General features: G+C 38.3%; 1 non-coding gene across 1 annotated transcript; it reads right to left on the minus strand.

The window, feature by feature from the left end:
- Positions 1-77,650: 77,650 nt before the first annotated feature.
- TRNAR-UCU (transfer RNA arginine (anticodon UCU)) lies at positions 77,651-77,734 on the minus strand. Its single transcript has one exon. It is a non-coding gene; the product is annotated as a tRNA-Arg (tRNA).
- Between the last annotated feature and the right edge of the window lie 66,445 nt (positions 77,735-144,179).

Consider the following 144,179-nt stretch of genomic DNA (forward strand, 5'->3'; position numbering starts at 1 on the left):
AATGGTCAGAAAAGATCACTGCAAATCGAGACCCAACTATTTCCAGTGCATTAAATTCCAGGTTAAAATTTCTTGCTCTTGATTATGCATTTTGTAATTTTCCCCTTGCTCCAGAAGCTATTGTTCCGTTTCTTATTTAAAAAAAAAAAAAAAAAAACAGCCTCTTATTCCCATATCCTGTATCTGCTGGAAGCCATAGGATGGTGTTTGTATCTGAAATATTTAGGTGTGGGGACTTTGTTTTATACATGAGGGGGTAACTTTTCTCATTTTTACATTCGCTATTGGGCTTTCATTTTTTAATCATATTATGGGGTTTCCCACAAATACAATACACTTCACTATGCGGTTTAATATTTACTTTGCATACACATAGGAGATTTGGCAAATCTTTTACTGATGATGGAGGTCTTTGATTAAAACTTATTTAGGGGCACCTGGGTTGCTCAGTTGGTTAGGCATTGGACTTTGGCTCAGATCACAGTTTTGGGGATGGTGTGTTTGAGCCCTGTGTGGGGCTCTGGGCTGACAGCTCAGAGCCTGGAGCCTACTTCAGATTCTGTGTCTTCCCCTTTCTCTGCCCCTCCCATGCTCATGGTCTGTCTCTCTCTGTCTCTCAATAATAAATTAAAAAAATTAAAAAAAAATTTTTTTAAACAAAATAAAATGTATTTGGTCCAATGATTTAATTTGGACTAAGGTAGTTAATTAAGGTCTACCGTGAAAGCCTGGCTGAAATCTCCACTCTTTCAAGAAGCCTCTCTGAATCCTCGGTTTGTCTCCCCTGCTCTCTTACAACACACCTCACAGTCTGCCTTGTGATAAGGTTACTTTTGCACACTTCCCACCCTCTTGTAAACCAGGGACTTTGCATCATGCATCTTTGCATATGCCACAGCATTTTGCCTACAGTAGGGTACTCGATAAATATTGACTTTACTCATCACTAGTGGGAGGAGCTGTTTACTTCTCAGACCACATGGCTCAGAGATACATTTGTGTGCAGTGAACACCTTTGAATTTCTTCTTGTGGCAGCAAGGACAGCAGTGACCAACTTAGCAACTCCTACTGAAGTGGCTACCAGCTCAGGGTCCCCATGTTCACAACTACCCGTTTCCTTTGACCTCGTTCTCACATATCAACTCAGACCAGAGATTCCAGTGTGAAAAGCAATAGCGCTAGGTACTGAGCACTGGCCAAAACTTATGCTGAATTGATCTTTTGAATCATAAGTGTAAAGCCATCAAACAGAATTTAGCAAAATAATGCAGTTCAACCAAGAAATTAAATTGGACTTTTCCGAATATGGTGGGACATAGCAGAACCTTCTTGCACAAGGGGAGTTCAAATAATTGTAGTGAAGGAATACCGCAAAAATAAATGGAAGCGTTTGTTTTTAAATTACTCTTTAAGAATATGAATTTTTATATCATTTGACCAAATACATTTTTTTTCTATTTCTTTTCTGTAATCTCAGCATAAAATTCCATCCATGGCTACTGGCTCCCAACAAAACACATACATTAAAAAAATTGTTTTAAAGTTTATTTATTTATTTTGAAGTGGTGCAGAGAGGGAGAGAGAGAGAATCCCAAGCAAGATTTGCACTGTCAGCGTTGAGCCTGATGCAGGGCTTGAACCCACACACTGTGAGACCATGACCTGAGTTGAAATCAAGAGCCCGACACCTAACTGACTGAGCCACCCAAGTACCCCCACATACATTTTTAAAATCTTTTTTTAATTACATTTTTTGCTCATTATTGTTGATCCCCTTCACCAGGTTGACCCACTGTTCACCCCCCACTTCTGGCAAACACTGTTCCCTGTAGCTGTGAGCTCAGTGCTTTGGTTTTGTTTGTTTTTTTAGATTCTACATATGAGAGAGATCATTTGGTATTTGTCTTCCTGTCTGACGTATTCAGTTACCATGATGCTCTTGAACATCCTTCTTGTTGCCAATGACAAGATTTCATTCTTTTATAATGGCTGATTAATATTCTACTGTAAACATACCACAATTTCTTTATCCATTCATTCATCGACGGACACCTCAGTTGTTTCTATATCTTAGCTATTACAAATAATGTTACAATGAACAAAGGGTGCATATATTTTTTGAGTTGCTGTTTTCATTTTCTTCTCATATAAATATGCAGAAGTAGAATAGCTGGACTGTATGGTGTCGTCCTCTTTAATTTTTTGATGAACCTCCACACTGTTTTCACCTATACCAATTTACTAACAGTACACAAGGATTTCCTTCTTTCTGCATATTTATCACAACTTATTTCCTTTCTTTTTAATAATAGCTGTTCTAATGGGTATGAGGTAATATATTATTGTGTGTGTGTGTTTTTTTAAATGTTCATTTATTTTGAGAGAGAGCATGAGCAGGGAAGACGCATAAAGAGAGGGAGAGAGAGAATCCCAAGCAGGCTCCATGCCATTAGTGCAGAGCCTGACATAGGGCTGGACGTCACAAACCATGAAATCATGACTTGAATTGAAATTGAGTTAGATGCTTAACCAACTGAGCTACTCAGGTACCTCTTGAGATATTATTGTAGTTTGACTTGCATATCCCTGATGTTTAATGTTGAACATCTTTTCATGTGCCTACTGGCCACCTTTGTGTCTTCTTTGGAAAAATATTTATTCAGATCTGCTGCCATTTTTAAATTGGATTGCTTGGATTTTTTGGTATTGAGTTGTGTGAGTTCTTTATTCATTTTGGATATTGGCCCCTTGTCAGATATGATTTGCAGATTATTTTCTCCCATTCAGTAGATTACCTTTTCATTTGTGGATGGTATCCTTTGCTGTGCAGAAGCTTTTTATTTTGATATATTTGGTATGAAATAAAATTTTATTTTATTTTGAAATCTTTTTATTTTTACTTTCCTTGCTTTTGGTTTTGGAGTCAGATTAAAAAAAATCGTCACCAAGATTTATGTCAAGGAGCTTACCATGTATGTTTTTCTAGGAGTTTTATGATTTCAGGTCTTATGTTCAAATCTTTAATCCGTTTGACTTAAGTTTTCTGTGTGATATAAGATAGTGGTTGAGTTTTATTCTGTTGCCTGTGGCTGTCCAGTTTTCCCAACACCACTTATTGAAGAGATTGCCCTCTCCCCCATTGTATGTTATTGGCTCCTTTCTTGTAAATTAATTGACCATATGTGCGTGGATTTATTTTTGGACTCTCTGTTCTGTTTCATTGATCTATATATCTGTTTTCATGTTAATGTAATGCTGTTTTAATTACTGAACTTTGTACTATAGATTGAAATCAGAGAGCATGATGTCACCAACTTTGTTCTTTTATCTCAAGATTGAGTTGGTTATTCAGGATCTTTTGTGGTTCCTTACAAATTTTAGGATTTTTTTTTTCTGTTTCTGTAAAAAATGCCTTTAAAATTTTGATAGGGATTGCACTGAATTTGTAAATTGCTTTGGGTCATACTTACATATCAATTTTACTAATCTATGAGTACAGAATATTTTTCTATTTATTTGTGTCTTCAATTTTTTTCATTCACGTCTTACAGTTTTCAAAATACAGGTCTCTCGCCACTTTGGTTAAATTTATACATAGGTATTTTATTCTTTTTGATGTAATTGTAAATGGGATTGTTTTCCTAATTTCTCTTTCTGATAGTTTGTTATAAATGTATAGAAATGGAACAGATTTTTGCATATTGACTTTGTATCCTGAAACCTTCCTGAATTAGTTTATTCGTGTGTGCAGCTTTTTGTGGAGTCTTTAGAGTTATCTATATAATATTATGTCATCTGCAAATGGTGATGTTTTACTTCTTCCTAACATGAATGCCTTCTCCCCCCCTACCCCTTGCCTCATTGCTCTGGCTAGGACTTCCAGTACTATGTTGAATACAAGTGTAAGAGTGGACATCCTTGTTTTAGAGGAAAAGCTTTCAGTTTTTCAAGTTGAATATAATGCTAGCTGAGGGCTTGTCACGTATGGCCTTTGTCATGTTGCAGTGTGTTCTCTCTATAGCCACTCTTTGTTGAGAGTTTTTATCAGTGTGTTCTCTCTATAGCCACTCTTTGTTGAGAGTTTTTATCATAGATTGGTGTTAAATTTTGTTAAATGCTGTTATGCATTTATTGAGATGATCATATCATTTTTATCCTTCTTTTTGTTAGTGTGGTATATCCACGATTTGTGGATGTTGGACCGTCCATGGATCCCTGGAATAAATCCCACTTGATTATGGTGTGTGATCATTTTAATGTATTCTTGAATTCAGTTGGCTAATATTTTCCTGAGGATTTTTTACATTTATGTTCTTCAGGATATTGGCTCATCAACTCTTTTTTTGGTGTCCTTGTCTGATTTGGTATCAGGGTAATGCTGGCCTCTTAAAATGAGCTTCAGAGTATTTCCTCCTCTTCTATTTCTTTGAGTTCTGTCTCTCTGCCTTTTATGAGTCTGGTTAACAGATTATCAATTTTGTTTATCATTTTAAAGAACCAGCTGTTGGTTTCATTATTTGTACTACATTTTAACTGTTTTATTTATTTCTGCCCTAATTTTTATTATTTCCTTGTCTTTATTGGTTGGGGTTCATTTATTCTTCTTCTAGGTCATTTTAGTTTTAAGGTTAAGTTAATTATTTGAGATTTTTCTTGCTTCTTGAGATAGACCTGTATTGCTGTAAACTTGCCTCTTGGAACTACTTTTACTGTATCCCAGAGATTTTGAACCATTAGTTTTTTGTTGTCTCCATGTATTGTTTGATTTCCTTGTTGACGGACATATACATTGTTTAGTAGCATTTATTTAGCCTCCATGTATTTGTGATCCAGATTTTTTTCTGTGTTTGTGATTGATTTTTAATTTCATACTGTTGTATGAAAAGATGCATGATATGATTTCAGTCTTTTTAAACTTACTGAGACTTGTTCTGTGGCCTAATATGTGATCTGTTCTGGAGAATGTTGCATGGGCACTTGCAAATGTGTATTCTGCTGCTTTTTGGATGGATTTTCTGCATTTAGAATAGATCTGTTAGGTCCATCTGGTCAATGTGTCATTCAAAGGTACTGTTTCCTTGTTGATTTTTTGTCTGGATTATGGATGCATTGATGTAAATGGGGTGTTAAAGTTCTCTACTATTACTGTATTACTGTCAACTTTTTTCTTTAGGTTTGTTATTAGCTGCTTTGTGTGCTTAGGTGCTTCTATGTTGGGAGTATAGATATTTACAATCGTTACATCCTCTGATTGTTCTCTTTACCATTATGCAGTGTCCTTCTTAGTCTTTTGTTTTTTGTTTTAAAATCTATTTTGTCTGACATAGGTATTAGCAATACCTATTGCTTTCTTTTCACTTCCATTTGCGTGGTAAATGTTTGTCAATCTTTTCACTATCATTCTGAGTGTGCCTTTAGGTCAGAAGTGAGTCTCTTGTAGGAAGCATATAGATGGGTCTTTCTTTTTTATCCAGTTACCCTATGTCTTTTGATTGGAACACTTAGTCTGTTTCCATTTAAATTAATTATTGGTAGGTATGTGCTTATTGCCATTTTGTCACTTTGTCACATATGGTTATGTTTGTACTTTTTCCCTGTTCCTTTCTTCTTGCTCTTTTCCTTTGTGGGTTAATGGTTTTATTTAGTGTTATGCTTAGATTCTTTCATTTCTATTTTTTTGTGTATCTATAATAGGTTTTTGATTTGTGTTTACTATTAGGTTCACATATAATAACATCTCATGCGATATCAGTCTATATTATGTTGATAGTTGCTTATGTTGAACCCATTCTAAAAGCACTAGACCCACATGTTTTATGCATATGATGCCATACTTTGCCTCCTTTTCTTTTGTGAATACCTTGACTAATAATTGTAGATATAATTGATTTTATTGCTTTTGTACTTTAACCTCCATATTGGTTTTATACATGATTAATCTACTATTTTTATTTATTTTATTGTATGTTTGCATTCACCTTGAATTTTTTTTCTTTCATAATTTTGATACTCCTGATTATGGCCTTTTCTTTCCAAAATTTTCCCTTTAACATTGCTTGTAAGGCTGGTTTAGTGCTGAGAAACTCCTTTAATTTTTGTTTGTCACGGAAATTCTTTATCTCTCCTTCTACTCTGACGGGTAAGCTTGCTGGATAGAGTATTCTTGGTTGCAGTTTTTTCTTTTCAGTACTTTGACTATATCATGCCACTCCTTTCTGACTTGGAAAGTTTCTGCTGAAAACTCAACTGATAGCCTCAGGGAGTTTCCCTTGTATGTAACCATTTTCTTTTCTCTTGTTGCTTTTAAAATTCTTTTTATCATTACTTTTCACCATTTTAATTATTTTTTGTCTTAGTGTGGGCCTCCTCGGGTTAATTTTGTTGTGGTTCTCTGTGCTTCCTGGATCTGAATGTCTGTTTACTTTCCCAGATTTGGGACGTTTTTGATCTTATTCTTCAAATTTTCTACTCCCTTCTCTCCTTATGGGATCCCTATAATGAGAATGCCATTACATTTGATGATGTTACTTAGTTCCCTTAACCTGTGTTCATTTTTTAAATTCTTTTTTGTTGTTTAGTGTTGTTGCTTTTTATTACCATGTCTCTTAGATCACTGATTTGTTCTTCTGCCTCCTCTAATCTGCTATTTATTTCCTCTGGTATATCTTTAATTTCAGTTATTGAGTACTTCATGTCTGACTAGTTCTTTTTTATATTTTTAATCTTTTTGTTTAGCATCTTACTGAGGTCCTTCACTCTTCTCAAGTTCAGTATCTTTATGACCATTACTTTGAATTCTTTATTGGGCATATTGCTTATCTGCATTTTATTTCACTCTTTTGCTGTGATGTTGCCCTAATCTTTCCTTTGGGAGATGTTCTTGTTTCCTCATTTTTTCTAACTCTTTGTTTTATGCATTAGGAGAGTCTACTATGTCTCTTGATCTTGGAAGTAGTGGCCTTACTAACAAGAAATTCCGTGGTGCCTTGTAGCACGATGTCCCTTGGTCACCAAACCCAGGTGCCTCCCCCATATGGATTGTGTGCACTTTACTGTTGTGTTTGCCTTTGGTTTAGTCATCTGCAATAGCTCACTCTGCCTGCAGTGGGCACACTGGACAGAATTTTGTCCCTGTGCCATGAAGGGGCCAGTCTGGTGTGGCCTTGTAGTTGGACAGTATCAACAGTCAAACAAGATGCCTTCCCTCAACCTGTTTGCCAAGGCTGTGGTCATACCAAACTGCATGGTGCTCTCCCTTTACTGCCCCCTGAGAATCTTCCTTTCATGGGCAGGGCTGGCAGTGAGACCTGATAGCTGCTCCCAGTCCGTCTGCCAGGGCTTCAGTTATACTAAGTGACAGAGCACTCTCTGCACTACCAAATATAAGGTTTGGCTGCTGGGACTTCAAATGCACTGAGTATGTGGTAATCTTCCTCTGTCTCCCAGGTGGGAGTCACTTTGGAGTGGTACCAGCCCCTACTGGGGTTACTTGCAGTATGTGTTGGAAGGATACCTGTGGTGTGGGGTGGATTAGATGAGGCAAATCCTTTGAAAAATGTGGGGCCAGTGTTATCACTCCTAGAAGATAGGTGGGAAGTGTTTGTGCTGGCTTCCGCAAGTGTTGAGCTGGGGGGAAGGATGAGAAATTGTAGCTGCCAGCACTTTCCTTCTTGGAGAAGTCTCCTAATAATCCCTGCTCTTCCATCACATATTCTGAGGTTAGTTAATAAACCTCCTTCACATATACTCCAGGTGCTTTTCAAAATGCTGCTCCTGTGTTGTATGTCAGTAGGATTGTCTGTTATGCTGGCTCTTTAAGGCTGAGGATTCAGTTTTATCTCTCTGCCTGGTTCTCCCAGAGCTAAGCCCAGTACTTTTTAAAGTACCTGGGCTTAACCCTCACCATTTATAAAAACTCATGAAGTTAAGCCCCACTAGTTTTCAAAGCCAAAATGTTATGGGGACTCCTTTTCCCAACGCAGATCATCCGTGCCTGGGATGTGGATTCTATACTTCTCACTTCTTCATCCATGTGGTGTCCCTCCCATTTGTGGTTAGTTTCACTGGGGGTTTTGTTCCCAACTAGGTCTTCCACCCGCCCACCCCCATATCTCAGCCCTTTCAATGTGGCCTTCTCTGTATGATTAACTGTGGAAAGTCTGTTCTGCCAGTCTTCAGATTGCATTCACAGTTAGTGGCGCTGATCTGTCTCCATGTGTCTCAGGATCCACCACCATCTTCCCGGAAGTCCCTAATTTTGTATGATATTTAATTAATAAAGATGGATGGTATTTAGTTAATAAAAATGTCTATCATTGTTACAGCAATAGAAAGAAATTGTAGTATAACTGATGGCATTTTCTCAATTGAGAAAATAAAGGCATAGCGCATATGCCAAGGATCACATAGTAGACCAGGAGTAGTTTAATGTCGGAAATACATCTTTTTATTCTGTCGTTAAGATGTTGAGCTTTACTATCTGAGTATCTGACTATATCTGGATCTGGCTTACCTATGGTAATGTCTTAAGCAGGAACCTGCATATCCCCCCCGCATATGTTAATTTATCTCTGAAATGTTTTTAGGCTTCTATTTCAGTATTATGTCTGATATAGGAATCTGAAATGCACCAAATAAAATGAAACACATTGAGAAAATATGACTAGAGTGGTCTTCTCATTCTACCAACAAGTTTACTGAACTTGACTTGCCATCTGTTTAATAAGAGGAATTTATGATCTAAACAACTCCTCCCACTTTACCCAAATTGAGGAAGTGAGTAGAATTTTGACTAAAAGTACCATTAAATTGTCCACTCTAAATGGGCGATATGAATTAATGTATGTAAATTATATTCTAATAAAGGTGTTAAAAATAAGTACTTCTTCTGGATTACTGCAAATGAATAAATAAAATGGCTTGGAAAATCACTCATATTTGGCTATTCAGAATGAGAGTCATTTCAGACCAAAGATTTGAGAGCTGAAATGGAATTTATAACTGTTCTACTCACAAAAACTAGAGGCCCAGAGAGGCTGACTAATTTGATTACTATCTCACAGTGAGTTACAGGCAAAGGCAGATTTTGGAGTCCATTCTCTTAAGCAGATGAGAGCAAAACTTGTCACTTGAAGTTCTTGTGAGTTGACTGCATTGTCCCCTGTTTTTCAGGGTTCATAGTTCTTCTAAAGTTGATGCTGTCTCAGGCGTAGTGTAGTCTTAGGCTTTTTTAAAAACACTACTAAGCCAAAGCACTCAGTACTGAACTCAGAACCAAAAGTATCTAAATGAAATAAGGCTGGATCTAACTAACATTTTCTGTGGGGAAAGAAACAACTCTTTCCTTCTCCTTTCCTTAGTTCTTATTTAATTAGCCTTATCATCCATGTCCTTTGTTTTATGATATTGTAATTCATTTTTGGAAAAGAGTATAAATAGATATGAAATTTCAAAAATCAAAAATATCAGTCATAACATTGGTGTGACGTTGTTCACCCTGGTGAAGGCGTCTGAAATCAAAGGTTCCAGATTTTTGACAGTAAGACTTCACTGATAAAACCGGCCCATCTGCTAGAAGCCATTTTTGAATTATAACTTTTTGAACTCTTATCCATAAATGAAAATATATCACTATACTTGGAGAAAGTATTCATTTCATTGCATCATATTATGATTAAATCCTCTATAAAAAGAAAGAACCTTTTTTTAACCTTTACTCATTTCTAACTCTAGGTCTCATATCACTTTAAGAAATATGTGCTTCATATTTGCAGCCAAATGAACTTCATATTTGCAATAAGAAAGATATCCTTCATCATTTGAAACAATAACCCATGTTTTACTGAAAGGCCTAAAAGAAGACTAAAACCAATGGAAAGACACACCATGTTCCAAAGTAGAAGGAAAATTTTTCAAAGGCTAACTTCTTCCTCATTTCTATTCTATTTCTAATTCAATTTTATTCCAGATCCTAGCAGGAATTTTTTTCCTTAAATTTGACTTTTATCTTTAAGTTGACTTGAAAAAATGAAAGAGTGAGACTAAACAGGAAAATAAAAGGGGAAAACCAAAATCAGAGGTAAAAGTATATGTGGTTTAAAAAAAAATATGATAAAAAGCTGTAATAATAAAAAATATGGTGCTGGCATATACATCAGTGAAAATAAACATGGAAACCAGGAGGAAAAAGACCTTAATATATATATATACACACACATACACATATATATCTATGTTTATATATATATCTATATATATACATACATACACATATATATCTATGTTTATATATATATCTATATATATACATACATACACATATATATCTATTTACACATATTTACACATATATATCTATGTTTACTATATATATATCTATATATCTACATATATACACATGTATAGATATACACATATATAGATATATATATATATATCTNAAAAAGAAAAGGTGCTCATATTCCTTAGAATTTGCTTTAAATAGCATGAGAATAAAAATTATCTCTTTTAAGCACTGCCCAACATCTTCTCCCCTTCTGCTTAAGAAGTATTGGATGGAAATTAATTCAACCAAGAGATTTAATCCACTAACCTTTAAGCCATTATAAAAACAAACTCTGATTCCAAAGTTCTGCCTGTTCTTTGCAAAGGGAAATTCATAGGTTAGACAGCTCTTTTGGCTATGAATCCTGTCTTAGGCAGTGGACCTGGAGATAAATTTTTGAGTACAAGTAGTTGATTTGGGAGGTAATCCTAGGAAATATTGGCGGGGGAATACAGAAGACGAGGAGGGAAGACAGCCAAGAAAGTTTTTGCTCTCAAGCATCTTACCATTGTAGACAAATGGAGCCTGATCTCGCTTGGGAAATCTGGGAGTCAGTATAAAACTTGCACCTAGATTAACCCACTCCAACTCACCACAGTTGAAAGAACTTGAATATTTACACAACAAATTGTTTCAGTTACTGGTTAAGGAGTGTGGGTTGGTTGAGTGACAGGCATGGATCTCTGGGCACTTTGTTTTTTGTAATTTTTTTTTCTTTTTTTCTTTTTGAGAGAGAGACAGACAGCGTGAGCAGGGTGGGTCAGAAAGAGAGGGAGACACAGAATCCGAAGCAGGCTCCAGGCTCTGAGCTGTCAGCACAGAGCCTGACGCGGGGCTTGGACCTACAAACCATGAGATCATGACCTGAGCCGAAGTCGGACGCTTAACCAACTGAGCCACTCAGGTGCCCCACTTTCTGGGCACTTCCAATCTGCTCTTCCCATGGACCAAACTTGGGTGGCCAGATAATGCCTCAGGCAATAAATGCAGATGTTGGCAGTTAGAAGTCAGGCCAGTGATCTCTGAAGTGCTAGGGGCAAGAGGATATAGATGAAGAAAAACAAAACAAAGCAAACAGTATCAATATAAAAGCCATTACCTGAGAGTTTACTTTATATAACAAATAAGAGTTTTTAGTTTTCCTGTGATAATTTGAATTGAAAAAAAAAAGATGGGGAAGGAAGGCTGATAATTGCTGAGCTCGGGAGACACATGTGACAGGTGAGAGAACTCCATAAGCATCTGGCCAATCTAAGGAGAAATCATCGTGACAGTGATTGGTGAGTGCTCCTATAGAGTTTCAGACGCAGTGATGTTTTATAGTGAATCTTAGGGCATTTCCCTTTCTATGTTCTACTCTCCCTCAATTATCTCCAAAGTTTCAGTAAAAACCCGTTCTGCATAACAGCCTTGTGTTAGCAGTGCCTTGGGAAATAAAGATGAAGGGACTGTGTCCATGCTAAGAACGAAATTTTGCAGAGAAGTGATGAGATGGTTAGAAAGGTTTGGCAATTGAGCAAGAGTTTGGTATGAGAGGCGAGCGCCCAGAGCATGTAAGTCTCTACGGAAATCCCTGACAATATAAGGGAGATTACTAGTCATCCTATTACTTCATTTAGCTTTTATTTTAAAGAATAATCTCAGAAACCTATAGTACTTGATTCTATCTATACTTAAAATGTTAATAGACTGCTCATTGTGAGATTTTGCATTAGTTTTGATTTTTTAAAATACTGCATCATTGTATTATTTGTCTTGATTATTGACGTTTTCTTGGTGCCCCCTTAAAGTTTGCCCCAGCAGTGAATCCCCTTCTCTCTCCCAATTCCTAGTCCTGACATGGGGCTATTTGGATCCTACATGCTAACAATGATACCATAAATTACCAGGAAAAAGAAAAGGTGGCTATTTGGAAAAACAAAATTCTATGTTCATTCTTTATAGCAAATAGTTTTTAGTTTTATTAGAGTTAAAATGTAGCAGAATAATAACCTGTATCTCGGGATACACAATTCCTAAGCATGAAACAAAGGAAAACAATACAAATAAAATATATGCATAGATTTAACTATAATGAAACTTAAAGCTTCTATTTGAAAGGTGGACAAGGAAATTTGCTACACCTATTTTGAAAGGATTAAATTATTAACATGTTAACATCACTTTTTAAAAGTAATTATGAAGTTTGAATAAAGACCCTTAAACCCATCTGTACTCCTTAATACAGGTATGTCACTGCTAAGAATCTATCCTTATAAAATAGAGATATGCTCAATGATTTATATATAAATATAGTGTTATATAGGGTTATCAGTAATAAAAATTCTTAAAAGAATGCAAATGTCAACAATACAGGAATAGTTGAAGACATCATTGCACGATGATAGAATGGAACATGATACAAATGTAAACATTAGGCTTTGAAAGAATATTTAACCTGATCTTAAGCTACCACAGGGCATCCCCATGGCTAAGCATAGCATTGTCGAAGAGAACCAAGAATGTTCCTTTGGGTTAACTGTGATTATTGCAATGGAGATTACAAAAAGCAGAAGGACAGAGGTCCCTCTTGTAAAATTGCTGGATTGTGTAAATCCTAGTTTCTGTGTAAGATCCTAAAGGAGGGGAAATAAAAGGTGACCCATGCTGATTTCTATTAAACCCTACAGGGTGGGTTTTTATGTCAAATATGATTTGATTTAGAGAATATATCACGTAAGATGTATAGTATCGTCGTGATGGGATTATGGGTGTTTTTCATTTTCCTGTTTACACTTTTCAGCATTACATTTAGGAATGTATTCTTGGATATAGGATTTTTGTCTACAGCTCATTAACTTGGCGTATGTTCCAGGAGTTTAAGAAAAATTTCTTTCAAAAAATATTATAATTTTGGGCTGTAGGGAAAGAGGCCTTGAAAAATGGAATTATTTTTCCCAATAATTTTCATAGTTTAATAATAGAATATGATATATGTGTAAAAGGGAAAGAGATGCCGCAGAAACGTATTCTATGCTAGAGCAAACAAATGTCAACACAGATGATCTTTGGAATAAACTTAATTCTTTTAAGAAGTCCTTGTTGATTAAAGATGATTTTCTACACTTCTAATATGTTCAGTATTCACTCATTTCTATATGAAGCCACAGGTAGTAACATGAGGAACACTGAACGGGGTTTCAGGGGCTAACATTCCAGTGTCCCACCCCGTCAAGGAGAGATTGAATGCCATGTGCCACCTTTGTTGACTCTACGAGGAAGGATTTATTGTAGATACTGATTTTTGGTTACATCTCTTTGAAATATTTGCAAATGTAAATACTGATTTAGTAAAATCTTAGATAGACTTCATCTTTGATCTGCCCACTTGGAGCTTAAAAAATACATGCCAGAGGTGCCTGGGTGGTTCAGTGGGTTAAGCGTCTGACTTCGGCTCAGGTCATGATCTCACAGTTTGTGGGTTTGAGCCCCGCATCAGGTTCTGTGCTGACGGCTAGCTCAGAGCCTGGAGCCTGCTTCAGATTCTGTGTCTCTCTCTCTCTCTGACCCTCCCCTGCTCACGCTCTCTCTCTCTCTCTCTCTCTCTCTCTCTCTCTCTCAGAAATAAAAAAAAAAAATACATGCCAAAACAGAGTGATTGTATTTTATTCAATCCATGTTATCTTCAAACCTAAGGACATAAATGGTCATAAGAGGCCCAAACTCAGCATCTGAAAAAGCAACATGTTTTAGTCTGTGCAAATGGGAAGGGATCTCCCATTAGAAGATATTGTGTATATGTCTATATGTCATATAGATATTATACATATATACACACCCATACATGTCATATGGTCTTATTATATATATGACTAAACTTCTCATGTAAAGATGACTGATATGTTTTTCCAGATGATGGTATTTAAATGAGTAATTTGATTTTAGGCATGTTGTGGGCCTCAAAAACTGACAACAAATCTACTTTATGAATAATAGTGAATCTAGTCAGCATGGTACCACTGTGTCATTTGCCCAATAAAAATATCCAGTGCTGTGCCACGAATGGTAAATCCTTCTTCCTTAAAGGGGGTAACCTGCAGGACATTCAAATCCAATATTAAATGATTCTATTATTATTATTACAAAGGCAACATTCCTTTCCTGCTTTTTCCCCCATGGCTTGCTTTTTGTTTTGGCTCCCCTGACTTCAGTGAACTCAGTGAATCACTGAATGCATTTTGCTATTTGACTCAAAAGATATATTGAGTGGCAGACTCATTTATTTTCCTGCTTTTTACTAAAAAAAGAGGAAGAAAGAAATCTTTTAAAACTTATTGAAAGTCATAATCTTGTTTGGGCAGAAAGATGAATATCTTTGATGAACTGGGAGCTAATGAGCTAAGGAAAAGGGGAGTGGTCTTTGGATATCATACTTAGGATATGATGCCACCTTTCAAGTGCCTTTTATTTTCATGCCTGGGAGATGGGCAGCTTAAAAAAAAAAAAGCTTGGCTATTGCATATAAAGTTTAGAGAATTGAGTATTGTCTACTAAAGCAACAAGATTTACGAGAAATGTCTGGCTCAATTGCATTAGGGAAAAAAAATGATTTCAAAAAAATCGCTTCCCTGCCTTTTAAAATGAAAACCATCTGCAATGAAAAATTTTAAATGATAAATCTTCTCCTTTCACACTGCTACTGATAAATGGTTAGTTTTCTTCCTCTTTTGGGAAGGGACAAAATGGGGATGTAAGAATATGTGATATTTGCATATACAGACCTTTTATTAAATATCTGTGTACTCTTCTGGAATTTTTAATAAGTTTCTAAGATTTTATTATTATTATATAATAGTATGAAACCCAGTGAATGGAAACTCCAGACTGTAACTTTTTGGAGTTGACGTTGAATACCATTTGACCTTTCTTAGCTATGAAAAAACTAACCAACCAAGCTTATTCTGTTTCAATAAATATAATGATTTCAATCCATAGGGTATATTTAAAGTCAAGATCTGTTCAATGTAATTACACTTTAAATTAGTCAATTTATACAAGCTTATATTTGATTTTAAGCATTTAATGAGGATACTTTTTACGGTAAAATATACTTTTCATTTTGATAAAAATCTACAGATGCTAGCATTTGTCTATTCAAAATGTAAGAGATAATTCCATAATCATTGTGTTTTTTTCTCCAGTCCGTGTGCTTGCACACACATGGGCATTCACAAACACACACAAAAGTAGGGCAGTGACAAGTCGTAAAGGTACATGTTAGGTGTTTTTGTTTGTTTGTTTGGTTTTTTTTGGTTCTCTACTAGAAAAGCATTTAGGCAACTGTGTCCATTGTTTAATTTTACACAGATCCTAACAAAGGATGATGAGCAGCTAATAAATGAATGAACATAAAACCATTCTCTATTTTCTGTTGCTCTCAGTTTATTAATCTAGAGGGCACTGATTCTCCCATGGCTTATTCTTAAGGAGGACTGAATAGAACAACCCCTAATGGTGGTGTGTCTTCCTTGCCTCAAATATAGGGGTGCCCAGGCTTCTTTGGAAACATGGGAGTTTAATTGGAAATCCCGGTGCCTACTTTACTAGTCATAAACTGGGTAATTGTTTCCTAATGCAACCTGGCAGTGCCATTGAGGGCAGATTATACAGAGCTGCCATCCCGAGGTGTTCTAAACAAGTGACAAATCATTAACAGCAAGTCTCTGGATCTCTGTGAGTGAGCTCTGTGGCTGCTACTTGGAGGCAAACAAGACCAGAGAGGCGCGAGGGAGATCTGAGTAGGCAGAAGCTGCTGCATTAATGACGGGCAATGTCAGCCCTGAGTGCTGGGGATGACTTCACTGTCTTCACTCTCACCTTCTTCTCAGAGGTGTTGCTATGGGTACCATCTCAGAGGTGTCAGAGAGAAAAAGAGCAGGAGGTAGACTGATGAACAACATCAGGAAGTAAAGGATATGCAATGGCATAACAATATGAAGACATCCTTCTCATACAAACGCGTGTGTTGCATACTTCGATAGGGACCCATTAAATATGGACGACGGCAGACAGGAGAGTTGGTTGAATTGTCAACAAATGACGAATAAAAGGTGCTTTAGAACTATTTTATGGCCCCAATTATCCATAAAGATAATCGTAGTACTGGACCTTTATCACTCAGGGTATAATCGTTTGTCACGAAATTAATTTCTAACCCCCTGGGAATTGTATACATGTGTGCTATATGGGTGTTTTTTCTGGCATGGGAGCCTTGGGAAAGCTGTTCATTATTTTAAAGGCGATGTTTTTCTGCACTCTTTTCAAACTGCTGCTCCCTCCCATGATCAGAGATTCTGTGAAGGTACCAACTCCCTAGCACTTTGACTTTGAAATTAAACATCATGGTAACCTTCCCTCCTGCAATACATTAATCATCATTAACCTAATTCTCCCTGTGTGTGTCATACTTTAGCTTTTGAATAAAAGTCAGGAAAAAATTATTAAGAGCATTTTAACAAATTGCAGCATTTCAATGATTATGTCGCGGTTGTCAGATTTCTCCCTAGCAGAGTTGGAAAAGTGACATTTTCTTAGTCTCCCAAGTTTGTTCAACTTATTAAAATAGCATAAACAATGTTGAGGTGGAAAACAGGTTTTGCTACAGACCTTTATTACTGGATTATAATCATAGAGTCCAAGCATGTATATATTTATAGGGGACGTTATTAAAAATACTCCAGTGGAAACACAGAGCAACTTCCCCTCAGTTTGATTGAAAACTGCAAGTTCATATTTTATGGGTCATGTGGCATTCAGCCTTTCCAAACTGGCTTGAGTAGTTTCTGTAAAAAATCTAGCTCGAATTTTTTTGTTGTTTTGTTTTTGTTTTCTTCCTTTTTCTCTTATTTATTTATTATTATTATTTTTTACTTTTGCTTTGCTATCTTAAAATCATGGTAGTTGCTGGGAATGTCAACCAAAATAACATTCATAATCTGAAACCACTGTCCATTATTTTCACACATATATCGTATAACTGTCATTGGAAACCAAACTCTGGGGTGATTTGACCAAACTCTTGGGAGGCTATTGCAGATACTTTTCTATAAAAAATATGTTTTTACTAAAATCATACAGAAAGACCCTTGGCCCTGACCCTACTGCATATTTATTTTTTGTAGGCATCAATTTACTCAGACAAGGAAACAGGAGAAGTTCTTAGAGAGAGATGAGGTCCTGACTTTCAGACACTCCTCGTTTTCTGGCTCTAGCTAAAGGAACAGATCGTTGTTAGAGCTAGAAGCAAGTATTTATGGGAAAATAAAATTGGATTTGATTAAAGCAGTAAGAGCTAAGGCAGATAGCAAATGCAGAGTAGACCTCGTCCTTATTCACTGATTTTTTTCATTAATTCAACATTTATGGAACAGCTCTCATGCCCAAGGTAATGTACTTGGCATAGGCAAACAAAGGTAAATAAGACACAGACTCCTCCTCAGGACCTTGCATCTAGAGGAAGTGGTCTTTAAATAACTTAATGAATAATGCTTTTAGGAGCATGTATGTATACTAGCGTGATCTGAGATGTCTGGAAGTGAAACCAGTTGTGAGGAGCATAATTTACCAAAGGGCTTCCAAGGTATCAAATAAAAGGAATTCTTTAGTTTTCTTTTTTTTTTTTTTAATGTTTTATTTATGAGAGAGAGAGAGAGCGAGTCGAGTGAGCGAGTCGGGGAGGGTCAGAGAGAGAGGGAAACACAGAATCCAAAACAGGCTCCAGACTCTGAGCTGGCTGTCAGCACAGAGCCTGACGTGGGGCTTCAGCCCATGAACCGTGAGGTCATGACCTGAGCCGGTGTCAGGCGCTTAACCGACTGAGCCACCCAGACGACCCAAGCAATTCTTTCGTTTTCAAAGGGCCCTTGTGTATAGAAAACAACTTGAAGTACTAAACCCAAGAAGAGTGCACTGAAGGTGGTATGCCAAACTCCTTGCTATACAGGGATGGCTAAGGCAAAAGCCAACATGAGGGATGCAGTTGGGAGAACCCTAGAATAGACCTCAAAATTTGGAACTTCATTAACTACGTGTTGTTATAGCCACCTTGAAAAGTGAAGGTTCCTTGCTAACAGTCATTAATGATTCCTTTGAATTGTGCCATTATGGCAAGTAAGTGTTAACAGGCTCATATAGTCACTCCTAGTTTTGAACTGTATGATCTGGACGTTTTCTGTAATAGAGTTTCTTAAAATCACTTCTAATCTTTTAATTACAGGGTTAAAAATACTTTTCCTTCCAAGGAAATTATGATGTCAAGTTACATCTAGTCCAGCAAAAATAGTATTGTGGAGGAATTTGTTTGTTTTGGAAAATTCTATCATTATTTAATTAGCTTCAATTCTATCACTAAATTTGGCTTTTTCGTTTTGAATTTCTCTCACTTCCCCAGATTTGAAAGTTGTCTGGAGATACTAGAAACATTTGGGGTGATATGTGCAATTTATAAAGTTGCTAGCTCAGCACTGGTACTTACTGAAGAACTAATAATGCCACCTGTCATTATTAGTGACAATAAAAGAAGCACATAGTGAATCTTAGAAGATAGTTAGAGGCCATCAAGCCATCCTCCTTCACACTACAAATTTTAGTAAATTTTAGAAAATTATCCTGCTAATTTAAAAGTTGAATTTAACATATTTACAAATTCCGAATATATTATGACATGATTATAAATTGCTTTGGGGTTTTTTTCATACTCAGAAAAAGGTCAGCTTTCACTACAATGTAAAATCTAGAGCCTTTATTGAACTATGTCTTGAAGAAAGCTGCTAAGAATTTTTATGAAACCATTAAATACACAAACACTTGTAAAGGACAGTGTATCCCTAGATACATACATTTGTGTATATATATGTGTGTATGTGTGTATTTATACATATTTATATCAAGTGTGCGTGAATATACATTCTCATATTTATCTGTACATATGTCTGCCCCTGCATCTGGAAGAATATATTTGTGTTTGCAGAGAGCTGGTCCAGTGTTCATCTCCAAATGCAAATTTTGACTCTCTGAAGCACATTTTCATATTCACATCTCTTTCTTTCTCAGTAGTTTTGCCAGTTGGTGTATTTCTTTGCTTATTTCCACGTTTCCTTCCTCGGCAGTCTCCCCCATGAAGCGGCGCTGAAAGATCACGTTAGCACAGTCCCATGATGTGAAATACCACAAGTCTGCAATTTTTCGGGCTTGAGAGCATCGCTGGGCTGAGAGGATGGAAATCTTTCAGTAATTATACCAGTTTGTATTCGTCTCACATTTGGGACCAAATACAAAACCAATCCACTCTTTCTCCCTGTGAATATTCATAAAAAACAAAGTGCCAATTCTGGGCTAATCATGTATGAAACCAAACACGTTGATGAGTCCTAAGTATATACTGTCTGTATGTATACATATGAATATATATATTTATACACACTAATTTTGCTTGTGTCCTCCTCTGTGTAATTTGTTTGTTTAGTATAGGGGTTGCTGTTATAAGTGTTAATAAGCTGCTGAAAGCTTGGCACCTATTACTTGAAATGACAGCTATGTTAGAAGCCTATTAACACTCAGAGCAGCAGCTCTGCAGCTACTAGAAATGAATTTCAAAGAAGGTAAATGAACAAAAGCGATTCATATCTCTAAGGAAAGCAAATACCATGCCCAGAACCCTATATACTTTGGAAATGTACAGTATATAAAATGGAAAAAGAAAAACCCCACCAGACCTCTTCCAGTTAAAGCAACAGCGGAAGAGAACATTTGGAGAAAGGAAAACTACCTAAAAGATTTCCAAACAACCTTGAGGACATAAATGTAAAGGATACCAGGCATAATTTCCTCTCTTTGTTTCTATTGTATTTAAACGAGGACCATGTCAAACTTAGTTATAGGAATAGAACAGTGCAGGTAGAGGAAATTCACTTTTCTCTCCATGAGAAAAATTTAAATCATCTGGATTTAGCTCAAACTTTTTCTTAGTGTCTGAACTTGGAAGAACACCATGTTACCATTGTTCTCTGAGACAGGGTTCTTTATGAGTCAGTTCACCCTGCCTTTGAACTATTTTACTTTTGACTGTCACTGAAATTTTACAAGATGGCTAAAAGTTCTGGGTATGCTTTAGCCATGATAATAAAAATGTGGAAAGTTGGAAGTAGATTTTTTCCCCATGACAGTGTATGTGTGTGTGTGGCTATACGCTGATGTCAAAGAGGGCATAGTTCTGTAAATTTTAGGCTAAATTAAGATTAAGGCCCTTGTTTTTTGAAACCAAGTGGAAAGAAAACATAAAAAGACTTTTAACATCTCAACTTATGCACAGAAATTAGAACTCTCAGACAGCTTTCAGAGTTGGTATAAAACTAGCAGCCAACGGTGGGAGCAGGCAGTTTCATCCCTAGAGTTGATTTACGTTACCTTTATCTCTTTCATATGAGAACTGTAATGTCTTGAACACACAGTAAGACTATCTTTGAGTTTATAGCACGATAATATCGATTAAATAATATGCTGTATATACAGTACTATTCATTATCTTTCTGTGTGTGGCTCCTATGCCTTGTACACAGAAATTGTGAAAAGTCTTAGGGAGAGGTATAAAGTAGGTATAGACTCTAAATATCGCTGTAAACGTAAACCCTGAACATCGTCTATGCGTGTGTATGGGTATGTGTGTACACATGTATTCATACACTAATAAGATTTCACAAATCAGTTTGGGACAGATTATTGTACTTTCAGAGGAAAGAGGCGAGAAGAAAGGCAATTCTTTTGTCACTGAGACTCCATGCAAAATGTGCTTTGGATACTGTCAGTTTCCAGGTAAGGAGACACTACACTTGGTCTTCAATACACTAACGAGGAATGCTCTTAGCTCAGATTCCATCAATCAAAACTTGTGTTTACCTGGCCCTTGTGTATATCAATAGTACAATGACAGTTGATACTTAATCACGATTCTCCTAAAGGGACTTGAATGGAAGTAAATTTCTCTTTATTAATTACTAATATTTGAATATGCTTAGTATTGTTTGTATAGAGTGGTCTTTAAAAATGGGTTCTAACATCTTAGAAACATGTATAATATAGACCGTAATGTATGTTACATAATTAATGTGTTATATAGATAGTAGCTCTGCTATTCAGAGTATGTGATTAACCTGAACGCCCTACGCTGTGTCTAGCAGAGAAAAGGGCAAACTTAAATGAAACTGCATTTATTGGAATTTCCTGAAGCCTTGTATTCAGAAATGCCAATTGCCAGCTGGTTGTGAGCTGCCCAACATTATAATGTTCTGAAATGATCTATGAAATGGGATCTACTCATTCAAATGACAACAGCAAAAACAAACAAACAAAAATATACGTTACCATTTCCAGTACTAAAAACTAACTTCATTTTACTCTTTTATAGTTTTTGAACTGTTTGAAGCCTTTTATTAAAAATACTGTATATATAGAGAGAAAAAAATCATGAAGCAAAAAGGTATAGTTCAATGATTTACCAGGAGGGAAAGCCTCAGGTGGCCACCACTCAGGTGAACAAGTATCAGTTGCAGCATCTTCGAATCCAATCTTCAAATCCAATCACTGTCTTCTCCCTCCCTCCCGTCCACACTAACCACCATCCTTACTTTTGTGCTTTTCTTTGTAGTTTTACCACCTAAAGTCGAGGTTTAGGTTTTGTTTTTAGTTTGGAATTATTTCAAATAGTGCTGTCATAAAAGAAGTTCACACGTTCCCCAGTGCACACAGGCAAGCACTTTGGTTGGGTGGATATCTACAGGAGGAATGGCTGACACATAGGTTGGGGGCATGGTCAACTTCAGGAGAGAATGGCCACCTGTTTTGCAATGTGGCTGTACCAACCTATACTTCTGTTCGTAGCAGAGTGTCTTCATTTCCCTACTGCTTCACCATTGTCAGTTGATTTTATTCTTTCAAAATCAGTCATTCTTGTGGTGTCTTTTTTGTGGTTTTAATTTCTTTTCCCCTTATTTCTAATGGGCTTGAATGCCCTGTCATATATTTATTGGCTTGTCTTCTGTAAGTGACTATTTTTTCTTTGTTGACTTGTCAGAATTTTAATTTTTTTTATGTTATATAAAGGAGCCCTTTGTTAGTTTTGAGTTCCCGATATTCTACCGTAGGGTTTATTTTTCTTTTATCCTCTATTTAGTGTATTGTGAATAACAGGAAGTCTATTCAAATTTAAGATTTTTGGTCAGGTTTAAGTGAATTTTTCTAGATGTCCTTTATTTAACCTAAATTTTCAAAGTTACTGACGTAATCTTGTTAATATCTATAGCATCTGTAGAGATGTCACTATTTAATATTGATATTTGTTATGTATGCCTACCATTTAAAAATTTTATTAGCTTTATCGGGGCTTATGAATTTTATTAGTCTTTAAAAACAAATTTTATTTTATTGCTGTTCTCTGTTATATGTTTATTTAATTTACAATCTCTCCTTTTTTCCTTTATGTATCTCCATCTATTCACTTTAGGTTAGATTTCTAGTTTCTAGTTTCAAAAGTTAGATGTATACCTCATTGAGTTTTAGTTGCTCCTTTTTTCCTAACATATGCATTTAAAGCTATAAATTCCATTTAAAAATAGCTCTAGCAGCATCCTCTTATGTTTTTAGAAGCTATCATCTTTTTATCAATTGGTTCAAAATATTTTCTAAAGTTTATATTTATTTTACTTTGATCCATGAGTAATTTAGAATTATANTAGAAGTATATTGCTGAATTTTCAATCGTGTGGGGATTTTCTACTTTATTTATTATTTTATTTTATTTTACTGATTTCCAGCTTATTTGCGCTGAAATCAGAGCACATATTCTGTATGATTTCTTCTTCTGAATGGCCCAAGATATAGTCAGTTTGAGGAAAATCTTAGATATGCTTGACAAGAATGTATATTCTAAAATAACAATTACGATGTTTTATGTATTTCCATTATGTTTCTTTATGATCCTATTTTTTTTTTTTACAAATAGTTTATTGTCCAGGTGGTTTCCATATAACACCCAGTGCTCATCCCCACAAGTGCCCTCCTCCATGCCCATCTCCCCCCTCTCCCCCCACACCCATCAGTCCTCAGTTTGTTNTACACATGGCCAGATTTCATTCTTTCTCATAAACTCAAAATGGATAAAGGACCTGAACATGAGACAGGAAACCATCAAAACTTTATGATCCTATTATTAACTATTTCCATATAATTTCTAATTTGTGTGTGTTTTATCAATTATTGAGAAAAATCTCTCATTATGATTATTTGTCTATTTCCTTGGTTCTATCAATTCTTACTCTATGTATCTGAGGCTATGTTAGTGGATATACATTTAGAAATGTTGCATCTTTCTGACAAATTAACTTCTTATCACAGTAGTATCCCTTCTTACATCTAGTACTGCTTTTCGCTTTATTTAAAAAAAAATTTTAATGTTTTATTTATTTTTGAAGGAGAGAGAGAGAGACCGCATGAGTGGGGGAGGAACAGAGAGAGAGGAAGACAGAATCCAAAGTAGGCTCCAGGCTCAGAGGCTGAGGCAGGGCTTGAACCCGTGAACTGGGAGATCTTGACCTGAGCTGAGGTCAGATGCTTAACCAACTGAGCTCCCAAGGCTCCCCTGCTTTTTGCTTTAAATTCAACCTTGAATATTAATATGGCTACACTAGTTTCATTTCTTCTTTCACTTTAAACAGTTCTGTATCCTAAGACTTAGAAATATATCTTAAAAATGGTATTTACTTGGGGTGCTTGGGTGGCTCAGTTGGTTAAGTGTCAGACATTGGCTCAGGTCATGATCTCCCAGTCATGAGTTCCAGCTCCACATTGGGCTCTGTGCTGACAGCTCACAGCCTGGAGCCTGCTTTGGATTCTGGGTCTTCTTCTTTCTATGCCCTTTCTTCACTCATGCTATTTATCTCTCTATCTCTCAAAAATAAATATTAAAAATTGTTTTTAATTGTATTTACTTGGGTTTCATTATTTATAACCATCTGAAAATCTTTGTCTTGAAGCATTTAGTATATTTATATCTAATGTTATTTATTAATATATTTGGCTTAAATCTACTGTTTTTTCAAATGGTTTCTATTTGTGCTATTGGCTCTAAGTTTCTTTTTTCTCCTTGCTGTTTTATTTTGGGATAATTATTTTTTATGATTTTATTTTCGTTCCACTACAATAGAAGTTATAAATTCATTTATTGCTTTTTTAATGATTGTATTGGAGATTAAAGCATGCATTCTTGACTTACAAATGTCTAATATTAATGCGTGCTTTTGGGGCGCCTGGGTGGCTCAGTCGGTTAAGCGTCCAACTTCAGCTCAGGTCATGATCTCATGGTTGGCGAGTTCGAGCCCCGAAGTTGGGCTCTGTACTGACAGCCAGCTCAGAGCCTGGAGCCTGTTTCAGATTCTGTGTCCTCCTCTCTCTCTGACCCTCCCCTGCTCATGCTGTTTCCCTTTCAGAAATAAATAAAATATTAAAAAATTTTTTTAATGTTAATTCATGCTTTTATCTTCTTTCTGGATATTGAGTTGCATTTGTTCTTTTTTGGTTGTATATATGGCAAAAACTCAGTATTATTTTATGCCATCAATATTTATTAATATTTACTCTAATATTTATATTTTGTTGGTTTTCAATTTTTCCTTAGTTTTGAGAGTCTTCTATTTGAGATTATTTTCTTTCATATAAAGAAAATCCTATAGTATTTCTTTATTATAGGTCTATTGGTGACAAATTTTCTTAGTTTGTCTGAACTGTCTTTATTTAGCTCTTATTCTAAGAGAATAAGTTTTATTCCAGAAGAATAGTTCTAGAAAACTAGGATCTGGATTGCCAGTAACTTTCCCCCTACAACTTAAAGATATTGTTGCATTTTATTCTGACTTCCATGCCTTTTGTTGAGAGGGTGACTACAGTCTTCATCTTTTCAATGATTTTGCTATTATACCACTTGGGATGACTTTCTATTTATTTTGTGTATGGTTCACAGGGCTTCTTGAATCTATGGCTTTATATCTTTCATCTGTTTTAGAATATTCTCAATCATTATAGTTTTAAATGTTGCTCCTGCCTCACTCTCTTTTATTCTGTTTTTTAGACTTTCAAATATACATGTTAAATTTAAATTCAACCATATTCAACTGTGTCATCATTAGCTAAAGAGATCTGTAGGATCTATTGTACCTTTGTGAATTTGTTTCTATTTTGTGTTTTTACTACTTTTTAAAATTGCTATTTTTTGTCTCTGCGTGTTCCTGGTTAGTTTTACTTTATTTTATTTTCGGTGCACTGGATGTTACATGTGAAAACTTGTTCACAGAAATTATATGGAGACTAGGATGTTGTCTTCTAGATAAGATTTTTACAGATGCCTGGAAAATATGCTGGAGAAACTTGGTTTCAGAGAAGTTCATCCAGTGTCTGGCATTGAGATTCTTTAATGCTGACATGCAGTCAGGTTTCTATTCTGTAGTTACTATAAAAGAATGAAGTGGGGGTGGGGGATGCCTGGGTGGCTCAGTTGGTTAAGTGACTGATTCTTGCTTTCAGCTCAGGCCACGATCTCACATTTTCATGGGTTAGAGCCTGTCGCCGGGCTCTGTGCTGACAGTGCAGAACCTGCTTGGGTTTTCCTCTCTCACTCTCTCTCTGCCTCTCCTCCACTTGTGCTGTCCCTGTCTCTTAAAATAAATAAATAAACTAAAAAAAAAAAAAAAGAAGAATGAAGTGATATAAATGGCAGTAGCTTTAAACACTTATTGTCTAAAATTCCTTAGCTTTTACAGCAAGCTCCATGGCTTGTGATAGAGAATACTTAGGTAGAGAAAAAAAAAAAAAGTAGACTTCTTGAAAATTAGCTTTGACATATGATCAAACAATTTTAGTAAATTTTTATATTGCAGTTTGAAAGACAAAAAATTCTAATTGGCAATGGATATTTGTCTAAAATACATACTTATAAAGGGGGAAGATGTCACCTACAGTACTATAGCACAAAAATGTTATCCAGAACCAGATTTTAAAAGAATCTGAACTTCTCTTACCTCTGGTGAGCCAAATATCAACCCTCAAATCAGAGATGATGAATCCTTTTGAGACTTATTTCCAACATTACTTGTGGAAAATAATTTTGCATCAGGAAAGCTATCTTGGATCCCACCTAAGGAAATTTCAATAGTAAAGGGCCCAAGCACAATTACAGGCCAATCAGGTAGTGGAAATGGTTTGGCACCATGAGAAAGCTACACAAAAGGGCTATAAAGTATAGTTAATTGATTGTATTTCACTCCTGATATTAAACATTCCCGTCCATCCTATAGAGAATCAACATTTTTTGTAAAGTGGTTACTTCTAGCTTGATGATCTTTCCAATTCCGTGGACAGATTCTCAGAAAACTTGAAAAGTTCTCTGAAGACTCGTCTCTTCTGATTCACCTGTCACCTCAAGTTCATGTTTACTTGGGGTTAATGTGTACCTTCTTAGAAAGACAGACTGTTCAATCATTTTCTGAATTTAGTAGCTAAATATCAATGTCATTTCTAGCAGGCTCACATTTTTTCCTGGGCTTTGTGTATTCCTCTTTGGGCCAGGAGCTCCCTTGTAAATCAAAGGCAGCTTCTTGTAGAGAAGGGAGACGTGCAGGGGCAGAGGTGCCCAGAAACCGACCCCCGTGTTACTGCCTCTGCTTGAGAAAGCAGAGAAGTTAAAAACACTCACTAAATAATTCCCTTTAAATCAGAAGAAAAATGATTTTTTACAGTTAACAGTTAGATGCATGATGATTAATGTTTTCAACCTTGAGGGCAAACTCTGCCTGTTTAGTATGAATTTTTTATTTCCATGTTTCAAATGAAAAATATCCTAGGGTCCTTTTGAATTTCAAACAATTAGTCCAAATTCAAAATGTATTAGGTTAATTGTATATTTTTAATCTAATTTTAATATTCTTTGACTCTGAAACTGATAAGCTAGCATTTATTTGCTCTTGAAACCTTTCAAAGTTTACACCAATCTTTATCTCTTTTAGATGGTATTAATGCTTACTGATAAAAGGCTGGCCTAAGGAAGAGATAACATTCAAGAACTATATGAACCCATGGGGCCAGGATGTAAACCATCTATCTGGTCTACTCCCTTTCCATAAGTATGTATTTTATGTTATGGAATTTAGTGTGGGGCTTCCTCCTCTAAGGGGCAATTGACTCAGATGTAAGTAATGGACTAGGCAGATGTGAGTGCTGTCATTAGCTGTACCACTGGATTTCATAGGACAAAGGCAGCAATTTGCATGGTCTTTGTATGAGGAAATAAGAGGCGACTGCCTATCTTTCCCAATAGAAATATAGGAGATAGACCCAAGTTAGGATCCCTGATCATTTGTATTATTCTAGGCAAGTATAAAATTCCTCCACTGGTAAATGTAGGAAACAAAACATAGTTTAATGTGCACTTAAAAAGGGGGGAGAGGCATACAACAACAGGTTAACAGTATTTACTTTAGGGAAGTGATTTTTGTCCTTTAGACAGATTTATAATTTTTTATAACAAGAAAAATATATAATAATCTTGTAAGACTTTTTAAAAGTTTATTGCTCCCCCCAAATGATTTTATCAGTAGAGCCTCTATTTGACAAAGAACCTTACATGAAACTTCAGTACATAAATAGATGTAAGTGGAACTGCTCTTCTGGAGTGCTGATAAGAATTCAAAGCCCCAGGGTCACATGGGTGGCTCAGTTGGTCAACCATCAGATGCTTAATTTCGGCTCAAGTCATGATCTCATGGTTCCTGAGATCAGGCCCCACGTAGGGCACTGCTCCCACAGCACAGACCCCTGCCTGAGATTCTCTCTTTCTCTCTCTGCTCTCTCCCTCACTCTCTCTCAAAATAAACTAAAAAATAAAAACAAAACAAAAAACAAAAAAGCAAAGTCACAATCCCCATGCCTTGTCTTCCCTCTTCAGGTAGGCCCCCATGGGGCCCTGGGCTCCAGGGAACGTTTGTATCCCACTTTGATATGGGTTAATGGAAACCACAAAGTAAAGTGCTTTGAAAAATGCCAGCCATGTAGAAACTGCCCTTGTAATGCTAACTGTTAATGCTATTGTCACCAATTATTTTTAGATTTCACTGTGGAAGAAAGTAGAATAATTTATGAGAGGGAGATCAGATAACATGTCTTTTGCTGGAAGAGAATTTACCAATTCACAGTCTCTACCATAGCAATGCTTAATTGGTGAGTCTCTTGTTGCCGGTCCAGACTTCTGTGTTGAGCCTGAACTGGATGGTCAGCCAGTGTCAGTAGCACAGGGTTTCATAATTTCACATTTTCTAGTCCAAGCCAAGCAAATAAAATAGTACTGGAAGAGCATGGCTGTATCAAAGCTTGTGACAAAGCTTGCTCACTTTTCTTTTCAGGAGGGCTACCTGGTTGCCCTTCTCCAAAGCTCAGCTTTGTCCAGTCCAGGTTAGGATCAAACCTGACCTGTAGCAAGAGGAATGAAGAAGGTCAAGTTCATCATTTGGGGATTCAGCACTAATGTTTTGACTCTTTATCTGTCTTTAACCTTTCCTCTCAATTCTGAAAACCAGCCTTCATTGTGTGCTGGAGCTGACTTCTGGCTCCTGAGAGCCATGTGTTAATATCTGAGGAACTTTGCAGTCTAGTGGGTGTTACATAGGTGGCTTGAAATCAGAATATCAAGAGGATTTACACTATGGAAATTAGCAAACTCTAAATGTCAAGTGTTTCCTCTGAGATCTGTTTAAATATTTACCATTGGTCTAGGAACTGGTTACTAGCTCATGGTCCAGGTCTCATAAATCAATCTTCATTCTTCCCAAGACCCAAGTTCCTGCCTTGGCATCATAGGAAGAGTTGAATCCTTCAATCTTGTCAGATTCCCCTCCAGTGGCAGGAGTTTGATCATATATCCTAGCTCTGAACTGGGACCCTGCTTTTTATACTTGCTCACAGATCACCCTGCTTCTCAGACCTGCTCACAGATATCTCCCAAGACCTACTTAGTTATATTATGAATAAATCACTATTACCTAGATTTTCTTATCTTGCTGCTTATGAGTCTTGAATCACCATTCTGTATTCCCTGTTATGTGATATTAGATCCCTTAGTGTTTGTCCTAATGCCCATTTATTGACTTCTGCTTTGATTGATGTATTTTATCTCATAGTCTGGAATTCCTTTCAGTCTGTGGTTCTGGATCTGCTTTGCCCTCCTCCCATTATCTTTATTCTGTCTCAATTAACTGAAATAACTCTATTCCCTATGTAGAATTAAAAAAAAATAAAGTTTTGGATGTACTCCTCCTAGAAATCTTTTCTCATATTATTAGGCTCTAAATTATTTAAGTGTAATTTGTTAGTGGTTTTAATTTTAAAACCTAATTTAGCATTTTAATAAATAATAACATTTAATATCCATAATGAGGATTCACCATATATAAAGTATTTAATTTCTTAACACAGCACCTATATTTTCTCATAAAATAACGGACATTAATTGTTGCTCTCCACGTCCCAGACACTGTTCTGAGTGCTTTGCATGTATTAATTCACTTAATCCTACAGAATTCCTGTGAGACATGTACTATTATCATCCTCATTTTACAAATGAGGAAATTGAGATAAAGAGGGGTCTTGGAGCTAATAAATGGCAGAGTGATGGTTTGAACCGGAACTGTCTGTCTCCAGAGCCATGTACTTAACCCTTCTGCTATCCCGCCTTTCCCTAAAATGAAGCACAGAGCTATTACGTGTGAGAAACTCCACATTCTCTTATTGTTAATGTTGGCAGCTCCTGCTGTTATAAGGGAGAATGAGGGAGGTGTGGCCCATAAGAGATCTTCAAACTGTCAAAGTTGCCTCTCAGATGCAGGGAGCGCTGAGGAAATGACGTGATGGGGAGACTTTTGAATTACATAGAACTACAAGCTAAGAAATAAATATACCACCTCACTCTGGGTTCCTTCAGTTTAGTTCTTCTCCGGTTATAACAATAGTTACTGAGGCTGGCCATAGCAGATGCAGAAAATTGGGAAAGGAGTTATATGCTAACTTAAGCAGAGCTGCTAACAAAATCCAATTCCTTTTTGTTATTGGAGGAGATATAAAAATATGTATAAATAAACATGTTAATAATTTTATTTTGAATATAAAATTAAGTATGTAATAGATAAATCTGTGTTTTATTATAATGTTTATACTGTCCAGTAAAACTGAGGTTCCAGAGTAATGTTAGACCAGGATAACTCTGAAAAATTGTCTCTAATGCTATTTTGCCATCTACGCCCAGAAAAGTAAAACCAAATTATATCTATACAGGTCAAGACATTTGGCATATTGCACAGAAAATGATGATATTAAATTGCAGTGGAAGAGGCAATAGTTCTTAATCCTAGGATATTTTCGAGAAAGTCCAGGAGAGAAAATAAAACCTAGCAGGTTGAAAGGCCTCAGGAATCCTGTGCATCTAAAAACCATCTTCTCCAGGTGATTCCTACCAACATTATGGTTTAAGAACTAGTCTACAGCGACTCAAGCAAAATATTGAGTGATTCACTAGTGATTCACTGAACAATCCCAATTCCAATCCTTAGCCTCACCCTCTGGATGGAACTTGGAAAAACAGAAAGGGTAGAAAGTAAGGACCATTTGTAAATGTCGGTCCCTGCATGGGGTTGACTCTTCCTCGGGGCTTTCATCACAGCTGCTGACCAATGGATTTGTGGGGAAAAAAAAAACAAAAACAAAAACAAAAAAACATCTGAAGGCCATGGAAACATTGAAGGCAGGCAACTGGAGTCTCTAAAATATGATTTCCACTTTGGAGTCTAAGCAGGAGACAAACCTAGCAGGGAGCCTGGGTTTGGTTTCTCATGGGTTTCATCCTTTGTTAGCCCATTTTCTTATATCTTCATGCCAGAAGAAGAGTGGAAAGGAATCTGTGGTTTCTTTTCCTGCGGGTCATCAGTGGGGGAAATGGTTGGATCCTTTCAGTACGTACTTAGATCTGCTCTGTCTAACCCAAGAGATACTATTATCCTCAATTTCCAGAAGAAGCAATGGAAACTCAGAAAACATAAATGATGTGAATATGTGACCAGTAACTGGTGGATTTGAACTACAGGCCATGTATTTGGTTCCTAGTGTTGGAATAGCCCTTTCAGGCGATGTTTTCACACATTTTTTTAAAACTTTTTAAAAATGTTTATTTATTTTTGAGACACAGAGAGACAGAGCTTCAGATGGGGAGGGGCAGAGAGAGAAGGAGACAGAATCTGAAGCAGGCTCCAGGCTCCGAGCTGTCAGCACAGAGCCTGATGCAGGGCTCGAACCCACAAACTGCGAGATTATGACCTGAGCCGAAGTCGGATGCTTAACCGATTGAACCACCCAGGTCCCCCTTCGCTTTTATGAGTAGAAAATATGAATATGATGCTCATACTTAATTACTTTCTGTTGAATTGAATGATAATGGAAGAAAGCCCCTGGCAAGCATTTGTGGCAGAGGCAAATCTTTCCTGCTTTTTCTTTTCTGCCCCCAGTTGGCACTTTCTCTTCTATTATTGCTCTTAGACCTGGTGCCTGGGACCACTGCCAGTCTCCTAGATGCTTAGGTCTTCTACCTGGTCCACTCAGTACTTAACCCCACAGCCTTCCCCAACTGTGCTTAGACTTTTCTTCTCTCTATATGATAATGTACTTTTCCTCCTTCCTAAATCCCTAAGACACAAAATCCTGCTGTGTATTGGTCAGATAAACCAACTCTTGCTATTATCTGTGTATCTATCTATGTATCTATCTACCTATCATCTATCTATCTATCTATCTATCTATCTATCTATCTATCTCTCATCTATCTATATTATTTAGCAATATCTGATCCAAGTTAAATTATTTCCTTAAGGAAGTACTTCCAGAGCTAGAGAAGTACCTGATAGGAATTCCATATTCAGACAGTGATGCTTCATTGTGTTTAAACCAAATAGTCAGAGGCTCCATCCACTTATACATAAGGCCAGCCCTGAACATTGGCATTTATTTAAATACCCTCCAGGGATACTCAAGTCTTCAGTGCTGCACACACAGGTTCAAACCAAATATATACACTGACATTTCTCCCCCTGCCCTCGCCTCCTTCCCTAGGGCTCATAATATTTAAGGCTGAACTGATGTCAGGGACCCTCCTGAGAAGGGAGCTGCTCTTCTGGGAGTTTGCCTAATGGAGAAACTGGCATTTCCTAGTTCACCAGAGGAGTACTGAGCGTGAGGCCTTTGCAGAGTCCCCAGGGCTATCAGTTAGCATGAAGCCAGATAGAGCAGTCTGTTCATACCAGATCCAAGCCAGCTCAGAAATCAAGTATATAGAAGACGGGACTCTCTTCTTTCTCTCCCACCTCTCAGCTGCCAATTACTACCTGGTTTGCAAGGAGCATGAAACAACACAAAGTAACTGCTACTGCTAATATTTTCCTATTACCAATTTCTTTTTCATATGCCTGCCCTCCTTTGAGGCTCACAAGTCTTATTTTTCTGTTTTTTTTTTTTTAAAGCTGGGATTATAGTGGAACTTTCCCAGGGCCACCTAGCTAGCTGCAGGCATGATGGGATAATTTACTAAGATTTTAATTTCTTCTTATGTTTCCAACCCCAATCTGGCCTTATTGTTCTTTAGCCCCTTTTGATGGAGTCAAAATCAAAGAAACCCAAGGACTGGTACCTTTTCTGCTTTGCTTTCTATACTAAACTCTTTGAGGGGGTCATACCAGGGAAATGGAGAGAAGTGAGATCCCTGGAAGGGAGAGGGCTGCTTGCTGCAGAGAGTTTGGAAGGGAGGGGGGAGCTCTCTGAGAGGGGCAGCAGCAGCAGTTTGGGATACTTTAGAACTGGTGCTTCTCTTTCCTCGTGGAGCCTTGGTGACACAGGACAAAAGGACTGTATGATCCACCTAAGAAGACTGGACCATAGGTACCAAGGTTTCCAGTCTCCACAAAGATACCCTGCCTAACAAAAGTAAGCGTGAGCTTACTTCTCAGGGACTACACAGGCTTGGCCAAAGACCACATCAAGGGTGATCAGAGACCAGAGAGGCCACTATAGCTGTCTCTTTTGCATAGAATTCTAGAACACTGGTATCCTCCTGGACTGGAGAGGGAGACCCTGTAGGGACTGTGATGAGATGTGATGAAATAGGACTTCTGACAGATTCAATGGTTTAAAGACCTGAGTGTGTTAGGGAAAACCTAAGCCTATTCAACACTGCAAATTTAGTTGTCTTTCTACAGGACTTCTAACAAAATTTATATATCGATGAATCTCAGTGGGGAAAATACAGCAGAACCATTGTTATGTATACTGGTGGCAAAAAAGAAATCCAGCCCCTGTCCCTTTTTGAATTGTTCAGGATTTAATTCTATGAGCCACATTGTGTTTCTGGATGACTTGATCAATCAGCTAATATCAGAGGCGTAGGATACCCATATGGGCAATGCTAAAGGCCCAAATGGAGCTCATGAAATACAAAATTGATAGCTTTCTGTGGTGGGAATAATGACTTATAAAACATACTGCAAGAGACTACAGGGGTTGTTTAAAAATCAAATTGCTTATTAGACTTTCCAACTCCTTGAACAACTTCTAATATTTTCTATAGAGAACCATCTACATATACCCTTTGTCTTTTGATGGTGAAATATAACAATTTTATTGTTATGTTGCTTCATAGCAGAAAAATTTTCATGATTCTGTGTTTCAGTAAAAATCTTTGATCCCCATCTTAAATTAAGCTGAAGCTAAGAACTAGTCTATCCATTTACATATGGTATTTGGTCATTACATCCCCCCCTCCCCCGCAAAAAAAAAAACACAAAACAAAAACAAGAGGAAGGGACTAAACAGAAGAATCTCGTTAACCTCTTATCTCCTCCTTCTCTTCCTCCCTGTCTTCTCTCTTCAATATACAGACCTCAGAGAAACACTGCAGAACCACAAATTACTGTGGGGTGCAACTCCTACTTAATAATGACATCCGTAAGTTAGCAAAAATCTGCCAACATCTGCAAGCTCCTCTACAGAGTTGTGAGCCAAAGTTAAAAATCATGTGTGACAGTGCTGTGGAAAATACAATTGATTCCAGTCTGATTGTGTCAGTTCCAAACAGAGACAATATTGATGATGCTGAACAGTAATCTTATTGGGCTTGGACCCAACTGAACATTGGTCTTTGTCAACTCATTATTCCTCTATCAGAGGGATCTCCGAAGATTGATCTTGCCAGCACCTCTTGATGTGTCTCACAAATCACTGCTCTCCTGTTGGCAGGCAGATTTGAGTATTGCACAGTAATTGCTGGCTTTTTTCCCTCTCTCCCCGCCTTACTCCCTGCCAGGAGACAGTGACTACACATTGCAAGTCATTGTCATATGAAAGACCAAAAAGTTCCCAGCAAGAGAGTGTACATAGGTGTGCGGTCCCAGTGATGCCAAGAGCTGTGGCCATCCCACTGCTGTTTTCAGATTGGCAAAATAAAGTATTAAATCCTCTCTTTTCCCTTTAGACAGTTAATTAGAGAGATCCCTGAACTTTTCAGAAGTCTGCAGCATTGCCTGTAGGAAAGTTCAGCTCTGCAGTCGAAGAGTCTAGTTTGGATGATTAACGTTGTCGCTGCATTTTTAGCGAGTTTGAGAAGTGTATTGTGTCATAAGTAGTGGTGGGTGAGAATAACAAGGCAGTGGGCCTAACATTTTAGAATCATGACGCTATCTTCTGAGATTTGATCTGCCCTTCCTCCGGACAATCTGACATTCCCGTCTAGACATGAAAGCCTTCAGAAATCAGTTAATTGAGTTAATAAGATACCAAAATATAAATGAATTTCTGGTGTTCCCAGTTAAACTGATGAGGATAAGGTCAGGACTTTATAATGGTGGGACAGTTAGTTTTCTTCTGTGACAGGCAATGTCTATCTGTGTATTTGTTGGATTACTTAGCTAATTGGAGGGGAGCAGCACCGAGAATGATCCAGGATCACATAGTTCCAGAATGTGCGTTTGACATTACAGGTGTCCTCGATCATAAGGATTGGTTTGCTATTCTGGGAATTTATAATACTTTGAATCAGTGATTGAAGTGTAAGTCCCACACTTCTAAGCAATCATGATGGAAAGAGCCCTTAACACTATGTCTTCTGTAGTTTAATTGCTTTTTAATTTCTTTTTTATTATATTGAGAGAGAGCTAGAGAGCAAGTGGGGGAGGGGCAGAGACAGAGGAAGAGACAGAATCTCAGGCAGGCTCCATGCTGTCAGTGTAGGGCCTGACATGGGGCTGGAACCCACAAACCGTGAGATTATGACCTGAGCCAAAATCAAGAGATGGACACTCAACCAACTGAGTCACTCAGGAGCCTGAGTCTTCCATAGTTTAAAAAGCAGGAGCAAGTGGGATTTATTCATGCTGGGAGATGCATGCTGAGGAGGCTGGCTGAGACTGCTTCTTTCATTTTGACTCCCTTTAGCTCTATACCTCCCTTCTCAACTCAGACCTGTATCTTACGAAGACTTACAGCAAGCTGAAATCAGTGTTCTTCAGCAAAAAGAGATTTTCTACAAGCTTAGTGAAAGGAAAATCAGATTCAATAAAATGTTTGTACACAGTGTCTTGAAGACTCCTGATAGTGATGCTTGTGGAATTAACAGAATCTAGGATATTGTGACTTTGTTCTTGCTGTCCGTTATTTCAAGAGTCAGCCTTGTTCTTTTGGCAGGAGTCATGCCTGTACAACAAACTTCATCAGCAAGCTGAGTGGTCATGTACTGATGTTGGTCTGAGAAGCTGAGCATCGTGTATCTCTCCACTCCACTCCTTACACACAGTCGTTCCTTGCTCTCTACTCCATGCCAAGAACTAGAATCAACTGAGAGTTCATAGGATGAATCGGTTAGGTGAAACTTACTTTTTCTCCTGGACTTGGCTCTATTTACTTTTCACTCCTCTCCTTGGTTGGAGAAGGTAATTGAGTGTTAGGGTTGGAAGTCCCCCTGCTGGCATGGCAAGCTGCATCAGGACGTAAAAATAAACAAACGATAGTTAATTGTGCCCACCTATCAAGCTCAATTATTCACACAGAACAAGAGAGCAACATTTACACCAGAGGACTGACAGTGCAGATAATGGAGAGCTGACTGTTTAGAATCCATTTGACACCACAATCAGAGCGTAGCCGGAGCAGAGGTGGAGGGCGAGGTCATGCTGTTTCCTTCCCCTCCTTTATGGGTGAAAACAGCCTAACTTGGTCATCGTGGTCAGTCTTAAAGACACACTGAGTAACAAGTAGGAAGTGAGAGGAAATCATATCTCTCATTTATCTGAATTTTAGGTAAGAATATTGGTGTTCCTGAACTGATTGGATAGATGAAGGGGTACCTGATTGAGAAATTTGGGTCTTATTTTTTACTGTTGACTCATTGCAAAAGAACAAAATATCTTTTTCTCTCTTCAAAAATTGGCAGACTTTCATCACATCAAGAAAGCTCGACCACTGTAAGCAGCAGTCACTACAGTTGTTGGCTATACTGTGTAATGGTGGTTAGTGGTTTGAGTCCTCAGGAAATCTTGTAACATCATTAAAAGAAAATAAGAAGATAAGTGGAGGGTTGAACAAAAAGCCTATACTGAAAGTACCATTTTCTTTTTGCCTCTTCTGTCATTTTATTTGCTTTTTTTGAGTGATTGAATTTTATTGTTTTTGGTGATTTCTCATACCTTCTTTGGGATGTCTGTCTGAAATGGATAATAGATGTTCACATAAAATTGTTGAAGATGAGGAAATCTGGGATCAGTGGGAATCAGAGGAGAGATGTTAGCCCGAGCCTTTTAGGCATTTCATTAATGCTGCCATGACCACATGTGAAGTTAAGGCTGTCCAGTGACTTAGCAGTTGCTTGTGACCATCAAATTTCTTTCTTTTTTGAAAGAGAGAGAGAGAGAGAGAGAGAGAATCCTAAGCAGAAACAGGCTCTGTGCTGTCAGCACAAAGTCCCATGTGGGATTTGAACTCACAAATTGTGAGAGCATGATCTGAATTGAAACCAAGATTCACTTACTTAACCAACTGAGCCACCTAGGTGTCTTGAATTTCTAATAAGATACAAAAGACTTCTAATGTTTAGCAGTTTTAATGCTGGCTTTTATTTTTTTCCACGATGGCCATTTTAAATGGGAAATTAAAAGACAGCATAAAGATTCTATAGTTCTCAAAATACCCAATCCAGAAAACTCTATTATATATGTTTCTTGAACCCACCTATATGAGTGAACCCCCAGTCCCCTCCTTTCAGAAAGAAGATAGCCTATTAGCAGTTTGGCCTTACTATAAAAAAGGTGCCATTACATTCTTGTTTGAGGCCTATAATATTAGGAATCAAAACTAACTTCGTGGGTCTGTGACCCACCTGTGCAGTCAGACATGGCACATGCTTGCTTAATGCACTGCTGTTTCCATCTTGAGATTATTAATATATATATATATATATATNTATATATATATTTTTATTAGAGAGAGTGCACGTATGCACACACACATGAGTTGGGAAGGGGCAGAAGGAGAAGGAGAGAGTACCTTAAGAAGGCTCCATGCCCAGCATGGACGCTGACACAGGGCTTGACATGGGGCTTGATCTCAACAACCATGAGATCATGACCTGAGCCAAAATCAAGAGTGGGACGCTTAACCTACTAAGCTGCTCAGGCGTCCCAAGATTCTTAATTTTTTCACAAAGGGCCCCACATTTTCCTTTTGCACTGAGCCCCACTCATTATGTAGTCAATTCGATCAGGAGCCTCTGATTTGCTATCTTCTCCCTTCCATCCCTTATAGGGAGAGGGATGGTAGAGAGCTGGAGGCAGAGATACATATGAACCATCATATGAGTCGGCAAAGTCCCTTCCCAACGATCATGGTAATACTCTTCCAGTGGAACCAGTCGACTGCCTTATCCTTTAATGTAATGACAGTTACATTTCATTTTAAATTATACTTAAAATTCCCATTAATACTGACTTACGAAAAATAAAAACAGTACCCCTTCTCCTTTGAAACCTATAAAGCAAAATAAATCTAAAGCCTCATAATAATATTCCTTAGATAAAGATGGGAAGAACATTTGCCAGATCAAATAGCCACTTTCCACAAGAAATGCCACTTCTAATTACTAAATCTTGTCTACCTTTGTACCATTTGCCAATGTTTAATAAAAAACTATTTTATCTCTGATAATATTTGGCACTATGTCAAAACTTCATTTCTGAGGGAGCATATCCAGGATGGTTTTTTTTTTTTAAATGCTTTATTTATTTCTGAGAGAAAGAGAGAGAGAGCGTGAGCAGGGGAGGGGCAGAGAGAGGGGAAGACATAGAATCTGAAACAGGCTCCAGGCTCTGAGCTGTCAGCACAGAGCCCGATGCGGGGCTCGAACCCACAAACCGTGAGATCATGACCTGAGCTGAAGCCAGACACTCAAACGACTGAGCCACCCAGGCGCCCCAGGATGTTTTTGGTAGTATTGTCAGTCCATAGATGGGCTTCGGCCTGGTTTTGTTCAAATGGGCTGTCCTTTGGACTTCTCTCCCCACAGTTTGATCATATGTGGTGTTACACAGTGGCTCACTGCAGAGGCTCCCAACAATTACTGTTCCCACTTTGCAAATATTTGCATGATTAATTTTTCCTGATGTGTATATTTCCAACCACGAGTACAAACAGCTTTTCATTTCAGACAAGTGAGGAGGCACCCTGAGGGGCAAGATCATACATTTTTATGAAGTTGCTGCTATGGAAATTTATAATTTTTGCAGAAAATTTCCCTTTTTTTCTGGGGCAAAATGAAAATTTAATACCTGTGAAACGACTTTTCATTTTAATAAAATAAAGTGATGGCAAGAATAAAACATATTTAGATTCTTATAATTTTTAGGGGGAGGGGGTGGTACTCTGTTCTCTTTGTGTTTACTCCCAACAGGAGTAGGTGCTTATAACTTTGACACTTGTGTGTGTCTCTATTCCTACAAAAAACAACTCTTGGGTCACTTCATCAGTTATGAACATAATACACCAAGGAAATAAACCCTGGGTTATTAAGCATTTGGGAAACATTTCCTGATGCAAGGAATCAGTGCCAGAAATGTCTCTGATAATGGGGAAATCAACAAAAGAAAGCATTTGCTTTTTTGTCTAATGGAGGAAAAGAGAAATTTTCTTTTACAAGGTTCCAGTAAACTAAATGTGTCATTTATTTTGAGTTTCTATTTTGAGTTACTGAGAACATTTAAGAGCCTGTGACCTTTTAATCCAAGAGTCTTTGACCATTTAATTCATGCTAGGAGTTTCAACTTGAATGACAATTCTAAATGTTTGTCTAAAGGCAAGACAGGATTTCCTAAAGTATGGTTCTCATGGACCATCTTCTGGAGGTACATGACATGACTTTAGGTGCTATAAGGATGAACAGTTTTTGTTTTAAGTACCTACATTTTTTAATGAGTAACTGAATATGTATTGAATATATAATGAGTAATTATATATATAGTATATATGTATATATACGGTGTTTGTGTGTACTGTGTGTGTGTATATGTGTATGTATGTGTACATATGTGTGTGTATACACACACACATATATATATGGTGTGTGTGTATTGTGTATATGTATATCCATCCATATATATGGAGTATATATACATCCATATATATGTATCCAAATGTATATACCATATATATATATGCATCCATATATATATATGGATATACATATCCATATATATATATATATCCATATATATATATGACGTTTGTGTCTATTGTAATGCCAACTAGCACACCAAACCTGAAGTTCTACAAATCCTATTAGCAGTAGCTTAGAAATATCCAGGATCCCACCTCACCATCTTCATACTGTACCCATGACTTATCCACCATGATGTTCCTGCTAAATTAAGACCACAGTCTCCTGTCTGACCTATCTGCTTCTACCCTTGCCTTCCTGCCATTCCTCCTTCTTATGGGAATCAGAAAGAAGCTTTAAAACCCTAAATTAGATCCTGTCATTCAGTTAGATACTGACTGTCAGCTCAAGTTCTTCCAGGGCCTTCCCATCTCACCTATAACTAAATCCTTGCCATGGCCCATAAGCCCTGCTACGTTTCCCTTTGGCAGCATGTCTGACTCCATGTCCTACCACGCTCTTCCTTTCTCTCTGCTCCAGCTTCCTTGCTATTTCTCAACCATGCTGAATATATATTCGATTCAGGGCCTTTGGAGTTCCTTCTCCTTTCCCTATCCAGAATTCTCTTTCCCACCTATCCACATAGCTCTCTCCCTTGCTGAATTCATGTCTCTTGCACAGAGATGTCATCCAATTTGGCCCCTTCACTGATGCCTTCACTCTCTCTCTCTCCTTCCCCTGCTTTGTGTTTCTCCATAGTTTCATGCACAGTATTAAACTGAAGAAATGGCCCCCATTTGTCATCCCATCTAGTATCTGCACCCTTTGCCATGTGACTTTGTACTCTCTCTCACTCTGGCACTGGGTTTGGCTATGACTTGCTTTGGCCCATGGAATGATAGCAGATATGACACAGGCAGAATCTCAAAAAAGCTTGTGCTCATTTCTGTTTGTTACTCTTCTGCTGTTTCTAGGAAGGCATTCTGGGGGATAAGGTTCATGGAGCGGGAATTAATCACCCTAGTGATCCCAGCTGTAGCAGTCTAGATCAGCCCATAGATGGCTGACTTTTGGTTATATGAACAAATTCAGTGGAGACTACAAGAGCTGAACAGCCAAGCCCTAAATAAATGCCCCACAGACTCACGAAGGAAATAAATGCCTATTATTTTTAAGACAGTCAGTATTGGAGTGCTCTGTTATGTTGCACTATTATGGCAAAATATAGCTCATATATCCCCTAATGACATATTACATTCTTAAAATGTATCTACTCCAGAATATGAGTTCGCAAGAAGAAATGCTCTGTCAGTTATAGTTAGTTTTAGTGGATGATGTTTGGCACCAAGAAAATATTTATTTAATAAAAGTTTGTTGAAGTCAGTGCATTTTATGGATAATAGTGCTTAGGATAAATACAACATAGGCCGTGCTACGGCCATCCATTCGGGCGTAGAAGCCGCAACTGCAATTGTAAGATGCTCTGGAGTTTTGGGATTGAGCAATCATGGGTTGGTCCACTAATGATTAAAGTTTGGGAAACTGGTTTAAGGTACTGGGATGCTATCAAATACCATGTTTCAAGCCTTTCTAAATTGTCAAGCATAGGTAAGGGTTTGCAGGTGGTTTTAATGAAACTTCCACAGAAGTTTTCTACAATCCTAAGATAGATAAACAACTTGGACATTGAGTCTCCTGAGATTCCTAATTAACCCAGGAAGATGCTATGGTGACATTTTCAGAAATGCACAGTCACAAATCACTGTTACCACTGCTATCTAATATTAAGAGATGGGTAGGGGCACTTGGGTGGCTCAGTTGGTTAAATGTCTGACTTCAGCTCGGGTGACAATCTCATGGTTCGTGGGTTCGTGCCCTGCATCCGGCTCTGTGCTGACACCTTAGAGCCTGGAGCCTGCTTCAGATTCTGTGTCTCCCTCTCTCTGTCCCTCTCCAGCTCATGCTCTGTCTCTGTCTCCCTCTCTCTCAAAAAATAAATAGAACATTAAAAAGAGAGAGAGAGATGGGGAGTCTAAAGCAGTTCTTTCATTAATTAACATCCATCATTACATACAATTGTTTATTGAACACCTAGTATATACCCAGTCTCCATGTAGGCACTGGGAATACAAAATCAAAATAGACATGGCTCATTTGCCAATACATCAAAAAGTATCACACTTTTTGAAAGATTCCTCCAAATAATTAATGACAAGTTCTTGGTTGGGGGGTCAGGTGACACAAAAATAAAAATATATGGATCTCTCACCAGTTAATTAAATGCTACAGAAAACCAAAGACTGAGTCTCTCTATAACATTCATTGAGGCGTCAAGCCCCATGAACCTCCATTACTTGCAACTGAACATTTAAACTAGTAATTTGTAATTTGTTTTAATGCTTGGGCAGAGTTGTCAACTACAAAGTATCAAGTTTCCAGAAATCAAAAAGATAATTGAAAGTATCTATATGGCATGCTTAATTACAACAGCATATCTTAAATGAAAGACTTCTTCACATAATTTATAAAGCAAGGAAGTGACTTCTTAACTTTTTACTGCTGTGATCATGACTGTTCTGTACCTGTTTGCAGAACGTTATTTAACTTTCTATGATGTTGAGTATGGCACCACATACATTTCTGCTAGATGGTAAATTTGATACATATGCTTCTACTAGATGGTAAATTTGATACTTTGTTATTGTCCATATTAGCCAGGAGTGCCAAGGTGGGTTGAATGTTGCATATATATGTATAGTATACATATGTTTATAGTACATGAGGGCTCCACCTTGACCTATCCTTTACTATTTAAAATTTTTCTATTATATATAATTAAAAAAATTATTTTAGGCATAAGATGGAATGTGTTTAAAGCCACAAATGACTGACTTCCTGATCCCCATGATTTATGTGTTCCTTGAATGCAAAGAGTGACCATATTATTGATAAAATATGTACTCATCCAGTACATATTTTAATGAAATAAGATTGAAGTTTTATGAAATACTTCCCTTCTCTATTTTGTTTATACCAAAGCTAGTGTATATTTTAAAATTTCAGGTGTTTTAGCTGCATGACAGTTTTTGTTCCAGTGTGAAGCTAGAAAAACTACAAATCAAACTCTTAACAGTAACAAGCATCTAATAAGGGAGAAAGAGTATGTATGTTTCCTTAATATATTTCAAATCGGAAACCTCCTCCCTGTCCCCAGTGGTACATGTAACTGAATTAATATCTTATAGAATATGCTTTGAGAACTTCTGTGTGATATATACACATCTGGATCACCCTTTTACTCCTAGACCAATGATAATATTTCACCATTTAGATAACCAGTTAACAAATTCAACATTTGTTGAGTTTCTGACTCTTTTCTGGATTTAGGAAGAAGATACAAAGATGGTCTTGATACTCTTTATAATAATTCACTTTTTAATATATTTTTAGTATATAGACTAGTTCTGGGGTAGTACTGATCAGAAGGAATCATACACTAAAGATATGTGTTTCATTATAAGCCAACTAGTTGGAATTAGGCAGTGAACACTTTAACACATGGGAAGGCAGGGGCGAGATGTGTTCCTCCACTTCACATCTTTTTTCATTCTCCTTCCCGTCTGCCATTATCTTTCCCCTTAAATTGCTGGCTCTTTACTGTCTCAACTTATTGTCAAAATGCATACATGTATATCTTTTCACTGTCTCTTAAGTTGATATTTCAGTAAATATCGTAATAAGTTAACACGGTCATACTTACCTGTCATTTTGCCAACTTGGCTCTGAGCTCGCTGAAGGCAGGGATTCTGTTTATCCCTCCTTGCAACCTTTGAAGCACCATATCTCACGCGAACTAGTTGTCCAAGAGTTATTTAGTAATTTGATTTAATTGAGTTGTCACTTCTGTCTACCAGTAGTGTTCATGACATTAAGCATTTCTAATCCCATTGGTGGACCCCAGGGAAAAGTGGGCCAAACGTTGCTGCACTCACACAAACAGGAGATTGTAGGATACAGTTCCATGGTAGAGGATATTTTAAGTGCATTTTGAAATTGGCAACGTGGCTAGAGAGAGGTTCCTCTTTGAGCTTGGGCTAAGATGATATATTTGAACATATATGTTCCTCTTTATTTCTCAAGCATCTGTATCAAAGATTTCACCATGATTTAAATCTGATTCAGGTGGTGAAACATCTGGAAATCATGATGGCATTTACTGAGCATCATAAAATGTTGACATATAAAGCTAAAATTGTGTAATGTACCATTTTGTGCTAAATCAGATGCCATCTTATGCTAGATACTCCCACAAATGAAGAATGGCAGGTGCCAAACATAAGAAAATACTATGAGAGAAATCATTTAAAGGAATTTGGCTTTTCAAATTAATGAATTGGAAAAAGTCTGCATTGTATTCAATTTTGATCATGAAGCCTCTAAATATATCTATAGAACCATTGTTTAAAACAGCCTAAATGTGTACCCAAGTGAAATTTGACTTTTAGTTATGAGTAACTCTACAATATTATATTTCATAGGCTGAAAGATGGAAGCACTAGTCTGGATAAAATTATTCCCCTTTTTTAAACTAAAAAAAAAAAAGTAAAATTGGTTACAGCCCTGTTTCTGCAATTAGAGAATTAGAAGAATTTGGGTTAGTTTGACTCTTTTGTTTTGCACATTTCTAATCCATCTTGGTATTTTGGAAAAAAAAAAAAAGAGTTATAAGGCGGACATCTGTTGCTATTCATGTCATTTTCCATCTACATCATGTTCCGTAGGAGTTTCAGAGGGCCTCTCTCCCTCTCTTTTAAGAAGTATAGTCCTTAACCAGAATGCTAAGGATTTTGCCTTGCCGTTTCAGTAAAATTATTAAAACAAACAGATACTGTTTCCCTCACCTTTCCTACTTCTGTTAATAACTGTTCTCTTCCCTCCCATTCCTCCAGGCAAGGGCTCCCCTCCTCATCTTCCTCGAGCCACTTCCCTCTGCTCTTCCTCTCCAAAGCCCCTGCAAAAGTGCTATGCATTTTCTCCTTTTGTTTACTTAGATTTCTATCTTCGTGCTCACTGCCTTTCTGTGCTTCATCCCACATTCTTCAATCCAGCCTTAAATTTCTTCCTTCCTTCCTTCCTTCCTTCTTCCTTTTCTCTCCTCTCTTCTCCTCCCTTCCCCTCCTCTCTCTCCCCTCCCTCCTCTCTCTCCCCTTCCCTCCTCTCTTTCCCCTCACTCCTCTCCTCTCCTCTGCTTTCAAGCATGGTAACTTTGGAATTAAATAAAGAAAGATTACTGAAAAAATCTTTTTCCCTTCCATTCACAAATATCTACTGAGCATCTATATGTGACGAGAACATATTATACATGTTGGGGGTAGGGTGAGAGAACAAGAAAAGGGAAATTTCTGCTTGGAGAAGCTTATATTCCAGCATGGGGGTAGAGGAGAGCAGACAATACAAAAAAAAAATCAGGTAAATTTAAGCATTATGCAGGGTTGTCAGATTTAGCAATTAAAAATATCAGCTATCCAGATAAATTTAAATATCAGTTTTTAACCTAAGTATATCCCATGCAATATTTGGGGTTAAAATAAAAAGTGATCCAGATGGGATAATTTGAGGCAGTTGAACAGCTATCCTTTCCCCCAAAGACTTATATGCCCAACTTGCACCCATGTGCCTATATTCTCATTATTTCCTGTGCATAATCTCCCACTCCTGCACTCCAATCTCAGCTCATCTAGATTTTGCTCACTCTCATATTCCACCTTCTTTAAACATTTTCTTGCAATAATGCCAACTTACATCATGCTCTTCTTTTATAAATCACCTTTACAGTTACTACCCACATTATACCAGTAACATAAGAATGTATGGCCCCAGTCCAGTGTTTCTGTCTGAGGATGGATCCATGGAACTCTGCTGCCATATTTGTGAACCCTCCTATGTGTGCATTTCTTGTGTCTCCAAACGTGAAGTGTCGGAAACAAGAGCCCAGGCTCTGAAATCAGTCTGGGGTTCAAATCCTGATTCTGCTGCTTATCAGTAATGGGACCTCATGTGGGTTACTTGCTGTCCCTTAGTTTCCACGTTTGTAACAAGGGGAGAATAACAGACCTCTGTCATACTGTTTTCATAATTACAAAATATGATTATGTATGTAGAACACCTGCACAATGCCTATTATTACTTTTCTTTCTCCTTCTCATCTTCATTATTATTATTATTACCACAACATACATATGATTTCCAGCATAGTGGGGAATTGGGCAAAGACCATGAACAAATACAAACTACAGTATTAGGTGATGATTAAAATAAACAGTTGGGGTGCCTGGGTGGCTCAGTCAGTTGGGTGTCCGCCTTCGGCTCAGGTCATGATCTCATGGTTTGTGGGTTCGAGCCCCGCGTTGGACTCTGCTGACAGCTAGCTCAGAGCCTGGAGCCTGCTTCTGATTCTGTGTCTCCCTCTCTCTTTGACTCTCCCCTGCTCACGCTGTCTCTATCTCTCTTCCTCAAAAATAAATAAAACATTAAAAAGATTGAAATAAACAGTGGTCTTTATAGTTTTGCTAATTTCCTATATGTATCTGGCCCTCTGTTTGGTCACAATGGGCAGTCAGAAACAAGCTCTACTGTCTTCACAGAAAAAGAGTTTGTAGATTACTAGTAAGTGGGGAATGAAACAAAAAAGGAACATACTTAAAAGCACTACCCTCTAAAAAACAAAAACAACAACCCACAAAACTCCAATATATGACTTAAATATTATGTAAGCCCGTTGTCTCTCATCCCTTATGAAAAATAAATTTCCAGAGGGCAGTATCAATTTCTTTTGTAAGAGGTCACTCTCTTCAATGCACAAGCTTTGGCCACTAGGAAAGGTATTTAGATTTAGTGACAATTGTGGTGATGGCCCCCCCACCCCATGATCTGTTCAATGAAATTAGATTCTGTAGCAGTTTTCTATACCTGCCGCTCAGCAGGAAATTACTCGTTTTATAGTATGCTCTTGTAACTGATGTTTTTGGTATTATGTTATTTGTTGTAGTTATATCTGTTGCCAAGTTTGTAAATTGAATTCTACAACATACCTTCTAATGTTATGAGGAAAAAAAATCTTTTGGGTTGAAATAATGTATGTTTGGTCTTGCCAAAAGAATATGGGGGAAGCCCAGAATAAAATAATATGTCCCATCTGCCAGATTAGTGAAACTGTAAAAATCATTACTGTTATAAATCTATAATATATTTTCAATTTAAAACTATAGTGCATTTTTTGGAAATGATAGTCATGAAAGAAATACCTCTGAAATAGTCCCCTAAACTGTAGTGAATCTAAGGTTGAAAATCATGTTAGAAGAAAAGCCAAAAATTATTCTGGACATGGTACTCTCTATTTGGAAAGAAATAAATCTTTGGGATAAATAACAGCATGTTAGAATTAAAATGACTGTAAGAACATCAATGGAAAAGGAGATCATGATAAGATCTTCTCCATCCCCCACAATCCAAAAAGGGCTTTAAAAAGTTTCCTCCTTTCTTAGATTATGTGAACACTTTAATTGTATCCAGAAGGAAAATGTCTTCTGGAGAGGCCTGTTTAACGGAGTGGCTTCTCTCTCTCTGTCTCTGTCTCTGTCTCTGTCTCTGTCTCTCTCTCTCTCTCTCTCTCTCTCTCACACACACACACACACACACACACACACACACAGGTTCTGAGTTTAACCGACCATAAAAGTGTGGGATTTTTTTACAGCAAAAATACAATAAAATTTGAGTTTCCATTATTCTCATACTCATTTAAGGATTCAATTACTACATATGACTATGTCTAACCTTTTAATTTGTACAAATTCTATCTTTCCATTGCTTTGCATATTCACAATGTATTATTTACTTATTTTAAATCCCAATTCACAATGAGATTTAGGAACAAAGTATATTTTTCAGCAGTGTTTTACACTGTGTGATGGTTGAGTGTATTCTGTTTTTAGGCAATTTCCCCAATTCTTTTTTTAGTGATAAGGATCTATGTTGGGTTGATAGGAAGAAAAGGAGAAGCCCGCACCTTCCCCAAATACCTCTCCTAAATGCTTGAATGTGACATCATTTGCTTCTCCTTTCCTAGGTGAAATTCTATTAAAATAATTTGAGGTATAAACAAAGGCCTCAGAAATATTCCCTTACAGAAAACTGATATGGGTGACCTCAGGGCAGTGTGTGTGTGTGTGTGTGTGTGTGTGTGTGTGTGTGTGTGTGTGTGGTGGGTGGCAGGTGGAGAAGTTTCCTGAAAATCCCCCTTAATGTCCATGAGGACTTACTACTTATTTTCAGACAAAGTAACACTTGGCCAACAAAGCATTCTGACCTGATGGCTTTAGAATTTAGGAAGCTCTCAAATGTGGGGAACACAGAAAGAGAAGCGGAATATTGGATAAAGGAATAGAGCCGGTGCTAAGGAGGAAAAAAGTAGAGTGCCTGGGTTGCTCACCTGGCTAAACCTCTGACTTTGGCTCAGGTAATGATCTCACGGTTGGTGGTTTCAAGCCCCGCGTCAGTCTTGATGCTGACAGCTCAGAGCCTGGAGCCTGCTTCAGATTCTGTGTCTCCCTCTCTCTCTGACCCTCCCCTGCTCATTCTCTCTCTCTCTCTCTCTCATAAATAAACATTAAAACTTTTTTTAAAAGAGGAAAAAGGTAAAGGACAGAATAAGATTTCATACTTCTTACATGTGAGAAAGGAGGAAACTGAGGCTCAGAGAAGCTGAATAATTTGTCAACGATGCTACAAACTAGCAATGGATGGACTGGTAGTTGAACTTGGCTTCAACAACCCAAGGCAGGCTCAGTGTAGTTCCTGAACAAGACCCAAGATAAGCTCCGTGATATCTGTTGCTAGAAAAAGGATGTACTTAAGTGTTAATTTACAATGTATTTCAAATTCCTTATGTCCAACTGCCTTGGGATGGGATGCTTTATCCCTTTGCCTGAGCGCCCCCTCAGCAGGCCCTGACCAGGCTTTTCACTGAGTCCCCAGCCGCTGGCAGTGACCTGCCCTTGAAGTGCTGGCTTCACAACCTTTACCCAAGCGCTCTCTGGCTCTTTGTACATCTTTAATAGTTTCCTTGACGGACTATGAAGAACTGCCAGATGACAGTTCTATTTCATTTTTGTCACTGCCTGGCGCTCCTTTTTTCTCTCTGGCTTTTTCTCAAGGGCATGATTCTATAAGTCAATGTGGCAATGTTCGCGATGGGTATTGCTCTTTCAACCACTGTATATTGATGCAGTGTGAGCAAGTCACGGACATGTCAAGATTTCAGGCCTTCAAAAAAGTAATCAAGGAGTATTTTATAAACTCTAATGTCCTTTCCATTGAAAGCAAATTGAAACTGGGGATTGGGATCTGATATTAAGGGTTTACTTTAAAACACTGCTGCCAGAGGCATAAAACAGCCCCTTTGATTAATATACCATAGGATTTTGTTCGCTTGGAAAAAGCGCAAGTGATGTGCTTTTGTTCCCCAAGTTTTAAATAAAACATTTGTCATTCTTGCACACGGTTTATTACTAATTGCACAATTATTTTATTATATGGCACCAGGAAAATAGGATTTGAGGTTCCTCCTGCATATTCTATGTTTTAAGTAAATAATCACTTCAGTCAAAATAATTTATTAAATTACATTATATTTTGCTAAACATAATGGGGATGTCAGGACTTTTTTTTATTAGTGCTGCATAATGAAATAATTGAGGAATTAGTAATAAATTTTTCCTCTGGTAACTTAGAATAAATAAAAAACAATTACTAGGGTTTTCTTTAAGAATGTAGGATTCTTAAAATTATCTCTCATAAAATTATACTGATGGATGTCATATGTTTCTTTAGCAAAAAACAAAATGAAATGGCTTTCCTTTGTCATCTCTGCAGAATCAGCATAGCTCTCCTGCACTGCATGGGTGTACAGATCTCTTTGTATAGTGTTTCCATTTGATGATCTCAGTATGGGGAAGGCAGCTTAGTTTCAAATATTAGAATCCTGATACCTTTGAAGACATTTTCCTGAGGATCATTGATTTTCATATGTTACCAAATTCCAGCTTTTATAGTAAGAGTAGGAAATGTCTTTCCAAGCTAAGTCATAACTTTTTGTGACATCACGATCCATAAATACTTACTGTGACACCTGCTCTAAGGTGTCCTCTCAGGCGGAGTGAGGGACATGAATGTGGAACATGTATGGACCCCGCCTTCAAGGAGCTCACTATCTAACGAGGGAGATAATGAATGTACATAGGTTATCAGAGTTCCAGCTATAAAGTAGATATTGGCAAAGTGATATGTGTTTTCACAGGAAGGAAAGAGTCCTTATGGCTTGGGAAGGAGAGATGTGGAGACATGCAAGGGGGAGTATCAAGGGATTGGCATTTGAACTTGAAGGATGGATATGAATAGAAACAGCTAACATTTACTGAGCTCTTATGTGACCAGACACTGTCTGACTCTAAAGTCCATTTTCCTAACCACTAAACCGTAGGATGTAGTATGGAGGGACACAGAGAATGGATATTCTTGACCCAGAGGAAACAGTATGAGCAAAGACACAAAGGGGACCTGCTTCTGTCTTCTAAATCATTTGCAGATAGTAATTTAGGACTTGTGCGTACAGAAGATAGAGCCGCTCTTTCAGATTGCCTACAGTGAAGTCTAGTTAGTGTACTTACAGCCTATAATGAATGCCAACAGCGATATGTGCCCTAAAAAAAATTAGACACAGCCATGCTGCACTGTATAATGTTTTGATTATGCAGTTACATATTTATTAACAAAGGTTCCTCTCTATTCTTCCAACTGTGAAATTCTAGAATATACAGTTATTGATATATACCTCTATAGCACGGATAGAATCATAAGGGGAACAGTCAGGACCCTCCTTAGTGTGGCCTCAGTTTACTCCCTTATCTTCTTTTCCTCTTCACACACTTCATGCTCTAGTCAATAAAGTTACTGTTTGCTGCATGGGCCTAGTCCTGTCACACTGCCTACTGTTCCTGGGTGTCTTTGGATCTCTAGGGCTGACTCAGCCTAGAAAGCCTTCTCCGTGGCAGCTAGAGCTCTTGGAACCACGTTAAGTTTGGTGACATGTTGGGTGGCATGCATGCTGATATTCTGGAGGATGCAATCTCATGTCTTTTGTGGGCGCTGACATATCTACCACATTTATGAGATGGCTTATTGGCCCAGAACTGACTGGAGGAAATTGCAGGCTTACAACTCAACTGAGTTTCATGCCCCCTCTCAGCCCCTTTCTGGGTCTATACCCTCTAGTTTATATTAAGGAACAGGGCCCTTTATTTTACCCCAGTCTGGAGTTGTTGCCTTTCCAGCATTCCACACCAGTTTCCTCATCATTCCTGGTTTTACAGGGATCCCCCTTCACTTTCTTGCCTTTCATTCTTGGGCTCTGCTCTTTGCCAACTCTGGGAAATTCTGGGAAAGTACTTCCTTCCTCATATTGCTACCCTGTGGTCCATTACCCATCACTTAGAAAAGTCCTCTGGGCCATTCCACTCCTATGAATTTACCCAAGAGAAATGAAAAACATGTAGCAAATGTTTATAGCAGCATTGTTAAGAAAATGCCAACTACTTCCTGATTAAGTGGCTTAATCAACTTACATTTCCACCTGCCATGTAATGTGAGTTCACTGCCAACACTTAGCAGTGGCAGTGTTTGTAATCTTAGCTCTTCTGCTAGTTGTGAGGGGGCATCTCATTATGACTTTAATTTGCATTTCCCTAATGACTAATAATGTTGAACATATTTTCATGTGCTTATTTGTCATTCACGTATATTATTTGGTCAAATTCTTTTTGTGTGTGTGCAGTTTTAATTGAATTGTTTGTCCTATTATTGAGTTGCCTACTTCCAGCTTTTGGCAATTATACTTAAAGCTGCCACAGAGTTTTGTGTGAATGTAATTTTCAGGTAACTTGGGTAAGTACCCAGAAGTACAATTGTTGGGTCATGTGGTAAGTCTATACTCTATAATATAAGAAACTGCCAAATTGTCTTTCAAAGTGGCTGTACCAGTTTGCATTTCTACTAGCAATGTGAGAGAGTTCTTACTGGAATCTGAATTGAATCTAGTTATCAATTTAGGAAGGATGGACATACTAATACTACTGGGACTCCTGATCCATAAGAACAATATGTCTCTACATTTATTAATCACCATTACTTTTTGTCAGCAATATTTTGTGGTTTTCAGTGTACATCTTTTATAAAATTTGTAAAATTTTACAGTTTTTAATACAGTAAGTAGTATTTTATTTATTTATTTATTTATTTATTTATTTATTTATTTATTTATTTTGAGAGAGANCCAGTTTCATTTCTTTCTAATCTTTGTTTTCTTCCTTCTTGGCAAGGACCTTCAGTATAATGTGAATAACAGTACTGAGAAGAAGAATCTTTTCCTTGTTTTCATATTACAGGTTTTTCACTACTAGGTATCATGCTAGCTGTAGGGTTTTTTTGTGGGGGGGTTGTTTGTTTGGTTTTGGTTTTTAGTTATTACTATCAAAATACAAATATACCTGAAAGAGGAGGGTATATATTTCAATCTAGTATAAGTTTTCCCTTTGGCAAGGATTCATTGACATCATGTTTAAAGCAACTGCTTCTAGAATGGCACCTGTATGGTGACAAATACAGCCTTCCCATGCCTAACTTGACTGGCTTCATAATTCAGGCTGACACAGACATGTCATTGGCCATTGTAGCCATTGCGCCCTTACTGTTTTTCTGTGTATCCTGATGAGATGGAGATTCGAGGGACCTATTCATGGACAGATTCCTTTTCAGAGTATTTAAAACCAGTTCCTTTTATAATCAGAACTTCATCATTAATAGAGGAATTTAGTACCTATTTTGAAGATCTAAACATAGATGGTAGTTTTGGTTAACCTACAAAATTTTTAAATAAGATGGACCTTGATAGGCAATGGCAGATAATAAGGTTGTACACTTGTTTATCTATTTACAATACAACAAACCTTTAAATCCAGGGCTCCTCATGAGTCTGTAATTTGCCTAAAGGGATACCAAAAGTGGCAGAGTCAAATGTTAGCAATTAGTGATTTCAGAGGTGAAAATTTGTCTATATGACTCATCTAAAGCTATGAGAATTTGAATGAGTTTCTTAGATTTTTAAAATAAAGTGAAAATAAAACTTTGACACTTTCCCACCCACTCCACCCCCCACCCCAGGCTGCATGGCCCTGATTAGAAATGAATGGTCAATTACAATTTCTTGAACGATTCAGAATTTCTCAAAAGGATCTGTCTGTAAAATGAGAAAAGGGATGAATGCCAAGACATAGGAGTAGTTTTTTTAAGTATTGAATTCAATTTTTTTCGTATCTCATGATGTTTATTCACATCGCTCATCGTTTCCCATACTTTTCCAGAGCCTGTCTGAGCCACAGTAGTATTGGATGTCTGCTCATATCTTAAGGATCTTTAGATCTTCAGAAGCTCACTATGGAAATGTAAATGACTCTGACAGGATCCCGTATTGAGCCTTCTGAAGTGTATTGGATGACATCACTTTGAAAGCAATACAGGGCTTTGGTACAGGAGACAGTATTGTTCATTTTTCCTTTTTAGGGTAGGAAAGAACATCACTTAGGGTTTGCTTTTTCTCTACCTTATATTCTGAATCCTACTTTGTTCTATGGTTGACTTTTATAGAAAATGAGAGTCTTGGGGCATCTGGGTGGCTCAATTGGTTGAGCGTCTGACTTTGGCTCGGGTCATGATCTTGCGATTTGTGAGTTTGAGTCCCATGTCGGGCTCTGTGCTGATGGCTCGGAGCCTGGAGCCTCCTAAGGATTCCATGTCTCCCTCTCTCTCTGCCCCTCCCATGCTCATGTTCTGACTCTCTTGGTCTCTCAATAATAAATAAAAACATTAAAAATTTTAAAAAAGAAAAAAAAGGAAAATGAGAGTCGGGTAACGCATGGTTTAGCAGCTCTTTTTAGATTCCAGTTAATTCAGGTTAATTACAGTCAACATTCTATTTAAATCTCTCATGATCATCTAATTTTTCTTTGACCACAGAGATCCCTGCCAACTTAGTGTTCAGTGTGTAAATAATAATAGTTGACATTTACTGAGTATTTCCCATGAGGCAGGTACTTCCCATAAGGCAAAGGGATGATGCCACCATATACTTTTTAAGATTAGAAGTTTTTTTTTTTAAATAGTTTTAGTTTACAGAAAGATTAGGAAGATAATACAGAGTCTCCATATACCCTGTACCCCATTCCACCTATTACTAATTAATAATAGATACATTATAATGATACATTTGGTACGTGTACATTAATGATACATTTGTCACAATTAATGAACCAAATTGACACACTATTAACTAAAAGTAATCATTTTTCAAGTTTCCTTAAATTGTTACATAATGTTCTTTTTCTGTCCCAGGATCCTATTCTGAATAACATGTTACATTTAATTGTTATGTCTTTTTAGGTTCCTCTTGGCTGTGACAGTTTCTTAGACTCTTCTTGTTTTTAATGATCTTGACAGTTATGATAAAATGTAGTGTGTTTCTCTACTAGTATTTGATGGTTTTCTCATGATTAGACTGAGGTAATGGGCTTTGGGGGAATAAGACAATAGAGGTAAAGTCATATATCAAACCAAGGGTACGTACTATCAAAGTGACATCATTGTTGATGTTCACCTTGACCCTCTGGCTGAGGTAGCGTGTATCAGTTCTCTTAACTGTAAAGTTATAATCCCTGCTTTCCTTCTTCCATACTGTATTCTTTGGAAGGAAGTCACTATTCACAACACTCATTTAAGAAATGATGAGTTATGTTCTACCACTTTGAGGGTGAAATATCTACATAAATTATTTAGAATTAATCTACATGGGTTATTTGTCTATTCTGCCCAATTTATTTATTTACTCCATTATTTGTTATATTGGTATGGATTTGCAGATCTTTGCTTTATACCTTAGATTATGATCTAATACTACTTTATTTTCTTGCTTTAATTGTTTCAGCTTTGGTAATTGGTAACTCCTTCAGTTGGCTCCCAGGTCCCTTTAACATGTCCTTATTTATTTATTTAAAAAAAATTTTTAGTGTTTATTTATTTTGAGGGAGAGAGACAGAGTGCAAGCAGGGGAGGAGCAGAGACAGAGGGAGACACAGAATCCAAAGCAGGCTCCAGGCTCTGAGCTGTCAGCACAGAGTCCAATGCAGGGCTCGAACTCACGAGCCGTGAGTTTATGACCTGAGCCAAAGTCGGACACTTAACTGACTGAGCCACCAGGGCACCCCTAACATGCCCTTATTATTGTGGGTTTCTTTTATTATATTTTTCTTTTTTGCACACTTTCATACTTTCTTGCACTACAGATGCTTCAGACTCGTCTTATATATTTCCTGCTTCAGTCCTAGACTCAGCCATTTCTCCAGGATCCCTGCTTCCTTTTGTTGGAGAATTAGAAACCCAAGATGGGTGAATTGCTTACCCGGGTATTGTTTTTGCCCCTCTCAGAGCAAGGATATGTATGTATATACTAGCCTTTGTATATACACATATTTATAAATGTTTTTATGTTCTACTATCAGTATCCATATTAACCTAAAGATAAATCCATACTGATGTTTCCAACTCTAATCCATTACATTGTGGATCATTCTTGCCTCCACCTGTTGCTTATCTGTAGTGGTTGTCGAATTGCTAGCCCATACCTCCATGCGAAGCGATTTAATCAACTAGAGTACAGTGCTTATATATCATTTCTGTTACCTTTAGTCTTGCAAACTCTACTTATTTCTGTAGTTATAGAGGCAGGCATCTTCCCCCCCTATTTCCTTCAATGAAGTCATTTCATACATTTGTAACAGTTAAATTGTTATGTTACATTGTACATTCCATATTGGAACTTCCAACCTTCAAAATGATTTTTCTTTGTTAATTTTTATATGTTAAGGTTCATTTCTGTGCTACAAAATTCTATGGGTTTTGACAAGTATGTCAAGTCATGTGTTCATCATTACAATATCATTCAGAATAGTTTTACTGCCACCCAAAAAATTAAAAAACAACAACAGCCCTGTCTCACCTAATAACACAGCTTCCCTGAAACCTTGGTGAATACTGATTTGTTTATTATCTCTATAGTTTTTCATTTTATAGAATATCATATAATTGAGATCATAACGTATTTAGACTCTTTAGACCAGCTTCTTTCAGTTACAATATGTTTTTAAATATCCCATGCCTGGGTTTGGTTTGATAGCTCCTTATTTTTGTGGCTGTGGAAGATTATTGTATTGTATGGATAAACCAATGTGTTTATCCATTTACTTCTGGAAGACATTTTGGTTGCTTCCAGTTTAAGGTGATCATGAATAAAGCTTCTATAAGCATGTATATGCAAGTTTTTGTGTGGATAGAGTTTTCAGGTGAGTTGAGTAAATACATAGGAGTGTGATTGCTGGATTATATGGTAAACCTATGTTATACTTTTTAAGAACCTGCGAAGTTTTCTTCCAATGTGGTGGTCGATTTTTCATTCCCAGTAGCCTGGTAATTTTTTGTTGAAAGCTGGACATGCTGTACTGAGGGAAATAGGACTTTAGCTTGAAGATCTATGTTAATCTGTCTAGTAGTTGCTGTAGTAGCTGTGAGTCGTGTTTGCTGTAGTGGCAGAGGCCTCCATTTCTCCAGGGTCTTAGTTTTTGTCTCCCTTCTTGAGACGAGGCTTCCCTAAGTGATCCTCCCCAGCGTTCACATCTTGCAGCTCTTTAGGTGTAATCTACCACTATTATATACCAACAGGAGCCCTATGGATGTGGTGAGTAGATATGGGGAAAAGGAAGCAGTCTACTTTGTATGATTAAATTTGAGTCTTTTAGTGGGCCTGTATCCCTAGGCTGTGACCTTCACAAGTGTATTTCCCCATCCCCATTCTCCCCCTGGCTACAGCATTCCTAACCTATTTCCCTAGCCATGACTCTGTGGAGTTTTTCTTTTTTAACTCAAGTGAGACAGGAAATCTATTTGGGGAGTGGTGTTGGAAGGATGTCCCAAGATGCCAAAGTCTTCTCTCCTGGAGGGTAGCCCTTTGTAATGGAGAAGGTTCTGGGATTATTACATAAAATTACTCTTCCCCAATCCCTGCTAAAGTAGAGCCATGAACTAGGGGGAACTTCTTTGATCTTCACCATGAGAACCTAGTGAAATTGATGAAAGTAAAGCTCATGAGAGTGTGGGGCCCATGCGAAGACTGCAGTAGCGAAAGTTTCTCACAGTTGTATTAATCCAAATTCATCCTTCCACAATTTACCAAAATTATCATTTAAGGACTCTTACCAGTGTATGACTCCAGCTGCTTCGGCTTTAGACAAGCAGATCTTGTCTGTAACTCCTAGATGTGCCTATATTTCCAGACTGTGGGTATTGGTTTGCCTTGTGACCTAAGTTATCTAATGGGCCCCATAAAGTTGCTGGTTTTTAGTTTGTCCAGCTTCTTGTTATAAGGACAGAAGTGATAAGTTTTAGGCTCTTTCCATGTTGGAGCAGAACCAGGAAGCCTTCCATGCCAGGATCTTAACAGGCATTAACAGTAATAGTAGTTACTATCATTCCCCCATTTTATATATGAGAGAAATTGATTAAACTATGGACTCTTAAATTTTGTAAATGAGATAAAAACTAAGATCAAAGTGCTTTGAAAAGTTAGACGAAAAAGCAGTAGTTTCTTGGAGAATGCAGCTTCCTAAAGTGTTTACGTTTTGGTTTTGCCAAAACATATTTGATCACCACTTTATAGCTAATGCTTCTTTTAAGAATCAGTATCGGGGCGCCTGGGTGGCTTAGTCGGTTAAGCGTCCGACTTTCGCTTGGGTCATGATCTCGCGGTTCGTGGGTTCGAGCCCCGCGTCGGGCTCTGTGCTGACTGCCAGCTCAGAGCCTGGAGCCTGTTTCATTCTGTGACTCCCTCTCTCTCTGACCCTCCCCTGCTCACGCTGTCTCTCTCTCTTTCTCCAAGAAATAAATAAAAAAACATAAAAAAAAGAATCAGTATCAAATAATTAAAAAGTAAGTTCTTTTGTTAGCAGAGAATAATTATAATACTAGATAACTTTTCATTAATTTCTACCTAGTGTAAAATTCATGTAGGCTGTTGGCATTATACCTTCATTTTCATGTTATAATCTCTGTACATATCTTAAAATTGACCTATTGGAAAAACTAGGCTGTGATGATGTCTTTCTATAATCCCAAATAATAAAACACCTTGAAATGGATTCAATGTCTACCAAAAATGCTGAATTCTATAGTTGGTTATATTTCAGTAATCTTTAAAATCATTCTTTATATATGGCAATAGCGATTTTTCTATATATCAATATATATTTTCACTTTATCAGAGACAACATAAAAGTACATATTCATAGAATAAAATAAAAATGGTTACATTTCTGTTCATTCTTATCTGTAAGTAAACAGTGGTTGAAAGATGGATTGAAGAGGTTAAGTGATGTTCTCACAGATTCACTATGATGTGTAAGATAAAAGAGAACCATTAAATTGTATATCTTATTTATGGGGAATCGGAGGTGGGCCCTATGGATTGTGAAATATTGTGTGAAATACAACGGAGCCTAGTAATGTGTTTTTGCTAATCATTCTATTGTTTGTCTGAGCCTCAGCAGTAAGGTAGTTTGCTCAGTAGTGGCTCAGTGGTTTATTTGTTTTCATGGCATTTGGGGACTGTTTTCATAATTAATGTTTAAATTATGCTAATGAGTGGTTCATGCATTCTCTTTAGAGAAGGCCCTCAGTCATGTGACACAGAGCCCTGGCAGCATGCCTAGCCTAGGAAACTTCATGCAGTGTCAAAAGCATTGAAGAACCTGGAGGGAGACAGAAAAATATAGGTGTGCACTTATACTCAAGTGATGGAAGAGAGGCTACTTTATGCCCAGTTTTCTGAAGTGACCTGTTGGACATTTGGACTCCTGAATAGGCAAGGATGTAGCCTTTGGCTTAGGGACCCTATTTCCACAGTGACTTTGGGCAAAGTCATTAAGTACAGTTTCTGAGGTATATATACAGTACAGTTTCTGAGGTATATATATAGAGAAAACTGTATTTTTCAAGTATAGTTATGAAGTGTAGTCATCAAGAAGGATTAAAGGTATAGTCACCAAGAAGAGGATTCTGTTGCTGATTAACTGCCTATGTCTAGGTGCATTTGATAATGAAGAAATAGGAAGCCCCATTAGAAAGAAGATGGATAGGGGTGCTTGGGTGGCTTAATGGGTTAAGCATCTGACTTCAGCTCAGGTCATGATCTCATGGCTCATGGGTTTGAGCCCCGTGTCAGGCTCTGTGCTGACAGCCAGCTCAGAGCCTGGAGCCTGTTTCAGATTCTGTATCTCCCTCTCTCTCTGACCCTCCACTGCTCAGGCTATCCGTCTGTCTCTCTCTCAGAAATAAATAAAAAACAATAAAATTTTTTTTTTAAAAAAAGAAAGAGGATCGGGGCACCTGGGTGGCTTAGTCGGTTAAGCGTCCGACTTTCGCTTAGGACATGATCTCGCGGTTCGTGGGTTCGAGCCCCGCGTCGGGCTCTGTGCTGACTGNTCTGTCTCTCTCTCAGAAATAAATAAAAAACAATAAAAATTTTTTTTTAAAAAAGAAAGAGGATGGATAGCTTCTCTGACTTAGAAACAAATAACACTTTCAGAAATACAAACATCAGAACAAGAGCAAACAGTGTAGATTCCAGTCTAAAGTAGAGAGATATTTGACATTCCTTGTTGTAGGGATTCTTAACCTGAGATTCATGCTGGGCATAGGGAAGAAAGTGGAAGTTTTCACAAACCTTCTGATGTTATTGACAAACTCGGGCATGTATGTTTATTTCAGTGGGGAGAGAGTGCTCTAAACAGATTCTCCAAGATTTCCAGATCTATTAACCAAAAAGTATAAGAAAGATTAATAAACAGTGGCTTAGTTACATCTTTGAGTACATACTAAAAAATGTGTTTATATCTCTTATGCTGTAAAATGGGTGACATATTGCTTTGCAGGTAAATAGACTTAGATTTGAACTACAACTGTATTGCTTCAAATTATTTTGGGTAGATTAAGAGTTCTTCCTTGTCAAGCAGAAATTCACAATGTTACCTACTTAATTGAGTTATTATAATTCTCTAGATGAAGAATATAAATGGAATTATAAGACACCTAACAGACTGATTCGCATATAGTGGATGCTCAATAAATGTTATTTCCAAGGCAGGATTCGAAGGTTGTTATTGTGTATATGTATGTATGTATTTATTAAAGTTTATTTATTTATTTTGGGGAAGAGAGAGTGTATGCTGAAGGGGCAGAGAAAGAGGGAGAGAGAGAGAGAGCTCCAAGCAGACTCTGCACCATCAGCATGGAGCCTGATGTGGGCCTCAAAGTCACAAACCATGAGATCAAGACCTGACCCAAAATCAAGAGTCAAATGCTTAACTGACTGAGCCACCATGGTGCCCCATGATACTTACAATTTACTTTAAAATATTTCTACAAAATTTTAAGTGACATGTGTGATAAATGAAGGTACTGCTTAGTTTGAGTGACATGCTATATATTGTCCTAATCATAAGTTCAATTTTCACAGGTGACCAGGTGGTATCATATCAGAAGGTACAGACTCTGAAATGTGTGCACTGCAAGTGCTACAGTTATATTTATTTTTGATTCTACAACAGGTGGTAGAATGAAAGCTAGAAATGAATTTTCATTGGTAAAATTTGTGGTCCATTAATTAGCATCATATAAGTTTCCACTGGTGAAATGAGTAATATTTTTGGTATGTGGAATGGATAGAATATTTTAGAGACAATCTCCATACTTCACAAATCTAAGCAGGCCCTGTGTAGCCAGAACCCTGAAGGTTGGTGCCTGCAGCTCTACCCTGTACCTTGCTATTAGTACTAATGTAGGTTATCAGAGCCTTGAAATCCTGCTTCTAGAATATTGACCCATCTACCTCCACTGAGTCTCTAATCTATGGTATGGTAGGTGCACTTAAGGGGACAGGGAACTAGGTCTTCATTGAATTGACAGCACAGGCTGTACCTACTGTTTTGTGTCTGCTAGCTGGTAAAAATGTATTTAGCAAATGGCAACGTATTTGGGAGCCTTTGGTCAGGAAGTTATTCTTACTGAAGAGTCTGAAATTGTATGTGTGGCTATAATTATATGTCAAAAAAGATGTGACCAAATTGGCTTAGGCTGGTTTGTAATAAGCGTCATGGAGTAAAACCTTCATTCTGAACAAAGTAGGTAAACCCAAGTCCATGTGTTAATGAAAAAAGAAGGTAAAAACAGGTCCACTGGGCAGATGACAAACAAGAAGGACACAACTAACTGAGATCAAAGGAGGTGAAAAGGCCCCAAATGAAAGCAAACAGGAGTCAAGATAACTGGGGAATTTGAAAAAAAAAATTCAGATTCCTTACGATCCAGCCATCTCACGACTAAACGTTTTTCCAAGGGAAATGAAAGCATACATTCATACACAGATTTGTGTGTGAACGTCATAGCAGCTTTATTCATAATAGTCGCAAAGTAGAAAAAACTTAAATAGCCATCTGTTGATGAATGGACAGACAAAACTCTGGGACATACACAATTAGAATACTACTCAGTAGCCAAAGGAATTAATTATGATAATCTGATATATTATTTGTCCAAATATTACCATGTGTTTGTACATTATCAACTTTGCTGCCTTGTGGGCAGCAGAGAATAGGAAAATTTTTGTAAGGGAAGTAAACCCTAAGGGAAGAACAGAACTGGTAGGGATTTCAGGCAAAGAGGCAAGTCCGTGGAGAAAATAGGTTTTGTTTGGAAGCTAATCTGAAAATTCTCTACGTTAGCCACGGAAGGTATCTATTCCATTAGGGAAAGGTGTCCATTTTGGACACCCAGATGACTTGCAAATGAGGCATTTTGTTTCCTGTGGATACCGCTCCCTCAGAAACTTGAAGTTAAGCAATGTTTATAATTTTTTCACTAGCTTCTTTCCCATTTAAAAATAACACCTATATTCTTTCTCCTTTGAAAATAACAGATGCTAAGTTATTAAATGATAAAAGCTGCTCTTTCAAATTTTCGTACAGGGAAGGAATTTCCTTTGTAAATTCTAGTTTACTGTCCCTGAAATCAGGGAGGAAAAAAGCAGAAGGGAAAGAGATCCTCTTTGGGGATCTGTTATAGAATACCTAAAACTGCATGAATGCTTTTTGTACGTATAGGAGTCTATTGGGAGAAATTCTACACCCAAGACCAAGAACATAGTCCAGTGTCATTTGGAAGATGAAATTTAGACACAAGCTAGCAATCAGTGGAAAGTTTTTAATTTAGGATTCAGTCAGAGGATGGTTGAAGCCAAAATTTTAAAAGAAAACAGTCTGTTTCTTTGTGTACAGGTCTTTATGTCAATAAATGATTATTATGTATCTAATAATCCCCAGTCGGGGTGCCTGCATGGCTCAGTTGGTTGAGCATCCAACTTCTGGCTTTAGTTCAGGTTGTGATCCCAGGGCTGTGGGATCATGGGATCTAGCCCCACTGTGGGCTCCACACTGAGCGTGGAGCCTGCTTAAGACTCTCTCTCTCTCTCTCTCTCTCTCTCTTCCTCCCTCCCTTTGCCCCTCTCCCCAGCTTGCATGCTCTCCCTCTCTCTCTGTAAAACAAAAATAAAATAAAATAAAAAGTGAAGTAAAATAATCCCCAGTTGAAATGAACAGAAGAGTTTTATTTAACAATAGTTATCCGTGAAGTTTCTTGATGAACTAGTTTTAAGTCTAACTTGTGTTCTTCTAGTGAAAATTCACTGCAACAGTGTTGTCTTTTGAACTCCTCCCTTCCTGAAGGCTGGGAAGGGGTGACACAGGATTGCCAAAGGGAAGAATCTCTAGAATGAAATCAGAAGCTGTTAATATAATTCAAAGGAGATAAAATTAATAAGCCACACCTTGTTTACAGGTATAGTCTCTGCCCATTTTCTGGAATAGAGATGTTTACAAAGCCCTCTGTTAACTAGTAGGCAACTTTAAATCAACATTTTCATGTGATGTATTCACAGAAGCTATTATAATATCCAGTGTTTTGTTCTCCCACCCATCCTCCTAATGTGAGTGCCAGGAGGCAAAATGGGTGCAAGGGAACAGAAATCAGGCATTGGAAGCAATCAAATAGACAGGCATACTTGGACTCTCAGAGGACATCAGGAACACATCAGGTAAAGTCATCAAGGCAACTGTCTCTATGAAAACTAGTGTAGTCTTAAGACAGTCAAAAGTCTACAAACTGGGAGAAGATAGTTGCAAAACATGTATCTGATAAAGGACTTGCATCAAAAATATACAAAGAACTCAACAAGAAAAGAAACAATTCAGTTTCTGAAACGTGGGTGAAAAATCTGCATAAGCACCTCACAGAACGAGAGAGAGATTTAAAAAAAAAAAATAAGCGTGGGGGCGCCTGGGTGGCTCAGTTGGTTAAGTGTCCAACTTAGGCTCAGGTCATAATCTCATGGTCCGTGGGTTCGAGCCCCTCATCGGGCTGTGTGCTGACAGCTAGGCTAGCTCAGAGCCTGGAGCCTGTCTTTGAATTCTGTGCCTCCCTCTTTCTCTGACCCTCCCCTGCTCATGTGGTCTCTCTCTCTCTCTCTCAAGAATAAATAAAACATTAAAAAAATAAGCATGAAAGATGCTCCACTTTATGTATCATTAGGAAATGTAAATTATATGCCATGACATGCCTATTAGAATGGCTAAAATCTAAAATGCTGGCAACAGCAAATGCTGAAAAAAATGTGGAGCAAAAGGAACTCTCATTCATTGCTGGTGGAAATGTCAAATGGAAGGGCCATGGGTAGACAGTTTGGCAGTTTCTGTTAAAAACTTGGGCTTGCCATATGATCTAGAAATCCTGTCCCTATTTATTTACCAAAATGAGTTGTAAACTCATATCCACACAAAAACTTATACATACATGTTTATAGCAACTTTACTCATTATTGTCAAAAATTGGAAGCAGCCAATTGAAATATCCTTCAGTAAGTAAATGGATAAACAAACTATGGTAGATATATATGATGGACTATGGCTCACTGTGATAAAATAAATATATATTTTATATTTAAATATAAATATTTGCAGTAGTGATAAACACAGATGAGCTATCAGGACAGGAAAATACATGGATACTTTTTTAATGTACACTAAGTGAAAGAAGCCAGTCTAAAAAGGTTACAAACTATATGATTCCAACTGTATGACATTATGGAAAAGGCAAAACTATGGAGACAGTAAAAAGATCAGTGGTTAGAGGGGCTTCATGGAAGGGCAGGAGAAATGAATAAGGGGGAGCACAAAGCATTTTTTTGGGCTGCAAAACTATTCTGTATGTACTATAATGGTGAATCCATGATGTTATGAATTTGTCAAAACCTGCAGAATATGCAACATCAAGACATACTGATAATGTAATCTATGAACTTCAGTTAATACTATATCGGCATTGGTTCATCAATTATAACAAGTGTGCCAAAGTAATGCAAGATGTGTGTGCGGTGAGGGAAAGAGTATATGGGAAGTCTCTGTAAGGGTATATGGAACCCTATGAAGTTTTCTGTAAATCTAAAACTGCTCTAAAATAGTTGATTAAAATAAAAAACAATAACAATAACAAAAGCTACACTTTCTTGAGATTACAGTCTTTTAGCCTATTAATTCCACTCATTAGGAAAAACCCTGTCACTTTTCTTCCTTGGCTTTTCGAGATTATAACATCTTCTGACATTTATTATTCATTCAACAACTATTTACAGAGAGCCAATAGTGCCAAGCACTGTTTTAGATCCTGGAGATGTAGCAGTAAGCAAAATGAATTAAATAGCTTTTCCTATAGGGCTTACACTTTATGGGGAAAGACAAATACATAGAAGCAAAATCATTAGAGTAATTTCAGATGGTGACAACCAACAGGAAGGAAAATTTTAAAGTATAATAATGGAATAGGTAGTGCTGGAGTAGGAGTTGAGGAATCAACTTGAGCTAGGGTCATCCTAGGTGGCCTCCTGAGATGTCTTCTAAACTGAGCCGTGAATGTTAAGGAGACTGTATGGAAAAGGTATACTAAGCAAGAGGAACAGAAAGTTTAAAGTCCTCAGGTGAGAACATATTTGGAATGACTGAAGCTTGAAAAAGACAGTCTGTGTCACCAAGCGTAGAGAATGAAGTAGTAAATGGCAAAAATTGAGGTTGAGGCTGTGGAGGCACTGGAACCTGCTCATGTTTGTTTCCTCTGTTCAGGGAAACTTCCAGAAGATGGAATTTCTCCCCAAATTCCTTCCAGATGATTTTTTCAATTCAGCAAATGTGTCCACCTCAAGTGGGTGGATCTTTACTGTTCATTCTATATATTCATCTATTACCTACCTTACAGTTGCAGAAGTAATGCAGTAAGAAATAGCAACTACCATCAATAAGACTGTACCATATTTTGCCCAATATTCTGCATCTCAATATTTTGTTCAGAAATATGAAATGTTTCAAACATGATGAAAATAACAAAACAGGTATCAAAAAACTCATAGCCCAGATTTATTGGAAGTTAACAATTTGCCATTTTGCCTCAGGTTTTGGTTTTACTTGTTTTTCAATAAGATAGTATGGAATACAGTTAAGGCCTAATTCTCCCATCCCTTCCCCCTGTCCTTCTATCCTGAGGTAATTACTCTTCTGAAGTTGGTACCATTTCCAGACTTATTTTAACCAGTTTCTATAAAGATATTTTTACCCGTAAACAATACATAGTATTTCTTCATGTATATTTTTTATGACCCCTCTCTGGGCTATATCTTGATTCTTTTTTTTTGACAGAATTCCTCTGAATAGATGTCAAAGAAAATCAGTCTGAAAGAACTGTAGATCATGCCATCATTCATGGAGTTGAGCATACTGGGGACTGGCACGGCCACCATGAAGTAGGTTCAGGTAAGAAGTATCTGCTCTGATGATTGGCAAGCACTGAAGGAAAGATCTTTCTAGAAGATATGGATGCAGAGAACTAGCACTGAAACACATTGACAAATAACAGTTGACTGAGATTCATTCATTTATTCATTCATTTTACCAAGATTTACTGAACTATGTGTCCCCTGAGATTATAAAACTGATTAAGGCAAAATCCTTGCCTACAAGATATGTATGTATGGTCCCAGGTTGAGCTAGAATGCTATTCTTCTCTGGGAGTAAAGAAGATTTTAAGGACTTTAAAAGATTTAACTTTTATGAAGGCAGAGAATAAGTCCTTGGTCATGGTTTCAGTGATATATCTTGAACTGAGGATTAGAATCCATTTTAGGAAAATGGAGGCAAATGTTGGGAAAATCATGATAACATAAACTGTATGTCCTCTTATTTCCTCAGCGGCAGCATGGCATCCTTTTGAAATATTCTAACTTTCTTTGTCTTAACACTGCTTCCTTCATTGCTAACTTTCAAAGACATTTGCTCCATGTATTTTTATAACTTGCATCAGTGGTATCATACTTCATATATATTTTCATAACTTGCTTTTTTCCTCTCAAAGTTGTTTGAGGTATGTCTGCATGGATTTAAGTAAATAAGATTAATGATTTTATTTTTTATTTTTTTTTATTTACTTATTTTGTGTAATCTCTGTACCCAACGTCGGGCTCAAACTCACGACCCCAGGATCAAGAGTCTCATGCTCTTCTGACTGAGCCAGCCAGGTGCCCCTAAAATTATATGTTGATGGACATTGTTCCATATTAAGAATAAACCACAGTTTATGCATTCACTCTCAGTCTGACAGGCAGTTTGACTATTTGAAACAGTACCACAATGAAAATCCCTATCCATTTTTCTGTCTAGCCATGTGAAAGACTTTCTCCAAGGCATGTACCTAAATACGGACTTTCTGAGTCATAAGGTATGTGCATGTTTGATTTTATTAGGTGACGCAGAAACCGCTAGTTTCCAACCACAAAACTCATTGTTCTTGATTTTTGATTAGACACATGGACATCTGAAAGAGACATTTCCTACCCTCCCTTGCTAATATGATTGAACTAAAATTTGGCCAGTAATATGTAAGTGGAAATGTTGTATGGCAGCTTTTAGCATTTTACCTTAAAAGATGGCTGGCGTGTATTCTTTGCCTTTTCTTTTGCCTTGTTCCTTTCCTCTTTACTGGCATCAGAATTATAGATGTGATGACTACAGATCTAGGAGCCATTTTGGGTTGTGTGCACAAGGGCTCCATTGCAGGGATATCAGAACCAGCCAGTGCCTGGGTACCCTTCTGAAGTCACTTTGCTAGCAATAAACTTTATTTCTTGAGACTTTATTAGAAAAATGTGGATTTATTTCTCATATAAGCCATTACTGTTTTAGGTTTTCAGTCACAGCTAGCCAGATATAATCCTAACTAATGCAGTAATACTCTAAATTAGTTTCCATTGGTTGTACTGTTCATATTCCCACAAACCATGAATGAGCTTGTAATTCTTATACTTTATTTTATAATTATTCAAAGCATTTTATAACTAAATCTCACTTTTACCCTCACATATCATATGAGAAAGAAAAACAAGTATATTAGGATCTTCACTCTGGTTTAGAGGGGTAGAACCTAGGAACTTCAATGACTTGACCAAGGTCTCTGGTGACATTAGTATCAAGGATAAATGTGATCTCTCTCAAACAAATGCTGGGCTCCTATGCGGCTACATGAGGAGAGATTGTTTTGAAAGTGATCTAGTTATGCTGGCAAACCTTACCTGTTCTACCCCCAGTTAATTCACCTAACACTGTGATAAAAGTCTATCATTAGCTGTGCTATTGCTAAGCAAAAGCCTGTGGAATCACATACTAGAATGTGCTCTTTGGGTATTGGCTTGAACTGGAGAGAGAGAGTCAGTCCAACTCAAGAAGCTAATTGGTTTACAGAGGGGAGGGGAAAGTATACATTCATCATAGGAAACTAGCCAATTTCCTGGTCTCTTGGTACTGTCTGCCAGCCAATTCTCAGGCTGATGTTGGCATTGAATCTGAAAAAGTCACTGATCTCCCTGCACAGCTGTAGGGCATTGGCCTAAAAGAGCAGAATTTGAAAAGGCAGAAGATACTGAGACCTAATTCTATTTTAAACTTTTTTTTTTTTCTAATCTGGGAGTGACTTACAGAAAATGGAGTGATGTCAGAACTATTCAGGCTATAGGCTCTGTGGGAGAGGCTGTACTGAGGTTGCTCTTGAAGACAGAAGAATGTTTCCTAGGAAATGTCCAGAAATGGTTGCTGTCTGGGACATGAAATGGTCTGAAGATGTGTTTTTGGCTGCTGTGTCCCTAAAAGGGTTTTGTAAGCAAATCAGAATGTGTACATGCATAACAGAGAACTTTGGGGTTTGGTTGATGTCAAGTCTAAGGGATCATGAATTTCCATCTCCAACCAAGAACATGTTAGCCTCCATCATCTTCTCTGTCACCTCTGAGGTCAGGGTGCAAGGGCTCTTGAATAGAGAAGCATGGTCGGTACAGATATGTGGAAAGAAGAGGCTGTGAGGAAAGATGAGAGAAAAATTCTCTATATTTTGTCCTCCTCTGAACTAAACCCTCACTCAGGTAATTCTAAATATATTCTCTTTAAAAAATTTCCCCTCTGCCAACTGTGTTTTCAGCTATTATGGGAAATTAAAGTACCAAATTTTAAATCTATTTTCAACCCCAGTAAAAATGATACTTAGAGAAGAATGAGCTATAAATCAAGCTCACTGTGCTACGGGACACAATCCAGTTCATATATGCCCAATAAATGCCAGCAGATTTTTCCAAACCAGAAGTTAACTATCTGTGCTTGATGTGGGAGGGCAACATACATACTTAATAAAATTTCAAATCCCAGGCCTCAGGGCTCAACAAATTCAGTTCCTGCTACTGATTTTCTCCTTGAAAATAACACACTGCATTGAAAATGGAAAGTCCAAGGAGCTGGAGTTTCTACTAAAATTAGACAGAAGGCTCTACTGTATTTAATCAACTAACATGAGACACTGGCTCTGGCTGAACCATGAAAGCTCTGTTTTTATCTGCCTTCTACTGATGAGGAGGACACACAATCGCATGTGGACAATGTTGTGAGAAGATCATCATGCAGTGGGAGGAATATACTGGATAAGGATTCTGGACACCTAGCTTCTAGTTTGTCTTACGTCTAGTTCTGAAGGCTTGGATGATCGTTTAGCCTTAGTTCCCATTATTATAAAACAGGGAAAGGAAGATATTTTTTAATAGCTAGTCTAGCTTCAGCAGCCTCCAGTTATCTCACAATTTACTCCACTGATTGGGATTGCTTCTGACAAGAATAAAATACAATGATGTGGTAAAGACTTCTAGTGCTTAACCATATCCAATTCTTCTCTCCTTTCTGGATCCCTTGCCCAAGTAAGGACATGTGACTCCTGATCAGTGGGCTCTCGATATGATGTCTGTCTGGGTCAAAGAATAGAAGAGCAATGTGAATTCTTCATTCTCTCTGTTCCCCCTGCCATGGCAACCCTGCAAGCTAAATATTGAGATCATAGAGCCACAAGTGGAAAGGATCAGATCACTGATACTTGAAGAGGGCTGCTACAGAGAGCCATTAAACTTGTGAAGAACTTGGGAGAGTGAGAAACACAAGAGATTTTAAGGGATTTAAATGTAATGTTGTCTGATCTGTACAAAATGACATATCATTGCCCCAGATCCAGGTGACACATCCAGAAGGACCCATTTACACCCATGCAGCAAATGAATAATTGTTCACAGGCAAGAGAATACAAGTCCCTGTCTATATCATTAAAAGCAGGCACAGGAGGAAATATGGAGCTAGGGATATTTATAATGCACAGCAATTGCTCAACAAATGCTTGTTTTATGAAAGAACAATATGAAGTTCCCCCTTCTGTGTGTTTGACAGGAAAAAGAGATGTGGAGGAGGATGAACTCATCGAGAGCATCTCCGTATCCTGATCCCTGTAGCACATGGTAGTGCTCAAGAAGTGTTTGTTGAATTCAGATGAATTGAGTGAACACTTAGTATGGTGAAGCATATGGCTGACTTTAAAACTGACAATATAGAAATGAATATTGGTCCCATTCCTTACTCATAGCCTCTACTCTAAAAATAGAAAATATCTAAAATCTATACATGTGTAGGATTGTCATTCACACATTCATTCATTCAGTAAATATTTATTGAGTGCCTACATTACTCAAGGCATGATGTTAAGCACTGATGCAATAGGACTAGAAAAGTCCTCTTGAAGTTTACATTCTAAGGCATTGGGGCTGAATGATGGCAGGGCAGAGGGGGTGGTAGGCACTAATTATTTAAATAACATTGTGATAAGTATCACCACAGAGAATTCTAGGATGCCCTGAGAGCGTATGATGGGGGCCCCAACCTAGGCTGGTGGTCAGGGAAGGTGTCCAGTTTTAACCCAAATCCCAGTTCCTGCTATAATTTTGTTACTAAAAGACTTGCTGGATTTTTCAGCCCACATGTGGAACCTTGCAACTGTGGCTCTGCTTACAGACACAGTGGTTGCCAATGTGAAAGGAAGGCAGATGTTTTTCCAGCATTTGTCTTGTTTTCATTTTGCTTGAATTTCAATGTGGCAGCCATTAGGAGAACACACGAAATATTGCAGGACTCTGGAAAATGGAGGAAGGAGAGAGAGGAATCCTATCCATCTTTATAACAAGATTTGCACGTGGTTTTGCCACTGTGTAACCCAGAGTCCCTCCTTATGAAGGAGGGACTATTACTTCACTATTATTTCATAGATGAGGAAGCTGAGAATGAAGGGGTAAGCAACTTGCCTGAAGAAGTTGCACAGTTCATAAATGCCAGAGGGAGAATTTGAACTTAGTCAATGTGGCTATAAGTGAAAACTTTTAACCCTTACTATACACTGTATTGCCTCCCTCAAGGCTGAATTTGATAAGAGCAGAGTCCTCTTGCAAGGAGATCAAGTTCTGAGGTTAACAGGTAGCTGAAAATCAACATTAGCAAAATTATCCTGGAAGACTCTGAAAGAGGTCTCTTAATTGTGGAAATCTTTTCTGCCAGCTTGGAACAGATTATTGCTTATTTGACTGAATACCTGATAAAGCAACCGATTCATGTTTTGGGGCCATGTTGTTCGAAAAGTACACGTCTTCAGACACTCGAGTCCCCTGCAACGTGGGAATATGGTCACAGAGAAAGGCACAGTGGTGTTGAGGCTGACCAAGGGCACGTGTCCTCTTCTATGGAGTGCAGAGAAAGAATTTTGCACTGTTTATAGTTTTTCTATTCATTTGTTTTATTTCCTGTTTCTAAGCTTACATACATAATTCCCAGCAGGCTAAGTATATTTTGGATATAACACTATGTATTTTGATCTGCTACATTTTTCTTTTCTTTTTTTTTAATTTTTTATTTATTTCTAGGAGAGAGAGAGAGACAGCGTGAGCAGGGGAGGGTCAGAGAGAGAGGGGGAGATACAGACTCTGAAATTGGCTCCAGGCTCTGAGCTGGCAGTCAGCACAGAGCCCGACGCGGGGCTCGAACCCACGAACCGCGAGATCATGACCTAAGCGAAAGTCGGACGCTTAACCGACTAAGCCACCCAGGCGCCCCGATCTGGTACATTTCTTAAGGAATAGAGTCCTTTTATAGACAATATCTATTTCCCTCTTTCCCCCATCAGAAAAAGTCTAATAGAAATTTTAGGGAACTTGGGAAGTGAAAAAGGAAGATTCTTTCAAATAGGATGCAAATCATGCTGCTTACATGAGCATTTCTGAAAGGATGATTTGATTACCATATTTTAAAATTGTTTATTACAACTTTAAAGTTTTATTTGTTTGGAAAGAGACAGAGAGAGAGAAAGAGAGAAAGAGAGAGAGCAAGCGAGCACAAGTTGGGGAGGGGCAGAGAGAGAGAATCCCCAGCAGGGTCTGCACTGACAGTGCTCAGTCTCATGAACCCTGAGATCATGACCTGAACAAAACCCAAGAGCTGGACCCTTAACCCACTGAGCCAGGCACCTGGGGACACCACATTTTTTAAGTAAGCTTCCAAAGTGATTCTTAAGTTTGAAGGTCATCAGTCATCTACGTGTCTACGGCATCCTACAGAGAGGATAACATCAGGTTCTTCTATCCATTAGGTTGAGTGGAGTCTGCCTTTCATTTGGGCATTTCCTGCAGTGCTGCGTCCTGGTGTTGTATCTGTGACTCCTTGTGCTTGTTTCCTCGTTGTCAGATCCAATGGACCTCAGCAGAGTAAGTGGGTCACTCGCCTGGTGCCAGAGTGAACCCTCCCAAGTTCATTTCTCACCACACATAGAATAGGGAACTTCAGGAGCCAAATATCACTACAAGCAAGATTCACATCTGGTAACTATAACAGTATCAGTCAGGGCTCATGGCTGCAAGCCTCAAAAGTGACTGTCTATTTTGAGCCCAAAGGGAATTTCCTGATTATTTCGAGAGCTTTGGGGCTGCTGTATCAGTAGAGATCTGGAGGCTCAGGCAGAAAAGCAGCCAGAACAGAAACTCTGGAGAATTCTACAGCAGGAACAGTCTGGTGTGCCTCATTGTACCCCTTCAAATTCGCTTCCCCAGAGGGGTGCCTGAGCAGCTGAGGCTGAATCAGGTGCTTCCTGAGTCTGGGAGGTATTGCCCCCCACCCCCTCGCTCATATACTAGGTGAGGGGCAGCTCCCACAACAGCTCAACTCAAGGGAATGGGCTGCTCTCCCAAAGGGAGGCTTAATTGGGGTTGGTGGCTGGGCAGCCACAAATGACAAAAGCATTTTCTCCTATGCCTGCTTGGGGGCAGCCTCCCCCCTACAGGATCTACATAGGTACCATTGTCTATCCTCTCCTCATGCTGTATTTAAGAAATAGGAGCTTAGGAGCACCTGGGTGGCTCAGTTGGCTGAGCCTCCAACTTTGGCTCAGCTCATGATCTCATGGGTCATGAGTTCGAACCCCACATCGGGCTCGCTGCCGGCAGCCTGTCAACACAGAGCCTGTTTCAGATCCGCTGTCCCGTCTGCCCCTCCCCTGCTTGCGCTCTCTCAAAAATAAATAAAGTATTTAAAAAAACAGGAGCTTATAGGGGAATATTGTGATGAATACATGGACCCTTTAAGGCAAAGCAAAACACATCCTCAAGTTCTTTCTCTGCATATCAGCCGGTTGCTTTTATCTGCATGGGAAATAATAAAGAAACCAATTAAGGAATTGAAACTGTCACAGTGTGGCGTGGTTTAAGGAAAGGACCTTGTTTTTCTTTTGTGTTCTTTACTGAGGGGCTATGGGTGCCTGAGGTCACTTATCATTTGCTATCTGCTCATTCATTTTGGTGTGTCCTAGGACCCAGTTGTTGAAGACAACTTACTCACTTGCAGCAGGTGCCTCTACACAGTCTCTTACTTATCGCTCCTTTTCCTGCTGCCTGTGCTTCAGCTCTAGGTTTTCTTGAGTATGACCAACCTACCTCTTCCAGCATTGTAATAATCTTGCTTGCTTGTTAATTTGTAACTTTGGAAAAATAATCTGCATCGCTCCACTGGGAATTATTCAACCCAATGGTGTCCTTTGGTAGACAAGGATATTTACATTGTGGTTATTAGTTTCCTCTAATGGTAGGAACCGACTGGACATGGCCCAAGGGGGTGGATGACAGGAGGCAGGATGGAAATAGCTCCTTGTAGATAGGTAGAGATATTGAGAGAGAAAACAATCAGCAATGTGCCAATATCTATGAAGAGAGGCAATAAAATGTTTCCATAGTGTTGACTCAGATCCAGTAAAGGTATACATTATGAATAAAACACCAGCTATTATATGGAGAAGTAAAAAAAATGACAATCAAATCACAGTGTTTGAAAGGAAAAATGAGGCTGTTATGGTAAAGGAAACAGAGGCAGAAAGATAGTTTTTGAGTTGGAGTAGATGCCCTCCTAGAAACCAGACATAAGGCCAGTAAAAGAAATCCACCCGGGATTCTCATGGTAGACCCTTAAGCACACGCTTGCAGCCACACCTGAATATGAGGTACAACATGCCACCTTTTGAACTTCACTACCACTTAGTCCTCAAACTTGGTTGAATATTTGAAATGCTAAGCAATTTACCCTGTATATCAAGGATGACTGTCTTGCTTAAACTGTATGTGTCAGAAATATTAACACATGACCCAGTGATGCAAATGACCTGTTACTTCCCTTCTGACTGACATGTAACCCTTTTGCTTAGCTAAATATTTCCCTCCAAATCATACTAACAGTTATCCTCTTAACTCCCCACACTGGAGGGGAAGAGTAGTCACAGTTCCAGTTTTTATTTTTCCAAGTCAGATTCTTAGCAAATTTATTCTAGATTCAAAAAATAATTGCTATTTCCTTTCTATCTTTTCTCGGGGAGGGAGAAAAACTTTCAAGGGCTGCCATGCCTTCCTCTCATGGTGAGCTGAGAAATGTACAACTCAGGGCTGCTAATGCACAGAATAAATGGACAATCTTGCTAACTCCTATTATCATCATTGTGTCTAGAGTCAATGTCAGTTCAAAACTAAAATGTCCTCCTTTGCCTCTGTAGTACTTTAAATATCCCAACAGTATCTGCATTTATATAATGCCCATCTGCACGATATCAGATCATCTTGACAAATGTTCCATATTTCCATCTTTTCGTGTGTGTGTGGCTAAGAAAACTGAGAGGTTACACAAGACGAGCTTTTTTGGGTTATATGCACATCTAAAACTTGCAGCCTTCACTCATATCCAGGGTCAAGCGGCTTGGAGAAAACACGGGCATAAAACGAATCCACATACATCAGAAATGATTAGTCAGCTCCATTTTCTTTTCTGCCACATTATTTTACATTATTCATTTGAAATGCAAGAGACTGGAAAAAATTGACTTCTTTTTAATGAGGTTTGATTTATTCAACCTTGTGTTATTAGTGAAAATAGGATACCTTGTTAGTTGGAAAATACATTTAAAATAATGCACTGTTTTGAATAAATTATCAGGTTGATGAGTATATAATGATAATATTGATATTACTTTACATTTGCACAGAATTTTGGCAGGTTACAAAGCACATTCATACACATTGCTCTGCTCAATCCTCATAATTGTCTGGGCAATATTGTTCATATTTTATAGATAGGATCGGAAGGCTCAGGGAGGGTCAATGACAGGTAATAAGTGAAAAACAAGGGCTCTGTCTCTTTGGTTTTCTCTCCAAACCTTTTTAGAAGTCACTTGTACCAAAAATAACCAAACTAAAAGATGGCCTTCATGATCTCTTACCTGCACTTTTCCTGTGGCCTCTTAACCACTATCTCTGGCACAAACTTCCCCACTACTCTGGATCTTCCCGGAAGCAATTCAAATCACCATTCTTCTAGCAGAACACTCTTGGAGCTCCTTGGCCTAGAAGTTAAATTTTGACCTCGTATATTGACATCCAGTGTCCTTTATCGTGAGACCTAAATTTGGCCCCAACCTGGTTCTTCAGTCTCTTATGTTCCCGCCACACCAACCTTGTGATTCACTCACCATGCTCTGCTGTTCCATAGCTTGCATCTTTGTGCCTGTTTCTTTTTCTTTTTCCTAGAATGCCAGTTCTTTATTCCTTACCTAGCAAATTTCTACTTATGACCTGAGCACCAGCTGAGACAGCCTCCTATAAGGGGCCTTTCCTCCCTTCCTAGGACCTGCACACATCTTGTTATTGTTAGTACAACATGAGTTGAAATAATGTGACTGGCTTTCTAAGGGTATAGACAACATCTTTTTGATCTTTACTCCCCGGGCCCTAGCACAGTGTCTGGCATTCAATAACTAGTTATAGAATTAAGAAATTATCAACTATCTCTTCAATTTCAGTGAAAATACCTACATATATTAGGCACCAACAGTTTTTATAGCAATTTTTCTTCTGAGTCTCTTTCCAAAATAATTGAAAACAGGTTCTCAAAGAGATATTTGCACCCCCCACATTCTTAGCAGTGCTATTCACAATAGCCAAAAGGTGGAAGCAACTCAAATGTACATCAACAGATGAATGGATAAACAAAATGAGGTGTATATATACCCACAATGAAATATTCAGCTTTAAGAAGGAAGGATTTTCTGACTTGCTACTACATGGATGAACCTTGAAGACATACGCAAAGTGAAATAACTCAGTCACAACAAGACAACTATTGTATGATTCTACCTACCTGAAGTATCTAGAAGAGTCAGATTTATAGAAACAGAAAGTAGAATGGGGGTTGCCAGGAACCGGGGGAAGGGAGAATTGGGGAGTTGTTTAATGGATACAAAGTTTTAGTCTTACAAGATGAAAAAGTTCTGAGGATTGGTTGCACAACAGGGTGAATGTATTTGACAGGACTGAACTCTACACTTAAAAATGGTTAAGATAATAAATTTTAGTCATTAAATTAATTTATGTGTATTTGTCACAATTAACAATTTTTAAGTAAAAAAAACCCTTTTTTTAGTGACATGCCCTTCTTAAAGAAAAAAATGAATTAAAGGAACTATTTTGAATATTACAGTATGTATACATGGTGTAGATAAAAAGATAGGGTGGAACAAGAAACAGAAGACAAAATATTTTTACTCTTAAGAGCTAACTTTCTAACTGGAGAGATAGCAGTCAGACCTAAAAACCAATGAGATAGAAATCAGACATATTAAGTGATGATATAATTTCAAAACAATAAATTCCCATAATAGTTTAATCATGGAGCACCTGGGTGGCTCAGTTGGTTAAGCGTCCGACTTCGGCTCAGGTTATGATCTTGCAGTTCATGGGTTTGAGCCCCACGTTGGCACCTCAGAGCCTGGAACCTTCCTTAGATTCTGTCTGTCTGTCTCTCTCTCTCTCTCTGCCCCTCCCCAGCTCACACTCTGTCTCTCGAAAATAAATAAACATTTAAAAAATTTTTACATAGTTTAATCACTATTGCAGTCCCAAGATAAGACTGAGTAAAGAGATTAGCAATAAATTGGATTAATCTTGGAGCTCTTTCTGGAGGAGGTAGATATATAGAGAGTGGTTTTGAAGAAGCAGGGGATGGACTATAGTGCTATCGAGGGTGCAATGGATGAGCTATTCGTGAGGGGGATATACTTGCTTTACAGGAATTAATTTATTAAATTCTACAACAGCCATATCAAAAAATACTGTTTAATTTTTTTAATGTTTTATTTATTTGTGTGAGAGAGAGAGAGACAGCATGAGCAGGGGAGGGTCAGAGAGAGAGGGAGATACAGAATCTGAAACAGCCTCCAGGCTCTGAGCTAGCTGTCAGTACAGAGCCCGACATGGGGCTCGAACCCACAAACCATGAAATCATGACCTGAGCAGAAGTCAGACGCTTAACCACTGAGCCACTCAGGCGCCCCTAAAAAATACTGTTTATAATCTCTCTTTTAGCAAACTGAGGTACAGTGAAGTTGGCTAACTTGCCCAAAGAGAATGTGTAGTGAAGGACAGAGTAAGGTTTTAAACCCAGGCCACCTGGCTCCAACACCTGTGCAATGACCCAATAAGCCATGCTTTGCTCTCCACTTAATTTCTTGATGAACTGGTTCTCAGTGTCTCATTTCCTTTTATTGATTTTTGAATGTTTATTCATTTTGAGAAAGAGAGCATGGGTGAGGAGCAGAGAGAGAGGGGAACAGAGGATCCTAAGTGGGCTCCGTGCTGACAGCACTCAGCGGGACTTGAACTCATGAATGGTGAGATCATTACCTGAGCCAAAGTCAGACCCTTAACTCACTGAGCCACCCTGGTGCCCCTTTAGTGTCTCTTTTCTATACACCTTTCCTAAGGGCCTATGGTTTTTAACAGTTTCCAGAACACAGCACATTACTTTAGTAGATCTTGGAATCCAGCTGTCTGAATGTTCACAGAGGGCTTGATGAAATAAAATAGTTTAAGAACAATATGAGAAATTCAGTTTAGGGAGACAACTTTTCTGACATGAGTCAGTCCCTTTGACATGGGATTGAGGTTAAGGAATCTACTTTCCTGGGAGATGGTCTCACTGTCGTGCTTTAGCACCTCAACTCTGTAGCCCCACGGACGTTCTTCACATATAATGATTTTGGGGTTTGGCATTTCATGAGAGTGCCTTTGCATCTAGCACAGTATTTTCAAGGGCATCAGGCTACAGATTGTCATCCACATAACTGACTTTCATCTGAATTTACATGTTTTTCCATCCCCAGCTTTTCAGCAGACATGTTACATTATTTGCACAAGAAAATCAGATATGGGGAATGGGGAGTGGGTGTATATGAATATGGTGAGAGGGGTGGTCCAGAGAAGCGGACTCTTCCATATTAAGTCACATCTATTAACATTTAATACTATGAAAAACTCAGAAAAAGACATGTGTCATCTACAGTAAATTATCTGATGCATATTCTAACAGAACAAGGTGGTGATTATTTCATCTTTATTCTGACACAGACTGGCAAACTGGGAAGTGCTTTACCATGTTCTTTTCTTCCCTCTGTTTTAACAATTCAAAAAAAACCATATAAATCAGTAAGATTTTATGAAGTATTTAAAAATGATATTCAAATGATCAGGGCATAGATACTTGTAGATAAAAAGTGAGAAACAAGGGTACGCATTTTTCCAGGTGTCAAAGTGAAAGGGACCCATTCTATTGAAGCATCACTAGTTAGAAAGAAATCATTTGGATTCAGATCAGCATAGACAGAAAAAAAGAAAGAAAGAAAGAAAATATTGAAGTTTCTCAAAAGCCCTTTCGGACAGCAGACCGCTGATAAAATACTTCGTTTTGTTAATTGTAAATGAATTAGAGACATGTGGGCTGTGTCTTCCCCAGAATCAGCAGGGGCTTAAAATGTAAGAGAAAATAACTTTTGGCATGCCCTATTTGGTATTTTGCTAACCCTGAACCACTTTTGCCAAAAGTTCACTCTTGTGATGACGTTGAGATACAGAAAAGAATCCATCAGGTTTCTAAGCTGAACATGTTTTAGAATCAATGACAACTGAAGGTTCTTCTAGAAATAGGTGGATTTCATGTGAAAAACACTGAATAGCTCTGTTGCCTTTTGGCTTTATACCTGAGTGTGCCAGAAATTTTCAAATTTTGCCTTGTGACATGGAAAGACCTGAATATGCTTCAGGAAACACTTCTTTGAAATAGAACCTGAATTTCAGGGCTCTGCCTTTGGTTCTGATCTGCCTACCAGTTGTGGTGCCTGGGACCCCTTCACAGGATCAGCAAACAGCCAGCAGGCTGGTGAGTCATGTTCGTGCAATTGGTGAGTTCAACACAGCCCCAGTAAGATGATTGCAGCCACCCTAACTCAAATTCGCCTGTGCTAGAGGTTAGGACGATATTGGTATTTAACAGCTTTTATCATTTAATTCAGTTTTTTTTTTTCAACATCAGTAGAACTATATCTTTTTGGTATTAATTTATTCTGTGAAGTGTGACATAGAGAGATGCATTCTAAATACTTCATAGTGGAAGACCAGTGGAAACCCTTTGATTATCTTGAGCTATGTCTGCCAATGCCATAGCAAGTAGTTAAGTGGGGGCATGGGGGGGGTACATAAGGAGTGTCAAGTGTACCAGTCATTTGGTAGACCACCTTCATATATATCACCTGCTCACTCCCCCCAGTGTATATCCATACATGCATTTATCAGCAAACAAAACTCAAAACTTTTCATGCTTTAATAATATTGTCATGAAGATATTACTTCAGGGTAAGCTATCTTAGAAGACTAAACAAAATTTCTCCATGTCTGCAATCTTCTATTAATAAATGGTTCTATTCATGGTGCCTACATCAGTTATTACTATTCTCTAGAATGGTAAAGAAATTTTCTAATATTTCCTTGGAATGCTAAGATCAAAAGCTCTCGAGATGTGTCTTTCAATTTTATCTTTGAAACTTAAAATAGCAAAAGCAACCACAAAAGCAAAGGGCATTAGTCAATGTTTAAAGCCTCAGCATCAACTCTTATATTCCTCAGGACAGCTGCAAATTCTGTAAAAGGATATCTAACCTCTAGATGAGAAGACTAGGCTGGTTATGTTAGTGAGACAAGAAAAATAGAAAGATTCCCTAAGACCCTTCATCTTCATCTTTTTTTCTCATTTTCGTATTTGCTTTAAGAAGTCAGGAAAAAATACCTGCCATTTTGGCTGTGTAAATAATTAAGGACTACTTTGTCTAAAATCATATGATTCCAGTGTTTTTGACCAATCTATTTTTACACTATTTCCGTTGAACTCCTTCCTTTGTGTATTAGCAACCTTCACCCAGTGCCCCAACGTGCAATAGGCTGCAGACCTTCACACACCTATAGTTAGCCCTGTACGTCATTTATTCATCTGGTTTTAGCCTATCAGAACAAAATCAGGCAGAATTAGACCTAAAGATAAACTCAACTGTATATACACATACAGGTTCAAAGCGAGCCTCATTATTACATGAATAGGAAACTACCTAAAGGATTACATTTTTGGATACTATAAGGCACAATGTATAGGAAATGAAGGGGTGAGATTTCTGGCCTTTCGCTATTGTCTTGGATGAGCATTAACATTTTTACACTGTTCTTTGTAATATGGAAGCTTTAGGTATTGGGATAGAAGTAACAGTCATAGGCATACAGGGTATTGGAGAAGCTTTACGTAAGGAGAGCTTTATGTAAGCTTTAGGTCACTGGATGGCTAGGGCAGGAGAAGGAACGATCACCAAATTCATTATTTATAGGTTAGTGATACCTTGATTTTGCTTTTTGTAATAATGTGTTTCAGAGAACATGTTTTGAACTATAGCATTTAGATTTCTATACTGAAATAGGAAAGTAGGATGGAAAGGACAAGTAAATGAGGATTGTAAGTGAGCATTGGTTATGAACTAGCACTTTCCTAACATGATCTCACTTAATTACTCTAACAAACTTAAGAGGCAAGAATGACCTCCATTGGTCAAGTGGAAGATAGAAGATGAAATATCATATCCCGAGCCATGTAGCTAGTAAGTAGAAGTATACAGTCTGAACCCAGATCTCTAAGCATAAAATAATTTTGTTTCTTAAGACCCATGGTATAACTTACATCCTATATGTAGATTGGAAAAAGTTTACATTATCACTGGTAAAATGTCACCAATAGCATAGAAACAATTCCCTTTTGACTTTTAGATCCTGCCAGGACATACATCTTCAAACTGTTCTGCATCAGAAATGTCTAAAAAAATGTGTGTGTGTGTGTGTGTGTGTGTGTGTGTGTGTGTTTGTGTGTGTGTGTGTGATTATTATGAATTATTTTGCATCTTCCCTGATTATTGTAAAAATACACAGAGGTGATGTTTGAACTTTTACCATTATGCTTTTATTATAAGTAAACACAAAGCTTTGTTTTCAGAAGGAAATAATATATTCCAGAAAGGAGATTTCTCTTTCTTTTTTATTCTTTCCCTTAAGAGGCATACTTCCAGTCTGAAGAGGCTTCTAAATTTGGTACCAGGGTGTAATGGTAGAAATAGAGATATTCAGTGTAGAATCTATCTAGAGATAGATTGCTAAAATTGCCACATTGTATTTAAATTTTTTTAATGTTTATTTATTTTTTGAGAGAGAGACCGACAGAGTGGGAGCAGGAGATGGGCAGAGAGAGAGGGAGACCCAGGATCCGAAGCAGGCTCCAGGCTCTGAGCTGTCAGCACAGAGCCCAACACAGGGCTTGAACTCACAAACCATGAGATCATGGCCTGAGCCAGAGTTGAACAGTTAACTGACTGAGCCACCCTGGCGCCCCTAGAATTGCCACGTTGCAAAGCAGAGTTTGATTTTATGCACATATTCCTATGGGAAACTGAGAACGCAGCTTAAGCGTCATTCCTTTTCTGTCACTTTTAAATTTAGGGCATTGGTTTGGAAAACAAACCCAGGAGTCCCCATCCATACTCTCACAAGTTCTTGCCTTGATGATCCCCTGATTCAGCCATCTCCCAGCGCTTACTCTAAAAATTCCAAGATGTCAGCCCTTCCACATGTGAGGGGGGGAAATGAAGCTAATTACCTTCTTCAATATTAATTATTTCTCAAGCCAGTGAAATCAGCTTTGTCTTCATCTAAGGGGCTTCATCCACCATTCTACATGATAGGTCATTGAAATTTTGACTTTAGGAAATCCACAGCTCAGAGTACTTATACTAGTCCAGTTCAGACACTATATCTAGGTCTAATGTGTCTGATGATCTCATCTGCGTGCAGAGAATAGCAGGCATAAGAGAATGCTGCTCCCATTATGTAAAAGTGTTGTTATAAAAGCACTAAGTGCCAGACAGCTTACATACATCTCTTGGTATGTTTCGAAGACAAAACAGTATATGCAGAATTAAATGCAACGAGACCATTAAATGAAACATCACCTTTATCTGATAACATTTTCTGTTGAAGTACTGGCAACTCCTCTCTGTCGGGAAGACAGAAGGCTGGGAGCAAGGTCTTTATGCTCTGCAGTTACTCAAAGGGATTACAGATAAAATACATGGTCCTCCACAGAATTCTCCTCAAGTATTGAACATTCGGAGGCATGTGTGTTCTGAATGAAAGGCTGTAAAAATTAAAGATGATGTGGCGATACTGGTGGTTATATCTTGACATGTTCAAATTTCTTTCGCCCATCTCTTAAGATTTTTCTACACCATGATAACCTTACCCCTGCATGACTTTTCAAAGATTTAGATTTAGTCCACTTCTAGCGTTCCTATTACATAATTTCCTTTACCCTGTTACCCTTCATCTGCCTTTTAGTAGTTGTGGCTTTTCTTAGGTGGAATATTTTATGTCAGAAGTTTCTCTGCTGTTTATAGCTAAAAGTCTCTCCATGAAAGCCCTGTCATATACAGCTAAGCAAACTACATTGGAAGTTCACTATAACATGGCTTTTATGTAAGTACTGACACCCGCTTGGTCTGTCATAGTTATTCATAGGTCAAATGAAACAACTCTTTAATCACAGGCTGATATTATAAAGCATGTGTTTCAACCATGTTGACCTTATTGGGGAATACATGAAATCAAGGGTATATAGGTCACTTCTGGGATACAAGGAAAGATGAATAATCGCCAGTGTTTGGAAAAGGAGAGTCACTTGGAGAAGTCAAGATTGAATCTAGGATGTAATCATTCCAGATAGGAGGAATTTTAACACAGGAAACTATTGAGTAGCCAAACAGAAGATAGTATGCGAACCTAGATATTAGCAAGAACAGATAGCCACTATCACTCTTAAGCTGGAAGACTAATGGGAGGAGACAGATTTCTTGGATCCCAGGCTCTGGGGCCACATTCAGAAGAAGCCACTTCAGGTATGCCTGATAATAGCCGGAACCAGAAAGGCAGGACTATCTAGTCTGATTTGGAATCATAGAGGAGGCCTGATTGCTATTGTAGATATTACCTAAGGGGAAGGGAGAGAGACAGAGAAATACATAGATTTATTTTTCCCTTTTACGTACCCTCTAAATTCCTTTCAGTGCCTGCTATCAGCCGAACCTAGCTGGAAGTTGGTAAGCGGGACTGGGAAGATCAGTTCTTGGGACACAGCCAGAGCGAGGGAAGGAGGGAGGGGATCTGAGGACAGGCAGATGACATAGCAGCCAGGTAAATGATGAAGGCAACAATATTAGAACCCAAGATTAGGAACTCAGTAACCCAACACTAATTCAGCATGATCCGACCATTCGGACTAATGCTTCCATCAAATGTGGGACAACATTAAATGGTCGTGTAGCTATGGGTTTATTGTACCGTTGTTTTCCCCAAGGTACTGTCTGGGTCCTAAATCAATGGTTTAGATATTCGATGTGTATTTTCTTCCTGCAAAGGTGATAATTACCACTGGGCACTTTGCCTTGGTAATTCCAAGTAGTTTTTCCAGATGGAACTATTAGATGCCAAATTCTCATCAATAAAGCACTTGGGGCATTGGGTTGGAGTTGACAGAAATCTACTTAATGAAAGTCATTTTATTCTTTTTAACCCAAATTAACTTTTTATTTATGAATTTAGAATACATAGTAGATGATCTCACTAAAAAGTTAAAGCTTCCATTTTGAGGCTTCTTCCTCTGTTAGCAAATGATACTTGTTTAAATTGAACATCAATACCAATATACTATTTTGATATGCTTTTTAAATCACTTTCCTCTGAGATTGAAAGACAATTTTTAAATTGGTGTTTCTTTAAATGTTCCCCATAGATTTACATTTGAATCTGCTGAGTCAGAACCTTTGAGAAGAAGGGCTAGAGAGGATGTCTGAGTAGTTCTTATGTAACTTGAGAAACTCTGGCCCAAATTAACCTTTTTTGTTGCTGGTAACTACTAACAGATTAATTAACTTAATCACCTATCCCACATCTTATAGAGCAGAATCATGATGATGTTTACCCTTGTGTATTATGTCTTTGTGCAGACTGAGAGTGACCCAAAGGGCTGAATGTTCTTATGTGGAAAGACCAAAAAGATCTATTGCATTTCTTTTATACTTGTCTCTTCTGTAATTTTTGTATATCTTAAATTAAATATAACTCACCTGCGTTAGGGTAAATATTATGCTAATTTCATCCTCTGCAATGGTCTTTCATTCTTTCTTACTAGAATGTCTTAGATAGGTTTCTCATATTTCTTTAAGTAAGCAAGGAATTTTAATGATGTTATAAATCTTCATGATTGGGAAAGAATGACACATCATTTCACTTGATGCTCTCAGTTACAATTTACAGAAAACCCACTTGAAAATGGCTTATGCAAACACATTGTTATCTTTGTTGTCTAACAATAAGTCTTCATATAATTGTTACAGGGTTGGTTCATTTAGGGGCTCAGTGAAATCATCAAGGACTTATCCACAGAATGTTGGTATTTGTTCTTAGCCTAGTGTCCTGTATCCCAAAGCAGCTTCAAGCTCATATCCTCAAAGAATAATGTCCTCACATTTCTTTGGACAAAATGGCACCACACACCCATTTCTGAAACAACTGTGGGAAACAGGAATAGCATTTACCTGACTGAGTTTAAGCCAAGTTTATATGCACCTTTGGGCTGGGACTTACTCTCCTTTAACATAGCCACCCATACTTGAACAAAATCAAGTTAACAGTGTTTGTATTATTATTATTATTATTATTTTATTTTTTTATTTTTAGTAATCTGTGCCCAATATGGGGCTTGAACTCAAGACCCTGAGATGTAGAGTTGCATACTTTACCAACTGAGTCAGCCAGGCACTCATCAGTAGTAGTAGTAGTAGCAGCAGCAGCTAACTCTAATATAGCATTTACATTGTGCTAGGCACTGTTCCACTAGTTATAGTATATTAACTCATTTCAATTTTTTTTAACGTTTATTCATTCTGACAGAGACAGAGCACAAGGAGAGGAAGGGCAGAGAGAGGGAGACACAGAATCCGAAGCAAGTCCCAGGCTCTGAGCTGTTAGCACAGAACCCGATGCAGGGCTTGAACTCACTGTCTGTGAGATCATGACCTGAGCTGAAGTCAGACGCTTAAACTAACTGAGCCACCTAGGTGCCCCTACATTAACTCATTTAAACATCACAAGGATATGAAGTAGTTACCATTATTATCTTTGATTTACAGGCTAAATAACTTAAATAAGTTCACACAATTAGTCAGTGGTGACACCAGGACTGTAATCCAGGTGGTTTGACCTTAGAGTTGGTGCTTTTAAATTTAATACCAGGCTGTGTCTATGGATGGGTGTGTATGCGAGGGGGTGAGGCCTATGGCTATTAGAACGCCAGTGACTACTGCCACAGCAAACAGAGCCTGGCACTAGGTAAGTACTCATAGTATTTGTTGAACAGGCAAAAAATTAAGAATGAATTAAACTCTTTGATAGCCTTCAAGGATGATGCCCTGTATCTAATAGTCACTCACTGAGTGTTTCATTGATAGTGGAGAGTTATATTTCTGTATAATTTCAGGAGAGAATTTGGAACAGGCCAACTGTTCTGTCATTTTCCTTAAAATAAATGAGGGATGGTTGTCGAAATCCATTGGAGTAAGATGGATTGACATTCAGGAGTTTTATTTGGGAAGCCCCAGGAGTCCAGGTTGCTTTCTCATTGCTGTTTATAAAAAAAAAAAAGCAAGTTGATTCTATTGTTTAAACTTGTAATTTGCATCATCAAGCCTTATATCCTACGCCAAGCTCCTCTACAACCTCTATTCTGAAGATATCTGGCCATCTGACATTTGCTTTCCAATCATTGGTTGGGATGCACACCTGAGAGAACCCATCTCATTGACTACAGCCCCAAGTCCCCATAGTCAGCATGCCTGCATGCTGTTCACATTTGTTTCCTTAAAAGCAGAATGTAAACTAGCTTGATCCTCTTTTACATACAATCAGACTAAGTTATCCTATATTAGTTTGTCAGAAATATACATTATATAATTTAATATTAAGTAGGGAATCATATGTCACCATTCACAAAGGCTTGGCTATACTCTTCCCTACTTCAAGACTTTAAATAAATGGAGATATTTATTTATTTATTAATAATGGAGATATTTATTGATTTATAAATCAATATTAAGAGGTGATTATTCTGGTTACAGATAATCAACTTCCAAATCTGTGAGTGGGTCAGAGACTACTTGCCAGATTTCAGATTAGAGTGGGGGAAAAAAAAAGAAAAAAAAACAACTTAAAAGTTTCTATGTTATAGGATATCATTAAGAAATGCCTTTCTAGGACTCTAGAGCCAAAGGACTAATCTAACAATCAATGCTATCAATAACTTTCTCTACAGTATTTAATGTGAACTATTGGTTCCCAGAAATCCAACCCTGATCCAAATGTGTTCTTTTAATTTATGAGCATTTCTTTCAACATATCATTCCCCACGTCCCACAACAAGCAAGTGAACATTGAGTTCATAGTTTTCTAATTATTAAGAATGGGAAGGGCTCTCATAGATCATTTAACCCTGACTTCTTGTTTTGTAGAAGCAATGATATAAGGCCTAGTTACTATGCCAAGGCTACAGAGCTAATCAAGTACAGGGCCAGGAGTTGAATTTTAGTCTGGGGTTCTTTCCTGTCACCATATTACATAATGAATTTATTTGCATGCCAAAGTCACTACAACTTAGAGTCATTGCCTACATGACTTTGCACCTTGCCTAAAATACAACCTCCAAACACACATTACTCCTATGGTTTTTTGCTTCCCCCCCACCCCACCTTGATTTCAGAGTGCAGAAGACTCTTGGAGGATATGGTAGATTATATTTTTCAAAGATGGTCATGTTAGTTATTTCCCACTTCATATACTCTTCTACATTATGGCCTTTCCATTCCCTCATTAAGAGTTTTTTTCTCCAAGCTCTTTGAATCTGAGTGAGTCCTGCAATTTTTTTTTTTTTCAATAGAACATGAAGAAGCGGGGCACCTGGGTGGCTCAGTCAGTTAAGTGTCTGACTGGCTCAGGTCGTGATCTCATGGTTCATGAGTTTGAGCCCCGTTTTGGGGCCCCACACTCACAATGTCGAGCCTGCTTGGGATTCTCTCCCTCTTTGCTCCTCACCAACTCACATTTTCTCTCCCTCTCAAAATAAATACATAAACTTAAAAGAAAAAGAAAGAACACAGAAGAAGTGATGATGTGTTAGTTCTGAGCATAACCTTAAGTAGCCTGGTTGCTTCTGGGTTTTTTTTTTTTTGTTTTTTTTTTGGAGTGTTGGCTATTGGGACATTTCCTCTCAAAACTCAGTCTCTATCCTGTGAGAAGCTGAAGCCACACAGAGGCAAGTCTAGATATTCCAGCCCAGCTGAGCTTCTAGGTGACACCCAATTCAGATGGAATTAGAACATCCAGCTCTGTTGAGTTTCAGATGATTCCAGTCCTAGCTGAAAGCTGCCTGTAAGTACATGGGACGCCCACAGTGAAAACTGTCCTGATGAGCCCAGTCACCTCATAGACTTGAAGAAATATTAACCAATTTTTGTTTCTATTCCATTACAGTGTACGGGGGTTTGTTATATACAGCAATAGGCAACCAGAATGGTTGGCACAGAAGTCAGCGGTCCTGGCTGCCCACGGGTTCATGACATAAGACCTCAGATGCACTCTCACCTCTGTCAGGCAAACCCTTTTCAGGCCCCACTGACTCCCCCACATACTGCTCACCTTGACAGATCCATCTCTCCCACTCTTCCTGTTAGTGAAATCTGTCAGGTTTGAAACTGATGGCTGGGTATGCGGATGTTCAATAGAAATTCTAGGGAAACTTCGACGTTTCTTAATAGAGAGGAAGTATACTCTGTTTCTCCATATGGGTATCTCCCTTAGATAAAAAAGGGCAGCAGAGGTCATAGAGCCCATGAGTGAGTTGGATATCATGTTGACCTTTCCAGAAAGCACAGAGATAAATTTAATTCCACATTGTAACTATTTTAGCCTGGAGGGACAGTAGATTTGCTTTTTTCTTCTACATAGTTCTGACATTTATATTTTTTACATTAACAGTCTTATTGCATACATGTTTTAATTTTAAGCCATCTCTACATCCTTCTGAAAGCAGACCGGGTCTGAATGACAAACAAATAATACTAAGTCCCTTCCCCAGGTCCCTGATGGTCAGGTCCCTTCTAAAATCTATGATAGACACTTGACTTTTCTCATTTAGAATAGAGCTTCCCAAAGCAAAGAGATTTGTACCAGAACATGAGGAATTTTAAGGTAGACCACAGATTTCTAAATTTTTCATTTCAACAGTTATGTATTTATTTTAATACATATTAGAAAATATTAAACTAGTATATCACATATATTACTACACAGAACAAGGCTAAGTTAAAAACTGAATTGATTTCAATAATAAGGTTAATTTTAAAAATGTGTTGTAGATACAGTGAAACCAATAATGGTAGTAAATATATGATTGGGAAAAACCAATTCAGAATTTCTGAAAATCTTTCGGGTTCTAGGTTCCCCTTCTCTTACCAATGATTTGTTATGGGGTAGCTATACCATTCTGGCTTATTGATTTCCTGTCTGTTTGAGTCAGCAAGCTATTACCTGCCACCATTAGAACGCACATAGCCGACAGTTTCTCTCTAATTCATTTCACCAGCAAGCTTAATTTATATTTTTTTCCAATTAATAGGAGCTCACCAAGGCCAGGTCATTAACATCCCCATAACCTGAAGAACTGCTTTCTAGAGATACTCTTGCTTTTCAGAAGTTTCCCAAAGCTAGGTAGCTCAGGGTTGGATATCAGAGCCTGCTCAGCCTAAGACAGCTCCATCCCTGAGATAGACGTCACTCTTATCCCATCCCCTTGCCTCCCCTGCTATAGCTTCCGCCTTTCTAGCGACTGAGTGATGCTGTGCATTGGCTCCCCGCCCCCACTGCCAGTTAGTAACCACCACCATTTTCTTTGTCTCTCCATCTTCATCTACCCCTGCCACCTTCACCTTATGCATTTTATGTTAGCGTTGGAAAGAGTATATTAACACTTCCTATAAAGTTACAATTTGTGTGGCTCATATAAATAAATTGCAATTGAAAATGGTACTGGAGACATCTTCAGAAAGATAGATTATTATGTCCTTTTATCAATGGGGAAATGAACTGTTTCTATTTTGGAACTTCAAGTACTGCTTAGGAATATGTGCCTCTTCAATCTTAACATCAAATAAACTATCCCCTGTAAGCCAGATCAAGATCCACAGGCACCGGCCCTGGTCTTAGATGCCTCACAGACTTCCTCATTTAAGACCTTTGAATTTACCGCCTGCTCTGGAGGTAAGGTTCTCATCAATTCCCATTTATTAGTAGGTGCTTAAAAGGAGGCACTTTCTGACATGCAATAAAAAGCAAACCTAATGAGCAAATGGCAGTGAACTTGAGGGGCACTTTAGGAGAAGGTCTATCAGTATTCATAACTCTGACACACTATAAAAGATACTTTAGTGCAACGAAAATGTGTCAGAAAAGATATTGAGTTAACTGAAGGGAGAATTTTCTGGTAAAACACATAAGAGCACCCATTTCAAGTGATCTGCACTATTAATATATTTTCACCTTTACTGACAACTCATTTACCAAGTGTCAGATGAATGGTATTGAAGACAGCACTGATATTAACTCCCAAATGAGGTTCTATAACAATGAAAGGTACATAAGTATTCCTCCCTAGCATCTTCTCTGTAATTAATGCCCTTGGCCTTGCCTAGGCAGCTGATGCCACTCAAAAATTAGAAAAATTATCTTTGGGAATAATTCTCATCATGCTATAAATGGCACATTATAGTTTATTTTTCAGACAACTCATCTTTCATATGATACAGACAAAAGTTAAAGGTTGTCTTCAGATTCCTAGGGCAATTGAATCTCGATATTTCAGAACACTGTAAGTAACATCGCATTAAGATTCTTTATGTATTTTTTTTCTTCAAAAGAGTTTTTTTAAAAGCCATTCTATACAAACAAAACTCAAAATCCAAAGAAAGTAGTCAAACAAAAATCTATGCATCTCACATCATGGAGGGGAAAATGTATAATGACACTTAACACTTAATATGATGATAAGCCTGGTCAATAAATGTAACCATTCCCTAAATCATACATGTATGCAATTTATATAAAATAGGAAAATTTTCTCTTTTTTATCCTTTTTTAAAAAAATAATGTTTTTCCAGATAACTTTCCTTTTTTACACTTGATTCATGGCACCTATATTTTTGCATCATTCTTTACAACTATATGTATATGGATGCTATACAGTATGAAAGTTAATATTAATATTCACAAAGAATGGGATACAGTGCTTGGAAGCAACATGAAGAACAAACCTAGTAAGAGCAGACTGTGAGTTTTACTGTCACAGCATCAGATTCAATTATTATGAGTTTTCTGTATGATTTCCACAGGTGGCAATGTGGATTATGGAAGAGCAGAATATTTCTAGAACTATGATCTTTTTAAATCTCTGTATCATTTAAATGAAAATACAGTTAATGAAGGTAATTTGATTAAATACTAAACTTTCTCATGTGAAATATAGAGGGAGGGAAAAAGCAATAATTCTATAGCATTGGCCAGGATTCAAGACCACCTTAAACTGCCTTTAACACTGAAACACAAAAAACTCCAATTTGGCCTGCATTATATTTCTACATTCACTGTAAATTTGCTGTGAAAGCCATGAGGCCACTTTATCCAGAAAATTGCAAAAGTAGACATAAGAATTTCACTGGAGAACTTCAAGTCCAACTAACATAGTCTATTTGCTTTCTAGCTAGCTTAGCTAGTAAAGACATGTTTTATATGATCATGAATTTTGACTTTGACCCATAAGCTGTATTACTAACTCTTCCAGTAAAAGTATGTAAAGCTTTTACATACTCTTCCATACCAGAGTATGCAAGAAACCATTAATCCATTGCTTTTAATATTCTTTGGAATCTTACCTTATTCATTTATTCCTTCATCCGTTCACTCATTTGTCATTCAACAGTAATATATGAAGCATCTAACATGGTTGTGGTCCTCTACTAGGCCTTGGATTCCAAATATGTGGTGACCACCATTGCACAATTTATAATCTGTGGGAATATCTGAATGGTAAGATACTCTCGCTACAATATGGTAAATACAGTCTTAATGCTTACCCAGGGTGCTCAGTTGCATGTGCAGATATGTGGAGTGGATAGTAGGGTGAGAGGGGAATTAGCAGGAAAATATTTTTTTAAGGAGAAGTCTACATAGAATTTTCAAGAATGAGCAGAGAATACCATTATTTAGGCATTCAGAAGACAAGTACCATCCCAGAGAAGACTCTGAACAGGGACTTAGGGAGGGAGGATGGAAAGCAGAGTAGAGATTGAAGGCAAGCAGAAAAGAAATATTGAGTATAATTTTATCTCTTTAGGAAAAAATACTGAGGGTTTTGGTATATTCTTGTAATTGGTTGTTGGTAGAACTGGGGTGTGAGTTCATGGATGAAATGATGAGTTTAGTTATAGATTTGTGTTGGAGGCAGTAGTGGGCCATACATTTGGATATCAAATATTTAGTTGAAATTCTATGTCTGAGAAATGCAGATTTCATTTCTGCATTTGTTTATTAATTTGTATACCAGGCAAATAATTGTTCTAGAGGTTACAGCAGTGGACATAGGCCACAGCTCCAAATCCCTGCCCCCATGTAGTTTATATGTTAGTAGGAATAGTGTGGAGTGGGGAGACAGATAATCATTGAATATATTAAGGTGCATTAAAAATACATTTTTTGTAGGTAACGGGGATGGCGGCATTGCAATTTTGGCTAGAAAAAATGGCCTTTGGCTAGAAAAAATGGCCTTTTGGCTAGAAAAGGCCTCAGTGATATGACATTTGTATAAAGGACACAGGGGAGTGAGTTATTTGGACGTCAAGGGGAAGAGTGTCATAGGAGGAGGGAATAACAAGTACAAAGACCCCAAGCCTGGAACTTTCCCAGAAAGTTTGAGAAAAAGGGAGAGAAGTGAGACTAGAGAAGCCTGAGCGGGGGGATTAGTAGGAGGCAGTGAAGAGTAGGCCAGATTATATAGGATCTTGCAGGCCATGGAGTTTTGGCTTTTACTCTGAGATGAAAAACTACATAGAGTTTTGAGCAGAGGTAGAATATGATTGGACTCCCATGCTAACAGGATGGTTCTCGCTGTTGTGTTGACAATGGACTGAATGGGGCAAGGCTGGAAGCAGAAAAATTAGCTGGGAGGCCATTGTGATAATCCTGGAGAGAGAGGATAGTGGTTGGAAAGGGTAGTAGAGGTGGAAGAGGAAAGAAGTGGTTAGACTCTGAATGTATTTTTGAAAGAACCACAGCATATGCCAGTGGATTAGCTAAGCAGTGTGAGGGCAGTAGAAGAGGCTATGATGACTAAGAGGTTTTTGCATGAACAAACGGAAACAGTCACCATTAACTGAGTTGATGTGGGGAGTGAAGAAGATAAGGACCTGGTGTGGGATGCTAGATTGAAATGAGCATTAGACACCCAAATGGAGATGTTCAGTAGTTGATGTATGAGTCTAGAGCTCAGATAAGAGATCTAGACTAGACATAGAAATTTATAGTCATCCATTTAAATATCATTCAGATGATATTTAAGGCCTTGTTACAGGATGAGAGCGTCACAGGTAGTATAGATATAACTATATCTATAACAGTTGACAGTTGAGGGGTCTGGAAGGTGAGAAGTAACCTGGCAAGGAAACTGAGAGGAAGTAATTATAGAGGCAGAGGGAAACCCAGAAGAGTATAACATCCCAAGAGCAGACGGAAGACAGTATTCTAAGAGGAAGTAATACCTGCGTCAAATGCTGCTGATAGGTCAAGTAAGATGAGGGATGGTCATTGACCTGGAGATTTATTTTCATGGAATCCTTTGGGACTCATTAGTACATTACATGACACTAGAAGACATTTTGAAGATGAACTAGCTTTAGAAGTGGATGGGATCAGAAACCAGATTACTGAGAGTCGAAGATGAAAAGGATGTAAGAAATTAGAGACACTAAATGAAGACTCATCTTTGCAGGATTTTAAGAAAAAAAGGCAGAAACCCTTAGGATTAGTAGGACCCCTACAGGTCAAGAGGAAAATATTCTTTTTCTAAGACATGTAGGCTAGACTTTACTCCTGGGGTTATAGGAGTGGGGAGTTAGGGGACAAAGAAAGGTTGAAGACTTGAGAGGAGAGAGTGTGGTGACCAAAGTTTCCTGTGTGATTGTAGAGCTCTTTCAGCTACTCACCTCTACTTCTATAGTTGCCAGTGTATTATCATGCTAGCAAATTATTCAGTAGTCTGATGCAGCACTGTCGAGGCGCCATGGTCCATAAGACCATCAATAAATGTGATGAAGGGTATATGTATATATGCATTTGTATATATCCATTTGATATATGTACACATTTGAAAAAATATGTCACTTGGTAGGTATGTGTGTATATGTACACATATATACACCACATATATGTATATATACATGCATACATGTATGTATGTAATATATGTGTACATGTTATCAATAGTATGTGATTATATACAAATGCATTTCCTTTCTTCCTCCCTCCCTCCCTCCCTTCTTTCCTTCCTTCCTTTCTTCCTTCCTCCCTTCTTTTAAACATTATTACTCTTGAGGGAAGGCTATAAGAAAATTCATATTAATTGCTTTCCCTAGGAAAGGGATCTGCTAAATATATCTGTAAAAGAATATTTGGCTGAACCTGGGACCCGCTAAAATTCTGTGGTTCTCAAATGAAAGCTAAACTGAATTGTTTATAATCCAGTTTATATACCCAGTAAAGTGAAATACCAACAAGGATAACACAAACACTTTCATGATGGATGTTTTAGAGACAGAGAACATATCTCTGATAATACTGCAGTAAACTCAGAGTTTTGTGATGAGACATAGATTACATCTCCTTTATCATAGAATAAACAATGGAGTAAGGGAATAAGCTAGATTTTCTTTATTCAGAGAAAATAATTGAAATTCAGAATGCAATGTATCTCATCTTTTCCACAGGCACAGAAAGTGCGTCACAAGGGGCTGGTGTGGGCATAACAGAGGTAATGTGAGTTCTGTTTCTGGATATTTTATCTGCTTCCAACACACTTTGTTTTACCAAATCTAAAAAAGACCAACAATCACATAAAAACAACAACAACAAAAACTCTTCACATCTTAGATGAAAGCTTATCTTTCTTTGGATCATACTTTCCAGGGTCCCGAAGTGCTGGCATAAATTGAAAATTAAACAAACTACAGCACTGTCAGAAGTAATCACACACCAGCCCAGCCCTCCCACCTCCGTTCCTCTCCTCCACAAAGAAGCTACAGTGCTGGACAGAACAGCCCCTTAAATCTTTATTGTATTTTGCCTCTGGGGCTTGCTCATCACTGTGGGTCTAAAAGTGTCTATTACGGTCAGAAATAACTTTAAAAAAATATTGCACCACTGAGCCAAAGAGTAGTTCAAATGACTCCAAAATTGTAAACTTGTAAAATGTAAGGTAGAGTAAGCACTTCAGCATTCGGAATAAACTGACTCCTTCACTATGTCATCCTCAGTGTTCTTGTTTTATGAAGACTGGAAATACTAAGTTGAAGCAAGAGTACCCATAAAGCCCCTGAAGGTAGTTGAGAATTTTCTTTCCTTCCTGGCCATGAAGGTGAATAGCAGAGCCAGGATCCTGTGGCTGAAAGGTATTCTCGGAGCCTGCGGCTCACTTCACAGCGCTTTCCACATGTCTGGGTGGAGAATGGCTGGGCAAAACACGTTTTGAACTAAGAATTAGAGACCAGTGTTTTTACATCTAAATACATGCATGAAGATGTCTGATATAAGTCAGGCCATTCACTGAGTGTTGCTTCTCAGTTTCGTCTGGGCAGCTGTGAAAAGATTTATCATGATTTTATATTTTCTTTTACTGATGTTTTGGGCCATTTGGTGGTCATTCTTTTGTTAGGTTAGTGTCTAAATGGTACTTTAATAGTACTTTTTGCTTTTTGGGGAGCCTGGGTGGCTCAGGCGCTTAAGTGTCTAACTTCATTTCAGCTCAGGTAATGATCTCATGGTTTGTGAGATCGAGCCCCATGATGGGTTCTATGCTGACAGTGTGAAACCTGCTTGAGATTTTTCTCTCTCCCTCTCCCTCTCCTCCCCTGCCCGTGCTCGCCCTCTCTCTCTCTCTCTTTCTCTCTCAAAAATAAATGTCTAAACCTTAAAAAATATAATACTTTTTGCTTTTAATTACGAGTTGATAGAGAATTGGAGTGGTTGGTGTTGTCTACAGGTGAAATTTTTATGAAAATACTTTATGCACATTTCAGGAGCAGTACATGTCTTCAAGTTGGCTAGTCAAAATATTTGGAAGTTGTGATCAATCTAAATAAGCAAGATGAATATGATATTGAGAACTTAGCATGATAAAGCAAATGGGGTCTTTTAAAATCTTTTAAATGAATTTTTTATTAATTACAGGAGAAACTTTGACATAGGCACTGATGATGTTCATTCCCTTTTAATGTGGCTTTGGCTTAGCTACCATAAGTTCTGCATATATTTGGACAAGATGAGAAGTATTTTTTTTTTTTTTTTTTTTTTTGNCCACGCAGGCGCCCCGAGAAGTATTTATTATGTGTATGTGGTTGTGTATAAAAATACATACATATATATGTTCATATATACACACATATATTAATACAGAAAGGGCAATAGTAAGACCAGGTCCTGGGCAGCATTTCTTGGGAACCTTTGCCTTTAGCCCACAAGGGTAAAACTTACTAGAGAGCATAAATTATTTGTCACCAGGGAAAAAAATCTCTGGTAAACCTAGAAGCACATCTCAATTCCAAATGTACATGATTAAAATTAAGCTGCCATATACTTGGCATTCGTGCTGGAAGATATAATTGTGCAACACTGGAAGACTGCGTATAGGGGTTGGCAAGCAACTGGGTTATTACACAATTCAGAAACCATGAAGCCTGTCTCCAGAGTTTAATGACAAGGCCATGACACTCTGTTTCCATTACCAGATTCCAAAGCACTGCATTAGGCCAGTTCAGTCTAGCCCTGGGACTCCCCATGCTCTTCTCTTTCTTGTTGGCCCAAGATTGTGGCCTTTATGCAATCAAAATTCTATGGAAGCTTTTTAATTGCATCTTGTGCAAAGGTACACTTTTGACTCTTGGCAATCATGTGTATCTAAGGACTTAGGGGACCAATGTAAGGGCATTCTTCAACATCTATGAAACTTCATTTACCATTATTTATTCAGTGAATATGTCAGTCACTGTGTTAGGGATTTTAGAAAACGTTAGCTCATTTAGTTGCCACATGATATTATTTATTCGATGCTTCTTGTGGGGCAGATACTGTGCAATTAGTAGAACAAACAGACATATGCACAGAGATAAGGCAAAATTTAAAATATTCAAGAACAGAATTATCAAAAAAGACAAATATGGTGGTTCCCAGAGAGTAATAATAAAGAATGAGGGTGAAACAATAATAAAATGATGATGATGATGATGATGGTGACTATCCTGTGATGTTTGCCTCAGGTCTTTAAAAAGTGAAATTATTTGATTCAAAGTCTCTTTAAAAAGTCCTTGTAAGTTGCCCAATTTCTAGGTGATAGTGAATGTAACTTTGAAGACATAGGATGAGATACTGCTCTTATAAGAGGCAAAAACCACTGTTTGCCTCACCTCAATTCAGTTTGGTGGCACAATATTTTCCTAACTTCTCCTTCATGGGGACATCGGTGGATTGGAACCCATTTAACATATACTCTTGCCTTCCTTACTGCTCATGTTACTAATGAGGTCATAGCTGATCTTGTAGTAGCTGTTAGCCAGAGGCTCATAAATGCCAGTTTTAACCAGAAACTTTATTTTATTAACATATTCCACAGTACACATTTGGCTTAAAACACTTTTTTAACAATTTAAAAATTTTACATGCTACCCTATAAAGGGAAACACATACTTCCACTTTGGAAGACTGCTTTCAGGTATTAGCTTTCCTAATCAAATATGAGTGTGTTTTAAAAACAACTAACATAGCATTAGCATGTCAGGCTTTTCCTACACAGATCCCAATATCCATTTAAAGAAGTCAACTCCACATAAGAGCTTTTTTTTTTTTTTTCCAAATACAGCACTGTCTCTATGCTGATTTAAACATTATAATGTTTTATGTATGCTCTGATGGGCAGAAAGCTCCCCGCCCCACGATGTCCATGTCCTAGTATACCAAACCTACATGGCATAAGGGACTTTATGGATGTGATTCAGTTAAAGACCTGATATGGGGAGTCTCTCCTAGATTACCATTGGGTCCACTATAATCACAAGGGTCCTTATAAATGGGAAGCAGGGGGGTTAGAGTCAGAGATGTGACAGTGGAAGCAGAGGTTGGGGTGAGGTGGTCATAAACCAAGGAATACAGGCAGTTTCTAGGACCCAGGCAAGGCAAAGAATGGTTTCTCCACTGGAGTTTCCATGGAAACTCTTCTGACATCTTGATTTTAGCCCCATAAGACCCATTTTAAACTTCTGACCACCTGCACTGTAAGATAATAAGTTTGTGCTGTTTTAAGCCACTATGTCTGTGGTATTTCAGTAAGTATCAGTTGGAAACTAATATACGCCCCCAACACACCTTTTGGGTTAGCTTTACTCCTCTATTTTATGACTCATTTTAGCCTCCATCTTCCTCATCTTCTTCACTCAATACTTATGGCCATTTGGAGAAACAAAACGTGCAATGTATTTATGATCTTGGGTTTTCAACGTGGAAATGATCATTACTGCACATCTCTATAAAATAAATATTTCAGGGGCACCTGGGTGGCTCAGTCAGTTAAGTGTCTGATTTCGGCTCTGGTTATCATCTCACTATTCCTGAAATCAGTCCCCGGGATGGGCTCTGCGCTGCCAGTGCAGAGCCTACTTAGGATTCTCTGTATCTCCCTCTGCCTCTGCCCTCCCCCTCTCCTACGTGTGTGCATGTGCTGTCTCTCAAAATAAATAAATAAACATTAAAAAATAAAATAAAATTTCATCTGAAAGCAGAGTAAAGTATATTTTCAAAATATTTGCAACAATTATTTTAATGAGGAAGAAGCCCTTACTTAGAAAAACTAAAGTTCTCTCACATAATTGAAAGCTTTTTGTGTCAGGATGTGCAAGCATTCTGTTTTATGCTTTAGGGGGAAAAAACGTATTACTTTGTAGTGTATTTTTATTGACACAGCTAGAGAGTAATGCCATATAAGAAAAAAAAAGGTGCTTTGGTGTGCTGTTCTAGTTGGAAATCTCTTAGCTGACACTATCTCTATAAAACAGGAGAAATTAATGGGAAAAAATTATAACCTTAAAGTACTAGAAGATTTTGAAGTGTCCTTTGGATTAAAGTTTAAATTTTCTCATGATGTCAAATGTATCTTTCTCAGGTCTGAATTTTTAGAAATTGGAACCCAGAAAATAAAAATGTTCTTTTCCTTCATCATGTCAGATCAAATAGGTTATAATGAAATATTTTTAAAATACTTTTCTATTTAAAAGATTAAAGCTTAATTCTCACTTTAGGTAGTATGTATCTGATATGATATTTAGGTAAGCATGGTAGAATAGAAATAATCATGAGGTAGGAATTAGAAGAGCTGGGTTTAAGCCCCAGATTAGTACACGACCTTGGAAGACCATTTAATATCCTAATATCCATCCACTTCTAGCATTGTTTGCCCTAGCTACCTTGCACAAAATAAGTGAGATAAAATAAGTTTCAAAAAATATGTTGAAGACTGTAAATTACTATTCAAATGAAAGAGATAACTCAAGAAGGACTCTGAAATACCCCATAGAAATGTAATACCTAGAAGTAAAATGTTCCCAAAGGAATTCTTTCATTTTCTCATTTGGAATTACTTAAGTGTGTGTGTGTGTGTGTGTGTGTGTGTGTGTATGTATGTATGTGTGTATCCCAGGCTGTTCATCCCTGGCTAGCAAATTTGAAAAGACATACAGAACTTCATAACAACTATAGATACTGAATTTTATATAAATTACTTAACCCTATTTCTTTCAAAATTAAGAATAGAGATTTGCTTATTTGATTGTAGGCAGATAGAAACAAACAAAAAAAGACAAATGAGAAAAATTGTTCTAAGACTCTAAAGATGTCGTTAAGCTTTGAGTTAAGGTTCAGGTTGATCTTTTTAATATTGCAGCAAATTCACACATCGTTAATCACTTAGAAGTGGCCCCAGGTCATGGTAAATGGATAGCCTAATAATCAGTCGAGATGTTTGCTATTTCCAAATTATTGTCAATAGGTAGAGAGAGGTGGTGACAATTCAATAACTAGTAATTATTAACTTAACTTTTTATTTTTCTAATGTTAATCAAGGAAATAAGAAGTAGGAAGGTGAACCAGAAGCATAACACATATAATTATAGACAAGTATGAAGACAGTAATAATCATGATAAAAGATGTGCTTATTAAAACCAACTCACATCCATCACTATATGTGAGTTGCTCTGTAGCTAGCGATGTTGTTTCTGGTTTTCTTAACTGTGTGTACATAACAACAAAAATGGGGCTCAAAGCATTCTCATTTTGAGGGAGCAAGAAAATGGTGGCTGTGGGGTACATGAAAAGCTGGGTGAGGATGCATGGGGAGTGAGGAAAAGGGACCTCAGTAGGATCAGTGCACATGTGGAAATAGAAAAGAAAACGAAACATGGAAAAGACAACCCACATGGAAAATGGGAGGGAAAAGGCAAAGCATTGAGAGGAAAGAAGATGGGGCTCTATGGTCAATGCAATCTACTTCAACAGGGAAAGAGATTTGGAGGCAAGGCTCTTAAAAGCAAACAGATATAGAGAATATCTAGGAAAGATGCCCTTTGGCACCAACCAATAAACCAAGATACAAAATGAACTGGTGCAAATGGCACTATGGTATTGTACATTCTTAGGAGCCTGCTCTCCTGGTAAGAGAGGTGCTATAGGAAAAGCTGGACATAGGGAAAGAAAGCAAAAATAATCTAAAAATAGGCAGGGGGACAAAACATAAGAGACTCTTAAAATATAGAGAACAAACAGAGGGCTGCTGGAGTGGTTGTGGGTCGGGGGGATGGGCTAAATAGGTAAGATGTTTAAGGAATCTATTCCTAAAATCATGGTTGTACCATGTGCTAACTAACTTAGATGTAAATTATAAAAAATAAGTAAATTATAGAAAGTAAAAAAAAAAGAAAAAAACTGGCAAAATAGGGCATAACACCATACAATGAAAAACAAACATTAGCATTGGCCCCAGACACCATATGGTAATTAAAGTAAAAGGAAAGATTTTCATGAACTGGGCAGTCAAGGAGTCCTGGAGAGGCATGGATAAGCATGGGATCAAAAGAGGGGGATAAAAGTGAATTGCAAATTTCAGTGCACTTACTGAAAACAAAAGACACTCCTTCAAATTCCGATTTGGTCTTGGGGAGATGAGTAGGGTTAGATGAGAAAAGCGCTGGCTTTGGAGTAAGAAACTTATGTCCAGATCCCCGCCTGATCATGAACCAGCTAAGTAAGATGTTGTACAGCACAAGTGGCTGAAAACCTAAGGTTTTATTGGTTTCTTCATCTATAAAATGAGGATATTAATAGCCCCTACCTCCAGATTGTTGTGAGAATTAAAAAACTCTTGGGGCACCTGGGTGGCTCAGTTGGTTAAACGTCTGGCTTCAGCTCAGGTCATGATCTCATGGTTCATGAGTTCAAGCCCTGAGTAGAGCTCTGAGCTGACAGCTCAGAGCTGGAGACTGCTTTGGATTCTGTGTCTCTCTCTGCCCCTCCCATGCTCTCTCTCTCTCTCTTTCAACAATAAACATTAATTTTTTTTAAAGAGAAAACCCATGAAAAAACTCACAGTATGTATGTTGATAATAAATGTTAGTTACCACCAGGAATAGTAACTACAGAACCTTAAGGAAATCCCTGGACCTCTGTCCGTCTTAGTTGTGCAATCTGTAAAATGGGGGTTACAATAACAAATGGATGGTCTGGAGGGAAACTTAAATGATATCATTTACACAAAGTGGCACACAGTAGGCTCCCAGTAAGTAGCAGGTATCATTATTTTAAAACGCAGCGGTTTCAAAATAAACCCAAGTTTCAATTTGTTCAGGTATAAAAATGTATTTAGAATGTCTGATTTACTTTTTTAGTTTATATGCTGGATGCATTTTATATTAAGAAGAAGGAACTCCACAGGTTGACAGCGATAATTATACTTTTCTTAGGAAAAGCACGAAGGATATTGCTTCTCAGCCTTTTGGCTAAGATCAAGTGTAGGAAGAACACTAAGTATAAATAGCTTCTGAAAGTCATTAGACCACCAAAATTCTGTTTGTCTGTCAAATTAGCTTTAAATCTGCTTCCAATTTTCAAAATTCCCTCCACCTCTTTTTAGCTATTATCATGTCCTTCTATAAAAAGACACAGTAGTTACCTCTTGGAAATAGGGAGTTCTGGTTGTACCAAGAGCCTTCAAATTCGTTCTCTGAAATAATAGAAAGAAGCAACAAGTAAATTTATTTTTAATATGCTGCCTGATCTCCAATAGCCCTAGTTCCTCTCATATTGCCATTGTTCTTTCCTGTGCTGTTCAGTTTCTAGCACCGTTGTGGGTGCCTAGAAGCCATGAAGTATATAGTTATTCATCTGGGTGCTTAGAAGCATAAGACTGAGTTTTCCCCATAATATTTTCTATTTAGTTATATTCAAAGACTCATATCAGCCGTGTTTTTGTAAACATAGATTTAGAGTAGGTGGCTAACTGAAAGCTACATTATTATAATTGATTCCAAATTTTTAAAAAATGCACACACACATCTAAAACAGTTATAATGAGAGCAAAACGCAACCCCGTCTTCTTTATTGGGGATCCATATTGCTGTCATTATAAATGTCACTTTTCAGCACCATGTCTCTTACCAAACAGAACTCATTTTGAAATGCCATTTTTTTGTGTGTGAAAAACTTTATCCATTTGTCCAAATGGTATTTGGACAAGAGAAGAGGTTTTTTTTCTTTGGGTTCATTTTCAGGTTGTTAGCCTAACCTAAAATAGAGCTTCTTTAAAAGTCTGCTCAAACATTTACTTAAAACAGAGAAGGGACAGCTGAGTGTTGAGTGGTAGTGTTACATTGAGTGAAGACACGACTGTAAATAACTCTGCAGTTTGGAAATGAATGATGCTTTTGACAGAGACGATTATGTCGTATTGACAACATTGATGTCAAATGTGGAGTGAAAATAGGAGATTGACTATCAGCAGTTCCCACCAGTGATCACTTGAAATAGCTTCCCTGAGATAAAGAAACAGAAACAAATGCTTCCCTCCATTTCCCTCTACTTACACTTTCCTCCCCTTCAAGCTAGCTTTGTCCACTTCTGCTTTGGGGGAAGGGGGCCTAGTGTTCACACTTCATCAAAGGGGGATCAAATACTCTTCGCCATTTCTTTTTAACTTAATTGTTTCCAGGGCATCATTAGTCACTCCCCCCCTCCCCCCAAAAAAGGAAGCCAAAATACCTAAGAAAAAAGTAAAACCCTGAACTTCTATACACATAATTACCATTTTCAAGTTAGACCTGACAAATCTGAAATAAGGTCTTTGTAATGAAAACCTCACGTGGGGTTTTTCGCAGCCGTCAAAGTCATTGTTCACATAACTGCTAAATACTGGCTTACATTTCTGGGCGGAGAATATTCCGTATGGTAAGTTTTCCAGCTTGGAAAAATGTCATGTACTGGAGAGTCTTGATGAGTAAATAATTTTTTCCATATCTGTCTCTTCATTCCATTCATTTGTTGTGTTATCGAGGCTCTGTGTTTTTATTGAATAGAAATTACACTCTTTTAATGTACCCTAAAAATGCTTTGCATTCTTTAATATTCATATATAAAAATGTAAAATAATTTTAATATTTATTAAAACTCGGATACAGCATAACAGTTAGCAGACTGTATTTACATTCTAGAGCCAGACAAATAACATTATGTGTGTAAGATCTCTGAGCCAGCAAATCTGGACTTGGTCAGAAGAATTTAGGGAGGAATTTCTGAGGGCATAGAATGTCTGTAAGGAAAATATTCGACTCCTCATTCTCAGAAGTTACAATGGGATATTTATCTTGGGATCCGGCAGTTACCTGCCCTGTGTCAATCCCGTCACTGTAGACCCTGTTAAGGCCAGGGGGCAATGATGTGGGTCATTCCTGGAAGGCACACTTCTTACAATAGGTATGATCTTTTGTGTTCAGGGTGAGGAGGTGGGTGAGTGCCTTTTTTCTGGTTCCGTTTGAAAAACAAATGGTGTGAGCCTTCTTAAAACTATATGTGATTTTCACACGGTAAAGGAAGTATCCAGTATCTGATACCAGAACTATATTCTTTAAAGCAAGTACCCCTCTGTGAAATATGTGTCAGTTTTGAAGGCTTGAAACTTAGTAAGGGATTTATGAGTTCACTGTCAAAATCACTGACATAGAGATATTCTCTTCATAGAATGAACAATAAAACCTATCAAAGAGGAGAAACCTAAGAAGTTAAATTTTAGTTTTAGTTAAATAAAACAAAGTAAGTAATTAAATGGCAATAGTTCACACTGTTTTATTAAAAAGAATGCCCTGAAATGTAATCTAATAACTCACCTTTGCCACTGGGTTCTACAAATCTGGACATGTATTTTCTTTTTTACCACAGCATGTTAATCGCCTCATGATAGGAGACTGATGGGATAGAGAAGAGTTTTCAACATAAAGGATTATCTAAATACTATCTTCTTATTTAAAAAGTATATTTATTTAATTTTCTAAAGTTGTACATGTTAACAAGATGTTATATTAGCCACTAGTAAAATAACAAGTATATTTGCCCTAGACCTGTCTCATTATACAGAAATCTGGCAAGACCATTCATTCCTGTGGACTTGCTGATTTCACTTCTACTGCCTGGGTGTCAACTCCCTTCCCCGCAAGATGATAGAACTGAACTACCCATGTTCGGGATCCTTCTGGCTCTAAAAGGTCATCAACTTATGATCTTTAATGAGAGAACAAATTTGGTGTATATTCTCATATGAATGCTTTTCTGTTCTAAGCTGATTTTTTCATTAAGTATTTTATTCTTTCGTCTAATTTCCTGTTTTGAGAGAGCTAATAAAGCTCCCCTCTTCACCAATGATCGCCTCTATGGAATTTGTCTCCACTGTGTTTAGACGGCTTTGTTCATTTTTACAAAGTACTAGAAAGTCTTACGTGCACCTCCTCTGTTGGCATTTTCTTTCAACATCTTCACTGTGCTCTCACAGGTCAGAGTGATGAGAGAATCTGTATTTATTCAGGTTTAGAAAATGGGTTTACTAAAAGGCCTTGGCTGGCATTTCTTGCTGCCTTTCTCCATTCTTTCAACAATATTAAAGAACACCCGCAAGGGGTCCTGACTGTGCTTGAGTATACATTACTAAGTGGCAGATCGGTGTTTTTGCCCTCCTGCTTACTATATAGTCGGGGAAATATGTATTAACACATAAACATACAAATGAATTTATATTTACATGAGGAATGAAAGGGAGAAGACACAGAAGAAGTAAGTGTCCTGGTAGAAATGGCTTATGTGATGAAATTGAGACATACCTGTTTTATAAGGTGGCCTTAAGTGGACTCTTGATGAAAAAGTAGGAGTTGGTCTGCCAGACGGTTCAGAGGGAATGTGTTGTTCTCCGAGGTGACAGCATACACAAGGACTCTGAAGCAGAAGACGGTGGGTGCCTTCAAGTTAGCTAATGTAAAATAACATGAGATAAGTTTGAAGTAAGTCATATGGGAATTTTGTATTTAAGAGTACAGTGACCAGGGGCTCCTGGATGGCTCAGCTGGTTGAGCCTCCATCTCTTGGTTTTGGCTCAGGTCATGATTCCAGGTTGTGGGTTAAAGTTCTGGCATGGAGCCTGCTTGAGATTCTCTCTCTCTCTGCCCCTCTCCCCTGCTCATGTACACATACACTCTTAATAAAATAAAAATAAAATAAAATAAAACAAAATAAAGTAAAATAACATAACATAACATAACATAAAAATAATTTTTTAAAAGAAAGAGTCGGGTGACCATATAATTGATCAGCCAAAATGGGATACTTTGAAGAATGAAAGTGGACCCTGCTGATAATTAAGCTAGGACAACAGACATAAAACAGGATGTGTCCCCAGAAAATCAAATTGTTACCAACTTAAATTTAATATAAAGACAATGAAAATCTTTAGGCAGAGGAGTGATACAATTTGATATCTGTTTTTGAGAGATTATCCTGTTTACTGTGTGCAGAGTGGATTGGAGGAAGACAGAAATGGAAGCAGACTCTTGCAATCGCCTAGATGGGGAATGAGATGATAAAGGGTGGACAAATTTTCATTAGAAATAGGCAGTTCAATTAGTAGAACTTAGTGATGGATTGTATGTAGGAAGGGAGAAGAAGGAGGTAGTCAAATGACTCAGGTTTCTATTGTGTATAATGGACTGAATGTAAGTGCCACTGATTAAGCTATGAGAAAGTGAAGAAGCAGCAGATTTGGGGCAGGACTGGGGAAAGATCAAGAGATTATTCGGGGCATTCTTAATATGAGATGCCTGATAAACCTCCAAATGGAGAGGCCATGTAGAAAACTATATTTGGAACTGCAATCTATGTGGTGGATAAAAATCTATGAGTTGTAGATATTTGGGTGCTGTTTTCAGCATAAGGAGAGCTGAGATTATTGGGAAGAGGTATAAATATAATTTCCCTTTAAAATGATGAGAAAAGACAGCCCAGGACTGAGTCCTGAGGACCACAAAACTTAAGTGATAGTAAAGAAGGAAGGGACAACAAAGTCATTCAGACAATTAGGAGGAAGCATGCCAGGAGCACCTGGGTGGCTCAGTTGATCTGACTTTGGCTCAGGTCATGATCTCACAGTTTGTGAGTTCAAGCCCCACATGGGGTCAGTACGGTCAGCCTGTCAGCACAGAGCCTGCTTCAGATCCTTTGTGTCCCTCTGTCTGCCCCTTTCCTGCTTGTGCTTTCCCCTAAAATAAAAAAAATATATATTAAAAAAAAAAAAAGAGGAAGCGTGCTATACACCTCTCAGGAGGCCTCAGAGGAGTTAGTTTCTTTACCCCTCTTGCCTATCATGCTGACCCTATAACCCACTTCTATTGCTTTATCCCCCTTGCCTATCTTCCTCTACCAAGTCCCTTGGATCATCTCTCAAATCAACCACTCGCACACAAGTCCTCACACCTTAGCCTCTGCTTGGGTCTGAGAAGGAAGAACCAAAAGAGTCTGTATTAATACAAAAGCAGAGAGGCTATGTCAGGAGGGACAGGGTGGGAAAGGGTTTTGAATGTGGCACAAAGGTTGACTAATGCAAGAACTGGTTTGATGATACGCACTGATGGTGATCAGAGAGGGAGCTGGGACCGTGGAGGTACAAGCAAGACTGACTGCCTTGGGGAAAGTGGAGTTGAATTTGGGTTGAAGGGAAGCTGAGAAATTAGACACTAATTGGAGATGTGGAATCAAGGGAACATCCTGTCTTGATTTTCATTTTTTTTTTTAAAGTGAGAGCTATTAGAGAGTCTGTGAATGCTGATGAAAATGATCCACTAGAGAGGTGGAAAAATAGGAAAGGGGATTTTGTTCTTTTGAGAGAGAGAAGAGTGTGAGTGGCAGGGAGGATAGAGAGGATAGAGAGAGAGAGAGAGAGAGAGAGAGAGAGAATCTTAAGCAGGCTTTATGCTCAGTATGGAGCCAGATCCTAGGCTCAATCTCATGGCTCTAAGATCATGACCTGAGCCAAAACCAAGAGTCATACTCTTAACTGATTGAGCCACCCAGGCTCCCCAGAAAAGGGTATGGTTACCTGAGGTACCGAACAGATAAAATTTTGAAAAAAGATCGCTCCTCCTTCATAGTTAGGAGGGAAAATGAGTGGGTGACTGCAGATGCAGATTTGGTAATGAGAAAGTAATGTGAAATGTATTACATGGTTTCTATGTTCTCAGTGAACCATGAAGCAGGTGATGTGCTAGAACAAAAGTGGGACAGTAGGGGGCACATGGCCAAGATGTTGAATAGCCTCTGTGGTGGTGAGTGGGGAGATCACCTGAGTCTCTCAGTGTTGAATGAACATTTGGGGCTGGTGACCATTAATGAATCATGATCACAGTTTCCCCTGTTGTAAGATTTTTGTCCAGCTGAGATTTAGCTCCGTGGATGCTGGCCCAGAGGACACACATTGCTGGATTCATCAGCGAGGTTTGCAAAGTGGATGTGATGGAAGGAGAAAGAGCCGAGGGAATTGAGGGTATTTTCACAAGAGTCATTATAAAGAAGAACCTCTGGAACCAGGGCTATTGAAGGAGGGAAGTGAATTCCTGAGGGCGTTGGTCAATAGAAATGAAGCAATAAGGATAAAGGATTACAGTTCTCTTTGAGGTCAAAGAATTGTCACAGTGGGAATGCTCTAGAAGAAGAAAGGTGTGATAAGAAAAGAGGATCTTTCAAAGAATGATTCTACTTGTGGTATAGTTTTTGGTGATGAATTCTGTTAGGTATCATGATTCTCTAAATTCCTACAAATTCTGTTCAGTGCTGTGCTAGGGCAATGCAGGAATAATGTACATTTTATTTGGTCTTAGAAACATCACTTTTACCTTTTCCTTATTTGTCAAAGGCACTCCTTTGAACTGGGCTTCGATCAACACATTATCTGTTCCAGGAAGGCATTGTGAATCTGATGTGGTTTTCTCAGATTCTGGGGGCCTTACCTGTCTCCTCCTGATTCACCCTGAGACTTTAGGAATTGACTAAGTTGAGGCAATCCTGATACTGAAAATAAATGTCATTACTTCCTCAAAGGAGTTTACAATGTTCAATTTCAGCAATACGCCAACTGTCATCTTATGTTCTATGTATGCCAAACTATTGACATGTATGTAGCCATGTTATTTTTTTTCTTTCATGTGTGCTTTTGCTGGAAATGGCTTCCTTCTGTTGTCTTATTCCTCTTTCAAAGATTATTCAAACACTGTCTTCTGTGTGATATCCAACTTGACTCTTCCTGACCTTCTTCCTGGTCTTATTAGTCATTCATCCTCTGTGCCGAAATGGAATTTTATACTTTATATTTTGTTATAATAACTTTATTACTTTATTATAATAACTTATTTACATGACTGTCTCTTGACTTGACTGTGAAGGGTTTTTTTGAAGGCAGGGAACATGTTAATTCATCTTTGTTTTCTTAATGCCTAGTTTAATCCCTGGCATATTTTAGGTGTTAAGCAAATATTTGTTAAAAAAAAAAGTTTAAGAAATGAGCCGATGAATTCTACTTACCTTTTTTATTTTATTTTTTATTTTTTTTAATGTTTTATTTATTTCTGAGAGAGAGAGAGAGAGAGAGAGAGAGAGAGCATGAGCAGGGGAGGGTCAGAGTGAGAGGGAGACACAGAATCTGAAACAGGCTCCAGGCTCTGAGCTATCAGCACAGAGCCTGACACAGGTCTCGAACCCACAAACCATGAGATCATGCTGAGCTGAAGTCAGATGCTTACCCGACTGAGCCACTCAGGCGCCCTTCCACTTACCTTTTTTATAAAGCGTGCAGTCATCAAGGACAACCATCAATGATATTAACTGGCATACACAGTTATAAGCCTGTTTACGGATTCTAACATTGTTGACTGTCAGAAGAGAAGTGTCACCAAACACATTTTCACAATGAAGCAGATCTGTAATCTGGCATTTATAACTCCTTTGCTGCTGTGGACTGAGTGTGGTGTAGGAGGTGGAGAGAGAGGGGAGATGACACAGCACTTCCCAATTCATGAGAGGGCTGAGGAGCAAAGATTAAAATGCGGAATGGCAATCAGATTAAAAGGGCTGATGAGATCCTAAATACATCTCAGGCCACTGGAGAGCCCTCGGGAGTGATCTTGGGAGGAGTAGAGGCTATTGAGTGGAGGGGAAAACTAGGCTTCCCACCACTAAAATAACAAGAGATAAAATGAAACCCACTTATCTGATTGTGAATTTTATCTGGACATAGAAGCCTTCAAATTATTTATTTATACATAGTGATATCAAGCTCTATCTACTTCCACTCCAAAGGGAACTCTTAAATAATCAAATAAAACTTTGAGGTTTCCTGCCTGCGTTACTCAAAGAGGAAGAAGAAGGAGGAGACACAACAGGTTTTGAGATACTCTTTTTCCAATAACATATTGTTAAGTGAATATCAAGAATTATTTGTTGTTTTATTCAACACAGAAAGGACTCACTTTTTCCTAAGTCCATTTCTGACCATCAAATCTATGTATTTTTAGGTTTACAGAAGTTTAAATACAAATATTTTCTTTTTTTTTTTATGTTTTATTTATTTCTAGGAGGGAGAGAGAGAGAGAGAGTGTGAGCAGGGGAGGGTCAGAGAGAGAGGGGGTCACAGACTGAAACAGGCTCCAGGCTCTGAGCTGGCAGTCAGCACAGAGCCCGACACGGGGTTGCAGGGCTCGAACCCACGAACCGCGAGATCATGACCTAAGCGAAAGTCGGACGCTTAACCGACTAAGCCACCCAGGCGCCCCATAAATATTTTCTTTTATCTTTATGTTGTAGACTATAAGACATTTGCTAAATGAGAAAAAATCCTTCAAATAGGTCAATTTTCACTCAGAGATAGGATTGAAATGTTTATATATTCTAATTTACAATAAAAGCTCATTTTAAATGATTTTAAGCACTTATGTTTAGCATCCATCTTAGACACTCAAATAACATGCTTTTAATAATGCCAGTCTTGCAGTCACACCAGCTTTATTTTGACTTTAAAAATATATTTCCTTTTTAACAGAGTAGCTTAAATTATTAGATCTGTTAACAGTTTGGAGAGAATGATGAGGTAAATTATAGATATTTTTCTACGTGGGGAAACCAAGGGAGACAATTTGACTTATCAGAGGCCATTGTCAAAACTTAGGAAGTACATAACTAAATTTGGGGTTACAAGACACAAAGGCAAATTCATTATTCAAACAGGTTTAGGTGCCCTGGTAATCAAACAGGTAGAGTTTTATTTAGGGGTTTATCTTTGCTTCGTTCTTCCTTCAGAGATTCTATGTAGACGAGGGAGAGGGGGCTTCCGAATACCTAAGAAGGATGTTGGATTTAAACCAGGAGCAAGCGAGGAGATCAGGAAAGAGAAAGACAAAACCCCAGGAAGTTAGGATGAGGGAGAAATCCACCCATGGTTGGAATTTTAGGGTTCCAACAATCACTTCTAAACCTCAGCACAGTTCCTGCTCAAATGGGCCCATTCTAGACAAAAGGCAAATAAAATGTCTCCTGGGGCACCTGAGTGACTCAGTCTGGCTCTTGATTTCGCCTCAGGTCATAATCTCCCAGTTCATGTGAGTCCATGCTGTCAGCATGGACCCTGCTTGGGATTCTCTCTTTCCCTCTCTCTCTGCCCTCCCCAGCTTTCACGCATGCACACACACGCGCATGCACACACTCTCTCTCTCAAAATAAACTTAATAAAATTAAAAAAAAAGGTCTCCTATTGACAGTCAAATAAACAGGTTCATAAACCTGCTTTACTTGGAGTGTCAAAGAATAATGACAATAGTGGCAATACAGAGGCCAAGAGTTAAAAGTTAGGGAAGATAAGAGTGGACGTAAACAATCGTCAGCTATTTCAAGCTGAGAGGCAGAAAGCAAACCTCAGAAATGGATTTATACACTGGGGAAGGAAAAGTAAAAAAAAAAAACAAAAAAAAAACAATCCCTTGGATAGTCTCTCCTGATTCCCATATTTCTAAGCAGCACAGAGGTGAACTTCCTAAATTTCAAGTTGTTGCTTCCAAATTATTGATTTTTGACATTCATTTGGAAATTCCCGTCTTTTTTGCATTTTGATGCGTTAGATTATACTGTTCTCATTTTTCCTCATGGATGTTTTCTACCAATCACCAGGGCACTTGTCTGCATTCACTGAAGAATGATGCAACTGTGGGTATTTTTTCACATCGATTCCATTCGTCGTCCTAGAGAATGTCCACATTCATGTGGAAGACATATCCACACCTTTCCTTAACTTCTTCTACCCCAATGATCTTCATCTTTCTATTCAGTCACCAGATTGTGGCTAGAACTGCTATTCAACTAGCTCACACTGGCTGTCGAGCACTGGATGCTGAATACTTTCTGCCCAGATATTCCTGCCCCTCTGCTACCCCCTTCACTCCCATGAGACTTCTCCGAAATTCTCCGTAGTTTGGATCCCCAGTCCCGCATAGAGGAACACCAATCCCCTGCTCCAGCTTAAGGGTGACAGTGCCAAACCTATTACCAGTCATGAAATGTTTGCATGTCAGTCCTGTCCATGGCCAGTTACACAATTTTATCAACATCTGAGACTATTTCACCTCTGAATTTCTATGCCCCTAGTTCATACTCGAATACTCCAATTCCGTCTCTCCACTTTTCTTATTCTTTTGCTCTTCTTTGCCTGTTCTGAGCCCCCCACCCCCTCAAGTACTCTCAGTTTGCTCTCAGACATCATCTTTCCTCAGCCTTCACTCTCTTCTCTATTAAATCTCCGTCTATTACTTTAACTCCATTTTCTCCAACATCATCCTTTTTTATTGCCTGTGCTTCTACCACATCTGCTCTGCAAAATTTAAATCAAATCCACAATCCATCTTCTCTGATCTTACAACCAACCTCAGCTTTGGAGGAAGAGAAAACCAAATAAGGGTACAGGTCGTCGTGCCTCAGCGCTGCCGGGTGGCTTTTACAGTCCCTGGTAAACTCCCTTGTCCCTTATTCCAAATTCTCCCGTCTCCCCTCTAGTGCTTCCCTGCCTCCCAGCATTGCCACTTCCCTTTCACCGGGGATCTGCCCCTAATTTTAGAGAGAAACTTGGTGTTCTCTGATGGGAATGCATTCATCTTTATATTCTGCACCTCTGGTTGCTGGCATTTTTACCACTTCTTTATGTTCTTTGTTTCAGAGCCGAGGGAAGAAGTTCATCCCCATTGCCCAAGGCCAGAACCCACTTGTGACTCTTTTTTGGTCTTGTTTTGGTTTTTGTCTATTTCTTCCTTTCCATGACTTCTCAGTCTCTCCTCCAACAGTGATTCTGCCTTCCTCTGCACTGGGTCATGTCTCTAAGCTTGAAAATGTGCTCATGCTCATCCCATTAAAAAAAGAGAAAGAAACCCAGCCCTTTTCCCACTTATAACTCATCCTGCTACCGTGTAGTTTGTCCTTTCTTGAACATTCTGAAACCTCTTAAGAAGAGGAATTTTCCTAAGTCATCNTTTTTTTTTTTTTAAGTTTATTTCTTACTTTGAGAGATAGACAGAGAGGCAGAGAGATCTGGGGAAGAGAGAGAATCCTAAGCAGGCTCTGCAGTGTGGAGCCTGAAGAGGGGCTCGAACTCACAAACCACAAGATCATGATCTGAGCTGAAATCTAGAGTAGGGTGCTTAAGTGACTGAGCCACCTAGGCACCCCTCATTGAAACCATTCTATTTTTTCCCTTTTTCTAGTGTTTTTCCTTTTGTCTGATACAGTGAACATTTTTTTTTAACTTTTATTTTTCCTGACCATCTGAAGCATGTGACACTGTTGATAACTTCTTGTACCTTAAGCTGCTCATCTTTGACCTATAGTATCTTCTGCTTTATTTTCTTTCTGTGTGACCACACTTTGACTTTATCCAGTTCCTCTATCAGCTAAAGCATTTATATTCCCCTGGACTCTATTAGTCTTTGTTTTTTCAAATGTTTCTCTCTCTCTGGATGATCTTATCTGTAATAAAGTTTTAATAATCATCTGTATGATATTTTCATCTGGTTATGGAATATCTTCAGCTACCTAATGATGATGGCATTAAAAATAACAGTAGTTCTTGTTATTACTGGCATTTATTAATCATTTTCAGTCACTCTACTAAGGTCTTTTCTTATATTAGCTGATTTACTTATCAAAATCCCTGAACTTTTCCCCACTTTAACATCTAAGAGGTGAAGCAATGTGTCTATGTCTATGTCACAGAGACGTTAAGTGGCAGAGGTAGGCTTTAAAATCTGACTCCAAATCCCATACATTAACCATTTAATTAAACATGACATATGAACATTTCAACTGCTATTCCCTCAAATTATTCATCTTTCTGTATAAGCTGTTTCAACAAAGTCATCATCAGCCGAACACAAAACAGAATACCTGAAGCCATGCTAGGTTCCTTCCTATTCCAAACAGTAAGCCACTACGTCCTGCTAACGTTTTATACTTCTTCCTTATATTCTAATCTACTGGTACTCAGTTCAGTGTCTCTTAATTTCCCTCCTGCACCAGTGAGAAAGCTTCCCAACTGGATTATGTACCTCCTTCTAGTCTTGGTGGTCTCCAATTTATTCTCTAGGAACTATTTATCTTCTTATGTCATATATCTGATTCTATTACCCCTCTGATAAATCCCTAATGACTCTCCATATCCTGCAGCCATGTTTCTCAAAGTGAGTTTTCTTATCATCTTCCATCAGAATCACCGGGAGAGCTTGTGAGAAAGCAGATTCTCGGAAACCACACCAGGATTTCTGAATTAGAACGGATGGTGGCAGGACCTAGATTGTATTTTTAACAAGCTCCCCAAGTGATTCTTTGTCATGTTTAAATTTCAGAGAGTCTGGCTTCCAGATCAGGTGCAAACACTTTAGAATTGCCAATAAATACCATCTGACTCATCGAGCTTCTCCTCCTTTCTTCTCTCCGTTCTTCCTATGCCTGCATCTACTCGCTGCACTCCAGTATGCACACCAGACTGCTTGCGGGCTGCCCTCTTGCCAAGCTTTTTTAAGTGTTGGTGACTTTCAGTGTGTTTTGTCTTCTACCTGAAGGTCATTTTCCCGGTATGTCCGGCATTCGTTGTGTGTGTGGGTTCGTGTGGGTATGGGTGTTACATACCTTGAGTCCTCATTATACTGAAAGTTTCTCCCAGGACACTTTTCCAGGACATACAAGCTGTCTACTCCTAGCAACTGTGCATCCTGAAATCTCCACTAAAAAATACCACTCTAGGTTCAGGTCGTGTGCGAAAACCAAGCTCAGGCTGAGAAAAATGGAGCTAATATGCACTCGGTATGACCTCAGTATGTAGAGACCTGGATCTTTCAGAAGTTTCTCTTTGGCCCATGACAGTTTTGTTTGTGATTAAGTTTTCTGAAGGGAAGTTTCATGTTTGCTGGCGTATCTACAAATGAACGCACCAATGGAAGTGGAATTCAGAAAAAAGCTACTTTGGTCACCAACCAAGAGCTATAATGAGAGAAAGAGTGGGAGTAATTTGATTGAAATCTCTATATGGTCCATTTATATTGATGGTTTACACCCCTCATAATAAGAATAACCCAGGATATGGAGGGATGTGGGTAATCATAATAATGAACTTGATATTGAACTAAGCTTTGCTCTTTATAATTTGCCGGTAAATGTGTGGTCCTCTCTTTCCAGATGAGGAGGCTGTGGTCAGAGATGCCAAGAGACTTGGGAGAGTCCCCTAGTAAAGAGGAGACCCCTTGGAAATTTGAATACAGGTATGTTGATGTCCTTCTAGTATACCTATGTTATCTTATATTGGAGTACACATACACGGAGATTTTGCCTTAATAAGACAAATTTCGGATGCTTTTTTTGGTGATAAGTGGAAACATGCGGTGGGATTTTTCCAATGAAACACACTTTGACTCACCACATAAATTAGTTTGTTTCTCCAAGTTTTAGAAAACGACATTTTAGGAGAATATGTATTTTTTTAAGTTTTCCTAGTGGATCTTCAGGCCTTCAACTAGCATGGAGAAGAGTAGTACATTGGTCATTGCTTACTTAGGGAACCATTTAATGCTCATATCTCTTTGTAAGATTGGTGTCGGGACCCGCGGTAACATGAGGAAAACGACAGTAAGGGCTAAACGCAAGATTTCCCCTTCTACCCTGCCTTCCCCTCCCCAGGAAACTGGGACAGCTGGTTATCCATCTCATTTTCCTCACAGTTGCATGCCGACTCTGTCACCAAGCTGTGCATTTGCTAGAACAGTTGATTTTCTTTATAAGAGTGATGAGGAAGAGAAAGCAAAAGTACTATGCATTGTTTCTCTTAGGGTTCGTCTTGTGTGTGTGTGTCTGTGTGTGTCTCCCCCCCNGCGCTATGGAATCCTTAAAAGAAATGAGATAAGGACTCTGAAACAATGGAACTTTGTTCAAAACTTGTCCTAATGTTCTGAAAGGTTTTTTGTTGATCTTCCTGTCGGTGGGTCTGGAGTGGGAGTGGGTGGACAGAGGGCAGGGAATCTATCAGATTAAGTGTGCCTAATGGTCCCCAAATGTCACGGTGTAACTGTTGAAAGGAAACACAGGGCTGTAAAGTCACAAAGCTTTATTGCCTTGTCAGACCATTCCCGGTGNTATTTCTTGTTGCTCTTCAAAGTGTATGAGAATGTTCTGTCCATCCTTGCAGAGATCCCATTAAACCTAGACACTTAAGGGGAGCTTCTGGGTAATACTCCATTTGCCCGCTCGTCTCAGCCTGGCAGGGCTCAGCAGTAGTGTTCTTCTCAGGAGGAAGGTGAAGGAGTCCCCCATCAGCACCTTCTTCTGGATGGAGGGCTTATTTCTCCTGTCTTTTTCAAAAGATGGGAGTTCTGCTCACAATTCTTAATGAGACTCCAGATAAGTAAGAGTACTTCCATGCAGAATTATTCCTTCCAATCCTCTAATCCTCTATCCAGATTGTCCTGAACATTCCTGAAGTCTATCAGCAGTCGGCTTGTAGAGGCAAAATTGAGGATTTCATGAATATAAGATAAAGTGACTGCGTTCGGGGTTAACTAAGTTCCATGTACAGCCTTACAAAGGAAGTTCTGTTAGGTCTATTCACAGATGGGAAACAGTGGCCCTATTAGTTAGGTGTCCTATAATTTGCACAAGGTAGAGGGGATAAGATTTGAATAAAGATCTTTTGACTCCAGATCCCATTCTTGAAGCTACTTTGCTATCTTTCCTTTTTATGAGCTACAGAAAACAAATTTCAATGTTGTAATAAATTTAAGGGACCAAAACAGAAAGCAGAGAACTGAAGTCAGAAGAATTTCTTTCCATATCTTGAAACTGCTGGAGATCCTCTCTGTTGTAGCAGTGAGTGAAGATTTTCAGATGATTCCTTGAGCCTCTTACATAGCGGCCTTAGAGGTTTAAGGGCCTCAGATGATGATCAGCCTTCTATAGTAGGTGAAAACGGATTCCTGGGCTCATGGGTACAGAGTGGGAGTGTGTGTTAAATTCATTTTGAGGAATGTTAGGATGCTTTAGGTTGCAATTAATCAGAAAACAAATGAGACTTTAAAAAAACAAATGGGACATGGGGTGTTTAGGGGCTCAGTTAAGCATCCGACTCTTGCTTTCGGCTCAGGTTGTGATCTTAGAAGTTTGTAGGTTCAAGCCCGTCTTCCTGATCCCCCATGCTGAGGCTGCAGAGCCTGCTTGGAATTCTTGGTCTCCCTTTCTCTTCCGCCCCCACCCCCCATTCACACTGTCCATCTCTCTCTAAATAAATTTTAAAAACTAGGACTTTAAAATTTTGTTAAGCCCCAAATAGTATGGGGATTAAAAAATATTATCACGTATGTTAAGTCTGAAGGTAGGGTATGTCAGGGTTGGGTGGTCCAGCAGCTCAACCACATCACTAAATTCAGATTCTATTCTTTATCTGCCATCCTCAGCGTGACAGCTATTACCCCTGTGGGTCTCCAGATGACCATTCCGCTCCAAGTGTCACATCTCTATGCACCAAAACCAGAGGCAGAGAGCACAGCTGCTTGTATCTCCTGTATTTTTGTTAAAGAAAATCTTTACTAGGGGCACCTGGGTAGCTCAGTTGGTTAAGTGTCCAACTTCGGCTCCAGTCATGATCTCAGTTTGTGGGTTCGAGTCCCGCTCAAAGCCTGGAGCCTGCTTCAGATCTGTGTCTCCCTCTTGTTGTCCTCCCCTGCATGTGCTCGCTCTCTCTCTTTCTCTCAAGAATAAACAAACAATAAAAAATAAAGTACCTCTAGATTCTTTGCCCTCATATGCCATATATTGCCATTTACAACTTGGTTGCATGTCTACCCTAAGAGCAACCACTTGGGTAAAGGGAATGGAACACTTCCTTCCAATTAGATGGATTTATAATGATTTACTAGAGGCCTCTTGTCTGGGTGGCCCCAGAATAAATCCAGTTTCTGCCGTCAGTGTACCCACAGAGGAAGTCACCTCCGCTGGACCAACCCAGGGCTGCAAAGGGGGAGGAAACCAAGTAGGCAGGAGTCAGAAGAATCTCCTTCCTCTTCCGGTGTCCCTCTAGCACCGTCTACTACCAAAGACTAACCTCACCCCAGCTGGCAAGAGGGAAATGTTCCAGGATCACAAGCAGGGGATGAAGGGTGGCTTTGGAGCTGAGACGTACTAAATTGGTAACTGGCACAGTTGGTTTGGCTGTTTGGAGATGCTGACAATGTGAGCAAAGAAGGCTTTATGAAAAGAAAGCTTAGCACACAAAATATTCAGCTGAAAAACTTACTTCGGAAGTTATATGGTGGGTTCTGAGAGCAATAGTTATTTTTTTAACTCCCAGAAATAGAATAGATATACTGATATCTTTGATTTATATATAATATATAAGATACATCAAATTGTATCCAGATGGACATATATACATATTAATTTGTTAAAAGAAGAGGAGAAGTGACACCGGGGTGGTTTAGTTGGTTAAGCGGCCAACTTTGGCTCAGGTCATGATCTCACAGTTGGGGGACTCACACCCCACATCGAGCTCTGTGCTGACAGCTCAGAGCCTGGAACCTGCTTTGGATTCTGTGTCTCCTTCTCTCTGACCCTCTTCAGTGCACGTGCGCTCTCTTTCTCTCTGTCTTAAAAAATAACAAAGATGGGAAAATGAGGATGGAATGTAGAGGTTATTTTCTGTATGAAAGTAGGTAACTTTATATTAAAGTCCAAATAATAGTTCCCCAAATTTTAGTGGTTGAAAACTAGGTTGAAGAGAAGAAAAGAGAGTAGGAACATCAATCTGACATCCTCTGACAACCTAATATCCTAAGGTGTGTCCTAACTCCTGTCCCCCCTGTAGCACATCTGCGGGAGGGAACAAGCAGGCAGTACGCTAAGGTTGACCATCTATTCCTTCTTACATCTTATCAAATGTTTACTAAATGCCTCCATGCACTGTGTTTGGTGCTGGAATGAGAAATACAAGGCCAGAGGAAAAAATAGGAGAGAACGGGAAGATGAATGAGACTACATGAACTTCTGGGCTTCTGTTCTGGACAAATCAGACGGGCTCTGCCAACATCAGTGAACTGTAATGTTCTAACATGTCATTTTTTCAGGAGATCCAGCTGGAAATAGTAGATGGGAGGGGTTCACGTCCTCTGTCACTGTTCCCATGTCAGCTGTTGCCATTCCCATAACTGAGTGTTCCTAGGGAGGGGCTTCCCAGTGGAAAAGACCCATGACCTTTATTTCCTGCCCTTTCGTAGAAGATCGTCAAGCCATAAAAGGACTGTAGAGACAGCGTCCTTTTTAGGTGAATCTGATTGTCATCATCAGTTCCTTAAGGCATATGGAAACCCTATCTTGCACCACAAGTAGGCAACTCTTGCAAGATCATCTGAGCACAACCATATTTCTATTTGAAAGAAGGATTCACTTTAAGAATATTTAAGAATATATTGAGTATTTAAAAAAAGTGACCTATGGCGAGATCCTAACAAAGCTACTGTTCGTCCCACCCATTCTCTGAACCACTTTTAAATAAAAAGTACTCCAGTTTATATATCCAAGTGTCTCCTCAACACAATGTGCCAGAGGCCCTGAAGGCAACTTCAGGGGAGAAGCTCTAGGGCTTTAGCAGCATCTGTATTGTTGGAATAAGTAAAGTCCTCTAAAGGGACTATTTAGAAGAATCTCCTGTATAGTTACTCAAAAAGCAATCGACTTAATGTACGACTTGAGGAGGACACCTTTTCTAAAACAGATTCCTTTTCTCTCTCTATCAGTACCTGGTTAATAGTCTAGCTGACAGTGGTAAGAATAAGACTTGTTGGATGCCCAGCATTTGAGGAAATGAAATTGGAAGAAATGGGAACCTGACTGTGCTATCATTTGCAGTATCCAAAAATCAAAAGAGTGTGGAGGGACATGGAGAGAGGAATAAGAAGAAGGGTAAAGGAGATGAAGAGGCTAAAGAAGCAGACATAGAAAAAAAATAAAAGTATTTTTCTGAAACCCCAATGGGTTATTCTGAAAGTTACAAGAATATAGCTACGGAAAAAAAATTCCGGATATTTGTATGAAGAGATAACACATGAGGTACCTACAAGAATTGCTGGCAACAGAATTTTAACGATGTTATACTTATTGTGAAATCTCATTGCTTCTACTCTTTTTCATGGAATATATGTCTTTGGGGAGTCTGGTTAACATAGTTTGGTTGATTATTGTGTTGTTTTAACATCCTGTGGTGAAAGCAGTCTGGCATACTCGCCACATTACAGGACAGATCCTGAGGAAATTTACCAAAAGAAAGCAAGCTGCTCTCAGCTCTGTTTGTACGTGGTGGCCCAATTGAGAACATGATTGGAAACAATTCAAGAGCTTATATAGTGATAATCTGTCAAAATACACTGAACATTCAACTATGGGATGCTCAATACTTATTATTATCAATTTGCAAATATCACGTATGGAGCTCTGATTGCCATGTTATACATGCTGGATGCAAAGGTTGATAAGGTATAAATCCTCCTTCCAAGGAGCTTATAGTCTGGCATGCCAAATAAACATAAGGCTTCTGTAAGAGGAAACAAAACCCCAAAGTTATGCTTCTGTGATGATTAAAAGAGTCATTGTGTCTTGCAAATTATTTTTCTATTAACCTAATAATTTAGTACAGCATGTGACTTACTAATATGATTTACTCATTCAAGTAGAATTTCTCAAGTTCTTTGGCATTGGCTTAAAATAGTCTGACCTGAGATTGGGTAGCAGTAGAGAGTTGAGTATGGGACAGAGGAATACAAAAGAAGTTCTTTTTAGCAATTCTACTTGATGAAGCTTTTGAGCCTTACAATTACGTATGTAGTGGATCAGATGTTAGTCGCCCTAGCCCAGGGCATGATGGAAGGTTGGCGATGGATATTAGGGAGGATTTTGGCAGGAAGGTGAATGGCCCAGGTGAATTAGACCGTGAAGCTAAGGATCCTCACTGACAAAGACATTATTGCCTCTCTTCAGCAGGTTCTTTTTCTAAATGCATCAGAGCTTTGATTCCTAGAAGCAGAGTGAGAAAAGCAACTTTTAAAATGAATTAAAGCTATTAAAGGTGACCTATAAATGGCCCCATGAGATGGAGAATGTGTATTTATACTTCACTCATAGATGTGTTTTTAAATACATTTTGGGTGGGGGGGCACCTGGGTGGCTCAGTCGGTTAAGCATCCAAATTCGGCTCAGGTCATGATCTCCCGGTTCGTGGGTTCAAGCCCCACGTCGGCCTCTGTGTTGACTGCCAGCTCAGAGCCTAGAGCCTGCTTCAGATTCTGTGTCTCCCTGTCACTCTGACCCTCCCCTTCTCACACTGGCTCTCTCTCTCTCTCAGAAATAAATAAAACATTAACAAATTTTTAAAAAAATACATTTTAGGGGTCCACTATTTGTGCTAGATTTTTCTATTAATGAATCTATATTTTAAGTTTCTGAACACTGGCATTTTTAAAAAGTTCATTGTTACTTGGAATTATATGGGCCATTAACTCTGTATCCAACAAGTTAGATAGTGAGGATATACATTATTAACTAAATGTAGAGGAGGAAATCCAAATAAACAAATTTTAAATAACACATTAGAAAACACACATTTCAATAAAAGAATCTTTTAAAAATATTGGAAGATGCAAAGCACCCCAAGTTTCTGTCTTTTTTCCCTGTATCTTTGTCTTTCTCCATTTCTGCTGAAAAAGGTTTAATGCGATTTCATCCCTGAGTACATTTGTTTCTTGCTTTTGCAAGGCTGAAGACAAAACACAGGTTAATACAGTAAATATGTTTAGAAACCATAACTAATTTTGGTTATTTTTATGGTTCTATTTCTTTAGAAGAGTCTTCTGTGGCAATTCCTTAAGAAAATTAACTGAGGTCCTTAGGAATATTGACTGAGGATAGGTCTCTATTAGAAAATCGAAGTTTCTTTTATTCATATCTATGGGATTCAGACCTAGCACATCCTTGCTGATGGTACATAGTAACTATAAGTGTATATTGAATTTTCTAAGTGATGATAAAAACAACAACAAAAAAAAGCTCAATCCAAATACTTTTCTATTTGGTAGAAGACAGAGAAGCTCTTGTAGAGTGGCTATTCCTCAGTGACGTAGATGAGTTTGAATTTGGTCTGAGGCACAGACAACCAGACAATTTAAAAACCTGTTTATTTTCTTTTTTATTTGACCTTCTGAGTCCATTAGTCTCACCTGGCTGAGTTATAGCTCGATGAATGAGAACTTGGAAGGTTTTCTTTGTTAGTTTCATGTTTGAAGTAAACACACTGAATCTTTCATAAATGTAATGATTTTCTCTTAAAACTCACTAATATCATAACTATACTAATAAAAGCATAATGTATATTATTAGGTCTGAACTCTTGGCCATGGTTATCTGTACATTTTAGAGCTGGTCGGTGCACAAGTGTCATAAATGACCATTTTATAGATAGATAATGTTCTTAATCCATAATTCTTTATTGCTGATGGTTATTGCATTAGATGATGACCCATAGCTATTAAGAGTCAGTTTTTAATATCACAACCATTTAGAAAGGTTAATGGACTCAGTTTTGAGACTTAACCTTTGGATACTGCAGGCTAAGAGGTTATATTTGTGCACTAAAATGACAGAAAATATCTACTTATTTTCATTTCTCAATATACTCTTAGTAGCATGGTTATGTACAGTAACTGTTATTTACCAATCAAATGGAAAGAAACAGTGTGTGACATATAAGATAACAAGTTTCTAAAGCAGTGAGATTCTTTTAAAATATACATTTCATATTTGGCTTCTATTATTTTTCATTTAGACACAAGAATTGAAATGTGAACAGATGTAACCTAAATCAGTTGAGGAATATTTATTATGGCTGTTCAAAAAAAATAGACCAAGATTATAATTCATAGTTTTCTTGGCTAGTTTGGAAAGTTCACATGCATTGTAATGGGGAACTGGTTGTTTAGCGAAGTCATGAATTCCTTATGGATGATACCTGTCCACAGCCCAGGATTTTCAGAGGAATGAAACCGTGTCTATGTGGATTCAGTTCCATTTCAAAAATCTAATTAGGGTTCCATGGTGACCATTTATCATGTATTTTTGCCACCCATTGTCCATTATTCTTCTTAATGTCACCCTTATTCCCTTTTATTCCATTAATTCATTGTGACTTAGCTTTGCCCGAAGAAGAGTTCAGGCACTCCTCTTCTATTATGCAAGCCAGACGCTGAGTGTGTCAACAGTTACAGTAAGGGCCCCCAATGAATTACACCTTCCTATATACATGTAGGTGTGTCCCCACTTCACGTGGACTCTGGGCTTGACCATATGATTGGTTTTGTTCAACAGGGCATAAACAAAATGCAACAATGACTGGAAAAGTGCTTGCACATTAGGCTACCCTCTTTGGCTTGCTGCTTTGGGCGCCCATCTACAATATGAAAAAGTGTAGGCTATGATGGATGAAGAGAGACCCTGAACTAGTGGCTTCTTGCAAAATTAATCATCACACATGGGAGGTAGGCCATCCAGGACCAGTCAGTCCTCAGCTGATCTGCCTGTCCCCATTCCTAGCTATTTAAATTCTCACCGACTCTCTCAGCTTATTGATGATTTTCCAAGAAATTGCCTTTTGCTAACGTAGCCAAAGTTGGTTGCTAGTTCAGTCAAGAATCTTAAATAATATAGGTTCTTCTTTTTTCAAACTGTATCCTTTTATTTTTAGAGATTTTTTTTTCAGTTTATTTTTGAAAGGGGAAGAGAGAGAGAGAGAGAGGCAGAAAGAGAGGGAGACAGGATCTCAAGCAAGATCTGCACTGTCAGTGCACAGTCCCACACGGGGCTCAAACTCACAAACCATGAGATCATGACCTGAGCTGAAATCAAGAGTCGGTTGCTTAGTGACTGAGCCACTCAGTCACCCCAATAAAATAGGTTCTTAAATTGGGACTTGGAAATGCAAAGGGATTACTTGAGACTAAAAGAAAACCACACTTATACAGATTCACTTAGAAGTTAAATTATGAGTGATATATAGGTATATTAATTAGTTTTGGTGATCAAATATTCCTTAACAGGTAACAGTTGATAGAACTGTTATAAGTCAGACAGTGATATTAACTTAGCCTCCTCTAGGTAGGCATCCCAGGTACCTTTTCTTATTTACTGATTGTATTATGCTGTGTGGACCTCAGCATGGAAGTTACTCAAAGAACAGCTATGATATTTAGAGACTTCGGGACCCACTGCCCTACCCTCCAATCCCCCATCCCCACCAACTTCAAGATAGAATTGACATGTAACATTGTCATTTAAGGTGTTCCTAGCATTCTTTTTTTTTTTCCCTGTGTTCTCTTGTACTTTCTTGTCTATTTCCCCATTGTTCCACCATTCTATCTTTTGTGTCCCACCTTTCCTTGAGATTCTGCTCCTGCAAATTGTACCTTCCCAAGTGCCTCCCAATGTTGTAACATTTTCTGCGAGCAGCTCTTTTGCAACTGCCCTGAGCTCATCATCTGCTTTATGCTATTGGAAACTTCATACACAAGCCATATACAATACGTGAGTTATCCTGGAAGATCACATTAGTGGTTTTTTTTTTTCATCCATAGCTCTTCTCACAAGCTGAACCGCATAATTATTGATACGTGTTTGTTTTCATCACTTTGACAAAGACCGTACCTCCTTGTGATTTTATTGCATTCATTCTGCAGTTCTAAGCTGGAGTTGATGAGTGACTAAATTGTGACATGTGGGGTTGGATGCATTTGTAGTGAGAAGAAACTGGCTCTTTAAGCTGGCTATCATCATAATGAAGGAGCACCTGTTATGTTCACTGCCTTATAGACAATGCTCAATAAATAGTAATTGACTTGAAATTCAATGAAGGAATTCCTTAAAACTGGAGAATTTTAGAACAAAACAACCTAGAATTTCTGATACTACATAAGCACTTCGATAGTAAAAGGGGGAAAGAAGTTGTTCCCTTTTAATCAACAGATAGTCATTCAGTCACAAAAGATGAGGGGTCATAAGAAGACCTAGAAGAGGGACATGAAATCTACAATCCAAGAGAAAAAGAGGCCTTGGAGGGTAAGGAACATGTCCCTTTTTTTCCCCAGCACCACTCCTCCAAAGCTATCACAATCCAGTCAAAGACTGTAAATTTGGTATTTCACACATTAGAAGGTGCATTCAACTGACAATGCTAAAAAATCCATTTTTACAACTTAACAGTTTCTGTCAACATTTAAAAAATGTTTTCTGTATCCATTTCTTGGGAGACTCATAAAGCTGGCTTTCCTGAGTGTTCTTGGTTCCTGCTGTTTGCTCATTCTTTAACTATTCTTTCCTTCCATTTCAAGGAAAAGCTTTTGGGCATTTTCTCACCTTCTTTGGCTTCGGCTGTGATGCTAGGTGATTCCAATATAATTAGGTGAGATTTTTATAGGCCCTCAAAGGCTAACAAAATAATAAATGTGGCAGTTCAAATAATAGAAATCAGAAGGTCAAGCAAAAAAAAAAAAAAAAAAAAATCCTTTGGACCAAGATCAACAAACCCTAATGTTATCAGAGTTTGGAATTGCAACATTCTTTCCTTTCTTCTTTCTTCTTTCCTTTGTATTGTTTTCAGCTTTCCTTTTTTAAACTTTTTTTCTGTATTGCATAGGGATATTTTCATTCTATTGTTACTATTTTTTATTTACATTTTCAATGCAGAAAATGTTTACTAAGAAATAATCTCCTATATTACTGCAAAATGAATACTTTTTTGAGATTATAAAACTATTTCACAAATTATTACAAATCAAGATATTACAAATATCTTTAAAATGCTTTTTTATCCTCTTGATTTAAAAAGTGATATGTGTTTATTGCAGAAAATTAAGATGCTACAGAACAGCACAAAGAATAAAATTGCTATCATTTGTCTAATAATAGCTATTATATCCTTCTAGTCTTTTTTCTATGACTAGACATACCTATGCATATAACCTAGCCAATTGAATCATGCTTTTTTGATTAAACATTAAATATAAATTTCTTCCACAACTCTCATAAGGGTTTATAAAACATCAAGTATTGAAATTGCAAGTGGGCCCCTTTTTTAAAAATTAAAACATGCCAGAAATCAAATTTCTACAGTGTGGTTGGGAGTACAGTTAATCCTTAGGTACAAATAGCTCTTGCTTTTTAGGTGGAAGCTTGTCCTAAATATTAACCACAGCTTCTATAAAATGAGAAAGGTTTCAGATGGCCTTACAAATGATGTGCTCTGATCTCTTTGGGTATCTAGTTATTTTTCAAATGACTTGAAGACTGCTCCCTTGTCAGTCCTCGCCTGGTATTCATTCTCTTTCTCCTGAAACTCTGCTGATCTGCATGTGTAACTGGTTGAAATAAGCAAACACAAAGCCCACGGCATTTTCCCTTCCTTCCTTTTACCTTCTTGAAACCATAGGTTTCTTCATTGTTTTCCACCAACACTTGGAAATGTGGCTTCTGAGAGATAACAAGGCACGGCTCCATGGCATGCCGTCGCCTCCCTGTCTCCCCCACTCACTGCTAACTCTTTTGTTTGTACAATATTCTTTTATTCTGAGCAATATAACATTTTAGTTCTTGTAATAAATGCCTTCATGTGAAGCAGTTCAGCTAAGAGAATGTTATTAGACTGTGCTCCCAGGCAGCGCACCTCCACACGATCAATACAAAGCTGGGACTCAGCTCATTCCCTCTTTGCTTAAATTCCCTGCAAATGTGCAAGAGAAGCAGCAGAGGGTGTCATCAATCACAGGCCACCGTGACATATGCTGAAACCTGACCAGGGCCGAGATGTTTTAATAAGGCATCCATTAAAACCCTCAAATAAATTGCAATTTGAAAACAGAACATAATACCAGCCAAGTTTTCCTCATCCATCTTGTGGCATGTCATGTAATGTAATTGCGTTGTTAATTTATCCAAGAACTTTCTCCGTACACTGTTTCGTTGGCACCGCTTAATTTCCCTGTAGACTATTTGTGTGTGTGTGTGTGTGTGTGCGTGCGCGTGTGTATGCACATGTAAGACAGAGAAAGCAAGAGAGCAAGCAAATGGAAGAGGGAGAAAGAAACAAAACACAGAAACTGTATTTATTTCTGTGTGTCTGTGTGTCTGTTGGTTCCTTGGAGGAAACGGCCATGTTTCTACTTAGCATGGCATTAGTCAGAGAGCTAGTCAGAAATTTGAAATGTTTGACGTTTTGTCAATGACCCCTGAGCACCCCGACTCGGCTTCGCTGGCTCTGGCCTACAGCAGGAGCACCTCCTTCCCTTCACCTTGCCATTGGTTGGTGCTTCTCCAGAGTGGGATCACTCAGAGTGCCTGTGGATCCCATCAATAAATATCGACAAAAGTGTTTGGGGGCCACGGAGGATCACCACACAATGACACTCAAAACAGGACAGTACTGATTTTGGGTCCCTAGCTCTTGGGTCATAAGTGAAAAGTTTTGACAAGGGTAAAGAAGGAAGAATTTCTAAATCAATAGGAAAGAATAAAAAAAGTATTTCTCTGGAATAATGTCAAAGTGGTTGCATTCAATACACACACACACACAGACACACACACATACATACATGCATATAATTTTTAAAAAGAGCTTGGAGGAAAGATACAGGCAGACAGGGGCTCATATAGATTTCTTTGTCTTCTAAGCATAAATCTAAAAATAAGTAATGCGATTCTTCACGTAGCGCTGCATCAGCAGATTTCTCACCTTTATTTATTCTTCTGGGTTTTCTTAATCAATCTGTCCTCTCGTTTTCTATAAAAGAAGCCATTGGGAGGCAGAAGGTGAATCCACCCCACACATTCCATCTACAGCTAAGACGTCATCGTAACCATGATGCCAATCAAATATTGGTTTGAAACTGTCAAACGTCTTTTCTAGGTCTACCGTTTCGAAGTGATAAGTTGTTGAACTAATGACAGAGAAGACAGTATCACAAAAGGGGGGAAATCCACCATAAATCTACTTGTGTAGCTGCTGTTTTAAGATTATTAACGAAGAGCAGAATAGGTATTTGAGATCCAGTAAAAAAGACAATTCATTTTAAAGCATACTGGTCAATAAACTAACCGCCACCCTCCCACACTAGATCCTTCTGTCTGAAGCTGTGTTACAGGTTGGCCCTAAGAATGTGGTGACATTCTGATATGCACCCTGCATACAAACCATTCTTCTCCAAGCCTCCAACTTATCACCATGCAAACTATTAGACAATCGCGCAGTATAAGAGGTGCCAGGGAAAGCCAGATTAGTTTCTGCTTTCTGCTAATGGATGACCTTTGTGATTTGGATCAGGTGCTGAAATTCACTTAGTCCGAAAGGCAGGAGAGTGGGGAAAACACCTAAAATCATTTTCTTTCCCTACAGAGAAGACGCCTGGCTACCACCTGCCCAATAAATGTCAATTGGGTTTTTTTTGTTTTCTTTTCAAAAATAAGCAGCGTGATTCAAAAGCAGTGGACGCTCAGTTGTGAGGTGCAGGGGAGTAGGAGTGAAATGGCTTAAAAATAGAAAACCAACCTAAAGCCGAAACCAAAACATTACGCATTAGACCTGAGAATGGCTGGTTCTTTCCTGGGAACTTTAACACCTCAGTGTTCTAAGGAGATTCTTGCAGCTTTACTGAAATTTGAGCTGATTTATTATGCTTAGTGGGAATCATGTTTGGTTTCTTATAGCTGAAAATATTTTGAGGTTTAGCTGAAATTTGTTTGGAATTGGGAGTGTAATACCCCAAGCAACATTCAAGGGATCAGAACCAACAGGAACTGGAATATACAAAAACACTGTTTCTTTAGCTCTACGTGAGCCTGGGTTGCCAACTTTCACATGCTTCTAATGTTAGCTCGAGCTTTCTGGCAGTTCCATTGTAAGCTCCACTTCACAGACATCCTCTGCTATTTCGGCATTTTAACATTGGCCTTGCTTCATTTTATTTCCTTGTCCAGAAATACAGTCACTTAAAAAAAAAACCCAGCATAATTATTATTAGATGTGCAATTTGGGTGTCAAGTTCCAGCTTGAGACGGATTCTTTGCTGCGGTGATATTTAGCTACTACCCTCAAAATGCACGGAAGGAATAAAACAGTAAAGACACAGAGGACATGGACCTTTAATTCCTCTCGTGGATTGCAAGGGCATGAATGAAATGTCAGTTCCCGAGGTGATTATGTGACTCGTGTTGGCAAGAATGGAATAATTGTGTACTACTCAGGGTGGAAGAAATGTATACACGGGGAGATAAAATTGTAAGGGGACAGACCATATAGGGTAAGCACATGTACAGCACAAAAGAATTCAATTGGGTGGATGACACAGGTCTTCGGCCTTTGCGGAAATCAATGAACTGCTGTTTAGGTGTCTTCTTCAAAGCACGAGTACGTTGAAAGGATAAAGCCTGACTCTGATCCACTGAGGCTTGCTCAGTTAACCCTAGGATATTCTTAAGAGAGTTGATTTGTTTTCTTTTCTTTTTTTTTTTTTTATTTCCTTTTTCTCTGAGCTCCCTTGAACTGATTTACAATTCCTGCATCTATGGCTGCCTTTAGCTATGTGTGCCATTATTCAGCTACCCTTTTTGTAATTAAATTCTGCTTGGATTGCTCATAGGCCTAACCTTCCTCTTTAACTTTAATCTGTGACCTCCTGGTTCTAAATTAGTTAGCGACATTGTATCGGGCGCGCAGTGAATAACCTTTTTGCAAGGCTGCTAAAATACCTGGGTCTGAATTCAGACTGAGGGTTTTCGTCTTTGCACAAAATTCCCTGCAAACTTGCATGCAAATTCAGAGCCCTATCCATACAAAATCTTCTAGCAATATCATTCTAATTTCAGAAGCCTGGTGAGATGAAGCCATGTGTTATGTTATAAACACCCCAACAAAAGAACTGCGATCTTACCATGTTATTTTTTTCCCCCAATGTAATTTTGTAAATGTTGTTGATTCTGCCTCACCATTTGGAGACTCTTGCATGTGTTACTCTTCCAAATTCCCTGCTTTAAAATTCCCCGGAGCCCCGTAAGTGCTGGGTTTCTTAAAGAAATAGGTTGCCGTCACCCCTACCCTCTCACCTCCCACTCCTCCAAAAACAATCCCCGGTACAAACGTGCCAGTAAACTAACTCAGCCGCATACAATGATATTGTCAAGAAAACCTCAGGAGAAAACCATTTAAATTTCATGGCATAAATCTGAGCTCTTGGCCAACCTTCCGTTAGCAAGTAGCAAGTACAAGTCTCATGCTAATTCTCCACCAAACCTCTGAGTTTTATGAAAGCTACATTTTATCTGTTTGGTTATTTGCAGTCACTCGAGAGTTGGAAAAGGAATATTAGCACCACTCACATTTTATTGTGGGAGTCACAGTACTTGGTTGACCCCCTTTTCAGGTCCTATTGAATTTCCTATACAAAGGAAATGAAAATGTTTTATATTTAATACAGCAGCACATAACGAGAGGCTTAGTTATTACACAGAAAGCTGCAATTTTCTGCCTTTGTTTCAGCGATTACTGTGGAGCTGAAATTTCCAAGCACGTTTTTTATGATTTGTTTATTGCTGGCTTTAGAGAGGACAGCGAGGGGGAATGCCACCCTTATGCTACTCACTCTACAGAAAAGGGCTTTTTGTTTGTACTTCTGTGGCCCACAAAAGAATGTGGTCCAGCGTTTCACTGATGTCACAGTTTCTTGCAGACAGATCAGCTGTGAGGAATCTGGCAGATAATAGATGGAATGGAACCCAGGACATTTTCCTGGTTTTACTCCCACGTGGTCTGGGTCACAATGGTGAGACAGGGCTCTGCGTGGGCTCCTGGCGTGTGCCAGGACCTGGTGCTAAGCATGTCACTTTCATTATCATACTCCACTATGACAACAGCGACCGTCGAATAGAGAGTAGGGATTCTTGTTACTGTCATTAACCTCGTTCTATCGATGGGAAAACTGAGGCTTAGGTTTTCTAATTTGTCCAATGTTGCCCTGTTAATAAAAGCGTGGCCCCACCATGCATTTGGGGCTCAGGTCTGTCTGATTCTAGAGCCTGCTTCTCATCCTTCTTTGGATAAGAGTAGTCATTTATTGTGTTAATTTTTTTTTTTTTTTTTAAGAAACTGACTCTCCTTGCTGCTTCCTTATTTTTAAGTTTGGATTTATTTTCTTTTAAAAAGTAATATAGCACACACAGCTTATACCTAGACTCACCAATTTTGCCATATTTTCTTTCTCCCCCTCCACAAATATAAATATGAATGCATATATCTGTGTGTGCATTTATTTCAAATGGTTTCTACTAAGCCATCTGAAAGGAAGTTATTGTCAGAGGGCCAACTTCAGTTCAGGTCATGATCCCATGGTTTGTAGGTTCAACCCCGCATTGGGCTCTGCGCTGACAACTCAGAGCCTGGAGTCTGCTTCAGATTCCGTCTCTCCCTCTCTCTGCCCCTCTCCTGCTTGCATTATGACTCTGTCTCTCAAAAAATAAATGTTAAAACAATTTTTGAAAGGAAGTTATTGTTACTATGGTGCATTAGCCCTAAAAAGAACATTCTCTCCTTGAACCACAGTGCCATTGCCACATCATAAAAATAAGCATTCATTCAATAATGTCATCTGCTATAGTCCATATGTGAATTTCCCAGATTGCCCACCCAGTGACTTTTATTACTTAGTTCTTGACCAGGGTCCAATTAAGGAAGAACCTTCCCTGTGGACTCCTCCACATACAGCCTCTCCAGAATACCGGATGTAGAGTCAGCTCTTCACAGGTTATAAGAATTTAAAAGCTTGTGCCTAAGTGTGGCTATTATTGCAGTTTATATAATATCACAGTAGTTCATACATGCTGAAGACCCTTTCTGCTGCAACATTCTTGGAACCTGTATTCTTTGACTCTGGCTATCTAGAATGGAGTAATGGAATAGCTCAGGGATTCCTAAGCCATTCTACAGTCATCTCCTCTCAGAATTAGTTACCGCCACCATGCTCAGCCTAATTCTGTCGTCTTGCTTAAGTGAGTCTAAACTGGCCTCAGCAAATCTCTTCCTCAACAGGTAACAGTAGATACTCCAGGATTTAAAAAGTCAGGGCTGCCTGGGTGGTTCAGGGAGTTAAGCATCCAGCTCTTGATGTCCGCTCAGATCATGATCTCAGGGTTCATGGGATGGAGTCCCGTGTCGGGCTCTGTGCTGACAGCATGGAGCCTCCTCAGGATTCTCTGTCTCCCTCTCTCCCTGGCCCTCCCCTGTGCACTCACTCTCTCTCAAAAAAAGAAACATTTTTAAAAACATCACAACTGAGGGAGAAGAAAGAGGGTAGGGGGAAGGAGTTAGAAACCAGAAATGGGAGAGAATGGGAGAGAGAAAAGCAAGTGCAATCACACTGATTAAATTTATAATTACAACAACATTGTGATAATGGCCAAAATACATTGAGAACTTAGCATGCCTGGAGGAATCATGAGACTTTTAAGTATATTAATACGTTTTAAATGTATTTCATTTAATCTTTACAATTAATGTTCCAAAATAGGTTACTATTACTCTCTCACCATTTTACACAAGAATTACTAAATCTTACAAAGGTTAAGTATGGTGTTATTATCCAGCATATATAATATCCCGGATATTATATGTATTCATATGTATAATGTGAGCAGCTGTGCTCAAACCCAAACTGGAGGAGGAGGAAGGAGGGGGAGCTGAGGAATGGCAACATTGGCAGGGATTCAGTGGTCATCTTCGTTTACTGTGATCTTTGTTTCCATGAGTTCTTAGGCAACACGACGACATGAGTCGCTGGTCAGGAATCTCCCTTTTTTCTCTACATCTGCTACCACAGCTTTCGTTCTAGTCAACTGTATCTCTTGACCAGATGCCTGCAAAATCTCTCTCAGCAAATTCCCTGCTGCCAGCTTCTCCTTCCTTTAGCTTCTACTCCACAAAATGGTCAGAACATTCTTTCCTCTCAATGATCTATCTCCTTTCCTTCTTTTCTTTCTTTCTTCCTTCTTTCTTCCTTTCTTCCTTCCCTTCTTTCTTCCTTTCCTCCCTCCCTCCCTTTCTTTCTTTCTCTCTTTCTTTCTCTTTCTTTCTTTCTCTCTTTCTCTCTCTCTTTCTCTTTCTCTTTTTCTCTCCTCCCTCCCTCCCTTCCTTTCTCACTCATTCATTCAAAGTTTATTTATTTATTTTGAGAGAAAAGGAGTACACAAGTAGGGGAGGGGCAGAGAAGGGAGAGAGAGAGAAGCCCAAACAGGCTTCACACTGTCAGCACAAAGCCCTACATGGGGCTCAAACCCATGAGCTATGAAATCATGACCTAAGGTGAAATGAAGAGTTAGGTGCTTAACTGACTGAGCCACCGAGGCACCCCTCAGTGATCTTTCTAAACAAGTCACTTCCTTGTTTGAAATTATTTGACTGTCCATCACTTAGACCTGCCTGCATGGGGTTCTTAATCTTGCCTGCACGTAAAAATCACTTAGAGAGCCCCACTGGCGAGGCACCACCTCAGAAATTCTGATTCTGAAAGGGCAGGTTTCCTAGGAAACAAAACTAGAACCCTCAGTCATACTTGAATTTCAAGTCAACAATAAATACTTTTATTATAAATGTGTCCCAAAATTTGCACTGATACTTACACTAAAAAAAAAAAGTGGATTAAACTAGGTATCTAGTATTTTTATTTGCAAAACCTGGCTCTTTGTTTGCATGTATCGTGAGAGAGATCAACCATAAGCATTTAAAAAAAATTTCCCCAATTCAGTCATGTGTACATCTAGGGTAGAAACCATTGGGCTTTAGGAAAAAAAAAAAAAAAAGGATAAAATATCTAAATGCCCTCTCCTGATGTAAAGGGTTGTACAGACTTTTTGGCCTCTGCCCCCTCTCCAATCTTAACTCCTCTCTCTCTACCCATACCCGCCCTCCTAACTGCCATGTACTTTATCACCATGTTTGTGTACATTCTGTCTCCAAAGCCTGGAATTTCCTATCTGGGCTGTTGGAATGCCCAGTCATCCTTTAAGACCCAAGTCTAACTTCCCTAGGTGAAGGGAATCGTACGGTCTGCCCTACATCTGCAGAATTCTGCATGCATGTCTGTTGTTCTGACTACTCCAGCCATTGACAATTGTATACGATGTCTACCCACTTGTTCCTAAGTGATGCATTAGTCCCTGTATGTGGAATATCTCAAATTCTCACTATTACAGTATAATCATTTGGTAACTTGTGAATTCACGTTAATAACTGACTTTGTTGCATGAAAATAGAACCTTTCCAGCAAATGTCAAATAGCAATTTTGAGCCGATGAAAATGTGTTACATTCTTAACTTTGGTGTATACTAAAGTCATATATTAAATATAACATATACTAGAATTGTACATTTTTTACCAAGATTCTCTTCTCTCCCTCCTACCTACCAGCCAACCAAACAAAACAAAACAGCTTAGACAAACACTCGCCTCCATGGCTTCAGCATCTAAAAACATGTTTATGTTTCTAATCTCCCCAGCTACAACTTCCTACCGGCACAGTTTTCAATAACATTTTTTGTGTCCTTTATTAACTTATGCAAAGCTTTTTTAAATCTAATTAAAATGTTAACATTTTGGATACTATGTATTTTGATATATTTTCCTTGTATCTAACAATGCTAACGTGTCTTATAGTGTAATTTCATTAATTTGGATTCTATCAATAATAATATGGGGATAGAGGTTTGTGTTGTGACTTGTCATAGCCACTGTTCATTTTGTCAAATAACTCTGTTTGGAGTTGGAAGCAGAGGGAGAAAGGTAGAAATGTCTGCTGTTTCATAGTCCTGGAAAACCTAAAAATAGATTTTCAGTGGAGTAATGGGGGGAAAAAGCCCAACTGAAGATGGAGGAGAGTCAGGTGGTCACCTTTATCCCAGATATGCTGTTCACATCCTCGTGTTCCATTTAGAAGGCAGGTGAAACTGTCAGAGCAGGATGGTGACTTTTCCTAGTTGAGATCTGAGATTTAAATTTTTCAAATTTTTTACTTATTTTTGAGAGAGAGAGAGACAGCATGAGCAGGGGAGGGTCAGAGAGAGAGAGAGGGAGTCACAGAATCTGAAACAGGCTCCAGGCTCTGAGCTGGCTGTCAGCACAGAGCCCCACGCGGGCCTTGAACCCACAAACCGTGAGATCATGACCCGAACCGAAGTATGACGCTTAACCAACTGAGCCACCGAGGTGCCCCGAGATCTGAGATTTAGAGCAGATCTACAGACAAAATTATTGATCTTTAATAAATGTTTTGTCCACGGCCATTTGACCTTCTAACATTTCCCACCAGTTTACAAAGCAAACCCAAGTTTGCAATGTGACCCAAAGCTTTGGTTGTATAGGTACAGTGTATTTCCACTGTTTGTCATGGGGAAATGACATTTTGCTTCATTAGGCTCCTCCCCTCTTTCATGTTTCCCTCTTTCCTTGAGTGGTGTATACATGGCCACTTCCCTCTATGGACTCTTAAGTAATCTCAGGCTTCTCGTGCTCGGTGTTAAGCCTTTCTAGTTTCATATGTTGGTTACATGCCTGCCTCCTCACTAGGTGGTTATCTCCGTAAACAGAGAGACTGCCATCTATTCAACTGGCAAGTACCATGCTTACCATAAGTCAAATTTTTAGGATGTTAATTTGTTCAAAAGTTGATAAATGACATTTGTTGGAATATAAACTACAATTAACAAATAGCCGCTACTAACTTGAAATAACAAATTAAAAAAAGTTACCTTTTAATCATGAGAATGTAAGACATTCAATGTAAACACCCTAACAAATTACTTAGCAAAACAAAACAAAACACAAAAAACAGCAATGCATACACTTAGTAGTAGTCAGAGCAGTAGCTGCGCACACAGAACCCTACAGGAATAGTGAGGATTTGACGTTCACTTTGCTTACAGAGGTCAGATTTGGGTCTTCAAGGATGACTGGCAGTACACCAAACAGATCAGAAAGGAAATCTTGGGTTTGGGAGACCTCGTGTGCGATGTCATGGAGATAAGAAAGTATATGGTGTTTAGGAGGTAGGTGTAGTAGAAGCTAGACTCAAAAAGGGTAGACTTAAAAAGGAAGATACGTAAATGGCCAACAGGCTCATGAAAAGGTGCTCAGCATCACTCGTTGTCAGGGAAATACAAAAACCACAATGAGATACTGCCTCATACCTGTTAGAATGGCTGTCTTTGAAACGACAATGAGTAGTGGTGAGGTTGTGGAGAAAAGGGATCCTCTCATGCACTGGTGGTGGCGGTGTGAATTGGTACAGCCACAGTGTGAAAACAGCATAGAGATTCTTCAGATTTAAAATAGAGCTACCATATTACCCAGCAATCCCACCTCTCTGTATATATCCAAAGGAAGTTGGGGAAAAAAAGATCTCAAAGAGAGACCTGCACGCCCATGCCCATTACATGTTCATCACAATAGCCAAGATATGGAAATAACGTAAGTGTCAACAGATGACTAGGAAGTGATATGAGGTATGACTGGATAAAGAGGATGTGGTAATATGTGCATATATGTATACACACACACACAATATGGAGTTGCAACACCATGGACCTTGAAGGTATTATGTGCAGTAAAATAAGTCAGACAAGTACTGTATTTTACTTGTATGTGAAATCTAATGAAGCCAAACTCCTTAGAAATAGAATAGTGGTTGTCAGAGGCTGGAGGGTGAAGGAAATGGGGAGATAGTTAAAGGATAAAAAATTCCAGCTTAAGAGGAGTAAGTTCTGGAGACCTAATGTACAGCATGGTGATTATAGTTAGTAATACCATACTATATATTTGAAAGTTACCAAGCCAGTAGATGTTAAATGTTCTCACCACAAAAAGGAAATGTGAATTATGGGATGGTGATGGAGTTAGCCAATGCCACAGTTAAAATTTTGCTATGTATAAATGTATCAAATCTATACATTATGCATGTTAAAATTATACAATGCTTTCGGCAATTATGTCTCAAAAAAAATATAAAGAAAAAAAGTTTCAGGGCCCAAACTCTAAAGAACATTTTTTTGCCATAATAAAGAGTTTAGATAATATTTTACTCAAAATTTTTCCTTTCAGCCAGTGGCTTCAACCCTGGCCGCACACTTAGCTGTGTTTATTCAGTAAACGATTAAATACTGATCTTTTTGTAGACTGAGAATTTATTTTCAGATGACTCATCTGCTGAATATCATGACTTATTTTAAGGTAAACCTTTTGGAATAATGATGATAAACATAATTTCTACTTATACAATCGTTTATACTTTTCAGAGCAAATAGTTTACAAAGAAAAAACAAGTAATTTGTTTTGATCCTCAGCACTTTTGTAAAATAGATAGGGGAAGTGTTACAATTACAAAAAGCAAAGTGAAATAACCTGCTTCTGTTTAGCAAGCAAGGGTACTGTTAACAAACCATCTCCTGCCTTGTTGCCTGCTCTTATCTACTGAACATGAAACTCTAATGCCAACAACACAGAACATTTTATTTTCTTAGACTTTAGTTTGAGAATTCCTTGAAGGGAAAACCCACATTTTGGGGGACACTTTCATGAGGATCCTTTTAAGATGAGCCTGAGACTCTTGAAGAACAGGCTAAAAACACTAGATGTGGTTTCTAAATTGTTGTCTAAAGTGAGTAGGGTCTGATGATTGCCAGGGCTTTGGTTTACTGAACAAAGGTATGTGGTTTCAGGGTAGAATTTTTATCTAGATGAGGATTTCTCTATGTAATAGAGGGGAAAGGCGCTCGAGGTAGGAGATTGTCATGTCTAGGAAGGAGGAGACAAGACCCAACAAGGCTTCACGTAGGAAGGAAAAACTGTCCCATCTCCTGACCAAAAAAAAAAAAAAAAAAAAAAAAAAAAAACAANAAAAAAAAGCTGAGAACAAGAGCTCTGCCTGTGGTTGGTAGCTTACACATGCATAATTAGAATCCTTCCCAAGTCATCTTTGCTTGTATACATTGCTTAGTAGGAACTGTGTGTGGAAGCTAAAAATGAGAGTGAGAGGGTACCTGGCATCTGGATGCTATAACACTGTCTTATAGATTAAGACAATTGACATAGAGTACAAAGACCATGCATTTTGAAACTAGACAAGCATAGTAGCCGTGTGATCAAGAAGACCTCTATTTCCTAAAGTGGGATAATGACGCCTAACACATAGGACCATTTCAAGGTCTCACGCAGTGGTATGTTATGTACAGAAGATAGAGGGGGTTTGGAACCTAATAGCATGTGATAAGCCAGGACTATCATTATTGACGCAGTTAAGCTATCTGAACTGACCAGTCATAGAAACTTCTGTACCGATGTCGAGAGATCCTTGGAGCCACAGCACACCCAGCTCTGGCCAAAATGACTCAGGCTAGGTTCAGTACAACTGTGTATTCTTATCTCTTTCCCCCTCCACCAATCTTTGTATGTGTTCTGCTCTTCTATTTTTAGATGAGGACTAAAATCTCATGCACCCTAAGGTTTTAAGATACAAGAGGCTTACAGGGTTCAATGATATCTCTCTGGGGGTTGAAAGAACACTTATAGGTGATGAAAGTAAAATGAATCTTTGATAGTGGAATGTCAGGCATCAAAAGTTGGGTCAGTGAGACTGAAGGAAACATCGTAAGCCCTTAAAATCATACCAAGCAGGTAGTCCTTCACTCTGCTTGTGCATGAAGTCTGCATGGTTCTATTGCTAAAATTACATTCAGAAAGTCTTATAGTCCTGTAGTCAATCTTCACACAGAATACATGTGCTTGGGGTGTGTGCCTTTCCAAGGTCTATGTGGCAGCAATAGTTTTAAGAAATATCGGTTTCCTAGTCTTCAACATCTACGTGTTCTTTTGTTTTGGGATGGGTCTGTGGCTGAAGCATTATCCTGGTTCTTTAATATCTCCTCTTTAAAAAGTCTCCTACTTTATAAAAGAAAAGCCTACCGCTCATCAGCCTGGCCCCATGGTGTAAAAAGCTCCATCAAACAAAATGAAGGGATCATTTTTAATACTGTTGTCTGGGAAGACTCCTGTAACCAAAGTGCTAAAAACTTAAGGTCTTTCTCTTCTTTAAACATATGCTTATTAAGAATGAAGGGTGACATTAGAAAGGGACCACTTGGCTCAAGGTGTTATATTCTAATTACATTGTAAAGTGGGTGGCAGAGGTTATATTTTCTTCCACGAATCTTTTCATTTTCCTTCACCAACTATTGTCAAAGAACGAGTGATTCTCATTAGAGAGCCCCACTGGAAGCAAAGCAAAGACAGAGACTGAAAAATATGGAGGGTCAGGAGGTAGCATATTTGTGGCAAATCTCCATGCCTTATATCTATCCTTATAACTACCTTATAACTACCTATTTACCTACCTCCCTATCTACCTGGCGTAGCTTAGAGCTAGAATTCAGAAGTCAGATGTTGTCACAGTGATACATAACATCTTTGGATTTAAAAATAACATCAGACCTTTTTTCTATCAAAAAGTCATTTTGATTTGATTGGTTAGACTAGCTATGCCCAGTAGGGTAAAGGGTGAACATTTTCCAAAAGTGGAATGAAGCAAATATTCAGCTCCAAGTTTTCACAAAAATGTATTCAAAGCATGATAAGATGAAAACATTTTATTTAAAAAAAACATACTGGCAAAAATGAATTAAAATGAACATTTTTATTTTCCCAACCTTTTCTGAGTGTATCAGGACTGAAAAAAAAAAAAGGTAGTTCAAAGTAAAGGAATAGCAGGGATAATTAACGGTTACTTGATCGATACTGGTAAAGCCTTCTTGGTATACTTCCCAGAAACTGAGGCAATGAATGTTTCTAATGACTAGGTGACAAAGTCTTTCACAAGGCAGGTTGTTTATAATTCTTTGCTTTCAGTGAAATTAAAGGAGTCAAGTTGTTAGCTGATAGAGCACTAGAAATAACTTTTGATAAGTATGTGATATTTTGGCATACAATTTTGTATTCAGAGGAATACCAAGAATAAGGTTACAACATTATAATAAAATTCCTTCTATTTCCTTCTACCTATGCAGATGAACAAGGTTTTCCAGTGTTCATAAGTGAGGAAAGAAATAACACTCTGGGGGCACTTGGTTGGCTCAGTCGGTTGAGCTTCTGACTTCGGCTCAGGTCATGATCTCACAGTCTGTGAGTTAGAGCCTCGCATCAGGCTCTGTGCCGACAGCTCAGAGCCTGGAGCCTGCTTCGGTTTCTTTGTCTCCCTCTCTCTATGCCTCTCCTCTGCTCGTGTTCTGTCTGTCTCTCTCTCTCAAAAATAAAATAAAACATTAACAAAAAAATAACACTCTGTTCCATTCTGACAGTGATATTCATTCATAAATACATGAATCAATTGAAAATGAAACAATGTCCGTCTTCTTAATAAATGTGTCTCCGATGAAGTTTATCACATATAAGCACTTATCCAGATTTATAACGTATTTCTGCCATCTTCATTTATTTACTAATACAGATATAATGACAACCAAATTAAAAAATATATATTTTTTACTGTAGAGCCATATACCAAAGGAAAAGAAATTATTTTAATTTGCACATATTTTTATTACAGAAAATTCACATAGAGCAATCAAAAAAACCCTCCAAGGATAGAAACATACACACACACACACACACACACACACACACGTATATACATATATTAGAATAGAACGTAGTGGGGAAATTAGAATAAACATACAACTTAAGGAGAAAAAAAGGAAAGCTGTAAAATATCCAATTGTTAAAGACCATTGCATTTATGGATTTAAGGAGATTATGGTAGATTAAAATCCCAACAGTGTTTACTGATTCTTTTGAAGTGTCGATATTCTCAGCAAACCAGAAATTTTACGCTCTTTGACAGTATAACTTGCTATGAAAAGTTTTAGATAGGAAGATACGAACTTAGAAATAGATTTTCACTATTATTTCAGGAATCGGGAAAGGAAAAAAAAAGAAAAAAGACTGTAAAGGGAAAGAGATAGTTGTGAAACAGATTTGTCTTTTCCTTTTTCCCATTAAGTGAGGTATTCTAGCTACAGGCAGGTCCACACCTAACTGTGCTTGTGAAAGCATGTGCAATACGCCTCCTGCTATAAGAATGTGCAATAAAAATAGGCTGGGTAGCCTATGTACCAGCACAGTTTCAGAGGTTCCGAAGTTGGATTAAAACCAAAATGGTTTCTTATATATTTATTTTACATTAAGATACAGATATTGCTGACCAGAATCTTAGTCCCCGAATGCTCGCTATTTAGAAAAAAGCACACACGGAGTCTTACGAAGATACTTCCCTTCCTGGTTCTCTTAGCATTTTTTTTTCCAGTGGATTACAATGAACATGATTAATACAAAGTTTAATGGGGATTTGGCCACAGTCCAAATATATACTAACCAAGGGGAACCTGGGATTTGACAATGTGCTGACTCCACAGAAAATCCCTTTGCTCCTATTAAGAATATTTGATTCAGGAGTAAAGGATGAACAGCTAAATTTTATCCAGATGTACTAGGAAATAGCATTTTCATGAATACAGAGGCAATTAGAAGTGGTCACCTATGAAGATTTTAAAGACCGCATCAAGATATAGCCTTGGCTAAAGACAGACTAATGAACCAAATGGCTGTAATTATTAGTATTCTTAAAAATAATAGCAGCCAACAGTTTTCTGGCCTTACATGTGCTTGTCTAAGTGCTTACCAGATGCTATTCTGAATACAGTGCTCAAATGAACTGAGGTAATACTCTCACACACACAAAATCTATGAGTCAGATTAATATCACTTTCATTTCACTGATGGGGAATCCAAGCCACCGAGAAGTTAAGAAACCTTCCAAATATCACCCAGCAAGTAAGCTGACAGAGCTGAGATTTGAAATCAGATTGTCTGGTTCTGGAGCCCTGAATTGAACCTCTCTACCACACATTAATTTATGGAAACTCTACTGTCATAGACAAAGAAATTTATGCTTTTCAAAGGTGGGTTTTTAAAAAATATGGCAAGGGCAGATGGAGGAGAGGGCTTAGGATAGTCTGGCCCTCTGCCTAGAATTAAACGTTCGCTAATTTTCTTTTGCTCTCTCCTGTTTCTAAGTACACTGCTATACACACTTATTTTATTATCATTATTTCTATCTGACATGCTGTGCAAGAACATCACGATTTAAAATATCTTAATAACAACCCAAAGAAAGGGACTTAAAAGTAATGTTTAGAAAGAAAACAGATGGCCACCAAGTGTGGATTCTAAATTCTTATATTTTTGTATGGGGAATAGTTGTGGTTGGTAAAAGGTTATGCTAATAAGCAAAATGTTCTTGTATTGTTATGAGCTTATTATTTAAAATCATTTCTGAGATTTGTGAAGTTGTTAAAATAGTAACCGAAGTGGATTCTGGCAGAATAAACTCTAAAGTCTTCCTGAGGAAGACTGTCTGATTTTGGTAGATCCTTGAGACTCCATTACAAACTCAGACAACACATTAAGTGTCCCCAATCGGCTGGAGTGGCCTGTCTCCAGTTAAGGTGTGTGTGCTGTTAGCTCATATCTGAAAATACCAAGGTTCTTGTGTAGAGCTGGACTCGACAATGAAGCTATTTTTAAATTCCTGTAAACTTCCTGGGGAAAAGCACGGTAGAGGGGGCCAGGAAACTTGAATACAGGATCCCAACTCTTGAGGCCTCTCTTGGTCACCTTTGAGCCCTGTCTTGTAATATCCTCAGTGCAGCCTCCCCTCCCCTCCCCCACCCCTTCAGACAGCTAGTTGGAGTCTCTGTCTCATTCAAGTTCATGCCCTATTTAAGAGCCCCCACTGTCCTTTTCTTCACCTTTCTGGATAACAACTGCTTCCTTCCTGTTTTAGCTGTGGAAATAGTAATTTTAGATTTAAAAAAAAAAAAAAAAGGTAAGTCATCTGTAAAACCCCCTACACAATTCTACAAAAAAGGATTTATTCCTGTTCCTGATCTGGCCTTGTTGGTGTTATCCTCCTAATCCAGCTGTAGTGAGGTAGTGTGCTGGCTACCTGCCACACGCAAAAGTCTACCTCGGGACATCCTGCTGAAAGCAAAAGGCCAATCTGGCCTGTTTCTCTGCAGCCGGACTGACAAGCCAATACCCTGAGGATAATGACAGCAGTATATGTATATATATTTAGAAATACACATACTCCGTGTGCTTATCTGTGTATACAAATGCACACACATATATAGTAACTGTGCCATATATATTGTGAACTGTGAGTCTATATAGACACATACATACATACACACACACACGCACTCAGATTCCAGATGTGCCATAAACTTCCTATTTCTAGTCTAATATGAAATGGATAGCCTCCAACCTTACTTTTTGTCCCTGTCAGTCTAAAAGGACACTGCTCATTCTTCAAGGTACTCTCAGAGCGTTACTCTATCCTTCTGTGTTGTATTGACTTGTTTTCGCTTTGGGAATCTTTCAAGCACTAACGCACCTTCTGATGTCCAAGTGGCAAGCATAATGTTAAACATCATGCCTTGTGTTTCTGGCTTACCCATTCACACGTCATTTTATTTTTATAAGCAAGGAAAGGAAATACCAATCTAAATAGATATCAGCATAAACCTTAAACTTCCAGACCTTACGGTTTAACGTGGATTTGCCTCTACTCTATAAA

This window comes from Crocuta crocuta, unplaced genomic scaffold, assembly GCF_008692635.1.
Source record: "Crocuta crocuta isolate KB4526 unplaced genomic scaffold, BGI_CrCroc_1.0 scaffold293, whole genome shotgun sequence".
Lineage (NCBI taxonomy): Eukaryota > Metazoa > Chordata > Mammalia > Carnivora > Hyaenidae > Crocuta > Crocuta crocuta.